Source organism: Anomalospiza imberbis, chromosome 3, assembly GCF_031753505.1.
Source record: "Anomalospiza imberbis isolate Cuckoo-Finch-1a 21T00152 chromosome 3, ASM3175350v1, whole genome shotgun sequence".
Taxonomy (NCBI): domain Eukaryota; kingdom Metazoa; phylum Chordata; class Aves; order Passeriformes; family Viduidae; genus Anomalospiza; species Anomalospiza imberbis.
This window is the reverse complement of record NC_089683.1, coordinates 112,472,811-112,616,989: the sequence shown is the minus strand read 5'-3', so window position 1 is coordinate 112,616,989 and position 144,179 is coordinate 112,472,811. Positions and strand designations below refer to the sequence as shown.

The window sequence follows — 144,179 nt, the reverse complement described above, 5'->3', positions numbered from 1 at the left end:
GGAGAGCTCTACCCTCCCCCAAGCACTGTTCCCCCTGGTCTCACTGCTGTTATAAATAAACTGCATGCTGGCTAGGCTGCCTTCACAAACTGGTGGTCCTCAGGCAGCTCTTCACAGCCTTGGGATGAGCTGCAGAGATTAGCTCCGGGTGTGCAGCCCTCAGGGATGCACCGTTGTCAGCTTTTCTCTCCCTTTTTCTGCAGGGGAGAGGAAATTTGACAAGTCCATCTAGTCCTGATAACAAAGCCATTATGGGAAATCGTGTGAGAGTCCTGCCAGTTGCTGTGTTGTGTCTCCCTCTGCTCCCCCAGTGCTTATGAACCTGTTCAAATTCTTTCTCGTGTCCTCAGACCAAGTGTGGCACACAGCACCCTTGCAAAAGCCTCCTGCTATTCACATGGTGAAACATGGACAGGTCAGTGCAGAATACTGGCTGGGCTAGAGAGCCTGGCTCAGACCGAGGCATCTTGCATGTTTTAGCAAAGCCACCTAGAAAAAGTGTTGGTGTTTTAAGGCAGCAGCGGGACAAACATTCCCCTGGCTCTCTACAGCAAACAAACATTATCTTCAGCAGCACAGATTTGCAGATAATCAGTTCACTGTGAATTCTTAGTACAACACGGTGGCCCTGGACAAATGCAGTCATTAGGTGCATAATTAAAAAGTACTGATAGAAGCAGTGAGCTTAGATTTTCTCTGCATATGAGACTTACCCATCTGTGATGAAGATGCAGCATCTGTCACTCAAAAAAACTCTGAAAAGTCAGAAAATATTCCAAGAAATTTCCTGACAATTATTGGGGGATTTGAAAGTATGCTTACAAAGTATCAACTCCAGGGGCTCCAGCTATTTATCCCATCAGGCCTGAGGGGTTACTTGGATAGGTTCTAAAAATTCCTATCTAGCAGTCAAACACATCAAATACCAAGTGGCTAGAACCGGAGGCTCGAAAAAATGGTGCTAAAAATCCAGTGCAATTTTTAAACAATATTTGTATTTAATCACCAGATCAATCTCCCAAGGGTAAATTTGATGCTCCACCACAGCAAAACGTTGCATTAAAGGGGGACGGGTTGGATTGGAGTCACTTATAATTCAAGTAAGAATTAACTCAGGCCAGTCTTGTGAGCTTGATGGCTGCTTTGGGCTTTCCAGTGTGGAATTTCTGTTCCTGACCTGCAGAAGGGGCAGAGAGCCGTCCTGCCTTCTGCCACAGCAGATCCCTCCATGGGAAACCTCAGCAGGCACAGAAAGAGACCACAGCCACAGCATCCCCTTCTCCTGCCACTGCAGGGAGCCCCTCCATGCAGGAACGAGTCTATTCATGCCCTCACTCCCTTTTATTTCCTTTCCTTCGATACATGGTGCTCTGGCACTTCCAAACTTACACCCCCATGGGGCTCAACTCCTTCTACACCTACCACACACTGGCATCTTTTCCCTTGAAGTGGGTAATACAGATCTTTTGTCACTCTGCATCCCTGCCTACAGCAACAGGCTCGTGCTCACGGCTTCCGTAAGAAAACCAGACACCATAAAAAGGCAAATAGCAAAATTGCCTGTTCATTCCCACATGGCTGTTCCTGGGGTGACAGGTGGCAGGAACACTCAGCTGTCCTCCCTCTCCTGTTTGCCTGGGTAGGGCAGAGCCCCCTCTTCTTTCAAGGTCCTGTTTACACGCACACTCGGGAAGGTCAAAGCAGACCTACTGCAGGCGGGAGACAATGCACACAATTCAAAGCACATTCAGTCTGCAGGAAGGTGCTAAGGCAGCTTCAGGGCTCTAACACATTGGCTCTGCTAAGATTTAGCTGGCATGACAGAGGACACTGCCTTTTCCACCTGCCAGTCCTCTCTGTTTATCCCCAGCACTGAAGCAAAAGTGCAGGTGACGGGGAAGTTCTAATTCCTGGTGCCACAGTTCATTGCCTCGAGAGTTAATCCAAACTGCAATTGATTGTGTAAGCAATTAATAAGACAGAGCGATAACTGCAGCGCTCACTGCAGAGAGGATGAAGGCAGGCCAAGTTATGACCCTGCTGGAAGAATTCTCCAGCCAGAGGAGGGAACAGCCTGAGAATCAGTTAAATCTTCCCCACATTAATCACTGGAGTTTGTGCAGCAGAGTCCTTAATTCACTATAATTTAATTCTCTGAGGCATAAACCACAGAGATCTACAGCCACTTTAAAACTCCTGAGTGAGAGCATCCAGGCATGCTATGAATTTCCCCACGTCTTCACACCTCCAGTTCAATTTCTGCCTCTCACACAGACGTGGACCTAGAGCCACATAACTGCTTTGCAGGCTCAGATTCGTGCAAACTCCCAAGGAGAGGGCTGGCCATGCCATGTCTCATCACTTTGACCAGAAATGGGGTTTTTTAAAACCTGCACATGTGTCTCCTGCCCTGCTAAGCTGATTACATCTCCTACCAGTTCTGCTGTGAGAGGTGCATTTTCCCCTGTTTCTGTGATTAGGTGGGAAGTGCTTACCTTTCTCATTTGGACCTGATATTGTCTTCTGCAGAGATTTTTTTTTTTACTTGATGTAGGTATACAACACAGTTCCATTTGATATAAAATTGTAAATTTTGAACGTATATGTTCTTAAAAATTGAGTATCCTTAAAAAGGTATGGATCATCAGCACTTCTGTATTTCCATATCACTAAAAACTCCCATGAAGACTAAAGCAGTAAGGTTTGGAATTGTATTTTAATCATTATGAGCGTTTTATGTAAGAATTGTTATTTTAGATACATGTTGCTGAATACATACTTAAACCTAGCTGGGTTTTAAGGATAAAATCTTCTGATTTGTCTTTTATTCAAAGACAAATAATATCTATGTTTTATAGAAGGCTAAAGCTAGGCTTTAACATGAATGAATTCTTCCTATTTAAAACTATAACTTGCAAAATCATCCTTGTCACAGAAAGTTTCTTCTTTTAAACTGTAGGGGTTGTGCTTCCCTGTACACTCCTTTATAGGGAGAACACAGAGATGGTGAGGAAATGTTTAACTCCAATAGAATTTCATCAATCTTAGGAAAGTTACTATGCTTTTATGTTTACTTCAGAAATTCGGGTTGGATATTAGGCTGTTTATTTTCAAGAATTTGTTTTCATACATCAGCAGTGTATCACTCTGAGCTTGTAGAAATTATCACAATGCAGAAGTGGCTGATACGTACCAGTCAGGAATTTACAGTCATATATGTAAATCTGCACTAATGCAATGAGTAATTCTGCCTGTTCTTACCTGATCCCTTACAGAAGAGGAAATGTTGAAACTAAACCTGCAATATCACATTAGAAATGTCAGCTGCAATTGAAAGGCAATCAGCAAACCAGGTTAATCAGCTATTTCCAAATCCCCTCAACTGACACCTTTCCTCTGAAAACCCAGTGTTAACCTACAAGAAGAGGAAAAATAAATTGGCCCACAGTTCCCACAGCAGCTGACGAGCCTCAGACACTTGGCAGCAGAGCTCTGCTGGCTCATCAGTCCCACCTCTGCCACAGCAAACTTGCAATGCCCAAGCAGCGCCGGAGAGCAGGTCTGTACCCCTGCAGCACGTCTGCAGCCCTCACCCCTGCTTTTGCCTCTCGTCTCTGCAGAGCTCAGGACCCCCAGGCTGACATTTTCTGTAGGGTGGGAGCAGGGACTGAGGACAAGCTTGGGCAGTGCAGGCTCACCCTTCCTCTCCCTGCAGTTACCTGGTCCTGCTGTTTCAAAGCCTTCGGAGCCCAAGGACCAAACCTCTCTGGAAACAAAGGCTTCGATTTTGTCCCGATTCCACTGCAGCTCCCTGCTGACAGATACTGTGAACAAGCTCTCGCAACTTGTCTCCCTTTTCTGATTAAAAGCATTATCTTTATGTGAGGCTAGTGTTTAAGGCATCAGATTGGAGCCCAGCCACGGCGAAGTGACAGTGCTCGCTAGATAAGTATCCTGAAAGTTCTGCAGAGGGTTTGCTCTTGTGAAACAAACTGGAATGACACCATAAATAAAGAGCACCACACGGGAGGGCACAAATTGGATTTCAGCCTTAGCTGGGTGATAAAAGGATAGCACCTTTTAACTAGGATATGAAAAACCTTTCTGTAAGGGGTCCTCCAGAAATGAAATCCAATAAACACACACAATTAAAAGAGAGAGAGAAAAGCAGAAGGCTGTGTGCAAGGACACACAGTTTTCCTAGGGAGAGATAATAAGAGAATATGTAAAATACCCAGTTATAAGAAAATACACATGAGCACATCAATCACTTTAAACCCTAATCCTCAAGTAAATTCTAGTCTTTTTCTTACTTCTTAAAATAGAAGCAGATCTTTAACCACATCAGAGGAGTAGATAATAACCACCAGGGACTCAGAGAAACTTGACTACCAACAGTAAAATTCTCCTCTCTGTAAGAAACAGCAGAATTTTAGCTTTCCAAATATAAATAGAGAATTGCATAGGGAAAATCATAGTCTGCCTGAGGGGAATATTTTTTCTGGGTGGGTGATAATAGTTTTTTCAGCCAGTATCATTCAATTTGTTGGTTCTCTTCTTTCCTGGAATTCTGTCTCTGACTTTACACTAAACTAGACCTCATGAACAAAGGTGATCTAACAAAAAATAATACACTTTACACTAGTAAAATCAAACAGTTGACATGTTGTGTGGGAAAGGAGAGGCACATCTGTGAAAAAAAGAACTTCTTCCTCATACATCCATATAAATGAATGATTTTACTAATGTAAAGAGAGGTCTACCACTGTTAAGCCTTGTCAATGAGATCAGAGACAGGGCCCTGCTGTCTGCTCCTTAAAGAATATTATTTTTTGTTGGATCACCTTTTCTCATAACATGGCCATTGAGAATTTAATGTTCTTACATATTTCACTGTCAGACTTTATTGCACATTCACGAAGGAAAGTAATTTCATCAAGTGATAGACTATGAACGATACTAAATATAGATTTATTGGAAATTCTGGTGGAAGGTAAGTGAATTCTTTCTGCCAGCTGGAATAGAGAGCTACAGCCAAGATATTTTCTTACCTGTCTATCATTCTCAGGGTAAAGAAAATGATGAGTGCTAGTTCTAAAATCAGATTATCACAGCCATGCCTATAAGCTTATTTTTCAGTACCGTTTTCTGCCTTACTTCTGGAAGAAAATCAGTTTTAGTCTGTAGACTAAATATTTGGTCAGAATTTACTGATTACAGCAACTTGTTGGGGGAAAAGAAAATAATTCCCTTTGCTATGAAGTCCAGTTTCTCCATCTATACAGAACACAGTAATACATTTGTTAAGATAGTAACATAGTGCCATATTAAAAAGCTGGTAACAGGTGAGGATGACCACGGCTCTGAACTATCAGTGTGTGGTTGTTTCTTTTGCACAAAGTTCAGCATTCACTGAAGTTTGCTTTGGGGCAGCATTTAAAGTGAGTACAGGACTGACTTCAGCAGGTTAGAACCTGATAATTTAATGTTTTCCTTCTAATACACCATGGGTTTATTTTAAAACAATCCCCAGAATATTTTATTTCCTAATTTTTCTGCTGCTGCTTTCTTTTTGCATGTCCTGGTCCTCCAGCTGATACCTCACATGTTTGCATTCCTGCCCTGCAGGTTCACTCTCCATGGGCTATTCCTAAAACAAGACACAGTTCCATACACTGCACTGTATCCAGGGGCACATCTCTGATTCCCAGGGCCAGGAGAAGACAACTTGAACAAAGATGCCAAATGTTTCACTCTCCCTGCTCTACCGTTTCTCTGTGGCCAGGCAGAAACATCCCTCTAATCTGAGAAGAGCTGCAAGATTCAGCCACCCACACGAAACTTTGCCTGGATGCGGCTGAAAATGCTCGTGCAAACCCTCAGGAGGTCAGAGCTTGCCTTGAGAGCCCCTTTCTGCCTCTGAGGAAGAAATAGAGGGGTTCACCAAGAGTCCGGGTCCCCTCCAGTGCCTGAGGGATCCGGACCGCGGCGTCTCATTGCTGGCTGCAGGCAGCCTCGGGGCTGGGCCACCCAGGGGACTCTTCAGCTCGTTGCCTCTGACAGTGGCCAAGAGCAAAGGCTTCCAGGAGAGCACAGAAACAGAGAGGAGCAGATAGAACTGCTTCCCAGTCCCCAGGGATGCCTCAAGGAGGGACCTCTGAGCTGCCTCCCTCCTGGTCACTCTGCCTGCCCATCTCCTTCCCACCAGAGTATCTCATGGACTCACCAGCAAGCAAAGGAGGATCCCAGGCTCTTTTGTTTGCCCCTTTTTCTTCTAAGATATTTGCTTGAGACCTTCGTGGGCAGAAAGAGAGGAAGCTGGTTGCTTGTGTCCATTGCTGCTCTGTGGAGGAGAAAGTGGAGAATCACAAGGGAACAGATGTGCAGTGGAAAGGAGTTGATGACCCAGAACTGAAACTACAGGGGACAAAGGCAGTGCCATAGTGTGTGTGATAATCAGAGAAGAACTGTGAAATTAGGAAAAAAAAAAAAAAGTAAAAATCAAAACAAAGTGGGGGAAAAAAAAAGAAAACAGTGAAAGAAAATAGTGAAGAACAAGAATACAAGGTGCCATTGCTTACTCCACAGCCAAATGCTCCAGCCAGCTGTAGAAGGAAGAGCCACCTCACTGGCAGCAATACCACACTCACAGATTTTGATCTGTAAGTTGATCACCCACTATTTATTGGTAATTACTCAGCTCAAGACTACGAAAGTGAAGATATAAACTGATCCATATACATAGGGAATTCATTTTAGAGCATTTTAAGCAGTCAGTATTATTTCAGGAATATGATTCTTTGTCTCCACTATCTTGCAACTCAGTTATGCACAGCTCTTGCACACTAATAGGCTTGAGGAAAAACTTGATGCTTTTGAAATGCAGAGAAGGAGGTTTTGGCCTACTGTTTTGGGTGTTTAGGATGCCACCCCACTCCAGTCCCATCATTCTTATTGTCTACTATCATCTAGTTTGAAAAACCAATAAAATAGGATTTATTTCATTTAACTTCTAAAAGCTAGAATAATTAAGGTATTTTATTCCAATTTCATGAACAGTCAGGAATATACCTGAGTGCATCTACCTCAGATTTTATCACTTGAGTTAATTAGCTTAATTTGAACTAAGTTACCACATCAGTAAAGAGCTGGATGTGGATTCCAAATATCATTTCCAGACCAGTAAAGCTGGTGGTTTATCCTAAGGCTCTGCCTTGGGCCCTAGATGTGCCTACCCAAACATTCCATTTAAAGAAGGAGCTCTATCACCATCACAGAGGGCTCCAGAGACCCTTTGATGGGTGAGTGCCACCTGCTCATTTCCCTCCACCCCACCAATTTTACCTTTATCATCACATACTCTCTTTCCATGGGGGTGGCAAATCTACCCCAAAGTCAGCATCTTTATTTGAGCCACAGCCAGAACTGTGAGAAGATCTCCAGGAGTTCACAATTCCTAACCACAGCTCCCCAGCTAAACCTGACTGGTACCCCTACAGGAAAACACCAGGTATAAGACAGAGGCAAAGATGCACTCACCAGGTTAAGGGGAACAACCTCTTTCTTCTGTTTAAAAGTCAGTCTTCAAAGTACTCAGGTGCTGATTTATTTTACCTGGGGCCTGTACAAAAAAGGGTTTGAGCTCCACCTGGAGACATTAGAGCACAGCTGAAAGGAGTGACAGGTTGGCAGAGCACCCCACTGTCCTTCTCATACCCACCCAAGGATCAGGCAGTCAGATCTCATCCTTTCCATCTGTCACCGTGACAGCCCAGCCATCCTCAGAGGCTTCCTTGAACTCTCACACTTCCCACACAATGGGGTCAAATAACAATTACTTCAGTTAATGGCACCTACAACACACCTGATGACAGCACCATTTCCTGCAGCACCCAGTGAAGAGAAAGTTCTGTGGAGAGATAGAGCCTGGTGCTCATCAACCAAACAAATTGCATAATGTAAGCCAAATAGCTGAAAGGCTGTCTAGCTGCCAGATTTCACATCCACTGGGTAGCCTGGGGGCACATGCAGTAGCCACCAAATCTGACCTACACCCAGTCAGCTCACAGCCTGAGAAAGAAAAATGAATGTTGCAACAGCCTGACTCTGTCCAAAGGGGTTTCATTACAGAATTTGATCTGGGGGAGATGTGATCTGAGCAGAACAGAAGATGCTTAGAAGTAGTTTCAAAGAGAAAGTGACAAATTCTTGCAGGGAAGGATTAGAGAAAAGGAAGCAAATATGGGATGGGCACAAGGAGAAAATGGGATGTGAGACAGGTTGAACAACTCGGAGAACTCACATGAAGAACAGAGGGGAACATGAGGGTAAGAATAGCTTAAAAACAATGTGAGGGTAGGGAGGCAAGCAAGATAGGAAGAATAACAGCATAGCAACTTTTGTGCTCTACTGTCCTCTAACTGACAAACAAAAGGATGGGGCGTTCTTGTAAGATTTTGGACCTAGGTGTCCTTGAATCCCACAGGGCTTCTGTTCCCTTTTGTCAGCTGGACTTGGGAAAGCACATCCATGTGACATTATACTCCTGTCCTGCATGTCCTCTGTGTGCTGTGTCCCTGCCCTTGGAAGGCCCCTGAGCCCCATCCTTGCAGCTCCACAGACTTAGATCTGGGAAATCCTTTCCCATGTGTCCTAGACTGAGTTGCACACTGAAACCATGTTTCTAATTGGAGACTAAATTCCCGAGCATTCACCAGATGTGCTCTGGCACATCTCTGTCAGCAGGGAAAAACGAGAGCTGCTCTCAGAAGCAGCAGAACTCCACCAGCCAGGGGTCAGCTCTTGGGGTCAGGGCAGAAGGGGCTGCAAGAGGCAGGCAGAAAGGCACCTGCATCAAGTACTCAGAGAGTCATCACCACCTCCAGAGAGTAAAACAGGCAGGACTTTTCAAATGGAGAACCTGGTCTGTGGGGGATTTTGGCACATGTTTCACTACCAGGAGAGTATAAACAGAAGAGGGTAGAAAACACTCGAAAATTACATGGACTTTTCACACTGCTGTAGCATGAACTGAAAATATGGATGGTAATTACAGCTCCCTGTATTATCCCAACTCTTACAAATAATGATTTTATTCCCACCGGAGAGAAGGAAGGATTGATTTGCAAAGTGAAGAGCTGAGGTTGGTTGATGGAACTTTTAAATTCAGGAAAAGGCACGTCTTGAAAATCAGAAATTGGTAAATGAATGTAAATCCACATAAGACCTTAATTCCACTCAGTCGGAATGATGCCTCAGGACTCCCTTATCACTTTACCGTGACTCTGCTTTTGAGCTGAACCCATCATGAGCCAACATCCCCAGACCTGCAGGCTGCCACTTTCTGCACAGACAGAGCAGCACAGCTGCTAAATGCAGAGCACTCTGTCCCTCCTGGAGCCCCACAGCCTTTTGCATGCAAGGCCACTGACGCTGCACTTTCCTTGCTCTGATCGCACCAGCGGCCCCTGCTCCCTCCCCACCGAACTGCTGGCACTCCCTTGGCCAAAAAAGTGCTGTGCCTTTCTATTTCCACAGCTGTGGTGAAATTGGAAAAGGCACACTCGTTCTTTCCAGGGACCCACCAACATATTTCCTGGCACAGTGGTCAGGCAGAGGGTTGTGGCTTTCCCAGATCATTTCAAGTGGAGCTGCTCCAAAATGCCTACTCGCTATGCAATGCAACTGCCCGCAAATGCAGCTGGTGTGCCTGCCACTGCCAGGTTCAGGGAGGCCAGCTCACATTTGCATGTCTATGCTTTGCTACTGAGCTTGCAGAAATGTGGTATTTATAGGTACAGACCTTCTGGGAGGACCCAAGCTTGCTGAGATATTGGGCAGAGTCAGCCAAGTTTCTTATTTGATCTAATTTGAAACTTGCTTCTAAAAAGAGTGTAGCAAAAAGTTTTATGACATATTAAGCTGTGTGAGTTTGCAGGCTTTTTAGGACCTAATATATGGGGGGGGGAGGAAGGGGGGATTGAAGAAGCAGAGAAGGGAAGAGCAAGATAAATTATAATGAAGTCTGAAATGCAGTTAGATATTTCATACACAAAGGAGATGGTTGTGCCAAACTACCCTTCTGGGCACGGTCTTTTCCTATTGCAGCACATGCAGTTCTGACCTGGAGAGAAAGCTGAGATTTAAATTATTTCCTAATTAAATTAGGAAGAAGAGTTTAAGTGCATTTTACATTTGTATTGCAGAAGAAGGGGCTGGAGGCATGTTTCAATCTGAGAGCCATATGAGCCCAGGCTGGGAACTGCTGCTCTTGGGGCACGCCTGGCGTGTAATGCCCCAGGCATTGTCACCTGGGCTGAGGGTGTCACTGTGCTGCCACAAGGCAAGCAATTGATTTGGTTGTTGAATATCCCCCTGTCCCAAGCAGCATCCATGGTGCAGGATGGTACTGGTGGTAATTTTTGCATTAGAAGCACATCACCAGTTTCCTGAGGGTATAGAAGGGAATTAAAGCCAAGTGCCTCCATCCTAAGCATTGTGAATAAAGACTCCTCTTTCCCTATAAAGCCTTTAAAAAGCATTTCTACCCCCAGGACTGCCCCCTTCTCTCTTCAGAGGCACTGTGTGATGTTTTGTGTTGTGAAGCACAGCGCTGGGTACTGTCTGTCAGGTCATGTTAAGCTAAAGGAGTGGCCTGCAGCAGAGACTCAGAGCAATTCCCAATAAATTGTCAGCAGCCTGGAAAGCAAGGGTTGCCCATAATTTGAATTTCATGCCAAGTCGTCATGGAAATCTTATGTGACAGTTTGATGTGCCCAAGAGCTTGCTCAAATAGATGCCTGCATCCTCAGAAATTCTGTATTAGCTGCATCTTGTTGCCCACGTGGCTTGCCGGACACTTGCTGCACAGCTTAACATTGCTCTCCCAGCATCATGAATGTTTGAAATGAAAGCTTCATCAGTAGTTTAGAGGGCCCAGCTTCTAATTGTAACAGCTGTGTAGAAGTGCAAAGCTGGAACTGAGCTTTAACTTGGCAACAGGAAAAAACAAATTGAGATGGCTTTGTCCTGGCTCAAACAAGGCGTATGCGTGCCATCCCTCTGGGCTGCCACTCTGACTTAGGCTCTGGTGCTGCCCAGGAGAGCTTCTTCCAGCCTCTCCAGGAGACAAATACTTCTGCAGCATCTGCTCCGAGTGTGCAGGAGCTCTATCCAGCCCGGGTCATAGTGAAATTCCACTATGCACACAGGAGAAGAAATGAAGGTGACAGAACTCTGTCACCTGCTGGGAGAAAGCTCCAAGGTTGTTGCAAGGAGCTGTGGTCTTTACACCCAGGGGTCTGTTATCAGGGAGTTTCTTGTGGGTTGCATGGCCTAGGAGAGCTTTTAAAAGGGATTTAAAGGGAAAGGATGAGGGGGTTTATGAATTTTTACAGGAAGTGTATCCAAGAATGAAAGGCAGCATGGGAGAAGACAGGGAAGCATTTGCAGCGCCAATAAGGCAAAGGTATTGGAGGCTGCTGCCTCGGGCAGGAGAGGCAGGAGTGACATCTTAATGAGAGATAATACTTAAGGGTAAGATCTGTCATTCGCTGGAGTGAGGACACATAACAAGTGTATTTACTGCTTGACAGCAAAGCGAGAGCTGTGGAGAAAGAGAAAATGAAATACATAGCCTAAGGCATTGGTTAAGAAATTCTCTCTGCCGCAGCACCAGGGACTGATACCTGCAAGATGTAAATAACGGGCAGTGCTTTCCCATTTTGCACACCTTACATGGATGGGAATGAAACCGAGGGTCTTTCACTCAGAAAAATCCCTGGTGACTTCTGTCCTTCTCACACCATTTCACAGGACAGCTAGAACACCTCCAGGACACTCTGGTTTGTTCTCCAGACTTTTGGGGTTGTATCTGTTCAAGCTTTTAATTTCAGCATGAGCAAATTCTCCAGGTTTCATTTGCTGCAAAGGAGCTACCAGTGGCCCATTCCAGCCAACATTTGTATTCACTACAACCTGAACTCCTTTTTTGTCCACCAGTTGATCAGCAAATCTCAAATCTTGAGAAAGCAAATCTCAAAACCATCAAGAACCTCTGACCAAAACACTCAGAGTTCATTCAAGCTTTTTACACCACCACCATAAATTAAATTCACAAGCCAAGTTAAATGATGGCTTGACCTCAGCTGGCACTTTTCCTGAACTTTTACTTAAGGAAAAAAATCCAGCAGCCTCATGAACAGGTCTGAAACTGGGCTTCCAGGCCCAAATACAGCACTACTGTCACTGCTGGGATGATTTCTTCTACACCTAATTGTTCTTGAAAAATGAGACATCACGTGCACCTAAAGGTGAGAGTGCATCTGAGATAAATGGCAATCTCTGATCTCTCCTGCTGACACGAGGCAGAAAGAATGTGCCAGCTCTTTGTTCAAGACAATAAGCAGAGGGCAAGTGGCAGCTCCTCATTTTTCCAGGGAATACAGAAGGTGTTTTTGTCTCACATTGCCAATGAACAGGTTGAATCTGTTTATGACGCCTTGTAGAAGGCAGCTGGTATCTGCTCGGGGTGCCAAGGAACAGGTAAGTGGCATCTGCTCATCATGCTACCCAACTGTGAGTCAATTAACATTAGGGTGGATGTTTAAAATGCTTTAAAATGTTGAAATCAGAAGCCAATTATAGATCAAAAAAAAGAAAAAAGAAAAAAAAAAGCGAGATTTTTATCCCTAATTTTTCATCTCTGACAGTTTGGAGACCATCTCACTGACATTCCTCACCTTATTTCAGGTTACTGTCAAAACCAAACTCCTTTAGGGACACCTCCTGCAAAGTTTTGTCACACAGCTGCACTGATGAACCCAAGAAACTGAGCTAAGGGGCAGTGTCTGTGGAGACAAAATACTGCAGGACTTGCAGAGGGTAATGTGGTCTGGTCCCTCTCTGTATCCCTTTTTTTTTCATAGTTTTGACATATGAAAACCCCAAATGCTAAACATATCTCATGTTTTTCCTTCATGGTAGTAAAAGGCAGAAGGCCATAAAGAGGGAACCCACTGCTTTCTTAGTGACATGCACTCTCATTAATGGCCTTCAGACAAACTCATATCCTTGGACAGAACCTAATTTTCCCACAGACCCTTTTTCAAGAGCAGAAACAGTGTGAGAAAACTTCAGGCAAAATTATACTGAGCAACAATTTTCTTTTTTTTTTTTTTTTTTTCAAAAATCAAAATTGACTATTTCCCTTGGTAGCCAAAGCTGCACTTCTAGGTTATTTAATTCTTTTCTAGCACTATCAGTTCCTTTCACCAGCTTCCCAGGCTGTTTCCAAAAGGATGGATACACTTACTCAGCTTGTGTCCTGGAAAATGATAACTGTTTGAGCACGTTGCATTGCCTACCAGGGCTCCCCTCTGTGTGTTTCAGCTCTGGCTGGGGCTCACCCAAACACCTCCCAGGGCTCATTTGGGAAGGGGCAGCTTGTTCCAGCCCCAGTACCAATTGGCTTACACTGGGAGAAGACATTTCAGCAGACATGGTATTTAAATACAGGCCAAAAAGGGGTGGAACAAATGCTACACCAGTGGTTCAGGTAGTCAAACATTGCCTCTTCATGGCCAATATTCCCTTTGGAGGCTGCAGGAGGCTTCAGCCAATGCTAGAGGTTACTGGTGAGGAGCAAAGCTCAAGCCCAGTTATTAATCCAGTTGATCTTATAAGATCACACAATCTCTTTGCCAAGACCCTAGAGAAGCCCACTCAATTTCTGAGCCCCTAGAAGAACCACCCAGGAGAAATATTTATTACAGTGAAAATAAACTCCCATAGACTCTTCCATGTCTACTTCAAAAACACAATTAAAAACTGGAAGCAGCCTCCCGGTTTGGAGGGCTGTATAAACCTTCAACCTTTTAATTAAATGTTTTATATGTTAGCAACACCACAATTCTTTCAGGGGATGGCTAAGGCCCTGACTTGTAATGTTAGCTCAGCTCACCGCCTTTTTCAGGACTCTAAGAATAGACAGAAAGGATAGACTGCTTAATTTTTTGATAAAAGATAAGAAAAAGTGAAATTAGCTTAAGCCTTTAGGTTCTGAGACAGATTCCTTCCTGACCTGTTCTCACACCTCCGCTACAAGGCAATCCAGATCTACATTCAATAAGGAAAAACACTTTAAATTATACAGGTTCAGTCCACTATGAGATAGACAACCAATATAAGGCTAAATAGAGCTGACAAAATCAAGCAGAAGCAGCATTAGCACATCCTTTTCAACAAACATCAGTATGCACCAGCTCTGGTAGTCTGTGATTTACAGTGTAACTGAACATTACCTGTATTTGACAAACACACATTTGAGGCCATCAGCCGAAATGAATTTCAATGCCTTCAGAGGAATAACTCCATTTCTTGTTCTTTTAGTCTTTGAATACACACGTCCTCATCGAGTGAGCTACACCAAGCGTTCTTGAATGTGATGTTTCCTCATGACTGTACAGCAATAATTATTGCTATGGAGTGGAAGCAACTCTGAAAGATGCTTTGCAATTTTATGGTGCCGATTATAATTATGTGTTCCCAGCAGTTTAGGAAGAAAACGGGTCCTTCAGCCTGACATCAGCTCCTTTCACCCCCTGCTCCCAGCCTCGATGCTCTAAACACACACAGACACACTCAAATAAACAGGAAACAAATCTTATTATGCCAGCAGGAGGTCCAGGGGCTCTGATTTTTAGATCTCTGAGATGCTATTTGGGGACTGAAGGGCCGTGTGAAGAGAATAGCAAGTTGGAGTACCAAAGGTATTTGAAATCCCTTGTATGAGCTGATAAGATCTTTGAGGAAGGGCAGCATATTGCTTCCCTTTTTTTTTTTTTTTTTTTGAGGTTTGCCTGTTTGATGCACTGCAAGGTGCGCCACACATTTTGGAGGAAAGGAGGAGTGTAACCTGAGCTCCTGCTGGTCCGAGCCATGGCTGCCTCCCTTCAGCAGGATCACAGGGTACAAAAAAGTCCTTGGCCTCCCTTCCCTGTCCATAAAAATGCTCCTCCTGCTTCCTGCCTTTTTCAGGGCTGAGTGGAGAGAACAGGAGACCAGAAGCTGTCATGGTTCAAGCTCGCTGGAAGAAATCACAGCGTGAGTCAAGCTCTCCCACCACTCCCAGAATTACATCTCTGCTTGCAATGATAGGGCCAATATGATGCTTCCACACCTCCCAAATACCAGAAAAATAAACTTGAGCAGTCCAAAGCTAAATAGAAATAAAATACAGGCTTTGTGCACACAGTGAATTATTTATATATATTAAAAAAATTCATTTTTTGTGGGCTGCTGCTGCATTCAGCTTGGATTTCAGATAACCCAAAAAAAACTTAAGCACCCTCATTTATATTCTTAACAGCTATTCATTGCGGCCATGTTGATTTCCCATGGTGTTTGGTATTGGCTACAACAAAGTTTTGTCTGGACAGATTAGTGCAAAAGGATTGTATTTCATGCAAGCATACATTTATCCCTACAAGAAAAAAAATCAGCCTGCAAACAAGATCATATGTGATTAATTATTTAGCAAATGCTATCTCCCAGTCTTCCCATTTGAGAATTTTAAATTACCCAGCCAGAATCCAGAAACTACTCAGTTTAAGGTAGCTGTTCTGTTACACAAAGGTAACAGGAGACAGTGAGACTTAAGTGTCTGAAATCAACATAAAATCTTTAGACATTTAGCTCAGACTGGGAAAAAAGCATTTAAGAATACATTGACAGAAAAAACCCTCTCATTTCAGCAGTGCCATGGCTGCAAAAATCCAGGAATGCTGATGCCATGTAAGTCATTACTGCAATATGGCACAACACATTGTTCTGCAGTGCTGATGAAAAAACAGGATTGTCACCCACACATTTCTCCACCTCTCATTGCCAAAGGTACCAAGTCCTGTGTTTGCACATGCACATTCCTTGACACTGACTGTGACCTGGAATGTACATGGAGCCACATGCCAAGCCCAGCTGGAGGGAAGCCACCTCTCTACTCACCATACAAATGGGCTGAAACTGCACAAGAACCACCAGATATCTGCTCCCATCTCCATGAGCTGCCAGCTGGGTACATATCCAGCCACTGCCTGCACTCCCCACACTGGGAGTTGGTTTATTTTTTCAGCCTGTACTGCATCTGTACTAACATCTGTTCTGCAGGACGAACCCGTTTACCACGTCCTGCAGAAGTTGGATCTTGCTGCCCCACTGCTGAAACTCAAGGGATTTTTCTTGATGACGACCCTCAAATTCATCCCAGACTGAACCACCTGGCAGAGTTATCTGCATTAGTACTTCTCCACATTCCCTAATCTGATCAATTTTTGTGCTTTGTAACTTACCAAATAAATTATTTCAGATTAAAATCATCCACAGTGAAAACATGCCATTGCTGTGTAACTCTGTGATAGTAACCTTTGTGATAGTAACCACATTTGTGGTAGAAACTACCTCTAACCCTGAAAAATGAAATCAAAGAGATATATGTAGAAGGGTTTTATAGTCAGGAAAAAGGCTGGCAGTCTCAGGATATTAAAATTGAGTTTTGATGGTTTTTATTTCTGTCCTAGCAGTAACTGCCTTTTGTCAGAAATCCTGGTTGATTGTCATCCCAATGTCTATTTCCCCTATCCTTTTAACTTATCAGATAATGATGTGGGTTTTTAAAGCTGTGTGTTTTCCAAGTTTGGTACAAATTCTCATTGATAACTATGAAAATTAAGTGTTCCTTGGGTGACTATTGATGCTTTACAGGGGCTTCTCCAGAAGGTAACCAACCAACCATTTGACTAATTCCTCTGTCACCACTAGGAACAGCTGTTCCTTTTACTGGTTAGGATGAAAGGCTAGCAAAAACCCATTCTTGGGGGGAAAAAAGAGCTTACCTCTTGAATAGATGGTATTGGGGACAGAGGTTTTCATAATATCTTCAGAACCACAAGTCAGCTTCCTAAAGTACCTTAATCCTTCTTCCATCTAAGTTCTTTGGGGGACAGATGGCCACAGAATTTAATGGGTGTTTTTAAACCCTTTAGCAAGTGTTCTTGCTGCCCTGTGCAAATATTGCTACTATTCGGGTAGGTTCACCCCCCATCTAAGCCAAGAAAATGGTTTTCCTCTGTAGGAGCAAGAGGGACAGTTTAGCTGATGTCTTGAGACCCATCAGCCACGATAAAACTGATCCCCTGCTCTGGTTCAATTCAGGACACCAGAGCACTCCTTAGACATTTGAATATTACTTCTGCAGGTCTTAGAATAATTCAGTCTTTTGCCTTTCTTCCCCTAAGGCATATTTAATATATCCTCTGTGTAAGTCGTTCAAAGGCTCCTAGAAATTACTTCAGAGCCTGTGTGAGGCTCACTGGGCTGCAGAAGCTGGCCTGAGGCCATTCCACCTGGTGCTGTGATTCTGCCTGATTTTGCAGTCCAAAATCCACATTGGGTTGGTAACTGCTGGGAATATGTGTCAGTGTGGATGCACAACAGCTGTTGAGGAAACTCCTGTGAGCAGAATGGATCTTATGCATTACAAATTTTATTTGCTAAGTTTTAACCCACAGCTCTGATGGGGAGGTTTCTTCCAGAGAGGTATCAACTCTGAATAGTTCTGTTTCTGGCTTTTCTGCAGCCCACAGACATGTAAAAGCCTCGTCAGCCTGCAGATTTCTTTATGGTTTCAGCAGCATCTCCGGGCTGTTTATTTGGAAAAGGATTTTGCAGTGGTTTTGAGGGAGCCAGCCATCTGGACACCCTCACTGAGCACTGAACACTGTATAACAAGAAGAGACATAGCAAGAGGCATTTCTAAACTTCCAACATGCAACATCACAAGAGCTGATCTATCTGCAAGATGTGCCTATAGGAACTATTTTCACTGTCTCCCAGGTCACACACAGGAACCTTGATCCAGGCCAAATTCAGGTGCTCCATTAGCTTTGTATATTAATTGTAATTCCTCTCAAATATTCCTAGATGATCCCAGTTTTATCTGGAGCTGGGTCACAAAACTGAGATGGAAACTGAGCAGCGACACACTACTGCAGTGTCAAGGAAAAGCAACGAGGGGCCCCACAGATTGTTTACTCCTCGTTCTCCTGCAGAAGGAGCAGGATTCATGAAGTTGTGAGATGATCTCCACCGACGTGATGAGGATCATGGCTGGATGATACCAGCTCGAGGCATCTCAACACCCAATTTTCAGACCCAGAAGAGCCAGAGTCTCCCTGTCCCCTTGAAAAGCTGTACCCCCTCCCCACCTTTGCCAAGCAGATTTCCAGTGGCCCAGGCAGTGAGGGCACCACCAGGTGCCTAGAAAGACACAGGAGCCATGCTGACAGAAGGCTGGAGCTTGTGCAGCTCCAGCTGAGAGCAACAGTCTGGGTGTGCTGGAAACCAAGCTCCCATGCCTCCATCTGGGTGTGCAGATGGAGATATTTCTAACCTCTTTCCCTGAATTGCATTTTATGATCAGTAAAGTGGAGTTATTGCATGTCCAGGTGAATGGCATAAAAATAAGTGCCTTAATATTTGTGAAGCATTTAGGTACAGTAGCAACGAACATTAAAGGAGAGCCCAGGAGGAAAATAACAATTGTTTGCTGAGTAAGGTTTGAGTGGTGTGTGCAGGTAATTCATGGGGCTGCCCAGGGAACAATGAGGAAAAACAGAGCTAGCAAACATCCACTCGTTCTTTGAGCACCCCTCTTCTGTGCACTGAAGATATGGAGAACCTGTGGAAAAATAGTGTGCAGGCATGTACATATTGCACAGAAACTCAATATTTGCATTTGGACAGGCAGTCTAATTCTCTAACTTCTCCTTTTACAGGTAGGGGACTTAAAATAGCAGGGCAAGCAGGTGAAATGAAAGAAATATACCAGACAGATGTCTTCATCACCCCTAAAATTGTTTTTGCTCATCCATCCCACAAATATGGCATTGCAGCACTTCAGTCCTCAACAGTATAGAAATAAGTTTGCTTCAAGTTCAGTTTTCTGGTGCAAATTAATATAATTTAGTCCTCAAGACATCAGAAAAAAGGATGGAAAGAGACTTGATTCTAAAAAGGCTTGTGCTATGTCCTTTGTTGCTGAAGGAGGTTAGCCAGTGTTCAAGGACTTTTGGAAAAGCAATTCTATACAGAGAAGAAATGCTCCAACATACATCAAGATTTTTTTCTTTGCCTTTCTAACTGGGTACAACATGTATTTGTACTAAATATGTTGTGCTTTGAAGTGCCAACTTCTTGTATTTGCTGATGAAATAATATAATTCTGTTGATCTAGGCATCATTAATTTATGCTATTCCATTGAAAAAATGCTGGATTTGCTCAAATATTTTATTATCAAGCATTTAACATATGCTGCAGAAGGAAATCCAAACTAGATATTAGTGCAGGAGACAGACTTTAAAGAGCAGGTGCTCATGTTCTGTTCTGAATCATTAAAATCAGTGGAATTGCTGGGATTTATTTCAACAGGACCAGGCCAGCACATCCACAGAGGAAGGATGGCTTTATGCAAAAGGGACCCATAGGCCCGTTCTCTATTTTTAGTCCTGACACGGAGCCTCATTGCAATCCTGATTTAAGTCACCTAATCTGTGGTGCAGCAATATTAATCTTGTGCTTTATAAGCTCACCTGGCTCCCCCACAAATTACTGTAAGCCCTTTTAGAAGACTTAACACATTTCTGGCTTTCAGTGATCACTCTCAAATCCACAGGCCAGGAACAAAACATCTCACAAAAGCTCAAAATCCAAGGAAATATGGATAGCACAGGAAGAAACACCAACTGCTAATGCCAAGAGGTGCACACAATTTTCCTTCTTTGGGACCTTTCAGCCTCCAAACTTTGTCCCCTTCCCCACAGGACACATCCTTTCCCATGAAATTCCTGTTGGCCCCAGTCAGGCACAGCTCTTACCAAGTCTGATCTCTTCCCCACTGCATCTCTGCAGAGCCAGGCACCAGCACAGCCCCTGAAACATGATTTGAGGAGAAGCACTTTGTGTGCATGAGAGCCTGAAAGGTCCAGCCTTAGACCAGCTTCACCACCTGGAAAGTTAGTACTGATACCAACAGGAGGGACACATAATACTGAAGTTCTCATTCAAAAAGCTTTGCAAAAGTCTTCATTCAAAGCCACAGCACCTACCCATTTTGATTTTGTAATTTTCCTTAATTTTTTTAAGATACCACTCCATTTTATTGCATTTATTCGCTGTCCCTATTGCATACAAGGTCCTGATCACGTAACTCTCTAACTCATACGTGACTCAATCCACCTCAAATCATAGTATTTCCACAAAAGTCAGTCCAGAAAAATTATCTGGCTCTTAGTCCTCCCTGGCATCAGAAACTGTGGAGCTGCACTGGCATGACCCTTGGTCTGTATTTTCTTTATAGACCTAATGTGAAACTGCTCTCTCCAGGACACTCCAGATTCTCCCATATGCCAGTACTCTAACTTCCAGATCTGAATTGCTTCAATACAACTTTATGAGAAATTTAAACCAGTTTACTGGTTGTTATTCATGGCACAGCACACTCTTGGAGTTTACTGGCAAGTTCACAGACATAGGACTCTCCATCCTGCATGCTCTCAGACATATTTCTCTGCTCAATTTGATGAGGCTCATCCAATTTCCTTCTAAAGAGGTGGTTCCTAAGTGGTATTTATTTGTTTTTCTGCTTATGAACAGTTTGAAATTCAAATATTTTCCTAGGGAAACAGTAGATATATACCCTGTTGGGTTTTGTGCAATAAAATTAAAAAGAGCTTATTTTAAACTTATAATGGTGGTGGTTGTGCTAAAGAGAAGTAAATTATTAAATGAAGGTAACCATAAATCTGTCAGAGTAAACTGTAGAAACCATTGCCATAGGGTGGTAAAATGGCTGTGCACTGACTATTGTTTTACTATAACAGCTACCATTAAACTGCAGTTTTATCACCACCATTATTGATTTATTTTCCTGAACTTCCAGAATACAGCCCTGCTAAAATCTTAATTCAGAGTGTATTTCTTCTTTGTTGGCACTGAAAGAAGACTATCAGGACTTTCCCCTTAGGTCAGAGGCAACTGTGTCACTCACACTGGGCTGCAAAGAGCCCAACAAAATAATATCTGAGCTTTCACCTGGAGGTGAAACTCTGGGCAGGAATTACCCCCTCAGTCGACACAGAAAACTAGAGGAATGTGTTGGGTGTTTCTGCCACGAAGCAGGGACTAGGCTGTGACTCCAAAGGAGTCCAGTCACCACTGATCACCAGCTGAATTCAGCCTGGGCACCTGCTGGCCAGGCTGACCAGAAACCTGATAATACCAGCCAAAATTATCCCTATCCGTGACACCTGAACTTGTCCAAAAGGGGCGGTGAAAGTGCCCGGTCACCCTGCCAGCAAAGCCTTGTAACACACTTGGCACCTTGAGGGGCATTCTTGGAGGTTTTCTAGATTCAATTAGCCAGGCTGGAAATGGATGCTGAGTTCCCAAGGTCAGCTCCTGGAGAAACTCAGAGCATCAAGAAAAAGGTTAATTTTGGCCTGTCACACCTAAGCTTTGCAGAGCTGTAGACCAAGCAATTAAATCAATGCAGAAAAACCAGATAATTACCCAACTCTGTCATAAGCCCTTCTTTTCCATAAACACTGATGGGTGTGGGAGGAGTCTTCCTCTATTCATCCATGAGCATATTACAAAAAACTCCCATTTAAACCACCTTAAATTTTCTATTAACAATGGCAAGGCCAGCAGTGTATCTACACAAACAGAAAAACTAATGAGAAAAAACCAAGTGCAGGGTCATCAGATGATAGATCTCTGCTACTGCTGTAAAAGCAAAAAAAGGTAGCTGGCTAGGTAGGAGAGAAAACTGCTTTGCCTTTGCTACTCTTTCTATTGCAGTGCCCTTTATATATGCAGGCTGAGAGGAATGCATCATAAAAGGTGACATTTTATAACAGCAGTTTGTAAATTTTACAGAAGCTTACTGCCTGTAAATCACACAGCTTATACCCTCACTGATTTTATTACTGCAAACCCAACCATGGATAAACTCCATGCCAGTTTACTTTAAATTTATCTTTTTTATTCAGACCTAACTGAGGTCTTTTCATATTCCTTTTCTTCTAATGATAAAGCTATCCTGATAATCTTATTTCCTTGACAGACATTTTGAAGGACTCTATTGTATCTTGAAAAAGCAGTTCCTGGTTTGGGTAGCTCCTATCTTAGCATGTACTTCTGCTGTCAAAAGATGTGCTTTTCTTCTTTATTTCAATTATGTGTATTTATTCATATTCCAGATCCTCTCATCACCCAACCCTTTGACTTGCTTCACAGCCAGACATCACAGAATGTTTTTTACAGGATCTGTGCACAAACCTGTCCTTTATTTGGTAGCATCCATGTTTATTTCATAGCAGAGCTACACAGTTTACCCTCCCATCTGTGCAGTGGATATTTTCATGGGTAATCTTCTCAGGCATTAATGGAAACCAGTGGCACAAATTCCTTGCGCTTCAATGAGAGTTTTGTGAGTTATCTTGTTTTTCCAAAGAGCTTCAAGGAGCAGAGTGTCCCAGCTGATGAGCCTCCCTCTCTTTTCAGCAGTTCTTATTCTCTGCTTATGGTCCTGTTAATACTTCAATTTCAGCCCTAGTAAAAGTCAAGGCTAGATTCTGCTCAAACCTCTGTTTCAGGGGAAGAGGAGACCACACTGTTTGGAAACCAGTGCAGAAAGGTATTTCCTCAGAGTGGTTCACAATGCAGTTACTGAAAACTTGGGACCTATTTTCATTGGCAAGTCGAGCAGGGTTTGTAGTCAGGTTAGGTGCAGTGCTCTCATCTGGAGCTCAGGAAAGTGTTGGCTGTGCCAAGGTGTTGATGGCAGTGGAAATCTGTCAACATGGAGCAGCAAATGACGTGGCCCCTCTTCAGGCTCTGCTGCTGGCTTCGTGCCTACTTGGATTCACTTCCCTTTCTAGCAAGGATGCAGTGAAGTTTCCCTGATATACCCTGGCTTGCACTGAGGGTCTGGCACCAGAAGCTGCCTGGTATCCAAAGTCTCTCAAGACCCTGAACAGAACCTCATGGCCCCTTTTGTGCTCATGAAACCCTTTGCTCCTTTGCTACAGAACCTCTGCAGTTTGGGGAAGATGTTTCATCGCATGGATGAAACCATCTTCCCTTATGCCTGCTCTAGCCAGCAGCATCAGACTTAAAATTCAATTTTATAGTGCCTTGTTGCCTTTTCAATTATATACCATGAATAGGGGGTGACTTGACCAAAATAAACATTAAGTCACACTTTCTCCAAGAGAACAAGCAGCTTCAGCATGTTGAGCTTTGCAGTTTCATGGCCACTGTGCAAACTGTAATAATTTGTTAAAATAATTGAGATTTCTGCTACAGCTTTGGAGTAAAATGGCTTAAAAACACCTTAATGTGAGATTGAGATGTTTTTTAATAGGTTTTTGGTCCTACAGATGGAGGGCAATGCCTGCTGGGATATTGCCAAATCCCAGGAGTTGGATTTTTTGGATGCTGAGGTTGAGACCTGCAGATAGCATGCTAGGTTAGCATGACAGTGACTTTCCTTTCTATCATCACATCCATTGACCCCTAACTTCAGCATCTTGAGAAGATGTGTGTCAAACACAACAGGAATTCCTTTAGTCCTCGTCCACAGGGATGAGCAGTCTCTCTGAACACACCACAGAGGACTATGAAGGTGTTCAGTTAATATTTACTGCCGATGCTGAAATGGAGATTTCATTTCCCAAAAGACATCCTCAAAATATCCACATGCAGAATCCATTTACTTCATCTTTGGTCCTCAGAGATGCATCAACATATAAAGGCATTTAATTGCTGCATTTTAAATGCCCTGCTTGGAGATTAAATATTACATAGAAAAATGGATTCGATAAAACGGAGCACAAATCATTACAATTCCAAAACATAAATCTCTTTGTTACTGCTCTTTTGCTGCTGCTGCAAATTGTTGGCATGTTTTACTGGAGCTCTTTTTTACTGTTTTTCTTTTAAAGCCTGTACATAGAAAAGAGGATGGAAAATGTAGGTGGAGGGTTGAGGGCATTTTTTTCAGCTGGCTACAGTGAGATGAGGAAATTTGTTTGCTTTATAAAATCAGACTTTCGCAGGATCCTGGTTCCATATGGGAAATAGAAGGGGTTGGATAATTTGGAAAGGACTTCCTAAAGATATTCCAAAAGAATGAACTTTTGAGATCATCCATTCCATGTGCCAGGAAATCTTTTTTTTATATGAAATTTAATCAGCATTGTGTAATGACATTACATTTTATATCGCAAATTGCATATTGTAATTACCTAATTACACATTGTAAATATATGATTACATGAATTTGCACCAAAATTCATAATTACACTTAATTACACTAATTGCATCAATCTAAACTAATCAACTACAAAATACAAGGAAAACTCATGCAAACAAAGCTAAAAAAAGGAACATTTTGAGAGTGAGCTCACACTCCCAGAATACCCAGAGACACAACATTGCCTTATATCTGGAAATAAACTCATAAGTAGAGATGTGTGGGAAACAATTTCTCTGACCTAAAGATGTTTTTATGCTCTCAAAGAAATCACTCCTCTTCTGAATTAGGGCAGACACACTTCCAAATCTTACAAAGATTTAGGAAGGTTGGACTATTGGGGGCTTTTTTCCCTTTCTGTATAAAATTACAGGAGATTTCTCATCTGCTCCAGATGGAAGGGATTTGGCTTGAGTGAACTGCCAGTTTCCATCAGAAAAGCAGATACATTTGGATGCCAGCTTCACCAGGAGCAGCAAGTGCTTTGCATCCCTTGAAACCTAGTCCTAAATCTCCCACTACAGCAACAGGGCTGGATTTACCTTTGTTGTGCTGAGGGCAATGGTCAGCAGGGAGGATTTAGCACATCCTGGAGCACATTCTTGCTCATTCGAGGTTCATGTGGCAGCCCAAGTCCAAAAATGTCCTTTCTTACAAAATTAACACTGGCACGTTCCAACTCCATTAGCGTGGATATCGCCCCTCATGATTATAATTTACTTTCTTTGCTAATTAGTGGCCCATTTTTCTGCGGGACGCTTATCGTGACTCCAGGAAAGGTTTTAGTCATGGAAACACACACTGCTTTTGATGCATTTTCAGTAATTAAAACCCATCTTACATATTTTTATACGTTTCATCCCTTTGGGGAACAATTCTGAGGAAACTGATGGAATTCCTGCTGATCGGAGACAAAAACAGGCAATTATGGATCATCCCTTTCTTTCCTTCCCTTTTATCACTTCTGTATTGGTAATTAAAACCGTTGTACTGTAAATATAGCTTTACACATCTCAAATGAAGAAGAGCTGTTGCCAATAAAGCCTACAGTGTGCCCAGGCAGTGTCATGGTGAAGGAAACAGAGAGATGCAGTGCATTTTCCCATGGATGCACTCTGGAAAATCCCATTAATACTCATAATTAGATGATGAGGTGGGTGAGAGGATGCTACTCCAAGGCATTTAGAGGTGACACAACTCAGCTCAGGTGTAGTAGACGTGCTTTAATATGTTGCATCCCTTCTCCAGCACTCTGTTTCCCAGGAAAATTATCTTTCTGGCAGTTTTTATTTGCCTAATAGATTTAAAAACAGAAAGAGCTTTTTCTCTTGCAAGCAGCAAGAGGGGAATATTTACCCTTTGTCTCTTTGAAACGTCCCCTCCTCCAGAAGGAAGACAGCGTTTTGCAGTAGATGTGCTGTGACCCTGGGAGTGTCCCTGCTGGCAAGCAGGGGACTGGGAAGTGTTGGAAAACAGCCTCTCAGTCCAAAGCAAAGAAAACCTCACGTTCCCACAGCCCCTGTGCACTGCTATCTGTAAAGCCTTTTGTAAGACTCTTAACTTGGCGAGTTGTACAGTGCTATCCGTATTCTCACTGATATAATCATGCTCTCACATTTAATGAAAACATGAGGGAACATGATGTTTGCTGTTTAACCAGAAGATCCTATCCTGAAAAGACTTGACTCATAGAAAGCCACTACAATAAATATTGCTTATGTTCAAAACCAGCAACACTTCTTTATCTACTGCCTCTAAGCCAGCATCAATCACACAAAGTATTTTCAATTGAGCTAAAAATTTATGATGTTTCTATTCAAAGATAGGCACGCCTGAATTTAAATTTATACATGTAATCCCAGTCCTTGCTCTGTGCGACATAGTCTTTAAGCACCCAGTTACACATTGTATTTTCTAGTGGATTTAAACTCCTTGGAGGTCTTCTGCAGAGCATCCCTGCTTGCATGTTAGGCCTTGATCTGCAAGGGGACTTAGGCTCACAGAGCATAAAACCAGGATGTCTTCAAAGTCCCCACTCTGGTTCCACCTTGCCTGGGAGATGTCCCAGGTTCCCAGAACTTTATTATTTCACATCTGTCAGTAAATATCCTTAAGGCCTCGAGGCTTCCTCCGAGGGATGTATGTCCTGATAACTTTGAGAATCTCTGCATCTCCATTCCCAAACACCACTGGAATCCCACTGGGATCTGGGAGCAAATTAATCATTCCCCTGCCTGCTTTCCCTGGAGACAGCTAAAGCACATTTATGGGGTCAACCTCCTCACAAAAGAGAAGCAGAAGACAAGAGCATTTCCCCATTTCCACAAGAGCTCAGGACTCAGAGGTCTCACACAAGGTACACAAGATCCACATGCAGCTCTTCTCTCTGCCCAAAAACATTTGACCTTCTCTCTCCCCTCACACCAATGCTCAAAGCAGGTAACAAAGGGAACTTGCCAGTGCTGTGTTTGCCTGGTGAAGCAATTTCACTGTAGTGGAGTCTAATCCAACCCACAACAAGGCAGAAATCAAGCAACACCAAGTTTCAGCCTGTCTTGCTGCGACATCCCCAGCAGGAGTGGCAGTGCCAGGCACTGAAACCTGCAAGCTTTTCCCTGGATCTAGATCTGACACTTCTCTCCAGCTGAATTTCTCACGGATTGAATAGGGTGAAAGAACATTATTTCTCTTGGCAAAGAAGGGCAGAGTGTCAGAGATGAAATTATCCAAAGTCTCAATCAAATTCAGGTACCTGCTTGCTCCTCAAAGTGTTGCCTTGTTAAGTTCAACCTGAGTTCGTTATTTTAGGTTGCTCAAACCAGTCCAAGCTGGAATTACCCACAAGTTACCAGAGGAAAAGAAGGAAACACTTCTAAAGGTGATTTCCCCCACGTACCATGGATGCCCTCTGCCTGTTCCACACACAGCACACCAGAACAGACTTTCAGACATCGCTGGCAGAGGGTTTGCACAGAAGTAAAAACGTGATCTTTGCCTTTCACTCACCTGACACTTTGTACAATGTTGGTTTAAAGGCCTCCTTAGTTCTGCCCCACAGGTCAAGCCACTTAGTGAGGTCAGGAGTGAAGCTGATGACTACAGCACTGGAGAAATGTTGTCTGCAGTATTCTGCTCTTACAGCACCACATTTAAATCTGGGTGAATGCAAACAGATTTTCTTTTTAATTTCTGTTCCTGAAGGAAAAATAGCTATATAATCAGCCAAAGGAAACTTCTCATTATGATTTTAAGCTAGCATATACACTTTAACACAAAATTACAGGATATTTCTCTGAACAGGTAGCTATTTTATGTAGAAAAATGGATACACTTCCACTGTTTAAAAAATTAACAAAAGGTAAGCTTATTTATCAAAAAAATCTTAAAAATTCATATAAGAATACATTGAACTGTGCTGCTAATTGTGGTGAACTTTCAGACAGTGCCTGTCACCCTCAGGTCTGGGAGTGATGGTACCAGATACCTTTGTGTGTTCACTTCCTCCTCTGTCCAGTCTGTGTGCTTTAGACTTCCTGACAAAACCACTGAGAGAAAACTGATCACAAAAACCTCCGCAGCCATTTCTGAGTCCAATGCTGCACCAGGCTGATAATATTGTCATGAGATGTATGAAGCTATGGATATTGAGAAAACACCTCCAGGGATAAATGTAAAACAACAGGATATTGGCTAATTCTATATAAGGCTGTTCTGCATTGTTCTCCAAAAATATCAACTCAGTTACCATCAGGAATCAAAAATCCCAATATCTGGGAGTGAAATGAGAGGAGTAAAATCCCAGCACTTTTCCAAACCATATGCCTTCATCCCAGGTCATATATTGGATATCATGCAGTCCTGCTACCCCTTTTTTCTCCCCAAAAGAGGAAGAATTGGGAACATCAAAGCTCATGGCTGTGCCCAAGCAGGGAATGGTCCCTGCACAGCAGCAAAGTGAAACAGGTCACACTTCTGCCTGGACAAAGGATGGCAGAGAGGGCATGTGTGTCAGGTTATGCTTGGCAATCATGTTCAACCACAGTAAAGCCAATCTGGAAAGATGAACAACTACTGCTCATAACCCAGGAACTAGAGAGCACCTAATACAATTATTAGGCAGAGGGTTTAAAACACAGAGAAGGAAGTATTGTCTTCACATAGTATAGAATTAAAGCATACACCTTGTCACCACAAGATGTTGAAAGAGCTGAAGGTATAAATATCCGTGGTAGAAAGTTTATCTGAGAGTGTTAAACGGGAGGATTGAGAGGCATACACCTGCCTTGCCGATGGCTGAAATTTGGGTAGGTCATTGATTCATATATTTTTCCTCAATATGTTTTCTTAAGTATCTGTTGTAGTCACTGGTAGAGGAAGGGTACTGGAGTGAACTGGTCAGAACATGTCCAAAAAGGGCAGATGTGGCATGAAAGCAGGCACTGGAGACAGGGTGCACCCAGCACAGCAAGGGTCCTGTTAGTGGAGGTGTGTCAGGGTCCGCAAATGCATGCAGGGTCCCTGATAGGTTCTTTTTGGAGATCTCAAAGCACAAAAGACACAGCAGGGGACACACCACTTTGCTTAAACAAAATGCACTTTTATTTAGTGCCAACAACTGCGATAGTGGGAGAGAAATAAAGAGATAGAGTGAAAGATAGAGAAAGAGGGGAAGGGGATTATAGCTACCAGTCTGAAGAGACGAGGCCCTCGGAGCTTGACGAGATGCTCATGGGCTGTCTTCTCCAGGTGGGGTCCGGACAAAGTCCTCAAAACTCTTTGAGTCTTTTATAGGGTTCCTCAAAGCGGGTGGCATCTGGCCAAAGCGGCAGCTCTCCTGGCTACACGGTGGGTGTGGACTCGTTGTTTTGGGAACCAGTCGCAACCGTCGCGTCGGTGCAGGACCAAGGGTACAGGACCTAGGGTACAGGACGAACTGATTAGGGCTCAGTCCACCATGACCAGTCCATTGTTCTCGCACTGAGTTCCCATGGCATTGCATACCAGTCCTTAAGGCTTGGCAGATTTTCCACCTCAGCCAGGCTAGAGCTACTTTCAGGGTCTGGGGTCTCAGTCCTTGGAGACAGTCATGAGGCAAACATGAGGGATTTTCGGACATACCCTGACAAGGTGCTACTTCTCAACTAATGCCAAGAGCATTCCAGAGCAGTGCTGAGCTGTGGCATGGTTAAAGATGGATGGGAGCCCTTCAGTCCGTGAGAAGACAGCCTGCTTTCACACACTCACACACCCAGCACATATATCCAGAGCCAGTCCTGCCAACCTCAGGGAGCTTTTGTTCCTGCAGTGAAGCCCACTCTCATTTCCTTTGTCTCACCAAAGGCAGACGGCTCAATTTGCATCCAGGTGTAATAACCAATCTGCCTTTCGGGAGAGCCAGGAAAGGAAGCACCTTAATTCTTCCCGCTGAGGGCTGCAAACCCTGGCACCAGAGATGAAAGCCACGAGAACCAAAAGGCGCTTTCAGAATTTCATCCAATTAAACAGAGACATCCGTGTGCGTTTCTCTCCATAACAAGCAGCAAAAAAAAATGATTAGCCTGCCAGTTAATGGGAGTGCTCATGGCTCACTCCTCTGGCTCAGCCACAAACGAGGCGACAGCGGCTGCGGCGCATTTTAGTCGTTTTCTTACAATCACAGCTGGGCAATCAGACTCCTGCCTTCCTTTGATAGCTAAACTGGGAAACCGGGGAAGGAGGCAAAAGGATCATTTGGGGGAACGGGATCATTTACTGCAGCGTGTTTGGGTAAAGCCAGTGTTGCTTTATTATTTTTAAATTGCACCATGCAATGTTTCTAAATGAAATGCTGTTTTTCTTACAAATTTTTGTAGATAAATGCCCCCCACACTGCTCCTTTGCCCAGCCCTGTTATCAAATTCACCACATACTCGTATATAGTTCCAGTCACCCTAAAACTGTGGATTTTGATGGGTAAATTATTTTTCCAAATGCCTTTATCTGAATTTCCCCTAAACTTCTCCACTCTCATTATTTCAGCATAGCTGGGTTAGAAATAGCATGTTCATGCTCTCGTTCTTTGGATTTTAAAAAAAAAAAGTATTTTCTTTTTAACCTACTGAAAAATTGTGCCATTGCAGAGTGGCTTTGATCCAAAGCTGTGTGAAATAACAGAATAACAGGAATCTTTCCCTTGATTTCAGTGGTGTGGGGACTTGGCTGTTATGCTTTCACTGAGGAATAAGCAAAAGCTATTACTTTGGCAGTGTGAGATAATTGTTTCTTTCGTCTGTCGTGGTGCCCCAGCACACCGAGCCAACAAAGCCCAGCTCACATCTCAGCACAGCCTGAGATGCATTTCAGAAAGGCCTTTGCCAGAGCTTTCTCCAATCAAAGTGACAAACATGAGACAAATGTCACTGCTATATTCAGCAGCATCAAACTCCGCTTTACTAACACGTATTCGTGGCATGACCAAAAAAAAAAAAATCCATGGGCTTGCAAGTCAGTGCTGGTTTGAATACACAAGGCAGTGCAGAAATCATGGAGCTGCTGTCAGCCGCACAATAGAAGCAGAGGTGGTTTTGGGGGCTGCTGGGAGCGAGCTGTGCAGAGGAGCACTGGAGGTTCATCCCGGACCAGGACAGGGAGGATGATCCCACAGAAGCCAAATGCTTGCAATGTCTGGGAAACACAATAAAAACCTGCACTGGAGCAGACAGCAGGTGCTGATACAGCAACTGGCACTCACCAGCCAGACATGGACTCCATTTTATTACTTCAATTTGTTTTACTTACTCGTGCAGCTCATGGTTTTAAAGAGACTATCTGAGCGAGGCAGGGAGACCGAGGTGCGTATCTGCAGCAAAGCAATCCCATAGCAAGGGTGAGAGAAATAATAACTTGTCAGTGGAAACAGTTGCTTCCCGGGGGAAGAAAAAGAAAACAAAAAAACAGCAGTAATTGAATCCTCATTTTAGAAAGAGTAAAAACCGCAAACAAATGTTTTCTGCAACAAACCCCTCATTACGAATATGGAGGTTTTTGTGCAAGACAGCGTGCTGCTGTGTGATTGCATGTTTCTGCTGCTGGCTGCTCACATTGAGGTCTGGGTCTCAGCTGTCAGAAAATGCTGGCTGCAGGTACCACACAGAAACCAGGGAGTGTAAACCTGGAGTATAATGTCAGTGAGTCATACCCCTCCCTAAATCTCCCCCTCAACTGGGGCATGGTATGAATTGTCAGCAGAAATCTAAATCTCTAATGCTATCTTTAGGGAAATGAATTGAAAGGAAACTTGGAAATATGTTGATAAAGACACGTGTGATCTGGCTCCAGTGATGATTTCACTTCTCCCCAGGAAAATAACTGGAATTTTTACTGCACATCAGGGGAAATGTAGGGAAGCTGGGCATCCAGGATATGGATTTTAATAAAGGAATCAAACAGAAATTAAACTGTGTTTAGGATTTTCAGTTGAGCTTTTTATGAGCTCTTTGACTCAGAAATTCCCCACAGATAGCTTTCTCAGTGTTGTCCACACCACAGCAGGTTAGCTGGGAAACTTAGAACAAAGAAGCTCTCTAAGAAATCAGTGCTTTGGTACATTAGAGGCACTTCCCATAATTTCTTATATGCAAGAATAGATAGAAACCTCATGTATGAGCACAAAAAGTACATATAAGCACATTTTCTTCAATAAAGACATTTCCACGTGCTTGATACAAAAATTCAAATATTCCAATAGTTTCCACCAGACATCATGACCAAGAGGCTTTGTCGAGGTCGCAAGCGCCGCTTTTCCAGATTTCCCTATCTCTTGGGATCAAGACTCAGCAGGGTATTTTTCAGTTTCACAATGTCCTGTCCCCCTTTCTACTTCCTCCTTCAGACTGAGCCTGCCTTGAGGTAAAAATCATTGCAGCATCTTGGGTGTGTGTACCAGGAAGACGTCGTTAGCTTGCAGAATTCATGCACACAGACGGGTTTCGTGCATCACCTTCTGAAACATCAGTGACTGATCAGCATCTGAAACACTATTTTGGAGCACAACCCAGCGATGACCTCGTCATCAAGCTTCATTACTATCAATTCTCAAGCTCCCATTGAAAGTATTTGAAGGGGGGAACAAGCACATGGAGAGGGCTGATGCTGTCTACCTTCCTAATGACTTTTAACAAAGTCCCACTCCACAGGCTTTTTATGGAAAGTAAGTTGTGGTTGCATAAGAACCAATCCCCCTGTTTAAATTATTACTTGATTAAGGGACAGGAAACACAGGTAGCAGTAAAAGGTCAGCTCACACATGGGGGAGAAGTCACCAGGAGAGCTCTCCAGGAAGCTGGGCTGTGCTGGGTCTGTGCTGTCCAACACATTCATAAGTGCTCTGGGAAACGGGTGGAGGAAGAAGAAATGGGGTGGACGTAGAGGGCAAAGGAAGGCAATGGAGTGGCAAAGATTTCTGATGAAACTCAGTGATAAGTTATGAAAGAAAATATTCAGTGTAGTAAGGGTAAATTGTCTATGAAGAGCATCCCCTGAAGACCTTGCCACTACCATGAGAAGGAAAATCTTGGATTCATGGTAGATCACAGAATGGTTTGGGTTGGAAGGGACCTTATAATTCCAAACCCCTGCAATGAACAGAGACATCTTCAACCAGACCAGGTTGCTCAGAGCCAGGTTCACCCCTGACTATTCCCAGGCATGGGGCAACTGCCCCCCCTGGTCCAGTGGATCAGCAACTTCATTACCAAAAGTTTCTTACTTACATCCTGTCTGAATATACTCTCTTTTAGTCTGAAACCCTCTCCTTGTCCTATCACAGCAGGCCCTACTAAGATGTTTGCCCTCATCTTTCTTATAAGTCCCTTTTAAGCACTAACAAACTGCAGTAAGGTCTCCCTGGAGTCTTCTCTCCTCCAGGCTAAACAACCTCAATTGTCTCAGCCATTCCTTACACGATAGGTGCTCCATCCCTCTGATCCTCTTCATGAGGGATTCACCCTGACAGGTCTGTGTCCTGTGTGTGTTGGGGACCCCAGAGGTGGATGCAGCACAGCAGGTGAGGGGCAGAGGGGCCAAATCCCCTCCCTTGCCCTGCTGGCCACACTGCTGTTGATGCAGCATAGGATGCAGAGGTTTTCCTGGGCTGTGAGCAGGGCACTCGTGGCCATCTCATGTCCAGCTTTTCATCCACCAGTACCCCCCAGTCCTTCTTGGCCGGGCTGCTCTCAATGCACCCATCCCCTAGCCTGTGGTGGTAGCAGGGTTTGCCCTGACCTTGCACTTTGCCTCGTTGAACCTCACAAGATTCCCACTGACCCACTTCTTAGACTTGTCCAGGTCCCTCTGGATGGCATCCCATCCTTCACATGTGTCAACCACACCACTCAGCCTGGTGTCATCAGCAAATTCCTGAGGGTGCACTCACAGATGATTGATAAAAATACAGGTCAATGTTCATTAGAAGTCGATAGGTAATTCAGAATATACAAATCATAAGGAAAGAATACCACCAAAACCAGTATTGCCCCGCTATGTCTTGAACACTACAAACATTTCTAGGCCATCTGGTAGGAAAACTCCATAGCCAGAGGGAAGAAGGACAAAAAAAAAGAAAAAAAAGGAAGACTTCTGGTGAGTCTACTGAAAAATGGATATCATGTTAACACCAAGATACATTCCATCCACGTCTAAATCTGCTCAGCCCGAGGTGCCTTTGTGACAGGTTTTGTAGTCACCACTTTACAGAAGGAAAAACCGATACGCAGAGATTTAGTAATTGGCCCAAGGTTACACAGGAAGTCTGAGGCAGAAACAGGTCTGTGCTCAGATCTTCAACTTCTGTCTACAAAACCCAACATCAAGTGTTGAGACAAGGGAAATGTTCCCAGAGCGGTACAAATTAGGGCATGGCACATACAGTGTGCCTCGCTGCAAGCCTGAAAATGAATGTTAAACATGGATTTTGAATGCAATTATTCTGCCCAGAAAAAAGTCACAGAATATATTTTAAAAGGCTAACTGACCCATATCAGCTCTCATCACTGAGAACCTCTGTAACCAGCTCACAAATCCAGGGCTACACTTAGGTGGTTAAAACTCATCAGGAAGAAAAATAGAAAAGAAAGAGAAAGAAAAGGAAGGAAAGAGAGAAAGGAAGGGAAGAAAGGGAAAGAAGGGAAGAGAGGGAGGGAAGAGAAGAGAGGGAGGGAGGAAGGAAGGGAAGAAGAAAGGAGAGAGAAAGAGAGATAGAGAAAGAGAAAGAAAGAGAAAGAGAGAAAGAGAGAAAGAGAGAAAGAGAGAAAGAGAGAGAAGAGAGAAAGAGAGAAAGAGAGAAAGAGAGAAAGAGAGAAAGAGAGAAAGAGAGAGAAAGAGAGAAAGAGAGAAGAAGAGAGAGAGAGAGAAAGAGAGAAAGAGAGAAAGAGAGAAAACTAACTTACAAATTCTAGTCTTGGTCTTTCATAGGGCTGACCTTTCAACAAAGCCCTTTCTCAATTTGAGAAATGTGGGACAGAAAGAATAAGAAAAAAAACATTGCAGGACAAATCCTGCACTGTCACATGCAAGAGGGACTCCATTGAAATTGATGGGACTGTACTGACGGAGTCACAGGGGCAAAAACCAACCTGACATCTGTTAAAAATACTATTTTTGTTGCAAAATATCAAGATATCCATGTAGCTTAGGATGAGGAATAAACAAACAAACAAAATAATACAGTTTTTTTACTTTTAAACCATAAAGATTGTGTATGTCTATCCCTAGTATTCAATGTCTTCTTGTGTAGCAATTTCAAAGTGGGAAGTGGGTACTCAAATCGCAAAAAAAAAGATGCAGTTATCATCACTATTCATTTCAATTAGGCTTAAAGATCAGCTGTAATGTCTGCAAAAAGGCTGCTGTGGAATATCCTGATCCTTACTCCACCCAGCCAATGCCCTGCAGAGATTGCTCTCAAGTGCTTCCCGTGGAGATGGTGAGGTTTTGCAGAGGATAAACACAGTCTGGCAAATAGATCTGAAATGACTGATTTACTCAGATTTCCATGTTTACTGGTTTGCCACTGCTATAATTTGTACTTGTTGTCATATCTCATCTGGCCACATTCTGCACATTTTGTCAGAGTGTGTCTGCGAGGATCCTTCTTTTGTAACTTTAGCACCACCACATGGTTTGCAGTGTTTAAATCTCCTGTTAAGATTTTTTTTTCCTTTCCTACCTTTTTTTTTTGTTTGTTTGTTTTTTGTTTTTTGTTTTTGGTTGGTTGGTTTTTTTTGGTGGGGGGAGGATTGTTCATAGACATGAAATAACTATTTGAAACCACTTCCTTCTTACAAGATGAAGCACCTCACTCCTGAGCAATTAAAATCTGAATTCTTTCTTAGGGTTGTATGATTTCCATTATTTCCTTCAAAGCTCCTCAAACAAATGCCATTCTGTACTTAAATGGCCAAAAACATTTGCAACCCGACACCAAGAACTCAGTTCCCTTCTGCTTTGCATATTTCTCACAGTGCATTTTCCAAAAGGTTGGCTAATACTGCAATAAATAACATGCCTTATCTTACAAAGAAAAGGAGAAAGAAGGTGCCCATGCTGATGGCAGCAGTGGATGCCAAAGGGAAGAGATGCAGAGATGGTGTCTCTAAACAGGCTGAGGAATTACCTTCCCTCCCATCCCCCTTGCCAGGTACGTGTGTGCAGGCTGACACTGTGAGCACCCATTCCTTCCCAACATGAATAAATATGATGGAGCTTTTTCAATGCTCATGTTGAGAGGCTGTTTCACTGCTACATTGTTTTTCTAGATATGTGCCTGTAGCTCTGGAAAGTGTTTATGTTCCTCTCCTTGTTCCCTGCATGAACAGACTTGATCAATCTGCTCTGAGTTAGCTGATAAGAAAGAAATTCAATGTAGCTGAATTCTGTTGCATCTCAAACATCTAACAAAAAAATTCAAAGGAAAGGGAAAAAAAATGAAGTGAAAGTCAGAGAAGCTGTAACAGGGAAATATTGGTATAGTGGTCACAGGAAAATTTACAGAGTGGGTTTGCTTTAGGGGGAGGAACAAAGATAGATGTGACTAACATTCTGCCTCTTTTGAATAATTAAAAGTCATCTCAAGCTGCACAGTAAATGCAAATGGCAAAGTCAATGTACCATTTATCTCCAAAGTTTGCTGCTCACCAGAGTTATCATTCCCAAGGACTTTTTATCAGTCTTAGAAGGCAAAAAGTGTGATTGTGCTACAGAACCAACCCTCCACTGCACGGGGTATTTCCAGGTGCTAAGTGCCATGGGATGCTCTACGCCTGGCCAAGCTGCCATCCTCTATAGACACAAAATGAGATGCCCTCATGGGTCAAGTGGAGCTATACTCTCAAAAGAAGGGGTGCTGACTGGCGTCTCCAGTCTGAAATTACCTGTGAAGTTTAATTTACCACCCTGTTGTATTTATCTCCGTTACATGATCCAAAAATAAAATGTCAGTGCCTGCAATCACCTGAGGAAGACCAGGACTGGGACCAAGGACTACACAAAGGAGTGAACTATAGGAGGAAAAAAAAACAAAATAAAGAACCCATAGCATTTGAGGTTAAGAGTTTCGGGGTTTTTAATCAAAATGTATGAAAAGCTACTATACCATGTGTAGTAGGAATCTAAACCTCTGGCTAGACTGGTGTGTCCAGCACCACAAAGGGCTATTGAAATCAAAGGGGTTCAGGCTGACAGAAGAGATCTGCCCAGAGGGATTCCTTTTAAAGATTAAGACCTTATATTTTAAGCTCACATCTCTCAGGAGAAAACTCCTTTTACTGAGGATGATAATGACTCACAGTCATGTTTAGACCATGTTTTAGCATAGGAGGTCATGTTCACTGTTTCACCTGAACTTCTTTTTCTGGAGCATTTTTCTCTCAGTTCCTGGCAGTGCAGAGATGAGAGGCAACTTACATTTTATTCTACGCTGTAATTTTACAAGACTTAGCAAAATCCTCTTATCTTTACCCTTTCTGCCAGCAGAATTGGGACAACTATGACAGCTTTGACTGACCCCCTACTACACATTCCTTCCCTACACAGCCCCTACACAACATTCCTTCAGGTTTCATGTTCTCTCTTTCTCCTCCACATTTAATTTAGCACAGATTCCTCTGGCTCTGCTGAGGCAGCCAGGGAGAGGCACTGTGGTCCAGCAGATGCAGGACCAGGTCCCAGAAGAAGCTGTGCCCCTGGCTGAGAGAGGGGCCTGGGAAAAAAAAAAAAAAAAAAAAAAAAAAAACAACACCAACAATGCCTCCAAAGACAACAAACTGCTGGCAGCTTGGAGCCCTTTTTTAATTTTTCTGATTTCAGACTCTTTGAAACACTACAGGCCTCCAGCTCTCTTACCTAGAGTAAGCCATTTTCATGTTTCTATATCCAGTTCTCAACAGGGTGTTGCATTGATCTATGAAAAGACAGTAACAAAGACATCATCTCGAGCATTAAGTGTGCTGAAGCATGCAGCATACCCATTATCTGTCCTCCAGCTCACACTGAATCAGTACCATGCTGGAGTAAACATACCTTAACTTCTCATTTTTTACTTAAAAAAAAAATATATATATATATATATTAAATGTGTCATTTTTTTCTGCTAAAAGCAGAAGTTAGAGCATCTGGACAATTACATCTGGTATTTATTCCAAAGATTTCACCAACAGCTATTTAATGAAGAGTGCTGGACCGAGCGGATGTTTCAAAGAGGAAAGTGTTATCCCCAGGATCATGCTTTTGTCTACATATGTAGCACTTTTTTGGCTTAGATATTCAGAAGCAGCTAAAGATCTTTGAGATTTGATTTCTGGAATGCTCAGGTGGAACACAGGTTAAAGGGCTTTGCTCCTTAGAGACTGGGTGATAAAACACATGTGAAAATACAGCTCCTCTACAACTCCTCCTCATCTGCACTGTATACAGCAGGGCAAAAAAGCTTGGCCCTAGTGTCTCATACAACAGCCACAAATTGCCAGCTGCACCCCTGCCTAAAAAGCTATACCATGGGGTTGAGATTTATGCCTGCAGACCAATGCTGGGCACCTTGGTGCTCTGCAGAAGGGAGCCCTGCCCTCCCAGCACACACAGCAGACCTGCGCATCCCAGCTGCATCTGCCTAATTCCTCTGGAGGCCAAACGAGCTGGTTAGAACTTTCCTACAATTTTCCACAAAGCCTCCCAGCAGCTGTAATTCACCCTATAAACCCAGTATAATAGAGGGGATCTCTAGCTGTAGGCAGCAGGTTGAGGCACATAAATCCTGCCCCTGCAACACACACAGTAAATGAATCCATCAGGAAGCAGGCTGCGGAAAGTCAGGGGATATCACCCATAAAAAAATCTGAGACAGCAGCAGAAAACCGATGGACCAATTACAAAAAGTGAAGAAAGAATAACTTCACGGCACTTCAAAGTGTGCTTCAGTTCATTTCAAGGAGAGAAATCTGAAAAAAATACAGAAGGGAAGAAAAAAACACCCCCAAAAAAGCCTAAATGATTCACCCCTCTCCACTATTTACTTTACTATTAAAATAAAGCTCTATAACCCATTACTGAAACTATTATTTCCCTGCAAAGTTGCATCGTGAGACGGGCCTAAAAGCCATCTGCCTGATTTTCCCTTCAGATCATTTATCAAAAGACATTTTTAATGTTTTAGCCTAACTAGTAAAGGCTTTTGAGTTTCAGCCAATCGGCGAACCCAGCTGAGTAATAAGGTGCCAGTGCTGTGCATAATCCTTCCTTGTGCAAGGAAAAAAAAAAAAAAAAAGAAGCTTTTAAAGTTAATAGCAGCTGAAAATAGAGGAAGGAAATGAAAGTTTGGGAATTAAACCCTCGGGGCATCCCTACCTCTCTACCTACAGAGGAGGCATGGGCTGGATAACGATCATCTTATTGCCGTCAGCATATGTACGCTGAGGTCCGTCCCCGACAGGCTGTGCAAACCAGGCAAAACCCATTCCTCCCGCTTAAGACTTCCACAGAAACACACAGGCACACTTTATACGCCTTCTGTTCGAGTCAGAGACGTAATTAAGTTGAAGTAGCACGCAGAATATCTGGTAAATAATTCCTTGCTATCCATTACTCTGGAAAAGCGGATGGAGGGACAGCTTTGGATAACTACAATATTGTATTTTGCAGCCCACAGAGGTCCAGGTTGCTGGACATTACACTTGGGTGCTGTTTAGCCATCTGACAAGCACCAGTATTTTCTCTCAATCCAATGAGCCCCCAGATGATTAAAGTCAGCACGCCAGGGCACGATAATGTGAATCAATGGAAGGATTAACATGTAGCAATTTTTACATTGCTTTCCATAAGAGCCTCTCAAAGCAAATACATAAACGTTTAATTAAGCCTTGCAGTGCCCACACGAAGTAAATAGGTATAATTAAACCAGTGCAAGGCTTCATTACTCAACTCAGATGCAAAGGGCACAGCAAAATGTTTTCTCCCGCAGATTGAACGGGGCACACTGAAGATATTGCCACTCCACTGATGAGCATCCTCCCCCGGCCAAAACATCACGCTGGTGTTGTGAGTATGAGGAGTGAGACCTCTCACCACTCATGCTGTCCAAAGACCATGCCTCTCCACATCCTTGCTCAGCACACAACAGCAACCACATGGTCAGTAGCCAGCAGAAAGAGCGAATCATTTTATATCCGCATCCAAAGTCCCACCAGCTGCTTCCCTAGGATCACAAGTGAAACACCTGTGACCAGCCTCACACTGCACATTCATCAACTAAATTGAAAGAAAGGTGCATCAGCCAGATAAAAAGTCACTTCACTGTAGCTAATCACATTTTACGCTCAGATAGGGCCTTAAATCCCAAGCAGTTCTGAAGAATTCAGCAAAACTCACAAATCACACAGTGAGCCAGTGACAGTGTTTGTAACTTGACCCCAGGAGAGCCAGAACAGTTGGTGCCAAGTTTCTGTACGTTTATATAGGTACAGGCGCATGCACAGATATAGACAGCTGTGGTTTAGCAAGACACTGCAAGATGCAGCCACAATTTAAGGCAGAAAGGGTAGAAAAAACCCACAATTAACTCCATCCCCATCCAGGCATTTAGAGACAGAGTGCAAGAAGGAATCTGGCCACCATGCCTGGCTCTCTGCTGCTCCTCAGAGCAGACACTCACATCTCAGCTTCTTCTGTCACGAATGTCCTTGAAGAACCAGTTCCATGCAACTATTCAGTTCCCACCTTGGAAAAAGCTGAAATATTTTTTTAAATCTACGTTTTCTTCAGTGCCTGGGAAATACTGGCAAAAACTGCCCTGTGATATTCTTTTTTAGCTTGTGATTACTAGACTTCTCACTGGGTAGAGACTAACTAGGGTCTCAAACCTCTGAGACAGTTCAGCCATCCAAGGACTCTGGCACCATGACTCTTTTCATCTGGCTGATTGCCACTTAACATCAGTGCTGGGGACTGTGGGAATCATGGAGGCTGTGTCACGTTTAGTTAAAGAAAAGAGATAAATCGTTCTTTGAAGCTGTAATTTCAGCCTCTAAGGATGCCCTTCAGTATCCTTGCAGCATTGCAGGGATCCTAGTATTCAAGGAAGATATTCCACTCCCTCTGACCTGGCAGTTAATTAATCTTTGAAGAAATCTAACCCCTCTCACACTAAGGAAGAACCAAGAGTTGATGAGGACAAGGCTTTGAAACCAGAGTCCTCCTGCTGGGTGAGGAAATGCAGATTATTCCCAGGTGATGGGTATAGGAATGAGGCACAGGTCTTATATGATGCCTGAGTCAAGGTAATACTTTTTTATTATTGGAAAAAATATCAGCCATTTATTTCATTCATCAGTCACCTTTAGAGAGAGGGATATTTGTGCCTGTTCGATTAAAAAGGAACAAAAGAACACAGTTTGATAAGAGTATGTGCAGCCCCACCACAGCAAGTCTTGCAGTCATTTTTGTACGTTGAATAAAATATCGGCCTTTTATTAAGTCTATTACATTTCTTAATTTGTTTTAGACTGTGTTCACTTCCTCGTTATTGTTTTAAATTCACAAGGGATAATTTTAAACTAATCTTCTCATCTTTTGCGGCAAACCCTCATCAATAAGCACTGAAAGGATGATTAAAATATCACTCCATGTAGAACAAACTAAGTCAAAATTACTGTGGGGAGTAAATTACCCTAACAGAGATGTAATGTCAATGCCTTAATTTTATGAAAGATTTATTATTGGAAAGTAAAAAGAAAATGTATCCTTAGTGCTGTAAGCAGGTCTTTGTCAAAACAGCTTTTTAAAACAGATAAATAGCATGGTTTGCTTTAATACTTCTTCATCCACAGTGGAAGAAAAACACCAATGGAGAAAAATGATAACAGCCTTATCATTATCCCAGGGATGCAATGTCCACAGCACCTGAATTTGTCTCTCCAGGCTGCAGGGATGAGGTTGTACCACCTCACTTCATACTTTTACCTCACATCGAGCTCTTTGCCATCTCTGGAGCTGCCATCTCTACCCAGGTGTGCCCCCATCCCTGCAATCAGCCCAGCTTCTCCCAGGGGCTCAGTCCCACCCTGTCCAGCAGGAGCTGCAGCATCCCAGGCTCATTGCCCACATCCCTGCTCCTTCCCTGGCAGGAGCCAGAATTGCCCCTGTCCAGGGCTGGCTCATACATCAAACTTCTCACATTATTTTAACACTGGTTAAAAAGAGAGGGCAATGTGGTCCCAAAATATCCTGGCAACAAGGCTCCAAGGCTGAACAGTTCCTGGGCTCATCTTCCATTATCATCCTTGCACTCTGGTTTTGCTCCAGCTACAAGCCACAGCCTGTAAAGCTTGAATCTTTTCCTTTTTTGTTTCTTTTTTGTTGTTGTTGTTGCTTTTCTTTTTGTGTATCTTTTCATTCTCTCCCAACAAATGTTCATTTATTCTCTTGAAACCTCTCCAGGGTTGCCTGCCTAGTTATTTACCTTTGATTTATAAGGAATCAGCGATACTCAGCTAGTATGATTGTCAAACTAATTTTTGGAACTTTCTATATTAACCTATAATCCTTAAAGATATTTTTATTTCTTTAATCTAGATAGGAATATTTGAATTCTACAGCTTTTTGTTCTCAGGTCAATTCCTTAAGGATACCTCCTCATGTTTTCACATTTCTTCCTGGTTCTAGCTAGGTGGCAAAAATAATGACCACATTGAGCAGCCCTTTACTGATACAAAATAATAGACCTTTAAGTTTAGGTCTACAGACTCCTCAAGAAAAATTTTATACCCATTCAGATCTGATACATCCTTCTTTATTCTGCTGCTCTTAAAACATATTTACGACAAGAGAAAATCAAATGACCAATATATTTCCAAATCCTGCCAGTCTCTGTATTTGTAAACTGACCAAATGCTAATTTAGCCATCAAAGTAATTTTCAGCAGACTTTTCTTTTGCTGTTATAGAGTCAAACAGATTTCTCTGATGGACAGCTGACAAACATCTAGGGCTGGACTGACTCAAACACTGGCAAATATCTGTCATAGCAAATTATTGTAGAAGATAAAAGCAAAAGGTAGAGCTGCCAAAAATTAATTTTTTTTCTTTTGTCTAAATTTTCACTCAAAACTGAATAAGTTATTCAGTAATTCTAATGCAGTTTCTTGGTGGTCAGCAGTGACTATAGTGCTGCAGAAGCAGACCAGACATTCAGACAGATCCTGCCTCCAACCAAAACACTGGACAAAAAGAGCAGCATCTTGGATGAAGCACAGAGAGATGAGCAGACCAATTCTTCACCGCAGAGGAAATTCCCAGGAGAACCAGTAAGGGAGCCATGGTGGCCAGTGTTTGTCTCAGTGCTGGGCTTACTCCTGCTCTTCACCTCTTGTTCCACATGGATGTCCCTTGCCATGGAACCTTCCTGCTTTTGATACATTGAATTTTCCTATTCTCCTCTGTGAAAAGAGACACACAATTCATTTATTTATTCAACGACGTCTGCTGCTTCTGCTGCAAAATTACCCTTTCCATTTTTGCAGAATCCCTGTTGCCTCGTTCACTTCTTATTCTTTATCCATTTGAAATCCCTCTTATTTATTTTTACTTCTTGTCCAATTTTCATTTTGCCTTCTATCTTTCCTACTGTTAAGACTCCTTTAACACTTCCCAGTTTACCCTGTAATTTTTTCAGATCTCCTCCAAGTTAAATCTCCCCTAATTCATGCGTCCTTTGCCGCCCTCCTTCCCACTTGAAAGTCACAGTTATCTGCATTATTTTACTTTCACAGCTCTCATCGCAGTGCAATGGCAAAACTCCTATTGATTTCAGTGGAAATGGGGCTCTTGGAGTATTTATGGCTTTGCACAACACACATAAGCCCTGGGCAGGGGGAGACAATGTAATTAAGCAATCGGGGATGACAGCCCGCGCTGCACTGCCGATTAATGGCTGTGCAGCGTGTGTAATAAACGTGAGCCTCTGGCACACCTGGGGTGAGCATTAATCAGCCCTGTAGTACAACCTGAGAACTCTGATCATTATGGAATGGGTAGTTAAAACATTAAAATGCCCTTCTTTAAGTGATGGAAATCATTAATCAGAGCAGAGATCTACTCCTGTGTCCATGACTCCATCAGGCTGCGGTGCCTTTCCATCACCGTTCCTCTTTACGATGCAGAAAGAAAGGTGGGGCACAAGAAAAAAGACAAAGTACAAGCTGCTTGCCCAGCTCACCTGAGAAGGGGTCTGTCTGAGCCCACGGAGGGCTCACTTGTCCCATTACCATCCCCCTGAGGCCTACAGCAGCTCCTGCCCTGTACCCCCATGCAAAGAAAACGTGGCCATGTCCCAGCCATGAGGTGCTCTGGTCACACTGGGTCACCCAGAGAGGTGCACCGAGCGTGACCACACTGCAGCTCAGGCACTGCCTGCACTCTTGTTTGCACAGGAGAGAACTGATAGCTACTTTCAGAGGCAATCACCGTGGCTCTTAAATTCATTAAGCTGGGAATCACAACCCTGCTGAAACCGTATTGAGCGTGTTTTGCACTAAGGGTTATGTGAGGCACCTCATGCCTCTTGGAAAGCCCAGCGCTGCATGCCCCTGCTGACATCCCACTCACTCCTCCCCCACATCGCTCGGGGTTCACCTCTAGCCTCCGGTGCTTTTCTGGCCAGACAGCTTCACATTCACAATCTAATATCATTTTCCTGTAGCCTTAGCCTCCCAGATGCCTTTGGATGGGCAGACCTCCTACTGCCTGCACGTTCTGCTGTGGCCATCTGCAGAGGTGGTGAGGAGGAGGGAATCCAATAATGGGTAATGGTGAGCCTGCAGGTGTAGCACCTGCCACAACACCTTCTGCACGCTCTAACGCTTTAGGACAAACCTTCTCCCACCTTCCTTCCGTCTCCTACCAGAAAAGCTGCACTCAGATGGTGAGAGGGGCTGAAACCCACACCCCCACACTGGGGGCTGAGCTGTTCTCACTGGTGTCCCAGATAATTCTGCTTTAAGTTATCAGACCTCCTCCTGTGAATCAGCTTTCGAGTAGCGAACAAGATAAAAAAGAAGCAGGCAAGAACAGTAACATCAGAAACCAGTCGAGAAACAAATCTCATTCAACAAAGACTGAAGTTATCTGTTGTCCGGTGCTTTTCCCCAACACAGAGAGCAATGCTAAAGACCCAGTCCTCCAAATTTCCCAATTCACTAAATAGCTTCTTTCTCTCCATTCGCATGGGGAAGGGTAGCTCGATGCTATGTTTGTTTTCCAATTTAAGGCCCACGCCAACACGTTCCAAAAGTGTTGGCATTTTCATTTTGTTCAGCTTAATGGAGGGTGACTCAAACCTTAAGCTGTTTGATTTTGGAAAGCAAATCAAATATACAGTGCAGCAGAGGGTGAGGAATGCTACAGCCCAGTACCAGATACATATTTAAAAGCAAATGTCTCTGTTTCCCTTCCAGAACAACTGAAATCCCTGTTCGGTTCTGTTGTATCCATTTCCTTTCTGAAGGGACCTACCACAGACATCCAATAACTTCACATGCCTGCCATTCCTTTCTTTCTTTATTTTTTTTTTTTTTTTTACTTCTGTGAATCACTGACACTTCCTTCCAACTCCCTCAAAGCCAAACTGGCACGAGTCTCTCTATCCTTTCTACATGTAAGCACAGCCAGAATGGCCACAGAGCACAGCAAGAGATTTGAGCTCTCACATACGTGGAGGTGTTCCTCCACAGCGCTGCAAAAAGAGCACAAAACCTCACTTGGCCCCTGAGGCTTTCTGCACGTGTAGCAGGTTTCCTACAAGCTGGACACTGATGGATCCCACTCCATCGGTGCCTTTGCTGCCATGTTATATCATGCAGGTGAACAGGTAAGTTGCAGACAGTGATGGTTTTTCTTTTTGGTAACAATTGGCTTTGCAGATCTGCAGCACAAATCACCAGGCTGGATCCCAGCCACAGAGATTTTGAGGTATATCATTTTTCCCCCCCACCTGCAAACTGCAGTGCTCTGGGGAAGCAGGGGAACATCAGAGACAGGCACCAGACATTTTGTAACTAGACCAAAGCTCTCTGCTTTCATCAGGAGGAGAAATATTCTAGAAGAAGAGTATGTGCCACAATTCTTGACTGTGAGGATGGTGAGGCATTGGAACAGGTTGCCCAGAGAAGTTGTGGATGCCCCTGGGGGTATATAAAGCCAGGCTGGATGAGGCTTTGAGCACTAGACCACCTGCTTTAGTGCAAGTTCTCCCTGCCCATGGCAGAGGGGTTGGAACTAGATGATCTTTAAGGTCCCTTCCAACCCAAACCATTCTATGATTCTATGAATCAGAAGCAGGACTCTAAGCATTTGCTTCTCAGACCTGAATTCAGCAGAAGAGAAGAGATAGCGTGTTTCATATGAAATAAAACCAGAAACAGCAGGTTTTGAGGGCCCAGCAGAACTTTTTAATTTCTAAATCACATAACCAGCTGGCAGCTCTGTAGCTGTGCATGAGAGGCAAAACTTCCCACAGTGCTCATGGGCAGTATGATGATGAAACCTTCTCTGGAGACTCTGCTCTGGGCACGAAGGGAGCTGCACAGCCAGGCACAGCCACAGCTGCTGGTGCAAATCAGAGCCAACACTAAGGAAACCACTGCCACAGGATGAATGCAAATCGCCAGAGGCCTGTCATTTAAATGGCAACGTGGGAGCAAACACAGGCTGAGGCAAGTGACTAGCTAGAATTAGGTCTGGGAGGATTAAAGGAGAAGCCCTACTGAAGAAGACAATTTCTGAGTGTCTCTTTGTTCAGCCTTTACCCATCTAATCTGAAATACTCATGCCTGTTTCAAAGCATTCAATTTTGGTTTTATTAAAAAAAAAAAAAAAAACAACATCAATGAATCACTCTTTTGGCTGTGACAGTCAGCTCTCCAGCTAGTAAGAAAATTTCAGAAGTTTTTGTAGTAAATAGCTTCCAGCAGAGAATGATTAACATGAAGATTGATTGTGTGATTTGCCGTGGTATATGGTAAATGTTTTCTGCAACTAAATAAGAAGAGCATGATCCTACTCTGTGGGAGGGCTGGCTTTAACTGCTCAGAACATCCAAGGGAAAAATAGGTGCTCTTAAAAAACTAAAAAAGAAGCACTAAGTAGTGTTTTCTCTTTCCACCGCAGAAGGTCAGGATGACCTAGCGCTGTTGCGGTAACATTTTTAACTTAGAGGATGACAATTACAGGTACATTTCCACCTCCAGTGCTGAGAGAAAATACCACACTTGGTATTAACCACACCCTCAGTACCAAGCAGCTGCGTGTGTGGTCCCCAGTGTCTTTCACTGGGACCTGCAGACCTGTGGCAGTGGTGAGGGCAGCTCTCACCTGAGCTCTCAGCCTCATACAGCTGGGTTGTGCTTCCACGTTCACCGGAGCTACAAGAGGGTCATATCATAGAAAAAAGCAGCTCTCCTCAAATGCACAATGAACTCTTAATGATGCCCCGGATCCTATTCCCTCACCTATTTTCACTAAAATGATAAAAACCTGCCTTCTACCTACCAAAGACACAACTAGACACCCCCATAATGTGTCTGCTCAGCCTGTTTTCTTTAATGAAAATATATTCTAGATAAAAGGCTCCCACACTGTCACTCAGAACAAATATGCAAAATTAATAGCATATTTCAAGATCTTTGCAGGCACAATCCCATTTTCTATGATGGAAAGAGCCTATTTTGGAGAAAAGCAAGCAGTGCACTTGCCTGGGGCCCCAGGAAAATGTGCGAACTCTCCAGAGTATCCTTGAGAGAAGAAAAGGACCCATCTGTCTCAGGTCTCCATTTCTCACAGTGCACAAATAACACTTGCAGAAGCAGCCTTGAATCATCAGAGCTGCTTTACTGCATCACTCACACTGCAGCACTGCTGAGGAGAGAAGTGGGGCAAGGCAGCTCCTCCATAACTGAGCATCCTCTGAGCAGGGAAAAAAGTTTTGACAAAGGAGTCCTTTAATTTTTCCTCCATCTCTCTCACATTCAAAAGAGACGGGAAGTGGGGTGCTCAGACGTGGGAGAGGAGCTGGGATGTGGGCAGATGCTGGAATTTAAGACAGTTGTTTGGCAGCAGGTAGGTTTTTATAAAATGCTCCATGACTCAGTCTCATCTGAGGCTTTGCAAGCAGAGGAGAGACTCAAGAACACCTCAGTCCTTACTTCACTTTCCCAGACTTTCAGAGAGATGCACATGCTCAAAAATCCAACAAAAATATTACAATCGGAGCTGCAGAGACCCCATGGGGGATACTAGGGATGATTTCCCTGTCTGGTTTTTCATTTCTCTTACCCTTCTATAGCAGGTAGTATCTATACACAAACATTATTCTCCTTTCTGCTTTAATTTGGCCTTGGAGCTGCCTTAAACTGATTTTATGCTTACTTAAAAAGCTGTACTACTTCCAGCAAGAGATGGCTTTTACTGAGAGCATTTCCCCCAGTGACTTTTTAATCTTCCTACCCTTGACCTTTCAGTTCAAAATATTAAACAAATCACAAGCTATTACTTGTATTTATTAGGCCATTAAAAGCCAAACCCACCTTTTCCCAAGAGCTATGTAGGAAAAGGGGAGCCCAAAGCAAGAAGGTCTAGATAATTATAGTAGTAAAGACCAAACACATGTGAATTATTCTTGTGACATTTTCCATTCTTGTTGCCATCTTCATAATGAAAATGAGGTGCCAGAAGCTTCATTCCCCATATCCAAACTTTATGTGATTTCAGTTATGTGCTACATTACTTTGAGGTTTTTCAATATTTGGAAGCTGGGCGAGCTAGCCATTCCCCTAAATTTCTGACTGCAGACTTAACAACCCGTGGAGAGGAATACATTTTAAGACTCAAGTTCTCAGCCTACATAAATGCACAGATATGAAAAACCTTATGCCAAAGTTCTTCTGTGCATTGCCCCCACTAAAAGGCAGCACACAGAGAAATGCAACAGGTCAAAGATCCAGAAAAAAGTTTTAGTGAAACAGAAATTTTCAGGGGAAAAAGCAAGCAAGCAAACAAATAAAAGCCACACAATCCCTACAGAAACTTTGAGGAGCAAGAGGTTTAAGAACAGCTGCAAGACTCGGCAGTGCTGATAGTATTTTAGATGAAGTAGCTATTACAGAACAGGACAGTTTACAGCAATAGATATCACAGTGGTTTCCTTCTCTTTTTTCCAGTGACTACATTTCAGACAAGATTCCATTAATTTACTTTGCCATCATTTTTTTTTTTTTAAGTCCAAGTGGAGAATGTGAAAGGGCATCGTATATCAGTGTATAATAACAAATACTTCCATGTCCAACACTGCCAAAGAGCTGCATTTATTCGCCTGCTTCTGCTCAACCCAACTCTTGTATGAGGAGCTGCAGCACATTAACTTGACATGCTGAATTTTGTGCTGCTGTCCAAAAGGGCAAAAAGCTCATATCTGTGAGGAGGTGGGGGATGTTCAGGTGCAAGCCAATATATATTAAAGAGCATGACTTCCAAGGTCAGAATCAAAGAAGGTGGGAATAAAGAGTATATTACAGGGAGGTCTTTGCTAGTATTTTAATTTGCAGTGGAGGAACCATAGACTTTCTCAGAGCTACTGCAACAGCCCAAGGTGACAAAGAGCAGGTGCCTGGGTGTTTCACTCCTCCCTGCCAGAGGAAGGTCAGCTCGTGCCCTGCTAAGGCTTCTGCTACAGCAAGACAGTGGAAGGCATGGTTCTCAGTCCAGAGAAAGGTTTATGAGGTTTGGTGTTATTGTTTGTGTTATTACTGCCTGTGCCTCCACAAAGGCATTAACAGACAAGGAGAGGGCTGGAATGCTCACAGGCAGGGAGCTTCCAAGTGGCACTTTCACCCGATCCTTGAGTGTCTGCAACCTGTTCTTCTCAGCAGACCTATTCACACTTACAGATTACCAAGTTTTACAGCCAGCCCCCCCCCGTAACAAGATGAGGGTGATGACCATTTTGCCTCTAAAACAGCAAACTCGATGTGGTGCTTTCACACCACTCAGCTGAGCACACATTACAGTGCTGTCTTGGTCTCTGCTAACAATCATAAAGAGATATCAGACATTTCCTAAGAATCAGGTTACAAAAATGTAGCTGAGAGACATGCAAGGACATAAAAATTCCAATGAGATAAAAGCATCCCTGTTTACATAGCAATTCTGCTTCATTAGACTCAATGTTGCTTCATTATATTCAATGCCATTTAGTTTTGATGTTCATTTCAAGGCTGCTTGTTTATACTGAGGCAGAGAGGGGGAAACACACTAAAAACCCTGGGCTGAATGCAATGCTGAAATGGATTTTAATATGCAATAAAATGTATCTATCATGTTCTAGTTAAGATAGCATCACTATTTGCTTACATATGTTACTGTACAAACCATAGCCTAAAAATTAAGTTTGCCTTCACTAAATCCCATAAGCAGAGAAACTCTTGATTGAAGCAGCTCAGAAACTATTCAGAACAGAGATATCTTTTTCACCTATTTATGCATACTTTCTGCTAGATGACATCCACTCCTATTCAGGGCTTCAAAGAAATGTTTGGTTTTTTTTTTTTTTCTTCAGGGATGAATTTCACTTATTAGTATTGATGCCTATGTCCATCTGGAGTCTTTTGCCAATGGCAAAAATCCAAGGGACATGGGCTGGTACCTTTGAGGCAGAACAGACTACTTGCCACACTGTAAAATTGCCTACTTTCTTAAAATGCTTTTTATCAAATTTCTTATATGCAGCAGCTCAAAGCCACTAAGGGCTTAATTTTTCATTTTATTGTATGCTATTTTGCACATCTTGCTATAGGGTTTCCCTGAAAGTGCATAAACTCATTTTAATTGTTCCCAGTGCTGACTCCCATTTAATTAAATGGTAGCACTCCTGCAAGATTTATTATACAGAAACCGAGAGTTTTTTAAAGCTGTAACGGAACATATAATGGATGTGTCACATTTTAAAAGCCTAATTAAATCTATTGTTTCTCTCTGTCCTCAGCATGTCTTTCTCAAGTGTAAGATATAATTTTAAATGGCTGAGATGTTTATTTCCATGATCATGAGAGCCAGATCCACATTCTGGGTGGTTGCTTCTGGCAAAGGGAATGGAGCAGACAGCAAGGGTGTGTGTGGGGCACTGAATGTAACTCAGATAAGGGAAAGGAGTGAGAAGCAGAGCACATGCCCTGCCCTTTGTGGGTTTAATCTCATGTCCCTGCATGGGAAAGGCTGCTGAGTCAGGCTTAGGGAAGCAGGTGGAATGCCAGTCCCATTCCTTCCCAATGTACACAGCTTTCTGGCCTTCTAGCCCCCAAACTGAGCCTGAGCCCTGCAGAGATGAGCAGGTGAGAGCTGGACCACCAGAGAGCCTTCCCACCTCACCAAAGAGCCTTTCCAAGCCAAACAAACCCACCACTCATGGGGCACAGGGGCTGGGCTGTACCTGCCTGCAGCAGGGAGCAGAGGCGGCTCTTAAATCAGCAAGGAGAACACAGCAGCCAGTGCCAGCATGGCAGCAGAGCAGGCACAGAATGCTTTCCTTCAGGGATGCCTCCCAGGACAGGCTGTTCTGAACTGCCCCATCCTCAGAGATGTGCCTCATAAATAAAAGTGATTTGTCTGGAGCTGGCTGGGATGGCAGCTTTGCATCAGCTTCCCCCTCCCAACCTGGGGGTTCTGGAATTTGGTTTCTTTAACCACCTCAAGTGCCAGCTCTCAGATGCTAAAAGGAAAAAAATATTACAGTGATTATTAAGACAGAGCCAGGCAGGATTTTTTCCAAAGCTCCCAGCATTAAGGAGACTCTGGTCCCAAAATGGAAGCTCGCAGCACTTGCAGGGGAAATTAGGCTACAGCCTGGCTTTCTAAGAGAAATTCCCCCTTATCTGTAATCTGGGAACAGAGGGATGTGCAGCATTTCAGAGGCAAGCTGAGCTGCAGCCCAGGCAGGATTTGAGGCCAAACTGGGCTGCCCCAGCAGTGTTTGAGCAGCAGAGCAGGAGCCAGGGCTCTCCTCAGAGCTGCTCCTGCCACTGTTGGAACCACTGCACCCCATCCCTTCTGCACAGTTAACACAATCTCAGCTCATTTTACAGGCAATCAAATACAGCCAGTCCCGAAAAGGGAGAATAATAACAGGCACCAAGGGAGGCAAATTCCCTTAGAGATCATTGGAGATTACCTTAAGAGAAGAAAATTTAGTGCAAGCTCGACATAAGATGTAATAATTCCTGAGAAACACCCTTTTTATGGAGAATCAGAAGCACAGTGGTTATTTAGTCTTTGGCATCTATAACCTCTTATAGTGAAGAATACATTGTAATTATTTAGTCTTAAATAAGTAATCACTTTTTTCCTGCTTTAATATTCTGAAAATAATTTTATTACTTGAGGTTCATTAACTGTTTCCAGCAGAATAACCAGCTTTATTTAATTAGCTGGATGAAGCTTTTTAGTTACTTATTTTCTTTCCATCACTGATTAAACATTAGTTTCAGAAGATTAGCAGCCATTTTCTTCCAGTCAGTATGCTCTCTAGTTTATAATCTTTCCATGGGAGGAAAAAAAAATTGCAGTAAATCAAATTGAACTACTGTGCTTACTTAGAAAAGACATCAGTGAGAAATAAGGTTTGCTGAACTCTTTCATCTGCTATCCCATCCTTAGCAGTGGAAATGGTAAAATGTTCAAAAGCAAAATTAATACCACTTGTAAGGGACCAGATTTTCCTGCTACACCTTTATTATTGAGCAAGAGCTGTGCTCTGGTTATCCTCAAAGGGACACTGGCATGACATAAGCATAAACCTGATTTAATACACGAACCATGAATTCCACTCACCTAGATTTGACACCAAAGCACATCCCTTCACAGATTGAAATATGAACTGTTGCTCTCCCAATCCAATTCCAGCACATTATGGGCGTCAAACATTCAGGATTTATTCTTTTCCTTAAATCTGACTTTAGGCAATTCCTACAGCAGTCAGTTCTACGTGTTTTCTGTAGAAATGGTGAGTCAAATATGCCTCTGCATGCTTCAGCTGACCAAAAAGGACAAAATAAGTACGTGTGCACATATGAGACCTTTTTGGCCAAGTAAAACTCCTTGTGTGCTACCCTGGAAGAAAAGGGGCGTGGATGGGAGGGGAATCGTGAAAGGAAGGAAGAAAACGTCTTGGAAACAGACCCTGTCTTTACCAAAAGCACCATCCAGGCAGCAAACAGCCCTGCCATCCTCCAGCCGGCCAAGTGCAGGGAGAGGAGGGCTGCAGGCTGTGGTCCTTGGGCAGGACCCTGGGCCACTGGGAGTCCAGCTGAGGAATATTCTTATCAACAATTTACTTTCCAGTCACTGCAGAAATCATCACCTTCTCTTGCTGAACACCACCTAAACTCCACAGTGACAAAGATCTGGACCACCAAAAACAAATAATCATGGGATGGCAACATCTACTGCATTAAGAGAATCGACAGCTTTATAGAAATAAGATCCAACCACATCAGCTGCCTACTACTGTCTTACTTTTTCAAATTTTAGCAAACAGAACCTCCACAGCTACAAAGCCTACAAATACAAGCATGAAATTTTATGTCCCTCCTTTCAGCAGGGAAAGAAATACAGTCTCAGCTTGCTTAGCCAGTTAATTTTCGTGCCCTGCACAAATTGTGTTAGTCTGCAGCAGCAAAGCCAGAGCTCTCCCACTGTCCCTGCAGCACAGTCCCTTGGAAGCAAGCACAGCCAGGCAAAGGCACGACTGCAGACTTCAGAAAGATGCACTGCTTTGATGTGCCATGGGTTTCAGGTAGTGGGTGTTAGCAGAGGGGTCAGGATTGCTGTATGGATCTTTAGTGAGGGCATAAATCCGTTTCATCATCAACAGATATTTGAAATGAAAATGCAATTTGTTTTAACTGAAAATTACAAAGCTCTATAGATTTTAATATTCAATTATTTGTCACTGTTACCTTTCCTGTGCTCAAGGCCTTTTTTTTGCAATTTTCATACAAACACAGACCTAAACTCTCAGATCTCTTTACAGAGTCAAAGATCTCGCTGCATTTGCCATCCTAAAACAACTTTACTGCAAACTTCGGCTTCAAGAGGAATTCAGTCTAAATATCCCTGCATGGCATGAGCAAAGGATGCCCACGTAAGGACTCCTGCAGCAGAGGCAATGGGGCACTACAAATAACAGACAGGAAGATTTTGGGAAGAGCCTTCTGTTTATTTGCACTGAGTCAACACCCAGCCAGCCAACAGTCAGAATTCAGAAACCATTTAACACCTACTGCCAGCAGAGTTGTTTACTTGATCTTTTTGAGCATTATATCCATTTTTCACAGCGGGTAAAATCTGCCCAGAACTCAACAAAACATGCCCATCTACTGTCTGAGTGTTGCAGAAGAAAGTTGAAAGTTAGATAGAGAAATGGTCTGCTTTCTTTTCAGGCAAGCAATGGGGTCATGAAGCAAAAAAATATTTCAGCCTCTCATTTCTCTAACTTAGGAACTGCTTATGCAGGGAGGAAAGTCTCTTTACAAAAAAAGGACTTGATATCTGCTTGTATAAAGGATCAGGGAAAACATAGTAGGTGGCACTTTGGTTCCCATATTTCCAGATCAAGATCAGTGTTGGAGGATCATAAATTCAGAAAAGTTTCTCCTTTAAACATAGTACAACTTGGCAGGCTATTAAAATTCCCTGCAAGAGCAATGGTATTGGGGTAATTTAATTCTTTATTAGTAAAATTCTTCAGTGCAACATAGTAAAACCAGAAATTCTTCAGGATTAAAGGACAGAAGTATTTTCCTTTTTTTTTTTCCCTCTAAACCTTATTACATTAAGCATGATATTCCATTTCCCTGACCCTCAAAGTCTGGCTTGCAACAAAACTGGAGGATGAAGCCAGGAGCTCTGAATCAGATACAGCACTGATTTCAGACACCAACATCATTGACTCCAGCGAGTCACTCTGGGCCACCACGATAAATCTGCACCAAGAGCAAGTTCACTGCTGTAGTTTAGCTAGTCTGTAAGGACAGCCCCTCATTAAGAAAAAGGACTCCTATTTAAAGAGGACAACTAAGATCTTGATCCAGCATTAACTGGCAAAGCTTTACCAACCGTAGCTCTACAGACTTCCAAAAATTTCAGACTCGTGGCTTTCACAGCCATTTCACAGATGCTCCTTCCCTCCAGCTCTGAGCCTCTCCGCTGGCTCTGTCCTGCTTTTCTATACTTTGTTGGCACTTCACAGCTCTGAAAACGATCACTTGCTCTAAATTTTCTAGTCCATGCTCATAGCCAGCAACTGTGGTTGTTGTTGCTCCTTTTCAATTTAATGTTGTCATCTTGATTGACTAAATGGGAAATCTTCCAATAGCTGATGTATTTTTCACCTCACCGTCTACAAAATAAGCATCTGATGCTCAAGGTCACAGACAGCAGCTGGGAGAGCAATAAAAAAAGCAACCCCTACAAGCCAAACAATAGGAAACAAAATTAAAAATCCTGACATTTACTCTTTTTCACGGTGGACAGGTTTGCATGAAAGCTACATGTGATTTTTAACTGCTTGGGACTATCAGAACAGATACTACTCAGTCTGTGGATGGGTGGCAGGTTTTGGCAGCACAAAAAGTCATTACAATAAGTTCCCCTTCACTGTCCACCCAAACATAACCACCCACTGGGGACAGGTCATCTGGAAATTTATAAAATAGCTCGCCACCAAGACCAGTTTTCATCTTCTATTTTAAATAATCGATAATTTTTTTTTCCAACAATTTGTACCCTGCAAGAGGATTTCATTGCATCTTGATAATTTAGGATTTTCTTTCCCTGCTGTCTGCAGTTAAGGACTTTTTTTTATCTGTTCCATCTGTGAAGTGCAATGAATTTCTGACAGACTTTATAGTGACTGTCTTATAGTTTAAATCTTCCCAGAGAACTTGTTTACCTGTGCTTACTAACCAAGCTGTGGTGTGCTAAATCATTTAAATGGACTTACAATTTGGCTGTAAAACATCAAGGGATGCTGACCAAGAACACCATTACATTATAAGCAGAAAACTGGTGTTATAACCATAGTTCTCATGCATTATCCACAGTGTAAGGTTAAATATTTTATGCAGTAAAGGAGGCAATAGAGGGGTTTTTTTTTTCCTAATAACATTATCAATGTACAGAACTATCCTGAATATGACAACATCTTGATCCTCACAATGGGTCTGATTCTGCCCTGAATTAAGTAGTTTTCACTACAATTCCTTTCAATTTTTGCTGTAACAAGAAAATCTGGGCACCCCTTGTGAGCTACATACATGTGGTCACACATGGGCTATATTGAGGCAGCATTTGGGCAATATTTCAAACCTGATACCTTTTCATGGAACAAGGTTACCACACATGGTACCCCTCCAGGGCTCCCTGGACATAGGGAAGCCGGTGCCCCTTGTGAATGATGTGTGAAAGCCATATTATTTTATTACAGCAGGACCTAGAACATCCAGCCAGAGGCCAGGGTATCGTCGCGGCAGCAACTTTAAAATGACAACATGAAACCCCTGAAGTCGATGGCATGGAGGAAGATGTATTGCCATCATTTGGTGGAGAGAAAGCTGACAGACTCGAAGATGGCCATGCAGAAGCATCTGGCAGAGCCACACAATGTGCCCACACAATCTGGGCCATCTGACTTCACACCAGGACACGTCTCCCTGTCCTTATTCAGCCCTGGGTCACTCTTCACTTACATAAAATTCCACAGGAAACACAAGCATTAGCTCCTGAAACATCCCATGAATGCACTCGCATCAACCAGGAGGACAGAGCTGTCACCTCTGAAAGGTGATTTAGGGAGTGAGAAGAGGATCTGTATGATGTGAATGTAACCAGACCCCTGCTAAGTTACCAAGATGACAGAGCTGCACAACATTGCTGCTCAGCCTAGAAAACTCATGTTTATGCTGGTTAACTACTGGCAGCCCAGGATCCTAGAGAATCCTGTGGAATTAAGGATGATATCCTATTGGGAAGGCCCCCTGAGATAGCAGAATGAGTGACAGCACACTGTGATACTGTGCAGGAAGGGTTCCTCAGCTTAGTTAAATTTAGCTTTTTTTCTTGTGGCTATCACGACTCCACCAGCCATAACAGAGATAGGATTATAAGCCACAGGCATTGCAAAACTTCATCTTAAGGAGTCAAAATGATCTGAACCAAAATCTAGTGGTATGAAGGAAGGAGAGCGAAACAGAAAGGAAAACAAAAAATTCATACCACACACATCTTCAGACTTGGAGAAGGAGAGAGTCACAGAGGGATGAGACCCAGCCACTGAAGCGTAAAGAGACACGATGAGGAGATGCAAGAGGACATGGAACAGGCAGTCTTGCACTTTCCATCTGTTTCCCTGCTGCTGACACCCACCACGCGTGCATCACCATACACTCGTTTTTACCCACGGCACCTTCGGAAACAAAACCAGTCATACAACCATTGGTCTTACTTTGGACACGTAGGTAAAGCTTACTACAGATTTCACAAGGGAGTGGGTGAGGAAAGTTCACATGATCTTTCACACTGACCCCAGCACATTGGCCACACAGCCAGCTGGCCCAAACTGGCATGTTCATCAGACCCAGAGGAGGATATTTGCCATCCCCCAATGTTGTCTTAGTCCTTTATAAGCTCTGTGGACACTCCAGCCTGAGAAAGAATCTGAGAGAACTCAGAATAGCAGCTCCTCTTCTTGATGAGCAAAAGTTGATTTGATTTATACTTCTTTCACCTATTTCATAGACAAAGCATAAGAGTGTGCTAATGTGGGGTCAAAGGATGATTCTCTGGGTCAAATTCTGCTCACAGCTGTATGAAAACAAATTTGTACATCCATTTAATTGGTATTTACATTAGTGTAACCAAGTGAAGAAATTGTCTAGTCAACTCTGATCTCTCACACTAGGAAAACTCAAAGCACAGAAAAAACTCCTATTTAAATAGCCAGTTTTATGCAAAGGGACTGGCAACCTCTGCATCCTTACAAGTCAGCTGTACTGCCTCTTAGCACAGCCACCACTTCATTTTTAAGCATGCACTTCCATGCTTTGTCCAATAGGCACCTTATCTTAAGGGGGATTTTGCAATACACGTCTGAAAGCCTCTAACTTGTTTTCCTTGCAAAACTTTCCTACAAATCTGGCAGAACTAAGGGGAAAAAAAAAAAATCACAGCTGCACTGAAGCTTCTGGCAAACCCAGGTCCCTGCTGTCCATGCACACAAACCATCTCCTCCACCCATTAGCTCCTGCCCACACTTCCCTGTGCTCACCGAGATCTGTTTGTACAGCACTTGGGTACGTCAGGTCCATGGCTCAAACTGAGTGTTCCCGGGCACAAGTGTAACACAGACCACAAAGAAATCATTATCAAATCACAGGGAAGCTAAAAAGAAGCAGCTTTTCACCCACTTCCAGCAGACAAGGGGGAACTCGAGCTTTCTTAACTTCTGCTTGTACAATTAACACTCCTTCATTTCACTTTATCATCATGGGGCATTTTCCTATTTGAAATTGTTTATTAACCTGAACCAATTTTTTTACTATGTATTTACATTTAATCATCTAGCAAGCCTGATTATCTTGAGTACTAATAATAATCAACACATTACTAACATCACTTTAGTTTTAAGCCTTATGACTAAACATTGCAAATTAATTCCAAGTTAATCAGTTTCATTAGCTATGCAAATATGTCTTCGGCTTAAAGCATTAAATCAGATTTAATTTGCTAAGACAATATTCACTGGGAGTTTATGCAATCCATTCTTGCTTTCCATTAATTAAGGCGCATTACACTGTGGGGTCTCTAGGCAAAAAAAATATCTGAAAAGACAAAACTGTAAAACTTGTGCCTTCATTTGCAACTTTTCTACTATGACAAGATCTGAAAACCAACATAAAAAAAAATCAAGGAGACAAAAAAATAAAATCACAACTTCCTTGTAGCAGAAAATAGAATGGATGCATTTAAACTTATATACATCATAAATGTTTTCTCAAGATCACTGTGTTGGGCTTTTCTTACTGCAAGAGTAGTAACACGACATCACAGCATAGAGGGGTGATCTCACTTGTGCTTTAATTCCAAAGTATTTCAGTGGAAGGCACGAAGAAAATTCACAGAGGATGCTGAGGTACAGAATCAGTCCTTAGAGAAAAAGTACAGATGTGCAGACACAGGGGAGCTTGTGAGCAACTAGCACTGCAGACAAACAAACAGAGCTGGTTGATCCTTTAATTTAGTTGGGCAAGTTTCCTTTGCATCAACGGATGTTTCTCCTGTACAGAAACACAAATATCAATGTCTTTGAGTTGGGATTCATGTACCTGACCTACTAGGCAGGAAATTATTAGAGATAGCTTAACATCAGGTTCTTAATACAAAAAACAGCCAGGGAAATTGAGGATGTGAGGGCCAGATGAATCAATGGGCTACTCTGGAGACTTGAAAGGGCTGCAGCAGACCCAGCTGTGGATGTGCTCCTTGTGGCATCACATCTGAGCCTGCAGGAGCAGAGCTGAGCATCCAAAGTACCAGCTCACACAGAAATCACTATTTACCCCTGTAAAATAAAGAAGGGCCAGTGATTAAAATATAATTTGAACTCCCCATGTGCCATTGATGAGAGAGCTGGCTTCCAGATGCCTCAGCTCTTAACTTTCAGTAACACTGGCCTGTGAAGAGGGATGCTTGAAGGACTGGAAAGTGCTAAATATAAAAGCACTGTGTAAAACTTTGCTATTGCTTTCCCATCTATTCAGGTATTGGTGATGTTGGATTTATCCCAACAGCATTGAAAGTCCTGTTTTCAGGTGCACCTGGGTGTTTAAGCTATGGAAATGGAATCCCGACTCAGTCTTGTGAGTGCTGATTTGATTGGCAGCAGGGTGCAAGTTCTTGGTAGTTGTTTGCATTTTACATCACATCTTCATGCTTCTGCCCTGTGCATTTCTCACTCTTCGCAACGTTAAACATATCTAAAGGCTGGCCTCAAGCCACACTGAGTAAGAACATTTGTGTACAGCTTAAGTTTTAATGAGCAAGGGTAATTAAGGATTGAACTCAAGGCTAATTTTCATTTGGATGGACTATAACTGTTATGGGATTTCAAAAGATTTTTCCATTTCAGGTACATCTTGGCCTGATACCAAGTGCTTTTGGTTTCAGTGACGATGAGCTGTGCCTCTCACCACCCGTCACTCAGCCAGACCATGACTGGGTGCACGAGGAGCTCCACACTCCAAATATCCCACAAATCTGGCCATCCTGCCCTCTGCAATGACTTGTCATCCACACTAACAGTGCTCTTCCATGAAAGGGTCCTTAGGGGAAATGGATCAGCTTGGGTCTGCCCAGTCTGAGAGGTGACAGAGGGATCTTCCCTTTGCACTTTTGATATGTGGAAGAAGTGGAATAACTCCACATTTGAACCCCCTGTGCTGAGGTGCAGCTCTCCCATGACATCCCAAGCCAGGGGCAGAGGGGACAGGAGAGCCTCAGACATATCTTTGTTTCCCAAACAGCTTATGCTTTTCTTCTGGAACAAAATTTATGAATCAAGACTGAGCCTTTCCAAACCAGCAAAAACTTCCTGCTGTTCTCTTCCATTCTGCAAGCCATCTGCCTCGACTTTGGCACGAGGACAATCTGGTTAGATCTGGGCTGGCAACAAGCTGGTTCATTAAACCAGTGCTCTCCCAAAAAATCTGCCCAAAAAGGCAGTTTCCTGGACCATCCATAACTCAGGTTTCTTTTGCACACCTAAATTGCATCAGTTACTATACAGAAGTCACATCTAAAGACTGATGTAAGACTACACCCTGGGACAATTTCCAACCTGTCACATCTGCATGAACTTGGAGTAATTGAACTTAGACAAATGGATTGGGTTGTAAAAGTTGGGTTTCACTACTTCATCTGGAGAGATGGAGGATGGGATATACACCTGCCTCCCATGGCAGCTTCAGCAAGTATTTACCTCTTCTGAAGACCTTTTCAGGACAAGAGGATCCATGGGTAGCTGTACCTTCACCGTTCATCCCCCTAAACTCAGAGGGATTAATGCACACAACTAACTTCAGGCCTCTGAATTTGCCCAACTTGCTTTTCATGAGATTGCTCACACCCATGCAATTTCAATAACTGAAAGGCATCCTGACATCAGAGACAAATTTTAAAAAAACAAATAACTTCCTGTTGCTACAAGTACTTCACTCCCCACAGAAGCTCACAAACTTAAAAAGTATAGAATTAAAAATCACTCATCTGCTTTAGTTTTTCTTTATCACAAATTAAAACCTTCGCTTTATTTTCCATTCTGGGCCCTTACTCCCCTTAGCAGAATACAAATCTGTACAAAGGTTTCATGGACACATAAGGAGCATTGACGCTCCCTCCATCTTTTAGGATTTGGTAATCAATTAAATATTTATGTAATAAAGGTCAAGACAACAAAACTTTTTTTTTTTTTTAAGAGAATATTTGCTTATCTTTTTTAAGTTTCTCAGTTGCTCATCCAAACAAGACACACATCAAAAAGTAATGAGGAAAGGTGTGAAAAGGGACTATCTTGACCTCTACATTTTTCACAACCAAGAGATGTGCTGAACAAATTTCATCTGTGGAGCTGCAGCTATTACATATGAACTCCCAAGAAGTGCACCATGTTCCCATTTATTTGACCCCAAAGCAGCTGAAGTGGAGGCTTAAAGCAACTGACATCCCACACTGATACAACTGGCCCCGTTCTCAGCAGCTACACCAAGGAGTGCCCTCATGACAGCAAAGAAAGATCAGGATCCTGTGGCTGGCCTGCCCTTGGGAAAGGCACGTAGCACATTGAGAAAGAGGAGAAAAAAGAAAGTAGGGGCAGATCCATGAAACATCTTTCTGATATTTATACCACCCATATTCTTCTGCTTCATTTCATCTGGAAAACGCTCTCCTCTGGCAGCTGTGCGCACAATCCCACACTTACTCTGAGCCAAAAGGAACGAGGTGGAGACAGGAGAGTTGAGCCAAAGGGTGCTTGCTGTGATCTGGGTAACTGCTGGCTGCCTAAGCCAGAGCCCCTTCCAGGTCCCCTTCACACACAGGCTTCACCTGTGCTCGGGGGAGCCAGCAAGAGGCAGGCAGGGCAGCACCAAACCCACAGCTGGCAACGCCTTTGGCTTCTTGGGCTGGTGTGGGGAGGCAGGAGAGCGTGAGCAGAGCAAACTAGCACGGAAAGGAGTAGGAAAGGATGCTGTGGGGGAGCTGGAAATAGGGAGGGAAAATCCAGTCCCCTACATGTCTCAGGGTAGCAGTGCCTGCTAGCCAGGCAGTGAATATACAGGGAGAGCTCCATGGGCCGCAGGGAGCTGCTCCTCTGGGAACCAGGGCAGGAGCGGTGGGACTGGAGAGAGCTGAAGTGTGCCAGGGCTTGCTGGCCCAAATGCCTGTGGGGGGAGCAGGAAGCTCAGAGGGGGCCAAGGGAGGGGATCTGAAGCACATCAGGGAACGCGCAGCTGAGAGGCTGTACATGGGGGGACACAGCTCAAGAAGGGCAGTGGGACATCCCAAATTAACATAGACAAGTAGATAATTAGTCCAAATCCAAACAAGTAAGTAATCAGAAGCACTGCACTAAGATGCCATCTTCATTGGGCTTTGGTGATGTCAGCCACCATCTGAGGAGTCAACTTTAGCCTCCTTTGGCTGGTATTCCAACAAGACTGGCCCTGGTGAGCCTGACAAAACACTTCCTTTCATCCACAGTAGGCTAAGCTCAGTGGGAGAACAAGAGTGTGTGCTGATGAGAAAAGAAGCAGAGAAGTGTTCCAGAGACAGCTGGACGAGCACACATCTCAGAAGGACATTAGCAATAACAGTGCACAACAGAGAAACACAATAAAGCCACAGCAGCAAAGATCTCTCAGCTAATCCGAGTCAGAAATTGTAGAGAAAAAAAAGAGAAGAGCGAGCAAAAGTTATAGCAAATTATAAAAAATAAGAAAAACCACCTCCTACCTTCCTTTAGTCCAGGCAGCAGCTTGCAGGTGCTCAAGCCCCAGCCAAGAGCTGCACCACTCATCTGGAAGGTGGGAGGCACAAATCCAAGCTGCCTTTGAGCAGGAAAGGCACCAAACCCAGGCTCCCTTCCCCTTACAGGCAGCAGCATTTCTTCCCTTTGTGGAAGCTCTTTAAAAGCCAGGGATGAGTTTGCAAGGATTTCCTCCTCCCAAATGATAGGTGAGGTGCTTTGCAGCTGTGCATCCTGAATGGATGCAGCTGCTTGCCTCCAGGAACCCAGCTCCAGGGTGAGCTGGGCTCCACGTTCATGCCTCTGCCCAGAGCTCCCTGGCTTGCCCTGGATGGCTCTTTATGCAGTTTGCATGACTTGGGATCACGTTTTTGGAGGGGTCTCACTCCTTCCACGAGCTTTACAAGAAGCATACAGACCACACCTTGGAGATGGGTGCTGCTCCTGCAGTGGTTGAGTAGGCAATAGGTAGGCAGGGAATTCTGGTATCAGCCCCAGCTCTTCAACCTCAGGTGATACTATTGACCTCTGCAAAAACACAACACAGCTAAGCCCAGGTAGAAAGTGAAAGAATTGGGGTCAGTCATCTCCTGGGGCTGTTCCCAAGCATTGCACTGACTCCTTATTCACACCAGTGAAAGATAACTGAAGAGAAAAAAAGAAATAAATGAACAGGAAAAAAGAGGCATATGAGGCTAATCACAAGTAAACCAAAAGTGCCTATCATTTAGATCTCGATTCCAGTTTCACTTCATATTGGTGTAAATCCAAATGTCTTTTTCTTGAATTTATGCCAGTAATCATTAAAAGGTTTTACAAAATAGTCTTTCTTTAGGGCTACTGGGCACTGTATATTCAGGGAGACAATCTGATTGTCAAGATGGTTGAAAGCATTAATCTTCCTGGATTCTGGCCTGACAATGCAACATACACACATCTCCTCCAAAAACATAATATCTGCTCTAGCTCATTACCTAAACAGCTGACAGACTCCATTAATTTGACATTGAGTTGGGGGAAAAACATTGAGCTGTATGCTTTGTAAGTTATATAAGGGCAAGCAGAAATCATTCCATGTTTTATCATTATTAATGCATTTTCTGACTGATGGCCAATTACACAAGGTCCTGCTCCCTTGGAGAGGATCACCCTTGGAAATATTGACCTTGAAATAATGTAACCCTCTTGGATGTCAGTGGAAGAGGTGAGAAAGTGAACAAGCTGAAGATGGATAACACAGCTACTTTTTGAAATTAACTCCAAGACTCAGAATTATTCTCCCTTCCAAGTTCACATATCTTTGTCTAATTTGAGAACTTCTACTTTAATGAACTCCCAGGAAAAACAGGAATATTAACTGCTTTCCAAACCATTTTATAGTATGACCCAAAAAAATTTTTTTAAATCAATATAGTACAGACATTTCTGATTTTTTATCAAAAATTTTTGAGCTATTATTTTTATCTAATGAACTTGTATTGACTGTTAAACCAATATTTAATTATTGAAATCACTGCAGTCTTTTTAGACTGTCCCCCATCCATCTCTGCACTGTCAGAATCTCACATGCTGTCCTGCTTTATGTAGCAATTGAAACTCGGTGTAACTGCAGCCCTTTTGAACCTGAAAGTCCATGAAATACTTGAACCAAAATCTCAGGATCTAGGCAGCATGCCATTATTTTTTTCACTCAGTACACCAATAGCATGGGAATGGTAAAGTGTAACCTAGTGGAATTTTACCAACCTGGCCACATCTGCTGATAGAACAAAAATACCCATTCTGACTGGGGCCATTTGAAAGAGATCAAATGTGCCACGGGTATTTTTATCCAAGGTGTCATCCCACAGCACAGGGCTTCCATATGTAAGATTAACAAGGTTGGGTGCAAAACTCCTTCTTACCTTATGAACTTTGGAACTCACATTTTGGTCTCATTTGCAGCAATGTTAATCCAGAGTTCAATCAAATTCAAATTTATGCTGTTACAAACATGAGCAGAATTTGGCTTTTAAATTACAACAGCTAAGCACAACAGATTTTGTCTCTCTTGGAGTGTTTTTAAGCTCCTGATACAGAGACAGCTTTTATGTCTTTAATAATGCCTTCTTCCTGAATTCAACAAGGTAAGCATCAAACACAACCCAGAAGAGCAGGGCTCCCTTCATTTCTCACAATGGCTTTAATTCATTTTAAAACAGTCTTTAAATCAGTGCATAATATGTGCTAAAAGTGACAGAGGAACCAGGCTCAGACCTCATTGTGTATGGCCCGGACCTCTTTGCAAAAGGCTGTACCACCCTCTTTTGTCATTTTGAGATAACAGACAAAAAATAAATAAAAAGGTGAAAGAAAGTCTTAGGAAGAGGGACTGTAAGACTATGCTGTTCTTAATTATTGGATTAATCATCCAACTGGCACACGGATTACTGGATCAAAGACCAGGGGGTTTGCCATCTAGTGAACAAAGCTTACAACTCATCCTACTTCAAAGCTTAGCCAGCCTTCAGGCTTTGCTGTGTAACTACCTGTATGAATTCACAGCCTGCCTTTTTTGTTCAGTGCCCCTTTCAGGCACCCAGATGTTGCTGCAGACCAGGAGCCCCACTGCCTCACGTAACACCTGTCAGTGTAGCTCACACACAGTTACTGATAAGCCAGGCTTAACTGATGGGTCGGTCAGAGAACTAATACTGGGCCCAAGTGGGAAAAATCCCACTCCCCTCTAATTTATCTGCTAATTTATCCTCTCCTGCAGAGCTGTTCCCACTGCTGAGAGCCCAGGGTTAACTCCCCAGTGCACTCACAGCCTCCACATCAGGATGCAGAACAGCCACAAAATGGTCACTGTCCCCTAATTCACAACGACACGAGCACTAATCCTGTCATCATATTCATGAAGAACTGACAGCTCTGGCATTACACTGAAAGCACACACAGTGAAGTCCTGAGGCACAGTGACAATTGTAGAGAGACCTGACCAGATTCAGATTATTTTCCAACTGCTTACAGACGAGCCACTGGCTTCTTTCTCTCTCAGCATCCTTCCTCCAGCCTTTACTGAAGGTAAATCACTGATTTATATACCCTGGCCAAAGCCCTTCCCAAAAATTTAATACTTTTTTTTGGTCAGGAATTGCCACAAATCATAGCTCAATGCTGCCAGACAAACTGGGAAGAAAGAGTCTATCGTTAAATAATTGGCTAAATAAGAGAGACCCACTTTCTGTAAACAAACTCTCCTATTAATCAGTACTCAGGAGGATGGATGTGGTCCCAAGTTACCTACTACTTGCTGCTTTGTGACTGTAGTGACATATTTTTAACAGCATCTCCACAAACGCATTTCTTTTTGTAGTTCTGGGCCTGCTTAAAGCAAAAGACAGCAAAATGCTAAAAATGTGATAAAAAATTCAAGTAATGGAAAGGAGCTGAAGGTTTGTGTTAAACGGGAAGCAGTACTTGACTAAGCTGGCTCAGTCATTGTCAGCTCTAATTCAACAGTAATTAACACAGCTCAGCACATTGAGCGGTATATTAGCAGGGCTATATCAACTATTCTGGCCAAGTTAATCTATAGGATAGAAAATAATGAGCCTCTTTAGGTCTAGTTCACTAAACAGTACACAGAAAAGCACTTCATCTTTCCAGCAGCACCGTGAAAGAAAAAAGCCTCACACAGAAAGCAGCAAGCACAAGCTCCCGCGATGTGCCGTGCTGCCTGTCACCTCTGTGCTGCTCTTGGTGTGACATCTGACCTATGGATGAAGTGTGCACTCAGGAACGATGGGATCTGAATCACCATTGCATCTTTATAAGTCTGTGTGCATGCAGGAGACTAAAGCCAAAAAAAAAAACCATAATTCCTCCTGACAGATGTACGCAGCATCAGACATCTCTAACAGAGTCCATGTAGAGAAAATACTGGAGCATCTGCAGGCTGCTCTGCTTTTCAGGCAGAAAGCACAGTCCATGGCAGCCTACATGCTCACTGTTATCTTCTGGAAACTAGAAAAGCATATGTTACAGCAGATGCTGCACTATGATTTCCCCCCTTGGACGCTGTTAAGGGCATTCAGCTAATCGTAGCACTGTAATTAGCTGTGTTCTGTACCTCAGAAGCAATTTTTTCTACACAGGAACATTCCACTGGCACCACTTCTCTGAGGAGCTGTAAAAAGGCATGTTAAGGTTAATAAATGGGGAAAGAGAAGGAAAGATAGTAAATTAGAATAACTGGCCTAAAGTGGGTCTACAATGATTGTAAGCCCTGGGTTGCTCTTGGACAAAGTGGGCTGACACGTAGCAGCCCTGAGTGAGAAACCTTGCAGCAGCTCCTCCAAGCCAGATCTGCCAGTCCTTACTCCATCAACCCCACATTTCAGGTCAGTGGCAGATCCAAAGGAGTAAGGACTGGGGGTTTTTCCTTGTTTGCATTTTTTGCCTGTGCAGAGCAAACCTACAACCTACAGCTGCAGCTCTGGCAGCTGTTATCAATCCTGCAATTCCTCTGTGCAGAAGGGCTCACGTACACTTCTGCACAGCGGCCTTGAGGCAAGGATTCAGGAGAGCACTCCAACATGTGTAAAGCAATCCCTGCCTCCTTCAGCACTTGAGCGGAAGAATAACATCAGGCATATATTTAATTCCCTGTAACTTCAGCGAATCTTCAACCCATCGAACTCAAGCTCCCACTTAAGTACTGCCAGAACAAAGATGGTTCCTTGAACTGTAAAATACATACACTGCCATTCGTTATGATTACATAGCCATGTAAGAATGTAGGTGTGAAGCTCTTGGTAGTAGTTTTGTAGTAGTTACAGAGCTGTAGAAGGCTCCTTCATGTATAAACTGCTGTTACTCCCGAATCTGTCAGCTTAGGTTAAACACCTAAACACCTCTACATGAATATATGCCTATTCTACAGATAATTACTGCTTCGTCTTGAATAGATATTAATTCAGGGACAGATGTGCACACAGCATGATTAATGATCGTGCCTTTTCATCAGAAATTAAGTTTTTTGCTTACAATCCTAATTTAGGTATGTGGGGGAAAATTGGCATCAAAACATTTTGGTATACATGGGTAACATTTCTCAGTTTCAGGGGGCATTTTCAGGGGGGTAAAAGTGGTCTGAATGCAATTAAGTATGTTTGTTACTGATTATTTAATGGCTTTTGCATTTGATCACAAGATATATACTCTTACACACATGAGCATAACGACACATATACTATAAATACAAGATTTATAATTATGCAGCTCATTGTGATGCTCTGCCAAACTTGCTGAAGGGGCAGGAGGAGGCTCAGAGATCTGATATGTCTTGATATCAGCACAAACCGAGCCCTCAGTGAGCCTTAAGTTACAAAACACCTCACAGACACTGGTACTTTACTTGGAGGTCAAAATGCTGAAGGCAAAAGAGAAGAAGGTAAGGACAGAGAAATAAATTCCCCTGAAGCCTGTGCTATGTTGGCATTGCTGCCATAAACCAGAGTGCAGCTCATACCCAAACCAGCTTGAGCTGACCAGCTCTCATACAGCTGCAGCTCACAAAACCACCTTTGCCCAAAATGGTTTCATCTCAGCGAGGCCAGTCTGTCCCTACAATTCACCATCAAAACCCAACAGCAAGCCCTGAAGGTCACGGAGGCCACTCACAGTGCCATGTCTCCCAGGCAGAGCAGTGCCACCTCTCCTGGCAGGGACTCTGCTGACAAAAGTAGCCACATCCTCAAACACCACACACCGTTCTAACGCCCTCGTTAAAAATATCCTCAAAGGCATCTGAGAATCAGGGAAGTCCTGCAAACCATCAATGTTGCGGATAATGGGGGCAATGAATGACACCTGCCAGGCAAAGAGTCACAGCAGGTGTTACTTAGCCATGCTGCTGCCTCGTGCTTCTCCAGGATGGCTTTTCAAACAAATTTCCTTCTTCATTTTGTTGGGTTTCAGTATTTTTTATGATGATGCACTACTTTGCCTGACTTTGGGAGTATAGGGAGTTGACTTTGGGAGTATAGGGAGTTCTGTGGACAGGCAAACTGTCCAGCAGAAGGGAGTTTGCTTCTTCACATGAGGTGCAGGTGCAGTCAACCAAGCTCCTCCTCGGGACCCAGTGACTTGGCAGAAGAAGTCTGGAGATGGGACTTTCTTGCTTGCCATCTGACTGTCTCCTCCCCAAATCAATGTATGTGGGCACATGTAAATCATGCAAGAGCATAACCAGATTTTTTCTGACTGATTGTTCCTCCCGTAGGAAACCAAGCTGCAGGAAACCAGAAACCTGTTCAGCACTGGCAGCTGAGCGTCAGGAAAGGGTCAGCAGTGCCACACAGACAGATCTCAAGGAAATTGCAGGTCCTCACAAGGGCACAACGTTATCCTTCGCTTGCCAGCTGGCACAGTTCTGTTGATCCCTTGATTTCACAGCCCCATCACTTTCTTTGATTTCAAAGATGATGGGGAGGTGGGGGGAGGAGGAGGAGAGATCAATGCAAAGGCACATGCTAGCTGGAATTAGGTAGACCATCCATCAGAATAACCCTGCTGTAGTGTTGGATAAAAGGGTGTGCCATGCACAGCGGAATAAAGTGACGGAGCCACCTCATAACCATTGCAAGGTCAGGTTAAAAGCTAACGTCACTATCAGCTCAAGTGGAGCAGATGACACTGGAGGAAGAAGGTTGGGTGGAAGGCAGGGCACCGGGAAGGGACAGCAAAGCAGGGCTACCCTCCTGTGCAAGATTTGGTTCCAGTTCCTGGTCCAGATGGACACAGGTCATGCTGTTGAGGCCAGTCTAGGGGAGTCCTTACCAGTTGCTAACTATTCCCCACGACTCGGTCCCTGCTGAGAGCACAGGGATGCCCCAAAACACACACGTCTCATGCCTCCTTCCTGTCTTACATTTTATTCCTGAAATGTATAAGGCCTTATTATTTGATTCCATTATTTTAAAGTTGGAAGAATTGTTGTCAGGCAAATCCGATGCACTGCTGGGTCATTCCCTCCTTGGCTCTGACTTTTCCTGGATACACTCAAAAACAGAGATAGGATGGTGTACTCATACCCTTATACTTATTTTACAAAGCCTGCTCTGGGGAACAATTATCTTTTTCGTGGCTTGCTCCATCACTCGCCATAAATAAGGTCCTGACTTCTAACTAGCTTCTAACTAGATTCTTTCTAGATTCTCGAAGCTTCAGTTGTAGCAATAAACAATAATAACAACAGCAATAATGATAGTTACGTGGAAAACAGTACTTTACAAAATGGACAGGCCTTTGTGAAGAGAAGCAGTGCTGAGAACATGATTGCTGCTTCCACACAAAGGGCATAATTGATCATAAAGTAACGAGTCACGCACTCAGAGATGCCTCTCCGATCACCCAGCAGGCAAATTACAATCCTTCACGAGCGATACAGCGACTGTGCATAGAGCTGTAAAGAGGATTTGACATGGACATTTGTATCCCAACCCCTTCCATCCTCCAACAGGGCTGCTGTATCCGCACTAAAAGCATTTACCCCGTTAAAAGGGAAATGCGGCATATTTTCCCCCAGGCACGAACTCTCAAAGAGGTTCACAGCCGGATAAATGGGCGCTTGCAGGGCCCACACCTCCTCAAAGCTTTCCCACTGGGAAGAGGGGCCACTGGGGAGCTTTCCCCCAGGAACGCACAGCATCGCTTGTGGTCCCTCCTGGGCAGGACCGCGGGGACCAGAACTTCCGAAAACGCATTCAAACGCTCTGCCAGCCACCTGCAGGCTTTGCGGCCAACTTTCCCGGTTAGAGCAGCCGAGGCAGGGCGCTCCGCGGGAAGCCCCGGCGGCCGGAGCGCGGCATCCCCGCGGCGGCGGGCGGCGATCCCGCCCCGGGGCGGGGGCAGGCGGGCGGAGGAGGCGGGGGCGCGGGGCCGCGTCCCGCGGGCTGCGGGCGAGCAGAGGCGAGCGACAGGCGGCGGGAGGCGAGCGGGGCCGGCCATGGTGCCCTCGCTGCTGCTGCTGCCGCTGCTGCCGCTGCTGCCGCTGCTGCCGCTGCCGCTGCCCGGGTCCGCGGGCGGGCGCTGCCCGCTGCGCTGCGCCTGCACGCACGGAGCGCTGCGCTGCCCGCCGCCAGCGCACGGCGCGCTGCCCGCGCCCGCCCGCGCGTAAGTACCGCGGGCTGCTCGGACAGGGACCGGGACCGGGACCGGGACCGGGACCGGGACGGGCTTGGGGAGGCCAGGACGAGGGGGACTGCGGTGCCTTTCCACCCGCCGTGCGGGCTTGGAGCATCCCTGGCCGCGGGACGTGAGGCTGAAGTTTTCAAACTTCTAAAGTTCAAACAAACCTGGACGCAGAGTTTCCTCCTTGGGAAGGAGACGAACATCCTTTCGTGACTTTTTCTCAAGGGGCAAAGTGTCTCACTCTCCAGTAGCCTCAGTGACAGAGGAATGGGTGCAGGTGTCAGGGCTTTCTGTGCTCTCTCGCTGTGGCAGGAGGCATAAACTGCCTTTCCATGGTTAGATTTAAAGAAACCTGATTTAAGTCTTGAAAAGTCACCTTAAGCGTTCTGTCAGTTCTAGGGTTTGTTTGTTTCTTTCACAACTCTGTTGGACTTCTTTAACCTCTGCTCCCAAAGTTTGTGCGATTAATTTTCCCTCTATCCTGAAGCATCAAAATCCTCTTCACTGTGCTCATTGCATCTTCTTGAGGTTCAGCTCGTTGACAAGTTATTGACTGTTTTCTTTACCCCCTCTCTTAGTAAAAAAGCTGCTGTGAGTTTTGACAGCTGTTTAGATCTCTGCAGGGAGGTCCATCCTAACTTTCTGCTTAATGCTTTGCTGGAAATTAAGATTAAATTAAAATAACATGGGCATTCCCTTTCCCCACTCACACACCATAGTCCAAGCTCATGGTCTAGGAGACCAGAACAAATAATGGATATACGTAGTTATTTAAGTGTTGTGTTGTTTATGGGCTCAGTTACAGCCCTGATCTAAACAGCCATGGCGTCAAAATATGGGATTAGAGGAGCAGCCAATGGGATGGTTGCCATTTCCAGGATCCCTTGGTTATCTCTGCATGAATTGAGCTGGGGTTTTCATATTATGACCCTTTTGGTAACAAAGCCTGTGTTTTCCATTTTCATCTGACTTGTTTGTAAATTTAACTCGCTCTTGAGATTCCCTAGGGATGATACTAACCCTGATCTCCTCTTCCCTTTCTCCCTAGCTCAAGAATGGATAAGAGCAAGAAAAACTAATTTGTATTAATCTAGAGCCATGTGAACCATTGCTCAGAGAGTCTAGAAAAATCTGTGCCCTGGATTTGTTCCCTCCCTCTTTCCCTGTGTTACCTTAGTGTCAAAGAAAGCAGAGCCCATGGGAGCAGGAGACTCTCCCGTCACATTTCTTCCCCAGTATTCCCAGCACATGCAGAGCAGGCAGTGGATTAAGCATGTCTATTAGGATGATGCACATCACAGCCCAGAGAGGTTATCAAGAGCCCTAAATGTACATGATTTTTATTCTTTCTCTGTTTTGGTTTCATTTTTATTTCTCCTTTTTCCATCTGTCCCCTCAAGAAGAAACCACATCTCAACCTCAGTGATCCCGTTAGGACAGATAATGGGTTTATGGCTGCTGCCAGCTCTGCTTCACTGAGAGCAACAGGGCTAGGTAATGGACAAAAAGAAGAAAAAAAAAAATCCTTTCTACCTTCAACATAAGATTTAATCCTGATGATTGTACACAAAGTCCTGCTATTAGGCTGGCTGTAGAAACCAACTTTACAGTCAGAAAAAGTCCCACCAAGATTTAGCTCGATACTCCTACAGAGAAAACACACTTAGAGGTAAAAAAAAAAAAAAAAAAAAAAAAAATCCCTGTCTTTCACAGACACATGCAGCTCCTTCTGCTTCCAGTCTGGTTTATACTGAACCTGAACCTATACTATTAAAATTTCCACTTATTTGTATTTTTTAATAGAAAGCTTGCATTCATCATACAATTACAAAGCTGTACATATGAATGTAGTCGCTAACCCCACAGGTGTCCATGTATTCTCACTCTTTTGTTTAGTTGTTATTCAACCTCTTTTACTTTTCTTTCATCTCTTCCTTTGGTTTTCATACCAATTTCTTCTTATCCATTTAGCTGTTGTCTTCCCCTCTCTCTCTTACTTTTCCCCCTCTCTCTTATTCATACAGTTCTTGGAGCTTTGTTAGTGCTGACTGCCTTTCTTTCCATACTCTCCCTGTCCCCCTATCTCTCTTCTTCCCCTGCACAGCTCTGTGCATGAGAGAGAAAGGAAGAGAATGTTAATTTTGTCCCCTCATAGTACCCACATGCACCAGGGGAATCGCAGCGTGGTGCTTGCAAGTGCATGAATAATTTGGGGGCAAAATGCTGCTTTAGGTTGTTCCAGCACAGTTCCTGGGGTGCCCACGTTCTTCCAGCAGTGCCACTGTAACACAGAAACCAGACCTCAGAGAAGTCCTTCTTAATTGTATGGTCAGTCAAGAAAATAAGCTCCAATATGTAACTCCAGCTAGATCTGAGTAAAATCTGATGCTGTAATGATCTGTGCTTCCAAATGTATTTTTGACACTTTGCTATATCCGTAGTATATATCCCACAGGGAAATCTCAGCCATTTTTCTTTACCCGACTTATCCTTGCCATGTGACATTATTGCTAAAAAACTTTTTCAAAATTATTGGGCTTCTGACAAGTTGCAGAATTATGGGGTTTATACAGTCCTGAATTGACCATATTTTTTCCTCAAATCTCTGGTTTTAGTTTGGACATTACACAAACACTATAGAACCTCCATTATTCAGACACCTGTGAATGCCCTTTGGCTACAGCAGCTACATGCTCTCTTAGTCTCAGAGGAAAATAATCTTTAATACACTGTTATATTTTGAAACGAAACATTATTTTTCTTCTTTTGAAATCCCATGTGTACTTTTGGGGTTTTAAGCAAAGTCTAGTTGCATAGGCACCCAACTCCAACTGTGCAGCAGTGGGCACTGGATAATTTATGACCTTTTAGCCCCTTCAAAAACTTCATTTCATGGTGAAGTGAAATGAAATTTCACTTTGCTGTATCTGAATGTGTGCCCCTGCATGCAGAGCTTCTGCAGTTGGGTGAGTGACAGGTGATTAGGAACCAAATTACAAAATATCAAATACAAAATTTGTGGCAAAAGCCTGAAGAAGTGGACAGTTCTATCATGTCTTTATTGGGGGCATATTTGGCTCTTGGGGATTGTCAAAAGAATTCAGTTTCAGGAACAAAGTGTCTTCCATAGGAGATTGTATGACCCATCACCACCTAGTGAAAAATGCTGTTTGGGTGCTTGTGTGATATCACAGTTCACATTTTAGGTAGGTAATGCCCAATATGCAGGGCTTTAAAAATCAATGCCAACCTTTTACACTGGTCCCCAGAAGCTGATAAAAATCCTAGGAAAATAGTGCTTTTTCAGCCATAGTTTCAATCAATATTCCCAATCCTCCCAAGCTTAAGGATGCTACAGATTAAAATGCTTGCCAACAGGAGTCTACTTTATGTGTTCACCTTCTGGGCATTAAAAATACAAGAAATCCTATAAAATAGACATATTAAAATAAAACAATCCAGCTACAATAACTCATTCATACCTATTGCTATTGGGCCTGTGATTTTTATGTTATTATTAATCAGTTCAACGAAACACTTTTTGCAAAAGGTCGCTTTTGTAATAAAGTGATTTCCTCCAGTGGTGTTAGTGGGCTTGGGCTTTGACCCCTCCTCAGCAGGACTGCAAGTGGTCCTGAGCTCTTGGGGCATCCAGAGCTCTCAAAAGCTTTTCTTGGAGCTTGAGTCTATGTGGTGGCAGTTCCCAGCTTTCCCAATGCTCCTGGAAAGCCTTACATACATTTAACTTGGCCATTTCAAGCCTTACTGCCTAGAATTACGTACCTTGAAAACCAGTCTTGGTAACATAGAAATGCCAAGGGCTGCTGAATGCCAGGAAGTCTGGCTGGGTCTCCACTTCTTTCTGTCTTTTTCCAAGGATGAGAAGTCCTGCAATTCTGTGGAGCCACAGCATCGTCAGCACTGAAAGACAGCAATGAGTACAAGCATTCAGGTTATGATGCATTAGATGGGAAAGAAACTTTACAGGTTTTCTTAAAAGTGCAAATATTTATCCTTTCATAAAGCTCTTCAAAACAGTGCAAGCTGCTTGCATTAAAGATGGGTGCATCCCTCCTTTCATGAGCTACAGAAGTCAGGCCAGCAGTGTCGGCAAGTTAGATTTATAGAAGCTTTGTAGCTTTGTAAAACCATTTTTTGTCAAAAGCTTCCTCAGCTGAATGGCCGTATCTGAGTTTCACAATCTGAGTGCTGTCAGAAAGAAATCTGAACAGGCCACCCCACCAGGAAGACTGAGCAGATGAGACATCTGCAGACAGAGAGCAACAGCCTCACATTCACAACTCCTGGTCCTCAGGGGGGGATTTCAACCACAGCAGCACATAAGGAATCCAAGAGGTTCCTGGAATCCTTTGATGATAACATCTGTCTCCAAGTGACAGAGGAGCCAAGGAGGAGAGGTGCAGCGTGAGCCTTGTTCTCACCAACAAGGAGGGGCTGGTGGGGAATGTGAAGCCCAAGGGCAGCCTTGGCTGCCAGGACCATAAATGAGTTTGAGAACCTCAGGACAGCGAGGAGGGTGCACAGCAAGCTCATTACCCCTGACTTCAGCAGCCTTTGGTCTTTTCAGGCACCTGCTTGGCAGAGCCCCAGGGGATAAAGCCCTGGAGGGAAAAGGGGCCCAAGAAAGCTCCAGATCAGCTCCAAGCTCAGGAGTGATACATCCCAAGAAAGAGGAGGTCAGGCAAATCACCAGGAGGTCTGAATGGATGAACAAGGAACTCTTGGACAAGCTCAAACACAAAAAGAAGGGAAGAAGGTGGAAGCAGGTACAGGTAGCCTGGGAGGAACACAGAAAAATTAAGCAGATGGGATCAGGTTAGGAAAGCTGACACCCTGATGGAATTAAGAAAAGGGGAAACATAACCCCCATTTTTACAGAGGGAAATAAGGAATACCCAAAGAAATACGTGCCACTCAGTCTCACCTTCATGCCTGGCAAGATCCTGGAGCAGATCCTCCTAGAAGCCATGCAAAGGCACATGGAAGCTAAGGAGGTGATTGGTGACAGCTGATGTGGCTTCATTAAGGGCATGACAAATTGGGTGGCCTTTTAGGATGGGGTTACAGCAGTTGTGGATGATAAAAAGCCGCTGACATCATCTACCTGGACTTGTGCAAAGCATTTGACGCTGGCCTGCATGACATCCTTGTGTTAAAATTGGAGAGAGATGGGTTTGATGGGTGGGCCACTTGGTGGATAAGGAGCTGGCTGGGTGGTTGCACTCAGAGCTAGCCAGTGGCTCCATGTCTGAGTGGAGAGCAGGACAAGTGACATTCCTCCGGGGTCGTACTGGGACCAGCTGTGACTGACATCTTTGTCGGCAGCGCGGTCGGTGGGACGGAGCTCATTCTCAGCAGGTTTGGGGACGGCCCCGAGCTGTGTGGTGGGATCGGCATGCTGGAGGGGAGGGACCTTGAGAGGTGGGAGAGGCTGGAGGCCTTGGGACTGTGCAAACCTCGTGGAGTTCAGCAAGGCCAAGTGCAAGGTCCTGCATGTGGGCCAGGGCAACCCCAAGCACGCACACAGGCTGGGCAGAGAATGGATTGAGAGCAGCCCTGGGAGGGACTTGGGCGTGCTGTGGAGGAGAGGTTGGACATGAGCCATCAGTGTGTGCTGGCAGCCCAGAAAGCCAGTGGCATTCTGGCAAGGTCAGCAGGACAAGGGAGGGGATTCTCCCTTTCACTCCGCTCTTGTGAGAACCCACCTGGAGAGCTGCACCCAGCTCGAGGGCTTCCTGCACAGGAAGGATGTGGACCAGCTGGAGCGAGTCCAGAGGAGGCCACAAAAATGCTCAGTGGGCTGGAGCACCTCTCCTAAAGAGACAGGCTGAGAGAGCTGGGGTTGTTCAGTAAATATTCATAGAATCATAGAATGGTTTGGGTTGGAAAGGACCTTGAAGATCATCACCTGTCACTCCAAGCCATCACCATTACAACCAGCACGCTGCTCACCCAGCAGCATGTCACAGGGAGGCAGTAGGCTCATGGCCTGATGTAACTGACAGCCAAGATTTGGTTTTATTTTTTGCACCTTCAGTCACATTTCCATTTCCTTTGTTCCTGAGCTGATGGTGCTGTTATATGGTTATAGAGCAGGAATTACTCAGCTTCTACTTTCTGCTTCTTCCTGAAGTTATTTTCCTTTTGGCTGAGACTGTTCAGACCTGCAGCAGATTACTTCTACCTGGCTCTAACCTTCAAGGAAAAAAATACATTCTTCAAGCTTCATGACTTAGTTTTACTCCTGATTTAACCAAACCTCACACACAGCAAAACATGCCAGCACCAATCTGGAGACAGGTATGACCCAATCACAATGAAATGACAAGTATATATATATATATATATATATATATATATATATATATATATATCCTTCTTAGGTAGGGAAACATTGTTATTCCCAGTTTACTGACAGGGAGACAAGGTCCAAGGGAACTAAATTATTTGCCCCAAATCATACAGACATTTTGGAAGTGACTTCCAGGCTCCTTGCCACATCCAGATTTGTAACCCCTAATCACAGTATGTAAGATAGCCTGCCTTTCTAATGTGTCAGTATGAGGTATTTTTAAATATATTAAATATATATATATATATATAAACTTGATGAACATTTAACATAAATATTTACAATAATGAACATATTTCTTCATATAAAGGAATATGATAACAAAGAAAAAAAAAAAGCATGTGAATAGCACAAAAACATTTCAGTCAAAAAGCCTTGAAGGGGTGAGTTTAAGGATGGGAAACAAATGTCTCTGACTAGATATTTGTTATTCTAAAGCAAAATGGAGCAATTATATGTTTTCACAGAGATAACATTTTGAAATATGTTAAATATTTTCCTATGGCCGTTATCAGGGAGAATGTGGTCATGGATAGATAAACTGGCTGGTAAAAGTACTGTGGTTCAGATGCGGAGAATGGGAAAATGTGGCTCTGTCTCCCACATCATTGTTAATTTCTCAATCAGAGAAACTAAAAAATTAAAATCCACACTTGCTTTGAATCAACTAACCACACTGATGCAATTCATTAAAAAAAATCCATTATACCAGCCTGATTTGAAGTTTTTCTACACTTTGTGCACAGCCACATTCATGATGCCACACCGCAACATTACAGGGATATTGCTGGGAGAAGAACATGGTGCAGCAAACACAAAGATACTGTTTTAATAGAGAAAGCTTTACATGAAAGCCACTTCTTCTGAGGATCTAACTTTAAATAGCCTGTAGCTTCCTTTAACTGTGAATCTAGCAGCTTACTTTCATCAGCCTGTAAATTTACTTAAATAGGTTATGATTATTATTGATTTGATGGTGATTACTCTCAAATTTATGCTGTTGAGGAACTGACCCAGTATCTTTCGAATTCCATTTAACTGAGATCAATGCCAAATTGATCAGGCCCCAGAGGCACAGAGAACTGTGGGAAAAATAAGGTGGCATTATGTTTTATTGGTTTTCTCCCTACCATAATAGTACAGTTATAAACAAGGAAACCCCATGCCTTACAACCCTTTCCTCCCTCTCTTCTTTTTCAGATCATTTACTCATCTCCCTGTAAAAGTAATCCCATCACATGCATTTGAAGGACTTCAAGATGCCTTCATCATGTAAGTTGTCAATATTTTCCATAGGCTTTTCCTTAATTTTTTACAAAAGTCATCCTTTTATAATAATGTAAAAATGCTAATACACTCTATTGATGAAATGAAACCACAGGGGAAGGATAAACAGAGCATTCATTTTCATGTAAATAGTATACAAAAGATCCTTTGAAAATGTGTGATTTTTAACAGCTGTTTAGAGATCAAATAATGAAATATAAATCATGTCAGAGAGACCTGCATACAGCTCAGTAACTGATGAGAGGAGCGTTTGATTAGCAGAGGAGATAGATTTCTATCATCAAACATTACCTCTGCATTGACAGCCGTGGCACATTATGCATTTATAGAAGACCCAAATAAGACATTTCTCCAGCATTTTGCAGTGAGAGATAAGCTTGGCAGGGGATCAGTAGGATTGAGTCCTTTCTTTGATCTTTCAGTTTGCAAGTGATGTAGTTTTGCACACTGGGTCTGCGCTGCTTCCTGACCCCTCAGCATTGTACCTATTTTCCACCAAGGATTCAGACCATAAGGCTCTTCTCACCCCTCTTGCCCTCATTTCTGCTGTTATTCCAGCTGAAATGGCATGCTTGAGTCTCCATTATTTTTTATTTTTTATTTTGTCTGCATTGAGTGGCCTCTAAAGGACAAAGTTGATGACACAGCAGTGCAGTGAAGAGCAGGGGAATGACCTCCACCAGAACTTAAGCAGCAGCACAGAAGATGCTGCTTTTTCAAGGTGCACTTTTTATACTGCTCTGCTGCACATATCCAACAGCAATACAGTATTAAAGAAGAATCCAGTGGTGCTGTATTCTTGCATCCACTTGCATCTGAATCTTTAATGAGAACTTTCTCATTTTCTCACTGGAGACCAACTTAAATCAACAAAATTTCTCCTACCTGTATGACTTGAGGCTACACTTTTTCAAACTGTACACATGTCATATTCTCCATAAAGAATGCTTTGTTCTTCGACATCATCCCTTCCATAACAGGAATTTAATTGATCCTTTTGTGTGCTTTTAATGAATCTCTCCAAGTTTACTGTGTGGGAATCAATGTATTTTTCTGAAGTTAGTTTGTAGAACACTTTATCATTTTATTGAGATTTAATGCTGCTTTGAAAAATGTATATTTTATAATTATAAAACTCTGACTAAGCTATTTGGCAACACATCACTCTCTAAAAATGATAAATCATTCTCATGTCGTAAGTCATTGCAACATATGTAAAAGGAAAAACTGTGGCTCACAGCGAGGATCCCATGGAAGAATTACGTTCCAGACCCCAAAAAAGTTCTGTGAGCAGGCACTGATCCCTCCCAGCCTGTGAATCTCTGAGGATTAGCAGGCCACTCATTCTACACCCATCTTTCATTTATAAGTAACCAATGCAATACCAAAAATAACATTCTCACTGAATTATGATGATGAAAAAAACCTTTGCTAATTCTTTAAGACATACATACACAATATCTGTGTGATTTCTAGTGTGCAACCGCCTTTACCACTACAAATGAAATACAGAATTTATTCTGGTCTAAGGGATTCTGTATCACCAATAGAGTTGTCTTCTCATAATTGCAATTGAATTAAGCTAACACTCAGGACTGTGACAATACCGACTCTGATGGTGTAAACACATTCCAGTTGTTTGTAAAATATTTTTTCTTGAGAGTGTATAATCTTAGGTTTGCTTTGTGTGCCCTTCTAGTCAATTCTGTTGAGAAATTTTGAAGATCTTCCCCTTATACATGCATCAATGTATACTATTTACTTTCAGGACTCAGTTTTGCATAGCCTCTTAGATCTTAACCTAACAACCATCGAATAAGCTGGTTTTGTTTTTCTGTGTCAGTATTGATTAATCTTGAGTACACACGTGGAACAGGAGCATCTGTACATCACAATCCGAGAGTGCCACCAAATACAGTCATGTTTGGCTGTGTCAGGATGAAAAGAGACACTTCCTTTCAGTTTGCATACGAGTAATGAAAATGGCATTTAAATCCAAACATTGTTCACGAAGTGTGCTGAATCCATATCTATTTCTACATCTGTGGATGCAATGACCATAGTTCTGACTTGACAATAACATATGAAGCACCGTGAACATTGTCCATGCCCTCACCCTGCAAAAAAATTTACTAAGCAGAACCAACGATGGGAGGGAGGAAAAGGCTCACGAGGCTTGGGCTCACCCTGCTCACATTAGTTCTGGCCCTCAGTCTCTAGCTTACCTGCAATTTGCTGAGGAAATGGAGATTGGCTGTTACAGTGGCACTTATTCCTAAGCAGAAAAAGGCTGGTCCTCTCTCAAACCCCACTGGCACGGCCTGCCAGGATGTCTGAGGTGAGGCACGGACAAGACTGATAGGAGGCGTTGAACAAGTGTGCATAAAAGAAGGAAATACAAAGTGGAAAGCCAGTTTCTGGGGTCTTTTCTGGTAATGTGCTGCTTTGTGTCTGCTGTTTTCATTGTAGTGAAATCTCCCAGAGCGACTCCCTGGAGAGAATAGAAGCGAGTGCCTTTGACAGCCTTCCCTCCTTGTCTGAAATGTGAGCACCAGTTAAAAAAAGGCATCCATGTTGTGGTTTTGGATCAACAAGGAGTAAACAGGCTGCAGAGAAGTATTCCTGGACCAAATCTGTCTCTGTTACTTTGATTGAGACCTGTGATGAGAAACATTTGTCTCCAAAGTACTGTATAAAACAGTGAGCACTCTATGATGCCTGGCCTTGGAGATGTGGCTCATGGCTCATTCCTGCACAGAGTCCCACTGCTTCCAGTGAGCTCAGTGGCAGGAGTGGAGCTCTGCCACTGTCAGGTTTTCTAAGTGGGGAAATAATTTGAGATGACAACAGATGAGAAAAGTCTTTCTTTTTGAAGATGCCGTTTTCAAAGCCCTACGTTATTTAAATACAGCTGCTTAGTATGCATAGCTCTTCTGTGGAGCACTAAAATATTACTCAAACATGCACTGATTTCAAACTTGACCTCCATAGCACAGGCATCTGAGAGAGAGAGTTAAAAGCAACAACTAGGAGAGTGCTCTGAAATATTTAGTGAAATTGGAAACTCTAAATCTGATCCAATATCTCATTACTGCCTTTTTCGCACAGCATGACCAGTGAGTGGCTGAAAATTGTGCAACTGAGGACAAATTCATCTCTTTTTTCTTTTATACGTGAACATCACTGAAGCCAGTTCCTCACATAAGCAAGGGATACAGATCAGCCAACCTCTGAGTCCAACTTCCACTGGAATCAGTGGTGTGTTTAAGGAAGGAATGAAAGATTTGACCCCATGCATTCACCCACAGTTTATGGATAGCTTGTCTTTGTTCCAAAACCCAAAAGCTAAGCAAGGCCATTAAAGAGCTATAGGAAGCTGGCAAGAAAACGCCCTTGAACCCTGAGAGCTGTGCAGGAAGGACCCACATTGCAAGGGCTTGATGTCCCAAGCTGCACTCAAGTCCACATTCAAGGGATGATCGGGGTACTGAGTTCAATGGCATCCTTGAATTTCAACTTTTCTTACCATATCTCATGCTAAAACCTTTGCATTTTGTAAGTCATGCACGGGGAGGGAGCCTGGCTACAGTTATTGGCCTTTAGGGCAAACAGAGCTTTTACAGACAGTTCAGCTGCAGGAAGTGCTCCTTGATTAAGAGAGCTGCCCATTTTTTGAGTGACCACTAGCAAACAGGACTTCTCACACATTTCTCTCCCAGTTTCTGCTGATCCACTTCTACCAACCACTGCTCTAAGGAAGGCCATGGGGCTCCTAAGAGGTTAAACTACCTGAGGAACTGCCTTTCCTGGCTTGGAAGAGCATCAGTAATGTAATGGAAACGAGGGATGATTTGAGGGGATATGATTGTAGAGCAAGGACCAGGCACACAAACAGCCTCAGGTCCAGGCTTGGCCCCACATCCAAGCCCAAAATGCTAAGTGACCAGGATATCCAAGCCAGACCAGCTCAGAGAACCATGAGAATTCAGGCACTGTTATCTTTTGTTGGCTGCCTAAAAATTTCAGGCCATTTTTATTACCAGCAGCACCTCAAAATGCACCCAGCAGCACATTTGCAGGCTGTTTTCTGAGAAAGTAAATTGCAAGCAAAACTTGGGGCCCTCCTAAATCTATATTGATTATAATACTGAAATATTTTTCCCTCACTGCAGATTAATCCTGAACACGAAAAATCTGTTGCACATTGAGGACGGAGCGTTCAGAAATCTTCCAAGGCTAAAATACTTGTAAGAAAGAGTTCTATTCCTTTTCTCTTTGCTGTATTTATTCTTTTCTCCAAAGGAGTGGACAAATCAAATTAAGGAGTGTAAGGAAAAAGGTTTTTCATGCATTACAGTGTCCTAGAGGTAGGTACATTGTTTACAACAGCTTTAACCTGGAGTTAGCCAATAGTGAGGTCTTTCAGTGTACAAGGGCAGGGCAGTGATGCACAAAACAGAAGTCTGCAAAGTAGTTCTGATAAGTGCTTATTTTTAGAATAAAGCTTTCAGACTAACACAGTACTAAACAAAAGATGTAACTAAAATCTCTCCCTCATGCTTAATGCAGTGAGAACATATGCTGCTCCTCTAGGACACTGCTTGAGAATTCTAAAAACTTGATTTTTACAGGCCTTACAAATACCTTTGGAGCCTACTTAAAAAATTAGATTTGTCAGTCACTTTTCAAAGCACTGTTAAACTTAGACCTACCAAGTCAGCTTCTCGTTGCATCCACTCTGGTAATATTTTCATCCATAAATAGGAATTATGCTTTTCTCTAGGAGCATTTGTAACACTGGAATAAGACAATTTCCAGACCTGACACAGATCTTCTCAATGGAAGCTCATTTTATTTTGTAAGTAGAGACCCAGGCTAACCCAGCTGTGTTTTCCATCTTGTTCCTGAGACACTGACAAAAACACCTTTTTTCTTTCCTTCCAAAGGGAGCTCTGTGATAACTTGCGTATGACAATTATACCACAAAATGCTTTCCAAGGGATGAACAATGAATCACTGACACTGTGAGTAAAATAATCCTAGCTCCAGTTCCTTCTGTGAGGATAACACTTCTGCTTGAGGAAAGTGGGTTGACTTCATGAAAATCTTGACATTAAGCCCCATAAAAAATAAATATGTATTGTGTGTTGAATTTTAAATGCCTAAGAAACATAGGGATGTTCTTCAAGATGAAGAGCAGAGTTTTATCCAAAAGATAACTTCATTTAGGAAAGAAAATAGGACCAGGGATCTAAATCTTCATCTTCCATGCAATGTTTTTGAAAATACCATCAGCAGGATATAAACTACAAAAACTGCACTGGAGGCCAAAGTCTCTGTTCTTATCTCAGGGATGTGGCTTCTTGAAACAGTACTTTCAGGGACCAAGCAGCCTGAGAGAGCTGAGCTTCAGCTGCACAGGGTCCCTCTGAAGAGGAGGGATGGAGACACAGAATAAATTGGTACAAACTACGGATGCTGCTTCTTACCCTGATTTCTTTTGCCTCAGCTTACTTTCCTACAAGATCCCCGTAAGCCTCCACACCCAAGACTTTCCTTTTAGCCAACAGTGGGTTCATTGCTTCAGCCCCCTGTGAGATGGGTGGGTTTGATGCTATGAGATGCCCCACCTGAGGAACACAGAAAGCAGCAGAAAGCCAAGGTGTAATGTCCTCTGCCAGCACAGCAAGAACTCTGTACGAATTTCACAACTCACTTGGCTTCAGGAAAACTTCCACAAAGTAGCGCTGGAAGAGGAGAAATCACAAGCTGAGCCTCTTGGCAGGATGTGGCCAAAAATTTGGGTTTCCGTAGGAGGAAGGACCCTCTGAGCCACAGAGAGCAGCAGCAGGCACCCACTTGGTGCGGTAGCCACAAGCCCAGCCCCTGGGGCCAGCCTCCTGTTCACATCCAGTGGGAGCCCTGCCCAAAACGCCGTGGGTATCTGCACCTGCAAAGGAGCTGTGCACATGAGCAAGAGCTGCAGCTGGTGGGCTCCTCATCAGGCTGATGTGCCAGCATGACAGTAATTTTAACCCAGATTTTATGTATTGACCAATGCCTTCTGGAAAGGAGAGAGGAACTGGGCATAAATGTGACTGAATGCTACTCCTACACAATGCTAAAGAGGAGCAATTGCTTGGATTAGTGCATCATTTCATCTTATGAGTCTCTTTCCTCCCAACAAGTTCTCAAAATAACTTCAGAAAAAATATTATTCTGCTAATGGTGCAAGAAAATGAACATAAAAGAGATGGAGAAAGGTGCTTAAAGTCTTTATTGTAACCCTAAAGTGTATTAAATGGGAGGGAGTCAAAGTCAGGAAACAGCCAACAGTCATTTTTCTCCCATCCTTTTGTGATTGGGAGCTCACCACGAGAAGAAAAGAATTATCAGCAGCTTCCTAATTGTAGAGCTACGTGTTAACTCCACCCCATGTTGTTAGCTGTAATTAGGTGGAGTAATTCCTCCTGCTACAACATGGTCTGGTGAAACACAAGTAATCTAAGGAGGTGTAGAGGCACCCTGCAGTCATACTTTGCACTGCAAATAGCTAATTTAGCCTTTCCAGCAGCTAATGTTTCTTGTGGACTGGGAAATTGATCCTACATATGGTCGTGGTCTTTAAGGCTATCACTAATTTCAGCGTTGTGCTGAGGTAGGTACCATCTATCAAGTGGGAGTCAGGTGCTCCCCACACTTGAGCACTTGGGAGCAGGTTTCATAGGGCCAGTTTGTGCTATCCCAAAAGCAAGTGAAAAAGCAAGAAAAAAAGTCGTTTAATCCATAAACAGTTCCAAGTTTTCTAATAATAAAGTAAATTATAAATATTTAATATTAATATTAAAGAAAAAATAATAAATACAAGTGACTGTATTGAATTTCCGTTGGATACATGAATTTGATATCATAAATGGATATTAATAGACCCATAGATTACATCTCCTAGTGAAGGAAAAGAGCTGGACCTGAGGTGTAGCAGAGCCTAGGCTTTAGGTGTCTGGCCCCAGGGTGGGGAATCAGGAAGGAGGGTGGCATCCAGTGTCCCTGTGCAGTGCAGGGGACAGCAAGGCTTCCACAGCCCAGATCAGCAGCACTTTGGAGAAGCTGATAACTCACTGCCTGCTGGATGATGCACAACTCACCCCTGCCTCTCTGCAAAGCTTTCCCTTGGAACATTTGTCCATCCACAGAGGATCTGCAATCCAGCAGCTCCCTCCAGGCTTTACAGCTGCTTTCCACCTGACACCTCTCTAGGCTTTGCAGTCTTCCATCTGCACCCACAGATGGACCACAAAATCCAGGTCTCCTGCCTCCAGATTGTTGTCAGTGTGCCAGGAGCTTACCTGGACTAACGTCTTGTTTCTGGATCTCAGCCCCAGGTAGGCACAGGCGAGCCCCTCAGCAGGGAGAGGATCTGTACCTCAGCAGAAGTTCTCTTCAGCAGCTAAACAGGAAGGAGCTTAGAGAATTTAAACTGCACCTTTGTTAAAGAGCTGTAGTTACCTTCATTCTTTATAAGCAGAGCCTCTGGTTATTAAAATGAACGCAGCACCAAGGTTTGAAACTTGTGGTACAAAATGTAACCTCACCTCTTCCAAATCTTTTTCCCTTATGTTTATTTAATCTCCAGCAAGTTGTATAAAAATGGATTTGAAGATATCCACAGCCATGCCTTCAACGGGACAAAGCTGAATCAGTTGTGAGTATGCTATCCCTCCTCAGTAATTTACACAGTAAATAAGAATTTAAATAGTCAGAGGCTCTTCCTTCAGTTTAACTGGCTGTGTCTTCTGATTCCCAATACCTACGGGAAAACTGCATCTTTCAGTGTCATTGTGACTCAGTCATTAATCCTCCAGCTCTCACTGCTTTTCCTGGATCAACATCCCTTAAAATAGTACAGCTTTTGTGAGAAAAGCTCATAATTCTTAAAAAAAAAAAATCATAAATTAGTATAGAACTTGAAACAGCAGCCCAGACTAAGGAATCTACAGTTTATGTCTGGTAACATCAATAGTTTTTAATCCCTCTCACACGCTAGGGGACTAGTGTGTTGGTTTTGGCAAAATGTATATTTGCTACTGTAGTGAAAGAACCAGCCTGGTCGTTCCTGGTTTAGGTCAGAAGAATTTGGAATTTATCACCTTGAAGTGCAGGTGATAATGATCTGGTGCCATCAGAGGATGTAAAGGTCACATGGGAAATACAAGCACTCCCCAGCCAGGCAGTGCAAAAACCACTGCTGTGGTGGGAGAATTGAAACAGGTGTGAAGAAGAAAACAAAAAAGTGATTTTTAAAACACAGACGTAAAGAGAGTTCATTTTCGGTCCCACAGAATCCTGAAGGACAACAAGAACCTCAGGCGGATGCACAACGATGCCCTGAGAGGGGCCACAGGGCCAGATGTCCTGTAAGTATCCACAGCTCCACGACCTGAGTGTCCTGGGGGAACTGCACGGTGCCACCAGAGCTGTGTCACCAGGGCAAACACAGCCTTCGAGTCTGGAAGGAGATTTGATCTCTTACCCTCTGTGTACAGAGCGGAAACATGTCAAGGAGATGCCATGAAATTAGAGAGGGAAAGGAGTTTGCACCCTGGCAAACACATATCAGTTCTAGTGGATCTAGCAGATCCATTGATCTGCACCTCTTAGACATTTTGGGTTTTGCTTTCTTTGTGTCAGATCCTCCCGATCCTCTTCCTGTATCTTATATTCTGACATTGTAAACTAACTTGTCCTTTGGTGTAGGATGCATATGTTTGGCAATATATATAGGTTTAGAATTTGTTTATTAAAGTGAACCAGTTGATTGCACATTGTAAACTCATGCTGAATAAAACTCGTTATTATCATCCTCATGATTTATTAATCAAGGACTTACTGGAGGGCTGTCCTGGCTCTGACTCCATGCAATAAAACACAGTGTGCTTCTGTAAATAGCACTTTGTGCTGCACATGCCTTTTTTGTGCCTTTTATTGGTGCTTTATGGAACATGGTATTACTGATATCACTTTCAGAACTGTGGGCTTTTTTTCCCTTTGTTTAATGTCCTGACTCTGAAAATCCCTAGTCACTGATGGACTTTCTTCACACAAACAGCCCCTCTGAAGTTACTGTAAGCCAAACTGCTTGCATTTGTGTTGAAAAGAATGACAGATTCTTTTGGGGTTTCAATTAATAGCCATTTATTTAAAGCATCTACAACAGCCTTCAGAGCCAAGCAGGGAGCGAGGAGGGTGTCCTACCTGTTAGCTGGCTGGAGAGTCACTATTGCCCACCTTCTTCTCTCCCTGTCTCTGGCTTAAAGAGGCATCCCTCACTCCATGCATGAATTTCAAATGGAAAGGTCAGGACGCAGCCCCTGGAGTGGTGGGTTTCAGTTTCCCCAGGACCAGGGGAGCTCCTTGCCTGGCTGGCACTGCTGAGCCACAGGGATGCTCTTACCCTGCTGCTCTCCAGTTTCACAGACCATGTCTCTGAGCTGGGCATCAGACGCTGAAGCAGCTTTGTAGATCTGAACTTTTATGAAAAAAACCAGTTGCTGTTACCTACCGTCATGCTTTGGTGGTATTTTTATAGGGATGAAAAGAAAAGTGAATGCTCTCTTTGTTTCGCAGGGATATTTCTTCAACAGCGCTGGAGTCCCTGCCTAGTTACGGGCTTGAGGCCATTCAGGTCTTAAATGCAACCTCATCTTACTCGTTAAAGAGGCTGCCACCACTGGATAAATTCAGCAGTCTTCTGGAAGCTGTCCTAACATATCCCAGCCACTGCTGTGCTTTTCGAAATCTCAGGACAGAAAGGTAAGTCTAAATAGCACATTATGGTACTGCCGTGCTTCAGAAGCCACAAAATGGCAATTCTGCTTTATTCAGCTCACGTGGTTTGATTATCTTTATTCCAGTTACAGGGAAGCTGTAGTGTATTGCAAGGCCTTGCAGGAAACAGCAAATCTCTGCTAAGACCAGAAAAATTATGTCCATTTATTTTAGAGCAGAAATGGATCCCATCCTGTGCCCTGGATCTGCCAGCAGAAACATTATTCTAAGTTTGTTTAAAGCTTACATTTTTCTTGGTGTCCCAATCAAAAGCCTACTGGCATACAGAAAACAAACCTTTATCAATAGCACATTGCCCTGATTAAAAAAAAAAAAAATTAAACCCCTGTAGCCTTTAGCTTAATTAATACAGGTGATATGATGACATAGAAGAAAGGGGCAAGCTTTTAATTACCCACCAAAATGTAGGGCCTGCCACAAGCCTACAGAGAGAGGTTACACAGTTTAGTTCCAACCATTTCAAGTAATAGACAGTATTGTTCTCCCCACAACTGGAAACAGGGAGAGCTTTGCATCCACAAGCTTGGGGCAGTTAACCCAACACAACTGGAGCTCATTTTTCAGCATTTATGTTTCAAAGAAACCAACCCCCAGTTGGCTTCAGGCAGCCAAAGCAACCCCAAATGGGTTTAGTCTGAGCCATGAAGGGGCCTCGTTTCTCGTCCGTCTCGAATGAAGGCCACAGAAATGACGTACTGAGCAGGCAGCTGTGGGAGGCCTGATCGGTGCCACTCCCATGCCTTCACTTCAGGGATGTCCTGGAAAGGCAAGAGTACATTCCTGTTCTTTAGGGTAAAATTAGGGGTTAATCTATGCTTTCTCTGCCTACCTCATTTTACTAAGGAGTTCTTGATTCTGCAAGAACAGAACAAAGATTCTACTGTTAAGCATTTCCATTGCTAATGAACCGATTCTGTCACAGATCACATCTCTGAGTGTGTTAAATGCAGGAGCAACTGTGGCAGAGAAGAAAAGATGTTTATTCTGATAAAGATAACTCCATTTCTGATGCTCTATTATTTTTGGGGTGCTTGACTTTGAAGCACGAGCATGGTCTATAAAAAGAGGCACGCCTTAGTAAGTCACTTTCTTATAAATAAGTGACTGTTTTCTTAGTAAATTGCTGGGGAGGAAATCCCATGCAAATCAGGAAATGACTGCTCCCCTACCAGGGGCATCAGCAATGTGGTGAGACAAAGCCATTTCCATTCATACTGGTAGAGTACCTGGCTGCTACTTTCAAAGCCTCGAAACCAGAGATTTTGCCAAATGTATCATCTTTCAACTTGTACCATTCAAAGTGCTTTACTTCAAGCATGCAAAGTCTACCTCCAGATCCCAGACAGCTTTTAAAATAGGGTCACCTGGGGAGGATTCACCCCATGCACCAGTATGGCTTTGGGGCTGAGCTGCTGGGAAACAGCTCTGCAGAGGACCTGGGGACCTGTCCCTGAGCCAGCAGTGTGTCCTTGTGGCCAAGAAGGCCGATGGTGTCCAGGGCTGCATTAGGACTGCACTGCCAGCAGGTTGAAGGAGGTGATCCTGGCCCTGCTGAGGCCAGTCTGGAGTGCTGTGTCCGGTTCTGGGCTCCTCAGGACGAGAGAGATGTGGAGCTCCTGGAGCAGGTCCAGTGGAGGGCTACAAAGATGATCGAGGGTCTGGAGATCCTCTCTTATGAGGAAAGGCTGAGGGAGCTGGGGCTGTTCAGCCCTGAGGAGAGAGGACTGAGAGGGAACCTCATCGATGTCTGTCAGTATCTGCAGTCAAGGGGATGGACCAGGCTCTGCTTGGTGCTGGGCAATAGGACAAGAGGCAACAGGCAGGAACTGATGCACAGGAGGTTCCATCTGAATATTAGGAAGAACTTCCTTCTGTGCAGGTAACCAAGCACTGGAACAGGTTGTGTGGAGTCTCCCTCACCGAGGATATACCAGAACTGTCTGGAATGTGCTCTAGGATGACACAGGGAGGTTGGACCAGATGCCCCACCGTGGTCCCTTCCAACCTGACCCATTCTGGGGTTCTGTATCAGGCCAGTTTCCCAGCAGCTGTCAACAGGCACTTCTCCAAAAGCCAGCCTAACTGCTTCCATTCATCCTGGTGGAGAATCTGGCCTACTTCAATACAGGATTTCAAAACACACAATTGAATTCAAGTTATTTCACTAAAAAAAAAAAAAAAATACATCTTACACAATGACCAAGCTGAAAGACCATGCATACACACCTTACACATCCTGACACTGCCTATTTTCACAACATTTGAAGTCTTCTCCTTCCCACTTCCAGATGTCTGCAGGAACATTTGTGCTGCGTTGAGGCCAGCACTGGCTTACCTTACATGTCTGTGAAGATCACTTGCAGAGAAGACAAGGCTTTGGCCAAAATCCAGCCTGAAACTTAACTTTCTTCTCATCCTTCTTGCAGACACAATTTGTTGTTTTCCATTTTTGACAACTTCTCCAAGGAGTGTGAAAGCACCATGAGGAAACCGAATAACGAAATGCTGTAAGTACCTCTCTGCATAGAGATGATGGAAGTAGCAAATACAGACCTCCTCCCCTTTCTGCTGTTCACATGTTTTTTCACTAAGCAGGCCTTTGCCTGCCAATTCAGTCACCCCTACACGTTACACAGTGGTAACTTTACTATCATTAAACCAAGATTTGGATTTTCAAAAGGAAAGGGGAATAAAAAACCCTCATGATTTCACAAGCTTTCTCATTCCGGTTTGTCTTCTGAATTCTGAAAGGATTTCAAAATAATGATTAAATATTTACAGAAGTTAGTGGCCTACATGGAGACTTTCCATTCCCTGAAATAAATGCTGTTGTTGGTGTGATTCAAAGAGCTTCTAATGTTAACTTTTTTTTTGCCTATAGAAAGGATAATCCAAACTCTGCATACCAGTAATTTTCCATGGTAGAATGGAGTCCCTGAGCTAGAAGTGTGATGACCCCGTGCCAATGGTTTACTCCGTCTAAACAATTCTTTTCATATCATCACAGTTTTGCTTGGCAGTGTTCAGTGTGACAGTGAGAAAGGCTAATATCAAAACTGTTTTGTTGGCTGTGCTGGATGGCAGAGGCTCTAACCCAGCTTCTAAGGGAGAAGTTTAAAGATTTGCTATTCTTCATCCCTCGGAGCTAAATGGGAGGCCTTGGGACTTCTTAGCAGCCCTGATGTGGCGTCAAAGCATTCTAAAGTCTAGAAGAAACAAGCTTATGGTCACAAAATTCCAATGGGTAAATACAGCTGAAATGTGATTGATTCATTGGGATAATTACTTCCTTGGACATTGTCTTGTTTGCTGGTTGGTGAGGCCTCCTACACTTGCCATTTGGTTTTATCTGTCTGCTTTTTTTGGATAAGCGTCTGTTGCACTCCTGCTGTGAATTAAATAGTCTGCCCAGCCTGTTGGCTCCTGAAGCTTTTTGCTTTGGCAAATCCCAATCCCAGCAATTCTCTGAGCAGGCATTATAATAAGCAAGTGAAAGTAAGGTTATGGTTCATGGGCTTAATGGCTGCAGAACCACAGCAGAAATCATCTGAAAGTCCCGAGTTCAAAAACACCACAAAAATCCAGCTTGCTCGTAGCAGCACATTCACAGAGCCTCTCAGAAAATCACAATCATTTTTATAAGTAAATAGAGTCAAATGTATTCCCTGCTCTTCCAGTTTGAACCAGGCAAGTAAATGCAAGACATTGGGCAGTTTTCCATATACAGAGAGAAGTTAGGATAACAAATTTGGGACGTTATTTGCCCCACAGGAATAGCTGAAAAGCAGCTCAGTTTCATTTGCCAGTTAAGACCCTGCTCCAGAAATATCATTTAATGGACATGCTTCAGTAGGTGTGGAAGCTTAAGCATGTATTTAAATTACCCTAAAGCTACCAGTTTTCTCAAAAATTGTCCTCAATAGAGATATTTTCTAGGTCTCACACTGCAGACTGAGTGTTTGCCCACCAAACACTCACAGTCAGGATGATTTGGAAGTTGGGAAATGGGCACCTGTTATGGCAAGAAAGTGCCAGAAAAGATAGTGTTTGCTTTTAACACATTTCTCCTTTGGCAGGCTTGTCACCATACTCTTGATGACCTAGAGATTTTAGAAGTCTGTCTTAAAAAAAACCTACATTTTTTATTAGGCAGTAGGTGCAGCCTAAATTTAATAAATTCCCAGCTATCAGTGTGATTTAGTTGACCATGCACTTCTACTCCTTGCCCTATAATACTGCGAACAGCAAATTCCTCAGCACCTCCCAAGCCATACGTAGTCTCAGGAATTCGTTTGCTAAGTGCGTTTCCTGAGGGGAGCAAAGGTGCACAGTTAAAATCCATAGGTTATTTTAGTATGGCTTCTACTACTGCCTGCAAAACCTCTGTGCATCGAACCTGTAATCCATCAGCCCAAGTGTTACTGTGGCTTGGACTGCAGCCAACCAGCAGCATGAGAACCATGGCTCCTTCACAAAGCCGTAAAAGTGAAGTACTTACAAATAAGCAAGTTGTGTAAGAGAGCATTTCTGTGGATGGGACTGTGGCCCCTGCTGCTCTCCAAGGCTGCTTCCCAAACACAAAGCATCCTTACAAGGCTTTGTTATTTGTAAACACCCTGTAGAAACACATGGAGGAAGTCACTGTTTTAGAACAACTGTTATCTGTTGTCTTTTGAAAAAGAATGCGAGTGGCATGCAACAAATAATTCACTTCTGTTTGGGGGGGTGGTTTTGTCACGGTTACAGCGATGACTCCAACAACACATTGCTGTGGTCGGCGGAGAGGAAGACACACCCCTTTGCAACAGATTATGAAAGTTCTCCCTACAGCTACTCAACCATTTTCGATGACAGTGAAATGGCCGGCTTTGACTTTGAGTATGACTTTTGTCAGCCTAAAGTCCTCACGTGCACTCCGGAACCAGATGCCTTTAATCCCTGCGAAGACATCCTGGGATACAGCTTCCTCAGAGTGCTGATCTGGTTTATAAACATCCTCGCCATCGCCGGCAATTTCACCGTGCTCCTCGTCCTGCTGACCAGCCACTACAAGCTCACCGTCCCTCGCTTCCTCATGTGCAACCTCTCCTTCGCCGACTTCTGCATGGGGCTGTACCTGCTGCTCATCGCCTCCGTGGACGCGCAGACCAGCGGTCAGTACTACAACCACGCCATCGACTGGCAGACGGGCAGCGGCTGCAGCACGGCCGGCTTCTTCACGGTGTTCGCCAGCGAGCTGTCGGTGTACACGCTGACGGTGATCACCGTGGAGCGCTGGCACACCATCACCTACGCCATGCAGCTGGACCGCAAGCTGCGGCTGCGGCACGCCGTGCCCATCATGCTCGGGGGCTGGCTCTTCTCCATCGGGATAGCCGTGCTGCCTCTCTTCGGGGTCAGCAGCTACATGAAGGTCAGCATCTGTTTGCCCATGGACATCGAAACGGGCCTGTCCCAAGCCTACATCTTGCTGATCTTGGTGCTGAATGTTGTCGCCTTCGTTGTCATTTGTGCTTGCTACATCAAGATTTACATCGCTGTGCAGAACCCGGAGCTGGTAGCTGCCAACAAAGACACCAAGGTCGCCAAAAGAATGGCAATACTGATCTTCACGGATTTCACCTGCATGGCCCCCATCTCCTTTTTTGCCATATCCGCTGCCTTCAAAGTTCCTCTCATCACAGTGACCAACTCCAAGATCCTGCTGGTTTTATTTTACCCCGTCAACTCCTGCGCAAACCCCTTTCTCTACGCAATTTTCACCAAAGCATTTCGGAGGGATTTCTTTCTGCTGATGAGCAAGCTTGGCTGCTGCAAGAGCCGAGCAGAGCTCTACAGGATGAACTATTTCTCTGCTTATAACTCCAACTGCAAGAATGGCGGTGCAGCCACAGCCCCCACCAAAGCCTCCCAAGCATTCCTGCTCTTGTCAGCCTTAGAGAAGCCCCATCCTGCACCACGGGACAAGAAATCTCACAAGGAAAATCTACCCAGAGTGCCAAGTTACCCTTTGCAAGGCCAGTTGTGATTATCTTAGTGACTAGGGATTGTTTTACAGTACCTTGAACATTTCATAATAAATAAAAATGCCAGTCAGTAATTCTTATGCAACATAACTGTTCTGACATTCAAAGTGGTGTTTTTCCTTCTCTTCCTTTGTGATGATAGGTGTGGAAGGTGGCTATTAGGCAAAACTTTTCTCCATGGGGAACCAGAAGAGTCCAGGAGTAGTCAAGTTGCTCTTGAAGCTAACAGTTACTGCAGTGATTGCAGCCTGGCTTCTTTTTTTCCAAATCTGCTTCCCTGGAGTATTTAAAGCCTGTTTGCTACCCTTCATGGCTTCTTTTTTCATTCCTATCAGCTGTGCTGGCATTGTTGGTTTAAAGAAAGAGGCACTAAACTAGATGCCTCCATTTCATGAACAGAAACTTCCAATTACACAGGCATCTACACACAGTTAAAGAAGAGTGTTGAAGCGATAGGCTGTAAAGATGTCACCAAGGAGGGAAGTTTATCTACTGAACCTTTGTCACTGGCAATTTTGCAGTTTACATTAGATCTCAGTCTGAGCTGGTGGATAGTTTACCTAAATTATTAACCCATACGCAGCCATGTGTGATCTGGAAATCACAAGAGATGCAAAACCCCCTCTGCTGCACACAGGACACAATTTAGGGTATCACATGTGCACACACACAAATCAGGTAAACTGTAAAGGCTCCCTCCTGGCAGCAGGAGAGCTGCTTCCTGCACAGGCAAGAAGTGCTGCCTTTATTTCTCTCCTGGGACAGTCTCAGGAATGATTTCCACCTGTCCACTCTCTGACACTGCCAGTGGCATTCAGGAATGCACCAGGGCCTCTTCAGCACACACAATCCAACTCTATTCCCAGGTGATGAAGCAGAGTAATTACCTTTTTGTGACAATGTTTTCCCATTAAAATCTCTCTTTTCTTTCACTATGCACTGCCTGATGCTAAGTGATCATGCTAAATGCCTGGTCCAGATTTGTGACTGCACTGCTAATTTAAGTAAGTGCAGAGTCTGATACATAAGAGAACAGTACTATTGCAATCACTTTAAACCTTTCACATTCTCCTTTTCAGCTGAGTCCTTTGCTTTCAAGTCTGTGACAGCAACTGAGTTCCAAAGCACTCGTCTTGTTGCCAAAACACTGCACCACAAGCTAAATTTGCTTCACATTAATGAAAGCAATTATTTGTACTAGTGACTGGTCTATCATTAGTTCGTAATTGTGATAATTAGAAATAACATCTCTGACCCACTCTTACCTTCAGCATAATGCCATGATTTCAATCAGTGCAAAAGCTCTTGATGTAAGCACAGCTGTGCTCACGAGCAGTTCCACAGGTGGGCAGTGAAGCAGGATGGAGAACAGAGGAGACTCTTAAAACTCTGTGGTTTAGCAATCAACAAATTCCACTTGATGCACCTCTTTACACACACCAGCCCCTGAGCTTAGCCAAGGATCAAATGGGACTGTGATAGGATACCTAACTATGATACAGCCAAAGCTACTGGTGTAAAAAAATAGCTACTGGGCATAAAACTTCTCTGTCACCTATCTCAAAACTGATTTTTGAGACTCATTTCTTCTGTCATCCCAGGGAAAATTCCTGCACACAATTTAGGACATGACAGCACAGTATCTTAACTGGGCAATAACTGATTTACTTGCATTATGTTTCAACAGGACGAGAGCTTGCCAGAACACCCTCCCCACCAATATAACATGGTCAGGAAACTACAGGCAAGGGAGATGAGTTAGAATTAACAACAACTGATGGCACGTGCTCTACAGAGCTGCAGAGGTTAACAGCCAAGCAGCAAAAGAGTCTCTGTGGGCAATTTTTCTTTTTGTACCTGCTGCAAATGCAGTGAAATCCACCATTTACAAAAATGCTGTTCTAAAAAAAAAAATCCACTGACAAAACATCAAATGTAATTTATATACTTAAAATTTGTCTATGCACAAAAGTAAGCAAATAAGTAAAACTTGAATAGGAGATTTAGATATAACAGAGCTTCTCATACAAGTTAAACTTGTTATTCTATCTCATTATTTTTACTTACCTTCTTTCTGGTGTAAAGTTTTAGACAGCCATTTACTGAAGTATCTTTGAAGGCCATAACTGATATTACACACCTCATCCTGTCACATCTGCAGCAATATGTTTGCTAAACTGTAAGTAGGAGCAATCAAAAAACATTAATTCAAAAACTATTTAGATCAAAAACACTGATTACTGTTCAAGTCACAGGCTAGAGCTTACATGTTAATAAGAAACTTTTTGTTTTTTCAGTATAAAAATTCCTGACTTCAGGTGTATTTAGTTGTAAATGTCTTGTTCAAATCTGTAATTCTTTACTAATGTTATCTTTAAAACTAGCTAAAAACTAAGTGCTCTTTAGGAACTTTATTTTATAGTGACCAGGAAAAACAGTCAAATTCAGAAGCACCATTCAGAGCCTTTGTGGTGCTAAGTATCCAAGTCCTGTCCCATGGATTCCTGTGCCACACCACCTCTGCTCCCAGGCTTTTCTGACATTGGAAATGGTCCCACAGTTCATAATGTGCACATTTACAGAGCATGAGCACCTCGGAGCCTGTGAGAGAATGCTGAAACCTAAAAGCATCTATCATGTGGTAAGAGCTGCATTTTTTGTGCATTTATGGGTCTGAAGCGTAGTATCAGTGCAGCTACAAGTCATCTGAATGGGGGGAAAAGAAATCATACACTGGAATATTTTAACTGCCTCTGAACACACAATTCTTCACATTCCTGCAGCAGCATCTATAGAAGACAAAAGGAACGTCACCCTTGGTTCAAGCGCTCTAGTTCAGTGTCCTGTCTTTGATACTGGACAGTAGCAGATGCATCAAAATAAGCATGCAATAGACTCAATTTTTAAAAGAACTACTTCCTGCCTTATGGCATTAGCACAATGTTTTGCACCATTATGAACAAGGGCTGGGGTTTTTCCCTTCATTTCTTCCATACATTCATTCTCTCCCACTCTCAGATTTTTCTTTCCTTTCTCCCAGCCTCTGCACCCTCTCAGGGATTAGAGATAAGCAAAATGCCTCACAAGGTCTCATTCCAGCAGGATGATCCTGTTCTGAGGCAGCCTGGCTACAGCTTTACCAAGGAATTGCCCATCTTGCCCCTACAAGGAAAAGGAGCCAGCCAGGGAAAAGCTGCAGCTCTGAAAGACAAGGGCCCAAAGCTTCTTTTGGACCTTTATTTCTAGAAAAACTAACAAAAAGTTGAAGCTGGGAGGAATGCAGTTCTCATGGTAGGGTGAGCTACTGCCACGTGCATGGCTTTGTACCCATTTCTCTAAGCAGTTTATATTGAGGGAGCACAAAAACAACTCTGTGCTAGAAATGTGTATGTGATGACACTTTTATTATTATGCACAATTTGTATAATTCACAGGTTACTGGTCTGTAGTCCTAGAACAAAGTGGAAATGTACAGTAGCAAACTTAAATGACTTTGCATTGACAGTGAAAATAAATCACATTTTCATGTTACATCACACTACTCATTGCATCTCAGTAGACACAGCTAGTATAGAATAAACAATAATAATTCTCATATATTGAGAGCTCCAGGATTTCCCAGAAATTTCCCTTATTGCATCTATAGTGCATGTCTTTAAAATGAAGTCCAAAAAACACAAAGCAACTAAAAAAAAATCAAGAGAAGTGTGCAGCTAAAACAGCTGCAGGTTTCAGACTTGCAAAGATATTGCTTTTTTTTCCAAGTGTCTTTGAAAAGAATAACACAATGTGTAATTTTATATTTCAAATCATACCTCAGCTTTTAAGAGCTGGAGAAAAAATAACAACTAAAACTTATTTGATTATAATCAATAAGTTTTTCTGTACTAATTACTAAATATTTCTTTACGTTCTTGAATTACGAACAGATATAGCATTTCAAACTTTAAAGCTATTCATTCCAATGATGCTTCTTCATTGGAAAAAAATAAAAAATCAGAAAAGAACAGTAAAGACAGCTGAGTAGCTAACAGTACAGTGGTTTAGTCTGCAAACTAAACAGATGAACACCACAAATTAACAACACAGATTTTGCATATTTTTTCATCACAGCTTTGTTGTTTTGGGGTTTGGTTCTTTTTGGGTTTTTTTTTGTTGTGGGTTTTTTTTTTTTTTTATGGCACAAAAATTGAAAGTCCAACTGTTTCACAGAAGGCTTATAAGAAAATAATGCCACAGCCTTCAAGGACATACTGGAGTGAAGTTTCACCACTCTGCATCTCCAGTGGCTTTTGCAAAAACATGGTCTTTACCCTCAATGGACATCACTCCATCTTTTAAGTAGAACTTCCATTTGTTCTTAGTTCGATGTATCTAATGAAAAATAATAATCAAAATTAATGAAACCACAAATATAAATTAGACCAGTGATTAAAAAACCCAATAGGATTTAAGCACAACCTGTTTTACACACCTGGTTTTTATTTTAAAATCCTTATAGTCCAAAATATTCAGTGGAATATTCAAAGGAAGCATTATACTTCAGTTGTTTATAAGGAACTCCCTGCCCCCTCCAAGAGACAAACCTCCTGAATCTTATCCCATCCTGTCCCACAACTTCCCCCTAAAAACTGTTACCTATGACAGCTCAACACCAGCAGGACAAGAGAACAGTAACTGGGCAATCCCAAAACACAGCCCACCTTGCAAACCAGCGTACCTTAACTAAAATGCAATGTTCTCCTTTTCACATGGCAAAGCAATGTTGCATGCACAGAGGTCTTAGGAACAGGCTAAAAGCATCAAAACTTGGCTTAAAAGCAAATATTGCTATTAAAAAAAGAGAAAATATGCATATTCTGTTTCTTTTTAAATGCCTGCAAAGAGATCCATACTCCAGAAAGTTTTGTTTAATACTAAAAGAAGGAATTTTAAATATCCCTAGAAAACTCCTCAAATTGACAGCATCAGTTTTCAATTCCAGAAAGAAAATAAACAGGACAGCAATTTTACCAACAACATTTTCTTAAAGGTAACAAAGAAATTTAAGACATAAATGGTTTAATCTACCTTCTACTGGGCCTACATGTTTTATTAAATTTGTATTGCAAAGGGGAAAGTTACCAACATCTTTCCCCATCTTCTGTAACTCTCAATTTCTAAAAACATCTGATATTAAATTTCCTATAAGGCATGCCTAGTGCTGACCTTCCTAGTAGTTTCTTTTAGATTTTCAGGCGATTTTTCAGCTTATATCAGACAAAACTTGCTCTAGATAACAGTATGCACTACCTATAGCAACTGTAATGTCTTGAGTTCTGAAGCTGCAGAACTTGGTGTACCTTTCAATACAATACAGACACCAATGGCTTCATTTCAGAGGCATTCTCTACACATATCCCTGTAACTTTCCAAAATAACTGGTCTCAGGAACAGTCAATCTGTCCCAATTTATAAAGACAATTTTCTTAGCACATCTCTGTTTCCTAAACCACAGACAGCCACACAAAAAGTTACAGGCCTAGTTAGACACACAAAAAGTTCTCTAGTCACTTTTGAAAGAATATTAAAAAAAAAAGTCAAGGCACACTCTTGAACAAACTACAGACACATTTTTCCATATTTGCTTTAAAATATGCCCTTTTTTTTCTCTTTCAAATTACTGATATGTAAGCATCCAAAACCATACAATAGCTAAAAGGACTTAATTTGATCTTCAGGAGTTCAAAGTGAGGTTGAACTTTAAGCATTAAAATGAAGGTGGACAATAAGGCTCTTAATGACTACTTTGTTTCTCAGACATAACAAAATTCTGGTAGGAAAATCTCTCAGTGAGCACTACAAAGACAAATAAAAAACCAGTAAAAGGAAGTACATACACCTCTCTCTGTTATCCTTTTTAAAAGCCTTAATTCACAGCTGAATATGCCTACATACATCCATGGAGATGTTGATCTTACTTAAAAGTTAAGGAAATAAACAAGCTTTTGCACCTCTACAAATCATAATTTTGCCAGACTTGTTGTTCCCTTTTCCTTTAATAGGCCATTATGATTATCCTCTTTTCAGAAAACAGTAGGAAAGCCTTCAGACTACTGTCAGCTAAACACATCATTTAAACACTCCATTACAGCATTAGAGTTTCTTCAAAAGGCACTGACAGGAGAGCAGAGATGGATTTGCTGCAGACATTATTCAGGATGATTAAAAAACAAAGATAAAAGTGTAATACTGTACCTTTTCATACTGACAAACTATCACATTGTCAGTGTCAAACAAGTCTGCAACGTCCTGCTCACTGACATCATCACCAGAGTTTAAGGGGTCCTAGAGATTAAAATTCTGATTTATAACCTCTTTCAGAATAGCAATGAATATACTTGGAATCAAACATACCCAGAACAATAAAGTTACCATTGCAAAAATCAAGACCTGGAGGCGGTGAAGACCACATTGCACCAACCTCATTTACAAGTACCTTTTACATGTTTGCATTCTCAAAAACCAAAACACCCTAAACAAAAACACAGGTCAAAAAAGTAAAACTGATACAGCAGACCCCAGTAACTAAAATACTGGTCAAGTTGTATTTATATGAAGTCCAAATGCTACAAGTTGATCCTCCTGTGAACAAACCCACAGGATAAAAAATTGGATATCTTTAAGCAAAAAGGAAAACCTAGGAAATACAGGGCATTAAAGGGAGGACAAAGTTCTTGTATCACATTGTTTTCTGTCTAATCCCCTGTGGTCCTTCAGAAGGAAAGGAAACCTAGATTTGTATCCTGATCTTATTTAAGTAAATCTTATTTAAATCTAATTCTTTAAATAATATCTTAAGTTAAAAGCAGAACTCCATTCCACTGAGGCCAGGGTTTTACAATAAAACTTTAATTCTGATAGCTAAGTATTTTAATTCATCCAATAAACAAATTACTTTCCAACAGTTCTTTCCATACTCCTCATAGTGTGCTTTCAAGTAATTTCTCTGCAGTACCTCCTGTCTCCAGAGGTTTGTAACTTCACTGTGCATGCCCTGCATCAAACTAACCAGGAACTGTTCTAGGTCCAACAATTCAACAGTCAGGAGAGAACTAATATTGTTATGTGCTTCCAAAGGCTTAAAAGTAAATTACCTCCTCAACTATGTCTATCTGGAGGTCTTCATTGCCCCCATCACTGCAGCTGGACTCTATGTTTGAAGAACTGTCACATTCTTCATCATAGTCTTCCTCATTGTCCAGAACTCTTAGATCCTCTGAATCAACAAAGCCAATGAATTCATTCTCTTCTTTCTCTTTTGTTTGTGGTATTTGCTCCTTGGAAGAAACATCCCCAGTGCCATCAAGCTGACTTATGCCTTCAATGTCACTGCAGAGATCTTTCTTCAGCGGTGAATCCGATTCCGTCTGCTCCGCGGGTTCCATGGGACAGGAATGAAAGAGACCAGGGACAGCTTGTGAATCAACACCACCCATGCTCAGCACAAAGCCTGAGATTTTTGTTTAATACATCAACAAACCTGGGGCACTAATATGAGAGTTTCAGGTCCTACTGCTTGTAAAACCTGAGTACATTTGTAAACATTGTGTTACGTGTAACTTAAATGGAACCCAGGTCAAATATTCCTCAGTAATACAGAAAAAAAATTTTCTTACCCTTTTCTCTGAACACCCTTGTACTCAAACAACTCTAAAACAAAGGCAGTCAAGTGGACACTTAGAATTTCTATTGCAAAAAATAAACCTCCCATAAAAAAAAAAAAAGGAAGCTACTCCTCCGCCCCTAAAAATAACATTTTTCATTTTTGAAATAAAAGTCAAGATGAACTGATCCCTCTCCCTCAACTCATTCAAAATGCTTTGTTTAAATAAGATATAAAAAGCTGGGAGAGACAGTAAATATTTCAGTACTTCAAGTTACTGTTCATAAAAGTGATAGAATTCCTAAACAGAGCATTCACAGGAGCATAAAAGGGCTTTAAGGTTTCAGCTATCTTCAGTTTCTCATTAAATCTTTATTGTAGCACTTAATTCCCATCCACATACACGCTGTAGTTCAAGAAAGGAACACTTGGTTTTGACCTCCCATTCTCACTACAAACAGTCTCCATCATACTGCCATCAGAGTTCAGATGAGCAACATTACACTTTCTATTTACAGACATTGGGCATTACTGGCATTAAATTTGCATTTAATAAACTTGTCTCAATCACATATGAACACTACAACTCAAAGTCACCAAGCCAGGCTGAACTTCAAACATCTGCAAGTAATTTCTGGCACTAAAATTACATGAGGTCAGGAAAGCAGCTTGTTAATTAAAATCACTCAAGTTTCGCACACAGCTCTAGCTGAGTTCTAGTTTACCCAGGACTTTTCCCCCAAGGAAATATATTTTCTTCAAGGAGATTTTCACTTATCAAATTTGACTTTTCATCCTGAATGCATTCTCAATACATCTTTAATGCTCTTCACACATTACAAGTTAAAATTAATCCCAGCTGATCCTGTAAAAGCACTTTGCCCACAATTGACCAGCATCCATTGATCAGCTGACCAATTGATCAGTGCCAGAATATGGAAGTTCTCAGAGTCTTTCATTTCTGCTTAGTCACAAAAAAACTACCATGAATCTCAAAACTAATCAATAAGTCTAATACAGTCTATCTATCCATTACATTTTTCAGTATTTTTAAATTAATATTCTCATCACAGTATTTTAGCAGTAGTTTTGACAAATTCTTAATGTAAAAACAAGTAGTCAGCTACTGCTATTCTAAACAAGCTTAAGACTGAACCATAAAATCAAAATAACTTTTGTGCTTCTCACTTAGAGGTGCTAGCTGTCACTTAGAAATGTGTTCAAACAACCATCTCTAACAGATGTACTTTCATTAGCTGAGAAACAAAAGGCCTTACCTTGTCAGAGGAAGCCATGCTGTCCTGATCCTTTAGAAATGCATTTTCATCCAAACCTTCCCCTGCAATAATCAGGTCAATGATATCATCAGACACCTGCTGCTGCAGCAGCTCGGGATGCTCCATGTCCAGCTGCCCCTCCACATCCAGCAGGACACTGCTTGAGTTGCTTGCCAAGGATTCATCAATAAAAAGTCCTTCAGAGCATTCTGGAGTAAACACAGCTGTGTGAAGGTTGTCATGCTGGAATTTTTCTGTGGATTCACTGCACTGATTCAACACTGCATTAATTTCAAATTCCTGCAGACTCGCAGAAGGCTGCTGGACCAAGGTAGCAGAGGTCTCCAGGTGCTGTTTCTCCACTAAGCTTGGTTTAAACAGCTCAGCCTGTTGGGCAGCAGTCTCCTGGGGCTGCAGTGCTTCACCAGCTGCATGGGCAGCAGATGCATTCAGCTGTGTGACACTGGCAAGGCTGGCCTGCAGAACTGAAGCTTGCCCAAGGGGATGAAACATCTGCTGCACAGGGTAGTGCAGAATGCTTCCATCTCCCGAGGCCTGTGTGACCACAACAGGCACATTCACCTTGTAAAGTTGTCCTGCAGAGGAGAAGAGTTTAAAACTGCTTCAGCAGTGAAACTACAGGCTCATCCAGGCCACTGACCTGTCACCACTAAAAACAAGAGCAAACACTGGGGCAAACTATGAGGAAAAGGACATTTGCAAAGCAAAACTTTCCTCAAGCACAATTCCAGCCCTTGAAAAATCAGGCATTCAGAAGCTTTCTGAATCATGGCTTCCAGCCAGTCCATCATGTTTAATACCTCTTTTTGGGTTTGGCCTACACAGTACCCTGAGACAGTAAGTTCAACAATTTAACTACATGCTGGATTAAAAATAAAGAAAGAAATACCCTGGTTTTGAATTTTTCCATGTCATTTCAGAAACTAAGAAATACAAGATGAAACATTAAACTAGCTACATAGCTACATTAAAAACATTAATTATGTACTAGCTACATAGAAACATTAAACTAGCTACTGTAGCTATGGACAGTAGATGTAGCTACTGTCCATAGCTACAGGTAGAGTTCATCCCTTTAAGGACATTTAGTTATTCTCTCCAAAAAAACTGTCTGTTTTAGTTTAAAATAAACCAAACAACCCCTAATTTATATATCTTTTCTTAAGAAAACCACTCCAAATACTGAATGCTTAAAGTTATTACTATCAGTGTTAGAATTGACATGCCAGAACCCAGTTCCAAATTTAATTTGATTTTTCTTCTCCCCACACACATGCTCACACAGTCACTGGTACCAGTCCATAGGTCTCATGAAATCAGGAATTATACCTGAAACAGATAACTAGAGACATCAGTTTTGATCAAAGAACAGCTGTTTGAGAGAAGAGTCAATGACTGAACTAAGCTTCCCAATGATCACACCTAAACAGTACAAGCAGTTTTATCACCAAAAGAATGGGATCAAAAAGGTTAATGGATAGTTGGATTTTATTTGAATAAGAAATCAATTTTGTGTCTGAAGAACCACAGTGCCTTTAGCTTTTTGAAAGCATAGAAGACTGTCCCAGAGAGACAAGGAGAAGGAGATACCTGTGTCTGGGCTGACAAAGGAAAACACTTGTTACGAGTTATAAAACTGACACACGAACTAATCAATGCAGTTACCTCCCCCACGCAGCCACTACAAAAACAAAGTACAGAGAGAATAACTGGCTCTACCCTACACTTCAACCTCTCATCTGTTTCACCTACTGTCCCTGGGACTCTCTCAACATCCCCAGGGCACTGCAAGGTTTGACATCTCCTCGTTACCCATACCTGGTGCTGCCTGCAGCATCACTCCAGCTGGCATCTGTAAAGGATAAGCTACACACGAAGGGACAGCAAGAGTCACACCCACTCGTGGGGGCCCCTGCAACACAAGAGCTGGGTTTAGGCAGGAAAAGACACTGAGTGCCACACCTGGATTATCCAAGGGAAACACCAGTGAGGGGCTCTCTGTGGTCATCTTCACTGGAAAGCTGCATCATGCTTTTGAGATTTAGACAGGTGAAGAGTATTCTGCACGGACAGAGTAATGGCTTGCCCCAAGTGTTTCCTGCTTTCCAGCTATCACATTCCCTTTTTGTTAAGGCCGCTTTTTCCATAATCCCCCAATGTACCCAGCATCCACAGAGGTGTTTTTCTACTCAAAGTCACTTTTACCTAAGTTTATGCATTACTCCACACAGCACAGGTTTCTTGCTAGGCCTATGAAGTCACTTGATAGTCTCTATTCCTCCTGGGAAGCAAAGAGTTGGATATACACCTCCCTTTCAATCTAGCAGTTCTGAGGAAATCCAACTTTTAAATCAGGAAACACACATATTGCACAAACACCTCCCCAATATTATATTTCAACTTGACAAGCTACTTAGCTTGAGGCTCAGGAGGCACTCAGTAAGTTCATCAAGCTCCGGCAATCAGTGGCTGCTCCCCAAAGAAATTTTTCTATGCCCAGAATTCTGATCTTGTCAACTATAAAAACACTCATTTTCCTTCTGGATGATTTCTACACCTCACAGATAATGCTGCTCCCAGCTTCACCAGTGGTAGTATTTCCCAGCCATGCACTATTTTAACAACCGGTAATAATTTTTTTCTTTAAAAAGTGTATGTAGCTGTGCATTTCCACTACACTTTCATCCTATGGGCTAAATACATGCAGCTGTGTCTTTTCCAACATTTCTGCTTCACTTCTTGCAGAACCAGCTGGTACATCCCATCCTTTTTCACTGCTCCAATAGAAGCGGCAGTGTTACAACTCTCCCTACTTAAGGCTAATAACTGGCAAACAACTTGAAAAATTTGAGTCCAACATTATCAAAATTGAAGTAAAACAATTACTACAGCTACATACCAGTTTTGCTGCTGTGAAATGCTGAAAACCTCTGCCAGCTTGGATGACATAAGGAGCTGTAAAAAAAAAAGCCACTTTACAAAAAACATTAATTTCTTGGATACAGTTATCATTCAATAATTTACAGCAAACATGGGTGAAACTAAAACAATCTAACTCCAGTTCATCCTCATTAGTGAGCACAAGTATTGCCTTGTCAACTTGAGGAAAACATGGAAGTATTTTTTTCACAGCAGAGCAAATCCAATGATGCAAAAAGTAGGAACAGTAGGGTAAGATTTTCAACAGCACCCAATACTGAATTCCACGGGAGAAAAAAGGGCAAAGGGAAAACTTTCCTGGGCTTTTAGAAGCAAGCAATTTAGGTAGCCCTAACTACTTTGAAAATCTCTAGCCATGGGGCAATTCAAATCCCCCTTTTGGAAACAAACAGATTTACTCAGACTGCTTGGCCTTAGTACTGCCCTTTAAAAACTTAAGAGTAAGAAGGTAAGGCTCAATAAATATAAAACCTGCAATAGCCTGCAAACACAAAAGTATATTCCTTTTAGTCACGTGGAACTAATAAAACACCTGCCTCCAGAAACAGTTCATTCAACTAGGAAGACTGTAAAAAAAACCAAACACAAAAAAGGAAGAAAAAAAAAAAAGAAAATAAGTAAAGAACCCCACTGATAAAGAATGCCTGCCCAAGCTTGAAATACACTGCAACACGGATTTTCATTAAATCACCTCATACGGGGCTTGTCCTTCATGAGCAAATGTCCTAACAGCCTCTCACTTTGGGATAAGTCTCAGCTGAGTACTACAGTCTACCACAACAATACCACAGTGGTCAGCTGGACTTTATTAAGAGGAATAGGTCCTGATGTCAGAGACTGTGTAAAAGTCAAGTACTCCTCTGCAACAGGAATTCTGCTTTTAGAAAAACTAACTGAAAGATAAACTAAAAAGCTTCCTCTCTTCTGTTTGAGCAAGGGATTATATTTTAACAAATTGAGAACAAGATTAAGCCCCAACCTGAGAGCAGAACTGCACGGCACAAATGAGCCATAAAACCTCTACACACAGGACACACATCAAAAGGGGAAGCAGAAGCTTAACCCTGCAGGTAGATTTGCAACTGAAGGGCTACACTATTGGACTGCAGACAAGGAGGCTAAAACTCTGTGCATGTTTTGCCACTGGAAATGAGCAGCTGATCAAAAGCATGTAGACAGAATTCTATTTGTTTATTGAAGTTTAATTCATCATTTACTGGTCAAATTCTGCTTCCAAACAATTACTGTTCCACATCAAGCTAGATATATGCATAAGATATATACACAAACCAAGACTATTCCAAGTCTTCCAAAAACATCCCTGAATCACCGAGATATTCTTAAATTGCATGCACTGTGTCCAACAACATCTGACCTGCTGAGGTCTGCAAACTGCTGTGAGAACAGTGTGGCAGCTGCAGACTGAACCGTGGAGAACAGTGGCTGCGTTTGAAGAAGCCTTCTGTTGCTTTAGACTGTGTCACCTTCGTTTCCCAAAGCTGCAGGAAGATTATTAAGGTCAACAAACATCAGCTTTAAAAACAAACTGCATCAAAAAAATATAATCAGGTATTCCCAGCTTTTCCAAGAGTAAACTGACTGATTCTATCCAACAAACAGGGTAGCAAAAACAAATCAATTTCAACTCCCAGCACCCCCCACATCATTTGCAGGATTTGCAACTCCTAAATTAGGGCAAAAGTTTGCATGTTTTGGAGGGCAAAGAAATGGACAGGTCCATCATCTCAAAAGAAAAGCACAAGCACAACTGCTGTTAATGCAAGGGAACCCAACAAACCTGCTTCAAGTCTTTCAGAACCTGCTCCTCTACACCCTCCTCTGCAAAGAGGTCCCGCACTCCTTCAACCACATCTTCGATAATGGACTTGTATAGTTCAGGCTACATTAGAAAAAAAAAAGAAATATTTTCAAGTTCAGATGAGCATTAAGTCATTTGAAAAGACAGCACAAAGTCTGATCTCACTTCATAAACTGCTGTTACAAACTGAACAGCATGAAGAGATCAGTTTAATCAACTGAATGACAAATGCAAAGGTCCGCAAGTCCACTCATTCTTTCAAATCTAACACCCTAAAAAAGTACTGGATTTGAGCTTCAAATTATTGTTTAGGCTACCAATAATTTGGTAGATGCTTAAGAAAATCCTAGAAACATTCAAAAACCATTACTGTGCTGTATTTTCAAACAAGCTTGTCTAACCCCATTGCATCATACTAGAATCACTGCTCCTAATCTAAGGTCCGACCAATAATACAAGTTTTTAAAAATGAACCCTGCCAGTTCCATCAGAAGCAGAATGTAAGGAACCCACAAAAAGTAATGGAGATTTTTTTTTTCTTTGTGGAAAAGTCTGATGCTGCATAGTAACCTAACTGGAAATTTGAACACTACTTTTATCAATACAGATCATTCATCTTACATTACAATAGGGCTCCAACAGAACATTTTATTCTTCCTTCTGCCCATGTCAGTGATTAAATCCTAATCCTCTGTTCAGACCTGGACAGCAGATACACATGAGCTTCAAGATTCCTACACTCCAATGCAAATGTAAGATAATGAGCCTTTAGCAATTTAAAGCTTATTCATCTTGACTCTCATTACCATCAGAATAGCCTACACAAGGTGAAAAATGAAGCTGAGATATTTCAGGAAACCTTACAAGATTCTGGATTAATAATATTTTTTTTTTTAATATCAAATTAATATTTTACTTATCCAAAGTTGTTCTAAAGTTCAGATGACAAACAATTTCTTTTCAAAGAAAAGGAGGCATTAAGAAGCACCATGCTACACTTTCTGGAAAAAGCAACCAACACAACAACTTCAAAACAACCATACTCATGTGTAATTTCTTATCAGGGGTTATCAACCTCCAGAGTCTCCCAGCACTTTTTCAGGATACTAAAAAGATGAAGATGGAAAAAAAAAAATTTGCTGTTGTACCTCTACACTAAAATCTGCTGATCAGCCCATATGTCAAATGCTCTGCCTTCCCTGCTAATCCACAAGAGAATCTAAATGTTAATCTTTCAACGGGCCTATTCCTCTCCCCAGGATTGCCAAGCTACAGCGAGTACAAATATTTATTGTGCTCTATAAAAACTGCACACAGCAACTGTAAAATTCAAACACCGCATGCTGGCGAATTCGAGGAAGATGGTTACAGCACAGGCGCTGCTGTACTCCAGCTCAATCCCTTCGCACGCAGGCACTCCTTGGCACAACCAGGCCCTCCAGAGCGGGAACTGCCCAGCTCCCGCTGTACCCGTGTGCAGCGGGGTGGCAGGAGGGGCTCATCCCCATCCCATTCCGGCCAAGCCTCCAAGGCCGCCCTTGGAGGGCGATTCTCGCGCTGGGAGGGAGCCCCAGGAAGGGCGAGGCAGCCGCGGCCAAACCACCCCGCCACGGCACGAAGGCAGCCGCGGCCAAACCACCCCGCCACGGCACGAAGGCAGCCGCGGCCAAACCACCCCGCCACGGCACGAAGGCAGCCGCGGCCAAACCACCCCGCTACGGCGCGAAGGCAGCCGCGGCCAAACCACCCCGCCACGGCACGAAGGCAGCCGCGGCCAAACCACCCCGGCCACGGCACGAAGGCCGCCGCGGCCAAACCACCCCGGCACGGCACGAAGGCCGCCGCGGCCAAACCACCCCGCCACGGCACGAAGGCCGCCGCCTCCCTCCCTGGCACCGCCGAGCGGCCGCAGCGTCCCTCGCACCTAACCTACCCAGCGCCAACCCCTCTTGCCCACAAACAGAAATTTGCAACAGATTTTTTTCTTTTTAATTAAAAAAAAAAAAAGGCTTTCGATGTCGTCCTTGGGATTCCCGCGCCAGCGAACAGGTGGAGGCTCCTGGCCAGGGCGGGAGGCGACTTCATCCTCATCCTCATCCCTGTCCCCAGTGTCCCGCAAGCAGGAGCGGCCGGGCCCCGCTAGCCCAGCCCAGCCGAGCGGAGCCGAGCCAGCCCAGCCTAGCCCAGCGGAGCCGAGCCACTCACCACGGGGCTGCCGTGAGCCATGGCAGCGGCCGCGCCGCCTCAGCCCCCGCCCGCCCTTAAGGCGCCGTCGCCGGGCGGACGCGGCCGGCCCCGCCCGGGCCCGGCCCTCAGGGCTCCTGTGCCCCGCACGCCCCAAAACCCTGCCGGCTGTGGGGCGCATCGTGCTAAAGCCAGTACTTTAAAACCCCTAAAAGTCCTAAAAGTCAAGGGTGAGCCGCCACTGTCCGGTCTGGGCACCGAGCTGCAGCCTGAAGCATCACCCTGTGAGCACGGGATTTACCGACCTGGAGAGCCGCAGGTGTTCCCGGGGCTGGGAATGCACCTAGGAAAGCTGGCCGCAAACGCGTGTCATTTTTGCTCTAATAAAGCCTGAAGTCGTGATTACCTCCTAAACGGGGATAGCTGAAGCTAAGTGTTGCAGTTAAGCAGCAGCAATCTGGTACAACTACTCAATTATTGCTTACATTTGCAGCAATCTGCTCGTATGTTACTGCAGAGATCTACTAATTTAGCAGTTACTAATCTGGAAAAATGTTCATTAATCTCATATGTGTGGGAGAATTTATACTTAGGTCTTTATGCACCTTCGGTCGGTGTTGCCCTGAGGCTTCTGAGAACATAGAAACAGATTCTCTTTTTCCTTTCATTTTCCTTTGTTTTTCATTTTTTTAGGTAGCTATGTCGTTACAGTGCTGTTTGGCTTGTGAAAAGGATTCTCACCCATTAGGCTTTAATTTTTAAGGCTTACACATCCTGAAAAATGAAAATATTTTAATGAAAATACTGTCAGACCCTTAATTAAATAGCCAGACTAACACCTACAAAATAGAAGAAGCAACACCCTTAATAAGCTGTGTTTTCACAAGTGAGACAAATGCAATTTGCTATTTAAGTAATTTTTCTCTGCAAGAAAATATGTTTAATGACACTGCTTAAGTCTTGAATTAAACAGCAGTTGCATATTCAGCTGTTCTGTATGCCCTCCATCATTGTGAGGAAAAGGCAAGCCATGTTGCTTTGCTTACAGAATAATTTAAATAATAAACCATATTTTTTCTTAAAGCACAGTGCTCATTTGAAACTGCCTGGGCCAGTGCATGCCAAAAGTGTCCTTATTCTTCTCCTGACTTTTTTTTTCCTGTTGTGTTAGCAGAGATAGCAGGAAGGAGCTGCAGCCTTGAGGCTCTTGCTGGGCCCTGAAGGTCGCAGATGGGGATCCTGCAGCTGGCTGCCACCTCCTCATCAGACCTGACCCAGAGCCGTCGCCCTGCCAGCACGCTGTACAGGGCCTCTAGAAAGGTGCAAGTGCAGGGGGAAGACTGATAAATGAGCTCCCTGCTTTCTACCTCCCTCTGTTTATCTCAGGGTTACAAAGTGCCTTAGAACCAGAGCAGCTTCTACGCCTACCTTCAAAGAGGAGGCGAGCTGGGGAGTTTGGTACTAAAGGACTGCTCAGCTGTCTCAGGTGCTGGACAGGTGACTTTGCCTTTGTCCACGGGAAAATTTGCAGACCAAAGCAAATTATCCTTACCTGCACTTGAGGTGGACAGCATGTGTCTGTATTTGCATTTCCACAAGGCACTGTGGGCATCCCCCATCTGTTCTAAATGATACCCTCTGTATTGTGAGTAACAAAGGGCCTGTCAGCAGGTCATGCCAGCTCCCTTCATGCTGGGACAGCAGACAAACCTACTTAGAGTACCTACAGATATCACCGGGGATAAAGTAGGAAAGGGAATACAACTTTCCAAGCTGCACAGGGAAGTTGCAGAGGGCACTTCCTGCTAACCAGGACACTTCTATTTTCATCTGTGGCCTAGGAACACACCTTCTATAATTCCTTTTACAAATTCCTAGGGAAGGTGTCTTTTCATCCAAGCACTCTCGGCCGAACAGCAAGAAAAAGCCTGGTATGCACAGAAAAAATTCAGTCATTTCTGAAAAAGGGGAAAAATATAAAAATATCAGTGACTAGCATTACTCATACTGACTGGCTAGCTTTGATGGGGTGAGCTTAACCTACTGTCTGCGCCCTGCCAACACTGCTGTCATTTTCATGCTTTTGGAAGTGTTTAACATTTAATCTCACTTTTAAGCAAAGAAACTGAGGCTCAGACCCACCAGATATCCTGCCCAAGCTCACCATGGCAGCCAGGAACAGCATTGGGGTTTCATCAGTCTTGGTTCAGCTTCCAGTCCAGCTCTCCCCTTTGTAGTCTCTTTAGGAGCTCACCAGAGTTTTAGAGAAGGAAAGACTAGCATGCTGTTGAAACCCTCCTGATTTTTCAGGGGTTTTGTCTGCCTTTGGAATAGTGCTGCTTAAGGGCACCTCAAACATTCGTTTACTAGACAGGTTTTAATTTGTAATTATTTATACTCCTTTTGGTACATGATGTCTAGAGAAGATTTATTTTTGGATGATAAGCTTTTATTAATCATTAAAAAAAAAAAAAAGTTGCCGTTTTCAAATGTCTTCCCTCTAAGAAATGGAGAACCCTCAGCACACTCAGATGCTTGGTCATGAATGCCCTCTCCTGTCTAAATCCAGCATTGCTGCTGGAGAGGAACACGGCCACACAGCTGCAGGGCTGCAAAATTCTTTCTCAAGGCATATTATGCAAACACCTTCTTGCCTTTTCTTTCCAAGTAAAGGCAATCATTCTTAGGAGGAACTGGTTGCAGAATCCAGGCAGTCCTCATGGAGATAACATGACATGAGCAGAGGTGTAATTTCATTTTAAAGATATCCTCTAATGTGTTCCCTTTGTTTTCAGCTGTTGTCTCATAGATATATGGCACTCCAGTCTCATAATCAATTTTATTAACAGCGTGATTTTGTTACAAGCTCCATCATTTCCCTCGGAGTTCTGAGACAGATAATACTGGGACCTGTGATTTGTTCCTTTTTCATTTATCATGTGTGACTCCTGTTTCTTCAAGAGCCTCTCTTTTTTTTTTACCTGATTTAAGCCACTTTATCAGAACTGTAGAAAGAGCTCTGCCCTAATTCAATGTAATGACAAATTTTCAGGACATTGGGTGTTTTATGAAGGGCTCTGACCTGTACAAACTGCTATATAAAAATGGCAGTCTGATGGATTGAATATACTGAATAGTTCTGTATATCTCAGCTCCTCAATAAGCCCAAAGACTTGTGTAGTATCAGTAAGCCTAATTAATGAACAAGCCTTACCTGTCCTAAATACTCACCCTGATACAGATGCCTTATGTGTCCAGAAAGCCTCAAAGGGAAACAACAGCCACCTGGGGTGGGGAGGGGCCATTTCACTCTGTGCTTATTCTTGTGCCTTTCCGTCACACTCCTGCTGGTGTCAGGCTCAGTGCTCAGCCCCTGTTCCCTCACCTCCTTTGCTATCTGCTTTCTTGCCCTGGGTATGATGTATGGGTGTGTATACCACCCTTTTTTTCCCCAGAGAGACCCCAACCTCCTGAACTGAGTCCTAAGAAAAGCCACAGTCCAGCTCCCTCCTCTTTTGTCCATTGTCTTTGCCTTTGTGGCTCTTTAAGTCCTTTCCCTGCCATCTGGTTTTACCCTTCTTCATCAGTGGATGAAATCTCACCCCTTCCTCACCTGTCTGTAATTGCCACTCATCTGCTCCTGGCTCCCTGGCTCCAGTGGGGAGGGATTAGCTACCAGGGGGTGCAGTGGGAGAATAAATGCCAGAAACATCATTCCTCCTTATTTGAATTAGCTGCTGGAAATTCGCTGGTGAGCAGACAATTGGAGAAGTCCAGCAGTTTTAGTGTGAAGTTAAATAAGAGCAGAGCAGCATGTTTTGGTCAAGGCCAGTTTGCTCTGCCTATCTTTGCATTTGGTAATTTCAAGAGGAATAAAGCTGAGTGGCTGTGTCAGGCCTTTGCAGCAGCAGTGGAATTTGCAGCACCAAGCAACCACTAAAATCACCCAGCAAGTGACTTTGAGAGACAGGCTGAAGCACAGCTAAGCAGTCAGGCTGTCCTTCTTACTGCCTCATTAATACCAATTTAACTCTGCTAAGGAATAACTCAGATGTATGGAGAGTAACCTTCATTGTCATACTGGCTGTGGGAAGCATTTATATGAGGACCCCAGTATTTGCTAAAGGTCATATTCCTGAGCTTCCTTTTCTGAGAAAACATGGAGGGGCTCCTGTTGTCCTAATGCACAACTGTACACACCTTTCCATTTTTCTTTTGTTTTTTTTTTCTTTTCTTTTTACCCCCAGCTCCACTTTTGTGTAGACCGAACCTGAGCAGATTTTCTGCACTCTCATTTTGACATTATAATAATATAATTAACAATAAAGATACTCAGTCATGGATTCACATGGAGGGGGCTAAAACAGCCTTTTCCTGTTTCTGTTCGGGCAGCAGTTGGCTCCCTCCGCTTCGGATGAAGTCTCATCTAAATCCCGGTGTCATCACTTCCATTTAGACAGCGACATCTGCTCCATGCTGCAGATGACACACGAAGGTCCCTTCCTAAATGGCAGTCCAAGAAGGTTACAGTGGTAGCTCACTTCTGGATATCACCAGGCTAATGCCTAAATTCTTGCTTTAAATACTCCCTTCTTCACTGCTGGGTTTTGTTTGATATTTTCATTGCATTCCTTACAGCACTGACCTTGTCATTTCCATGGACTGAGCAAGATTGTCCTGAGGACCGGTCACCACTGCTGGGAGCGGTGCAGGTGTGAAACAGGAATGCTGCAGGCCCAGCAAGCTCTGCTTGATGCACAATGGCAGGATGAAAGCAGGGCCCCCTGCCTGGCCTGGCATGCCCTGCTCGGGTGGGGAACCTTCACAGTGCCCCTCATCGGTCTCACAGCCGCCTGCAGTGGCTCTGCCCATGCTGCCCTGCTCCTTTGCCAGCTGCTTCATCTCCTCCTCCCCACCCCAGGAGATCATTCACAGCCATTCCTAACTTTGTTCTCAATACCTTCCCTTGAAGGCGCTTCTCTGCATGGGTTCCCCTGCACTTTTCTGTTTCAGTCCCTTTCCTCGGTAAACTTTTCAACTTGGGAGAGGCATCAGTTCTCCTTAGAGACAACTCCGTGCAAACACGTTCTGCTTGCTGCCCTCTCCTGCCAGCTCCCGGCTCACTTCCCCGCTTCCTCTCTCTTACCCCCACCGCTGGTCACTCCTCACACATCTCTTCTATTCCCAGCACATCCCTACGTCCAACCTTTTCCCCTTGGACTTTTATTGCTGGGAATGGAAATGAAAGGTATTCTCAATTAAACCAAAAAGGCCATCACAGTGCAAAGTAATACTAGATTGTACCCACTCACAACCAGAAATACCTAATCACTCTGGGATTTGGGATGGCAAAGCAGAATGTTGAGCCAATGCTTTTCTTTTCTTTTTATTGGTGAGGCTTCAGCAGGGAGCATGAGCACCGCTTACAACATGTTATGCTTGTTATAATAAAAAATTACTGGTTGTTTTTGCTAAGGAAAGAACAGTGCTATAAAATAGCACATACAAGGCATTGCAAATACTAGGAAGCTGTCCCAAAATAAATGTTTTCATGTTTTTACTTATATTCTAGCAATCTGCCATCTCATTTTTTCATGTCCCTGAATCATGTTGTTCACTGATTCTTTTAAACATTGCACACAGTTTAAGCTCTTTAAGTGAACCATACTTTTGCTAGATACCTGCTTTCCATTTGCAGGTGCTCACTGAAGGATAGCACACCACTGAAGTGAAAATGGGTGTTAACTCTATTTCCTGGTGGTTCCCAGAATAGCTGATTGCTTTGCTACAGACACTGCAGCACAGGACATGTGGCACAGTTATTTTATTCTTTAAACCCATTCTTTGAATGCTGCCTCATAAACCTCTTGCCTCATTCCCATATTTCCCCACAGAGGTCTGTTTCCCTAGTAACAGAACAGACTTTGAAATTTGTGAAAGTCTTAAACAGTTGTCACTACGTTATATTCAAATACCCCAGAGAGACCAGAGGGAGCACTCAACAGGAAAAACCACGGCATTCTTTGGGTTAGTACTGCTAGGAAATAAGGCAGAAAAGGGTCTGCCATAAATCGTTATGAGAGCCCCCCAGAGTGCTGCATCCAGCTCTGGGACCCCCAACACAAGACAGACACGGACCTGCTGGAGAGAGTTCAGAGTGTGGCCACGGAGATGCCCAGAGGGCTGGAGCAGCTCTCCTGTGAACACAGGCTGAGAGAGCTGGGGCTGTTCTGCCTGGAGAAGAGAAAGGTTCCAGGGAGACCTTACAGCACCTTCCAGCACCTAAAGGGGGCTACAAAAAGCTGTGACAAGAGCAATTAGTGCTAGGACAAGGAAGAATGGTTTTAAATTGAAAGAGGGCAGGTTTGGATTAGATGCAAGGAAGAAATTCTTCACTTTGAGGTTGGTGAGGCACTGGCACAGGTTGCCCAGAGAAGCTGTGGATGCCCCACCCCTGGAAGTGTTCATGGTTGGCTGGGACTTTGCACAACCTGGTCTAGGGAAAATTGTCCCTATGCATGGCAGGGGGATTGGAGCTGGATGATCTTCAAGGTCCCTTCCGCCCCAAACCGTTCCATGATAAATGTAATATAGTACATCGCTGAGCTTTCTGCTACCAGCTTTATCTGAGTGATATTCCCCACTCACAGACTAGAACTGTTCTTTCTTATGAGCTGCAATACCTGATGATCAAGATCAACCAGTTAATTATAGTAAATTCAAAATTAGCTTGATACATTTCTAGTGAGGGGACAAGAAACTGCTAGTTTGAAATACAACTTTATTTTTTTAATCAATATGCAATCTACAAAATGTTATTACAAGATTATCAGCATGATCTCTTTGCACTTATACTGACAAAAGACCCAAATAAAATTATAGTTTCCATTAGGAGTAACAGCACTGCTTCAGAGTTATCAAAATTATTGCTAAGAACTAGTAACTGCAGCAGTTAGTTACTGCGTTAAGTCATAAAAAGACAAATAAATGCAAAACAGAAGTATGGACACCAATACCGCAGCAAAGTCTGCCAGGTAAAATAAACACAACCAAAAGTAACATGCGAAAATGTGTTCCGATGTAAAATACTTTTGGACAATTAATTCAGAATCTGGAGGAAAACAAAGCAAGGAGCATAAGGATGACAGTGGCTTGGTATCAAGCTCAGTGGAGTACATCATCATCCTCATTTCTTGAGAGTTTCTTCTTAGGGGCAACAGAACCATTGTTCCCAATCTCTGCAAAGCTTCAGCTGTGGCATCCAGTAACACCTCTTTTCTTACCCTTTGGGCTCTCTTCTGCTTGGAATAAGCAGGCATTGCAAGTTTCTTACCAACATAAAAAATCATCTACAGACCATTACCACTATTCCTTTCTTCTTCTTTTTTTGCCTCTCTTTTATTCTTAAGAGACTTTGATGCAGATCCCATTTTGTCAGTTAAAAGACTTGCACTGACTTCAATGGGTGTTTGAATCCAAAATTACATCAAGTACCATTTACCTGGAGTAATACAATTAGCACGAGAAAGATGAATGCAAAGATAAAGTCTGTCGGTTTCAGCAGATACGATACTTTGTAAGTAAGGCAAACACACTATAAAAATAGTTGTCCTCATTGATTCATCTTTTAAATATAAAATCTCCCAAACGCTGCTGGTCCTTTATGAAGGAAACACAGATAACATCTAAACACTGCCCTGAAGTAAATGTTAGTGAAATGTCAGCATCTTAACTGACCCAGGTAGTTGGAAGCATTTCAGTGAATGCAGGCGCTCGCTGCGGGAAGCAGAGATCAGACACGTGTGAAACCTGGTTCCTCACATGATGCCAATACCTCATGGGTTATTTAAAGCTCCAGTCCTTCTGCTAGCTGGACACTGCTTATGCATCACAACAGCTTATAGCAACTGTTCCTCATCTCCATTCCCCTTCCCAAAATTACAATTAGACTACTTGTAGCCGAGATTTCTGAAGAATTCTGAGCCCGTGTGTTTACTCAGTGTCAGCTGCTGTAATATTAATGGAAAATGTTAGCAATGAGTCTTAAAGTTAAGAATATTTGGTCAGTAAGTTATGCTCAAGACAACACAGAAGAAAGGAGAAGCCTGGTTATTTCTGGTTCAGAAGAAAGGAGAAGCCTGGTTATTTCTGGTTTGGCATGTTGCAACATAATAGGAAATTAGAATTTGATGGCAGGGAAAAGAGTCAGACAACCCAAATTTTCTTTCATTAAACTGCAGCCTATTTTTAAATATTCTGACATCAAGGCATATGAACATCAGTGTGAGACTGAGCAGGGCAATTATTCAATCTTAGGCTGCACTAATTGTCAAGTTTAAACTGAAAGCCATGTATTAAACAGAGTAACTTTCTTTCAATGTAGCAGTATTTCTGTGGAGCTAATTCCCTGTTATCCTGATCCAATTCAGTTTAAAGTTAATCATGAGTCTTGCAACCCTCAAATGAAAATCCAGGGGTTTGCAACACAGATAAAGCTGTAGCTTGACCTTTTTATGTTACTGAGTTCAGTAAGTCTGAATGATCGTTTGCACCATAACACCTTAATACAAGTGTCTAGCAAGAATGGTGTCTTGTAAGGTGGTCATTCATTATTTAAGCCACTCACTGCAAACAGTAGCTTGTATCTTGAAGGGTCAACACTACACAGGCTCCTTAAACACATCCTGAGACACAGCAGACACCTGAGAGCACAGCAGCAGCCACAGCTCCTGCAGGACCTGTAATACCACCAGGTACCCAATGCCCAGGAGGCGAGTGCTGTGAATGGAGATCCTAAGATGAAAGAGAGATGGAATGGAGATATTCAGGTTCCTTGTTCTTAAAAACTGAAAAACAGGGGCCAGCTGGGTGAGATGGAGAGCACCCACTGTTAACAGGCTTACTGAATTAGCTGTTTAATGCCAATCAAAACAAGTCAGCCTCAGACAAAGGTAACGACAGGTAATTGCAATGCATATTTTGCTTCCACTACCTCACTGAGCAAAGAGGTTAATAAATATTGTGGCTGTAGTACAACCATGGACTTCAGCAAACTGCAGAGCTTGCCATGTTGCCAAGTATAAACACTTTGCCCTGGTGGCAACGCTGTGCCCCTTAGTTCAGCTGAGCAGAATATAAAACAAAATTAAATATTAATGAAACACACCAAACATGACTTGAAGGTGCTAATGGCTTCTCAAGTCAAAACACAGACAGAGGAGGCAACAGCTGAGACATATTTGGATCACTACTATAGTCCAACGCTTGCTTAGATTTATAACAATATAATCTGCTAATAAAAAGGGATATATAGAGATGCCCAAATACCATAATAGTCTATTTGGGGATTTGGCAATGCAATACCCATAAAAAACCTGCCCTCAGGACTTACTACAGAATCTATTACCCATTTCATTCTCAGCTTCTGGATGGGGGGAAAAGTTTATTGTGATGAACTAGGTTCATATTATGGTCTTCTGTTTCCTCAGACTGGTAATTTTCTCTTTCTATATCCCACATATTTCTACTTTTGGGGAATACCATTTATCTGTATTTTTACACAGTGTTCATATAAACAGTTACAAGCTGTACAAAATATAAAGTGAGGCAGTGCTTTACTATATTTTTGTTCTCTACTAATTTTAGTTTGAAGTAGGGCTAATTTTAAGAAAACTGCAGCCAAAAAAAAAAAAAAAAAAAAAAAAGGGTATCACGAGCATTTTTTAAATTCATTGTATTGTTATAGACCTGGAATTACAGCCTGCAGAAAATGGCAAAGGAGATGATGGTTGAAGGGAAGTATTAGAACCTTTCCCTAAAGGCCAATTGTTTGTTGAAAACACAATTAACACATTGACATTAGTGATTAGTAGCTCAGGCTGCCTGATGAAGCATCACAGCTTCACGTCTCTTGTGACAGTCTATTCCTGCATTATTTCCCCATGGAAAATGCCTTTAGAGCCAGGAGCATGAAAACATCTCCCTTTCCATGCATGTCTTAAAAGTTAACTCAAAGCCACAGCTCCTGCAGTTTCCATACCAACATCTGGAACTTGCATCCTAAAGGAGACACAGAGCAAACAGCAGCAACCAGTCTTTTCTCCAGCTTGTGGGGGGAAACCTCCTCTGGTGTAAATTCTCCAAGCCTCAGCAGATGAAATGGGCCTGGACTGATTTAAACTCACTGAAAATCCGCCCCTCATCTCACTTGCTGCAGTAGTGAAAAGGAGCTGTCTAATGCTGGCACAGAAACTTCAATCACATCTGCCATATGTTTTTTTTTGCCCAAGAGATTTCTTTGAGTGAACCTAAAAAGTGCTGAGGAGGGAACAGTTGCAGCCACAGAAGAATAAAGAGTATTATTGCAGAGGACCCTTTTTCCCAATGAAATCACCCAATTTCCAACTCATTAATTAAGGCTCTTGTTGAGAATATTATTTGGACTTGTTCTACTCACATACATCAAGGGATGCCAAAACAGGAGGGACTTTAGTTTTCAAACAGCACTAAAAAATGTAATTGGTCCTTCTGGACCTTACACAGGTGCTGGTAGATCAATAAGCACTCTGGAAGTTTTCATTACCAAATATTATATGTCCAAGTGACAAGAACCCTTTGAGTAGTGCCATTAGGTTTCAATAGGGAGTATGAGATCATTCCCCAGTCACAACAGGAAAATAATTCCCCAGATACACAACAGGAAAATAATACATTAGAATCAGTGAGTGAAGTGCTCACATCCTGCTGCTCTGACAAGGAGACCTTACTCATACCAGGACTCCCATGACAGGAAGTTTACTGGAATGCAGGCCAGTCGAATGAGTACTGATTTGCAGACTCAAACCCATAAGCACTAAAAAAAGATTCAATGACCGTGTTTACCCTAAACTAGGTCACTGCGCTTCTAACAGTAGAATTTCCTATGTAAATTGATTCCAACTAATATCCTATGACAATGCATCCTGTCCTCTTTCATTGCATTAGGCAGTTGCCAGCCTTAGATGGGTCTTCTCCATCAAGCCTAATCCACTTCTTTTCAATTTCAACCTGGAGGTAGAAAACAAAAAACAGCAGGTAGAATTAGCAAATAATTGGACATGGAAAATGTGAACTGCAGCAACAGCATGGAAAAAAACTTTGACACAAAATCAAAATATTTCCAGACCAAACAGATTTCAAAACCACTACTCCCAAAAATAGCTCAAATGAGGAAAAAAAAAAAGCTGCATTCACTTTTCTATTTTTCAGTCTCATCTTTGATCAGACAAGGAATTATTACTTAATGATTCTTTTGCTCAAAGTCATTATAAAAAGTACATGCATGTTTCGAATACAAAGCATATTTGCTTTTCAAATACTGTTTGGGGGAGCAGGGAGGGACAAGAGGAGGAAAAACATGGAAAGCATAGCCCTGAGAATACCTGGCAATTGAAGAAAGCTTTCTGAACCACGTGTTTCTGGGGCTGCAGATCGCTCTCTATGCCCAGGGACTTCACCTCTGTTCCCGAGGCACAGGTGTCATGGACAACAAACTGGACAGTAGCAAATGGGTACCAGTCAGATGGTATCTCCTGGTCTGATCCCAGTTCCAGTTTGTAAGAGAGGCTGTGTGGATGATCCAAACCTTGGGAAAGAAAAAGAAAACCACCACACCATTAGCAATTTTTTTTTTCTTTGTTTAGGTTCATCTCCTAGCAAGAGAGCACAGATTTATCTTTTGTAAACACAGAGCTGTTGTTTGATACAAGGTTATTCTATCTATAATCTTTTGCTATTTGGGCATAAGGTGGCCCCTTGTTCATTTTCTGTCTGCTTCAGCACACTTGTCACAGTCATTGCAATTTTACAAATTAATTTACACAAGATTTACCAGATCCTTTCAGCTTCTCATTGAGAAAACATTACAAATGTAGGGCTTTGTTGCTAAATCCAAATTATTTGATGGAATCTCAGTATTCCCTTAAAAATGCATTTCTTAGTCTGACAGAAAAATAAAAACTGGAAGGTCCCAATGTAGCCAAGGCAGAGATGCTGCCCTGTGTCCAATAACCCCCTTTCCAGAGCTCTGTGCCATAGAAATTTTACTGCAGTGCTTATTTCAAGTACTACAGCTCTCTAGTGTACCATCATTTATTACACTATGTCCACAGCAGGAAGATAAAGGTGCGGCTCAGAGTGCTGCTCAAACAGGATACATCCCACCTGCCAGAATAAAGGCTACCTGGAGTCCCTGTCTAGTTTGGAAAAGAACATACCCCATTTCTTAAAAAAAAAAAAAAAAAAAAAAAAGTACTGCTAAAATAACTGTGGTGTTATAAAGCAGAGTCATTAAGGATTTGTGCAGCATATTCTGAATTACTTTAATCATCCTAGGGATGATCCTAAGGATCACTTGCTTCAGCATTTCTTACATGTGGCAGTGATAAGGGCAAGCACTTCTCCTGGCACACAGGAGCACAAGGTGAAAGCCTGCTTCCCAAAGCAACTGGAGTCAGCAGACTGACTGTGTGTGTGAAAGCAGGATAATACAATTTAATATAATGAAAAGAATCCTCTCCAAATTCTTCAGGGCAAAACGTAGCAATTTTGCATTTCTCCTTCTCTCCAGGATTTTAATCATCAGCATAGACAACTAACTATGCTTTGGCTGCAGGCAAGGAAAAAAATTAAAGAAAGAAGAAGAGAAAGGATTGACTGTATTTTGTCAAAGGCAAGCCTGGCAGTGTATATGTGGTTTTCATCCATTACACTGAATGGAATCTTGAAGTTCAGGAAAAAATGTCCCATTCTTTATGCACTGACTTCCTTCAGTGACAGGAATCAATTCCATATCAGAATGAAGGAAACACTGAAGATGGAGTTAACATTAACTGAGCTTTATCCATCCCATGGGAAAAATCATGCTAATATTCCGCATCCACAGGCCCACAGGCATTTTGTAAAGCAGAAATAAATAAAAAATCTGCACCTCCTTTGCTCTTAGGAGCCTTGGGCTGGGTGCCTGTCTGTGCTGCAGGTTTTCCCTGTAACATTACACAGACCTCTGGGCACACCTCAGGAGAGGGTCCTGCAAGGCACTGGAGCACAAAGATCCCCGGTTCGCAAGGAGTGCCATGCCAGGGGCATGCAGCATGTGGCTGAAGTCTCAGAACAATAACACAAAACACAGAGACAAGTAAAACTGTAACATCGGGGACTTTATTATGGAAATAGAGGAGGGAATAAAGTCAGAAATAAGGATTACAGCCACCTGCCAATGTCTTGAGAATGAAACTGGAGCACAGAACAAGCGTGAGGAGGAGATGGTGTTTCATCACTCATGTACCCAGGGACAGGCAGATCTCTGTACCTCCATGATGTGAGCCTTGTCCATGATCTGCTGCTGGTCACCTCTTGCTGTGCCCAAGGCCATTTCTGCTGCACTAACACTCTCTTGGTCCACAGTCCCTCTTCCAGACTGCCTGGACGTGGTGGAATGAGCCTCTGTTGATGTGGGCCTCTCCATCCTTGACTCCTCTATCATCCCAGCAACAGGACACCATGAGGAACATCCTGTTCCAGAGCCACACTGCAAGATAGCATGCCATCTGAACTGTGCTCCTTTTGGCTCCCAGGACCTGCTCCCCTTTCCAGTGGTGGTGCCAGGATGCAGCTTGGCAGCACACTTACTTGACCTGCTCTTCGTGCTGTTTGCTGGGTGGGCCTCAGACTGCACAGTGCCAGCCACAAGAGAAGCATCCTGGGCAGGACAGCGGGAATTGCAGCACCAGAATGGCATGGCATGTCTTGGCCAGGGAAAAGGCCAAGCCCTCTGGGGCTGTGGTTAATCAAGGATCTGAGAAAAAAGGGTTTGTTGCTTGTAACTGATTTGTGGTAGAAGGCAACCAGCGTACATCTAAGGGCTTTTGGAGATCAAATTCAGAATCTTCTTGAGGTTTTTTTGGGGGAAAGGCCTATGAAGAAACAAATAGCAATGGGAATTGTCTAGCAAATTATTCTGTCTTCTGAGAAATGGAATCCAGAAATAATCACTGCTTGGAATTTTCCTGGGCACATATCAGATGGTAAATGTTGGATAACAGATATCCACTTGAGTCCAGGCATACATGAGCCATACCTCTTGGGCTGTTGCAGAAGGTTTCCCTGCTGGACATGGCATAGTTGTGAGTCAGGACAATCCAAAGAAACCTCTGGGTTTATATTCCAGCTGACCTACAGCCATGAGGTGGTCTTGGTGCTGGGATGCAATGAATTCTGGGGTGCTTCCTTTTCCTTAGGTGGTAACCTGCAAAGGCAGAGACAACAGGTTTGGGATTTGGATAAGGATAATGCCTTGGGTCCTCTGGAGCAGCTTCCATTGGACCTTTTTGCCTATTCCTAAAACACAGGGTTCCCCCAGCCCATCTGTCATAGTACCACCACCAATGTCAGAGGGAAGTACTCACCCCTTCACTTGTGGAGAAGTTCTTCTGCCACTGCTGGGCTGTGCTAGGAGCGTAGAGCAACTTCTTCCCATCAGCTGTCAGACAACAAAAGGACTGACCAGCGTTTTGGAAAACTCTGAACATCCCCCTAGTTTTCACCTAAAACTGAGAAGTTCTTTTCATCTCCGCTCCATTAAACCACAAGGCTTCCCAGGCCTTGTGTTACATTGGAGTTAGAAGAAGAGAGGCTGTGTGTAGAAGATCCTTTTGCAAAATAAACTGCAATGCTGAAAAAGCCAGGTGTTGGCCAGAAGGAGAGAAAAGGTGGTGCTGTGGACAGACAGGTGGGATGGAGCAGGCACAGTGTGCTAAGGTGACATATTCGGACGTGTTCAAGATGACATATTCAAGCCCAGCTGTCCAAAATGTGTCCCATCAGGCCCTGTTGACACATGACCGCCTGGACTGATGAAATCAAACCACTCCTGAGAGGCAACCAGAAAAATCTGGGGAGATTACTGAGCTTTTACTATCTAATTTATGAGACAGAAACCCTGCAGTTTAGGTGTCCATGCAACTTGTTAAGACTTCTGTGAATTGAGAGATTTTAGTCTGCCCTAATCTGACAATCTGGCTCTAGTTTCCTAGAAGTATTCCAAACTCTTGCTCTCTGTCTACAAAGAATACCAATAAAATAAGCCAAAACAGACAAACAAAAGATCAGTAAAACTATGAAACTAGATTCCAAATATCATTTAGAATTCATATAGTATTTCAAAAGCAATCAATAATCCAACTTTGCACTTATTAGCACAATTTCACCCTTTTTCACCTTTATAAGTAGCATTCAAGCAACCTTGATCTGAGAAAGGCTCATGAAGCAAAGCAATTTAAGCCTAAATAATTTACTGGTTATCTTATTTATGTAATAAGTCTATTTTTGCCAAAATAGGTCCAGTTCTAAAACTCTTACTTTGAACATGAAAACATAAACAATTACTAAGGACAGATTCACATACATTAGGGTTGTTAGAAGTTAATGACTCCTGCAGCTATGTCTAAATGGGTGCATTTATCCAGCCTGCTGGGAGAAGTGCACAGGGAATAGAGGAGTGGGACAGTACCACCACCAAGCACCAGCTCATTGTGGTGCCAGTGGAGGTGGCTGGGCAGGGATGGAGCCCACCTGACAAAGCCATGGCTTTGAGTTTCCACCGGGGCAGTTTAGAAAATAAGAAAAGCAGCAGCACCTGGTGGTTCCTGGGAACCACATCACCTCCCACAACAGAGTCCATGCACAGATGCAGCAACAAGGCTGCCAGCAGCCGCAACCTCCTCAAGCTCCAATTTGCTGTCTTGTTTAATCCCTGCTTCCTCAGTGGCTCCATGATGCAGAATGAAGTAAGAAATAATCAGCTGAATTACTGTTGCTTTACACAATGGCTCAAGGATGGAGGTGTCCTAGCAGGAAAAATCACAGGGCTCAAATTTACACAGAAAGTGATTAAAGCACAGTGCTTTGCAGTTTAATCTCTCCCTTGCACCCTGGGAACTCCCTGGGAAGCAGCTGACACAGCTTCTCCACTGCAAAGTCTGGCCCCAGTACTGTGCTAAAATCATAACATGTTCTGCATTTCCTTACACAATTTCACAAACATAAGACTCAGTTTGCAGAAATTTCACTGGATCAGCCCTTCAAAGCTTTTTTCCTTTCTTTTCTCTTTTTAAAAATAATGCTAAAATTCTGACTCCAAATGCAATATCTATATATCTGAATAGGCACAGGCAGCTTTTAAAAATCTGGTGTTTCTTGCAGCTGCTACTGACTTCACTTGGCCAGCACTTTTCCAAGAAAACACTTCAGTAGAATCCAGTGGATATTAACATATTTCAATGTCTATAAATGGAGCCACAATATAACTGTAAGCAACCTTTCCTTCTCCCTTCCTTTTTTTTTTTTTTTTTTTAATTTTAAGAAGCCTTGGACAAAGGGTTTTTAAAAGCAAAATCCTCAGCTGATTTTTCCGCCTGCGGTAAACACATTATGAAAGTTTACATATTTCTATTAGTTTGACTGTCTCCAGACTTTTGGCACGCCTTGGGACAACTCTATTTTTAAACTCTTAAGTGTGTACAGAGCACTTGATATAGAGGTTTAAAATTTGACTGGGCAGTATTACTAGCAAAATGTTTTTTCAAATGCACGAACATTTCACAGAGACAAATGATTCTGCAGATCTCAGCTAGAGGAATTATTCAAATGTCAGAAGTTTAAGCTACTGCAAGAAACTAATGTAAAGCTGTGGAATGCCTCAAAAAAAAAAAAAAAAAAAAAAACAGTTCTTCCTTTCAAATAACTTAAATCTGAAGTTAATTATGCACATCAAATCTTCAGGTGAAAGGACTGCAGGAAATTTGGAAGACTTACAATCTTCTTGTAAATTGCCTACCTTGCTGACTTGATTTTACAGAAGCAAACCTACATTAAATAGCAAAGAATACTAAAAGCTACCCAAACAGTCCTTGGGAAAACACATGGGTCATAGCAACACGGCACAAATCTCTGAAACCTGGAGCACAGGAGCGGGATTTTGAAGACCTGAAGAATCTTCTTCTGCCTCCTCATTCTCCTACATCTCTCCACTGCTCCTCTGCCCTCCCTGTCCATTTCCAGCCTCCCCAGCCCATGTCCTTCTCTTCCTTCCCTCTGTCATTGCTCTTCCCCCACCATTAGTCCTGGCTTAGTAGTAGAATGCCTGAAACTGGGACTTAAGAGGGTAAAATCTTTTCTGGACATTTTAAAGAGGCAGTTAGCCCAGATAGGATAATACAAGACTAGTACAATCCATATGTTAGTAACATACAGTTACCCCTTTTTCAAAAGTACAGATTTTACAGATATTTTACATTAAATGCTTTAACAGGTGCCCTTGTCTTACACAGATCCCCAAAGTCTCAGGTACACATAATGCAAAGGATCAAATGTCTTCACTCTACAGAACATGAAGCGGGATATTTATTCCTCAAGAATTTTTATGCCTTTAGAAAAGTACTATGTCTTTAGAAATGTACCGGTAATATGACTAAAAATTGGAATTTTAAACCCAAGTATTTCTATTTTTCTTCTTCAAAAAGAAGAAAATTCCTATTTTTCTTCTTCTATTTTTCTTCTTCTTCAAGTATTTTCTCCTTTAAATTAAAGTAAATTAACTACTTTCATGTGTGCAATTAAAAACGTAGCTGTTTGTACTGCTACCAGTTTTCAGTGAGAAACCACCAGAAAAAATGGGAATAAAGTGGGAGGCTTTTCTTGTCAGAGCAGTTATCGCCATGAATGTACAATCTCAGTGCACAAACCCATGAAAGAGGTAATAGAAACCAGCCTTTGCAAGAGCACAGCACTTCCTACGGCAAATTTAACCACAGCACCTTCTAGTTCTGTGTCATACCTACCATTTCTTCAGTGATGCTAGAAAGCCAAGACCCAGCAGTGACAATACCACCTTTTCTATTAGCTGTGTGGTGCTGGGTGAACAAATCATTTTACCAGCTTCTTCTTCCCATCCCACCCATTTCCCAGCTGGTACAAGGGAAGCATAAACCCTTCCCTCAGCCTTACTACTACAGACTTGAGGTTTACTCAGAATGCTCAGCTCTGCTTCCATGATACCACACACCTGAAATGACTGACAGTACACTTGCCTCCACCAAATAAATTACAAAATCCTGGTTTAAAGAAATTGGTAAGTCTGTATTCTCTTTTTCCTAAAAGATTATTCTGGCTTCTACCAACAGCATCCCACAGATAAAAACCCAAGCCGCAGCAGCTGATGGAGGTACACAAGCATGAAGCCAGTGAAGACACACACCCAAGCCCCTAGCACAAATTATTTACTTGAATTTTTATCTGGAAGCCTGTCAATCTTCCACACCACGGCCCTGTAGGCGCTCTCGTATTTTGCTGTTCCGACCGAGACTTGGATTACGGGATCAGATTCAACCTCATGCAAAGCCCCAAGGCATGCTCTCCTATTCATTTTTGCTTTTAGGGACTTCTGCCTTTGGAGGTTCATAGTCCAAAGTGCTTTGATCCACTGTGTGGGAACAGGAAAGCGTATCATAACATTTTCACAGTATTTCACAGAGGGTAAACGTGTCGGGATCTGAGCAGTTGAGGACATGTTTATGAAAGCCTGAAGTTCAATGTATGCCCCCTGAACCACCACTGCAGCCTTCACAGAAAAGGGAAGGTCTTGCCCATTGTAGCGCGTCCTGAAACGCATCAGTTCCAGCCTGCAGGCGTCCGGGGGTGTAAACTTAATAATCCGTGACTGCTCAAATTCCTGTGCTTTGACACAGTTATGGAAATGGCAGTCGAGAATATCGATCCACTTCTTCTCCTGCTCCTTCTCAAAGTAACGCTCGTCCCTCTTCTGGAGCTCCAGGTCGTTCAGGGTTAGAAAACACTCGGCACCGCCATTCACGAAACACAGGCAGTAAACGTGTGTGATGACCGCACTTTCTACAAGTTTTCCTTCTGCCTTAGTGACTTTCCCCCAGAAGTTATCCACTATTTCCAGAGTCATTTCTTGCTCTTCATAATTCCTCTTTTGTCTGGAAACAGTAGGAAGTTTCATGAGCTCCTCCTCGACCGTCACGAGGAAATCGGTGAAGTCGTTATAATCGGTGGTGCCCAGCTTCAACATCTGCTCCACCTCTGGCTCATGGATCACCTCTACTTTGGGGTGGTACCTCCTCTTCTCTGTGTAAGACACGCACTCGATCTTCACAGTGTGGATTTTTCCTGAGACATTGTAGCTCTCCAGTTTGGGTTCAGACAGCTTGCACTGCGGCTGCAGCTGGAATTCCTTGAAAGGTTTCTCCAGGCCCTTTTCGTAATACATCTGCAGCACCCCTCCAGCCAGGACGCTCAGGTAAATGGGGCCCCACTGCCGGGATGACATCATGTTCTTCTTCTCAGGAATCCTCAGCATGAACGGCCACCCATCTGATTTCTGGCTCCTGAAAAGGCTGCGTGGGATGGTGGGGGACAGCCTGTGCCATGCGTGGGTGCTGGAGGTGGGTGGGTTTTCCACGGCCTCACAGCTGTCAGCTTGCAGGTGTTCAAGCCTCTGACAGATGTAACTGAAGGAGCCCTGGTTAAGGCTTTTCTGATCATGACATGTTTCTTTGTCTCTAGGATGACACCCACTCCTGTCAAGCACTTTGTCCTTCCTGTGCATGCTAACATTAGCTGGCGACATGCTGAGGGAGCACCCTTCCTTCCAAAAAGGACTGGAAAAAGCACAGTCACTGTGGAAGTACGGGAAGTGTCCTGGAGCCAGCTCCTCGCAGCTTCCTGGTGGGTTAGGGCTTCCTTCATCTGCTGATTTGGAGACCAAAGTCTTACCTGGATGGTCATTAGGGGAGGGGCTCAAAGGAAGGCTGCTCGGTTTCTGCAAGGCTAGGGATGAGCAAATCCCGGGGGATGGAGAAGGGTTAACATTTGATGGCCATTCAGGGATGGGGTAAAGCATGTGAATCCCAGACTTTGGAATGCAGGGGTTTCCTGGGTAGTCTCTGGTAGGTGTAGTAAGTGGAGAGTTGCTGGGGGGTCCAGGACTTAGGTAGAAATCAACTACAGGAGATGAGAGCGGAGTGCTGCCTGTAGAGGATGACCTACTTGGAGACTCATGAACACTGGACAGGTTGAGCTTAAGGCCATTTGGTTTGCAGCTGCTCTGATTGTCAGGTTTCTGAGGTGACTGGAAGAGAGGCTCGTCATCAAAGGTGACCCAGTTTGCTGGATTTGGGGAACACATCTTGTAGGAGAAACTTGAGGCACTTGCACAACACATCACCCGCAAGCCATCTGTGAAGAAACAACAAACATGAATCGAATCAAACTCAAATCACACAAATCCAATGTATTTTGTTTTACATGTATAATCTGAGATAGCAGTGTGGAAACTGATACACTGCCCATGAATCCCCACTGCTCTCCCAGGCTGGGGATTGAAGGGAGCTCTAAGCTCTCTGAGCTGTTCAGAGCATCTGATGTAGAGAGCCTCTCAGTCAGAGAGAGCAGAGTGCCCCACAGCAGTACAGGACTGCTTGAATAATACTTTCAATTTCATTATATACAACATAATTCTATACAGCTTATGCATCACTTTGAATATGGACAGAGATTTTTCCATACTGGGCATCTGCTCCGGGTGAGGTTTCCCCTCCCTCCTCCATCAAAAAAACCAAGCATTTTACTAAGAACGGTGTAGCTGTTTCCAAAAATAGAATCAGAAGGGAGAGAAGGGATTATTTTTTTGATGAAAAGCTGTAGCAACTCAGTGCTGATGGCAAAGGTATACATCCTGCTGTCATCAGGGCCAAAGCCTGGATGCCTGCCAGGCCCGGGCAGGAATCACTTTACATCAGTTCCTTCAACCCAGGCTTACGCTCTTGGAGACTGGACATGTTACATGGAAGCATTGGAAAGGCATTAAACTTTTAAACAAGAAATTAGCCCTAAGGATGAGCAGTACATTCCTGCTGAGGAGTAGACTGCAAGCCTCCGCCGCAGACAAAACGCTGATGAAACACAAGTCAAGGCCAAGTAACAACACTCGCATCTGCCAAGCACTGAATTGGCTGGTGGCCTGGAAAAAGGACAGGTCTTCAAACCAATTAATAAACTACACTTCATCAAACAAAGTGTCTTTGGTAAAGGGCTCAGCTGGATGTCCTCTGAGCAGGACTGCAACCAGTAAATCATTAATCTTGCCTTCGTGGTTCTAAATTGTGCGCTGAAATTTAAATGCTCGTTGCATCCTTATGCAGGGCATGTTGTCCCCAAAGGTTTTCCTCCCCACTGCTCCTGCCTGATGAGGGAGCAAGCAAAAAAATGCCAATGCCTGAGGAGGAATGGAGTACAATGAAACACCAGGGGGGCACATATAAACATCACTCATTTGATAGCAAGTTACTCTTGTTCTGTCAGAACACATCCACATTTGCCTGAAAGCACAAGGAAGGCGGAGTTCACATAGACAAAAACCACCTGCATGTACATTACTCCGTTAATTAATGTCAGCTAATGATGACTTAGAGCTATTGCCCTTCACGCACAGACAGCCACAGTCAGGCTGTTTAATTGCACAGCACTACAGAATCACATAACCATAAAAGCCATTCTTTATCTGTAACAAGTAGAGAACAGTTCACTTCTAGACATGCTGCAGTTCAGCCAAGTGAAACTTGTGCTACAAGTCTTTATTTTTATCATTACTCCATTATTTCTGGGGCAGTTTGTAGCCAGTAAGAAAGTGCCATAAGCTGCGGCACAGTCTGCTTACTCTGAGGCTGAGCAACAGAGAGCTCTCAACAGAGAGGGACTCCGGTCCTTCATTAGTTTGTGAACTCTCGACCTTTTTGTTCAGAAAAAGTATTTGCACTATGCTAGTTATTTTATAAGCACTCTAATCACCACTTACAGAAAGAGAGAGAGAAAAAAGGAGCAAACAAGTACAAATTACCATCATAGCTCAGACGCACACAACTACCAGTGTATCCTTCACCCACACAATCACTTCATCATAAAGAGCAGCAATGGGAAGAAAAATCACAGCTATTTGGTCTCTGACTTGGTCATCATTTTTTCCTCCCATATCACACCCTTCTCCTCCTCTCCCTTTGGTTGCCACCATGGCTCTTTCAGCATTAATTATTCCTAGAGCTGAAGTTTCAAAGTTTTCAGCCCTTTTTTCAAAGCCTCATTTGTTAAGAGCAGCTAATGTGATGCTGCTCGGGGTGTGGCTCTTTCCTGGAACAGCTGGGACACTGGGGCAGCCTGGTGGACAAGAGAACATAAGGAAACAGCCTCAAAGGCTGCCATTAAAAACTCCTCTGGCATTTACAAGAGATAAGGGATGGCCAGAGAGAGAAAAAAAACCACGCTGTGGATGGGAGAAAAGCCTTTCACTGCAGAGGGGCTCTGGGGATGCTGCCACAACCCTCCAGTGTGACCGCAGCCATGCCCAAGGGGCAGATCACACAACACTGAGATGCACCAATGGAAAAGAAATCATAAAATTTGGTGTTTACAATAAAGAACACATTTGCAGACTGTTTCCCTTTCTTGTTAGAAATGGAATTTTTCAGTGTCCTTTATTATTCCCAGATGTTTGGGGGGTTTTTTTGTTTTTTTTTTTTTCCCAAGGTCTGTTACTATTCCCTTTTTAAAATGTGATGTTGCAGATTATTTGGCAGGGTTCTTTTTTTTTTCCCATTACAAAACAAAAAGATGTTTGAACTCCACCTGCCGAACATTTAACTTCAGTCAGTAAGTGTCAGTGAAGAAAACCACTTTCCCAGGTGGAAAAATGTGGAAAAAACCACTTTCCTCTGCAGTCACAATACCCTGGGTGTACCTGTCAGAGGCTGCAGCTTTCAGCTCTCGTTGCTGTTGCAGCTACATGGGAATTTTTTAAAAGAAAAAAAGATGCTGATGATAATAAAAACACACATGCAAGAAGTGTTGGAATAGATAGTGGTTCCCCTACTGTTGCTCTCTGATCTCCAAAAATGACTACTAGGAATGGAGGACAAAAGCCCAAATGGAGTTTTACAAGTTGATTGGATAATGTCATGCTAATAAAAGGAAATGCAACCTCTTGTGTGTTAAGGACAGCATCACTCATCTAGCATTTAAAAAAAAAAATCAGTCTTAGGCTGCTTTACTCACGTGTTCTCTGATTCTTTTACATCTGCACAATGCAATAAAGTAATGCTTTCAATTTCTATTTTGTCCTAAACCGTGATCCAAATTCCTTCCTATGAACTGGGACGTTTTTCCTTGGAATCAAAATAAAATTCAGGCTTCAGGATGGATGTGTTTTGCCTCCAAAAAGCAAAAGTCTCCCATGGGACCCACATAAATGTAACCCAAATGCTTTGAGTAAAAGGAAAATGATACAAGACACCACTGATCACACACGTTACGTGGCCTGTGAAATTTAAATTACAAGCACGTGTGGTACCTTGTTCAGATATGGGGCAGGAAATACCATTTTTAGGGTATTGAAACTTCCAGTAAAAAAAGCTGGCTGAAATAACAGTTTCAGGGGCATTAATTCCAGTGAACCCAAAAGTTGCAATTCATTTCAATTCATCCTCTTCTGCCTGAAAACAATCTTCCCATTTATCAGATTAACACACTCCCTCCGCATTTAATGAGCAGCCCTTGCAGCTTAATTTCTTCATTTTAATACCTTGAGGATGGAAAGAAGAGAAATCCTATCCTATTATTGACAGATTTCATAGGCTGCAGCTATCACTGGGTCCTTTGTTGCTTCAGAAATCCCAGATCAAATCTGCAGCAAAAACACAACTCAACTTTCATGCCTTGCTGGGGGATATTGTTACCTCTTCCTACACTGAGCACTAATAATAACTCCCTACTCACTCCAAGGTGCAACTCAAGGTATTGGCTTTGGCACTTTTAATCCAGACGCACCTGGGTCCTCGGAGAGCTGAGGCTGCCGACGTGCCACCAGCAATGTCCCCAGCACGCTGCGACGGCGCGGCCGTCTGTCGCCTCCTTCACAGCAGCAGCAGCAGCGCTGAACCAGCCGAGTGCACGACTGGAACCCCTGCACAGCTCGCTCTCAGGGGCCTTCCCTAAAATTTGGCACCAATTAAAACCCTTATGTCCAAACATAAAGGTCCTCTTTTAAAATAGTGGAGGAGCATGGGGTCAGCTGAAGAGGGGCGTCAGGGAAACGCCTCCCTTCTGCAAAGCATAAAGCAAGTAAATGCAGTGTTTAGTAGACAGCACTCACACTCCCAACACACAGAAAAGCATAATTTTATAAATACATTCCTTATTGCCTCTCTAGCTCCAGAGGCCATTGCAGCTCCAGAACTGTTAAGCTACACATCCTCTAGACAAATTCCCTTTCTAACACCCAAGCACGTACCTTATGTGTGCCACTTGTTCAGTGGGGTTTTACTGGGTAAACACCAGCCTCAATACTTGCTCCAAGCTCAAAAAAAAAAAAAAAAAACAAACCACCCCAGATTTATCTACATACAGTGTGATAAAAGAGTTAATTAGTCCCTTCCAAATAAGCAGAGGTCTTCACATGAGCTGCTCTGCTTGTGGACAGTGCCTAGTCATTTTTATTTCCACCCTTCCAGAAAAACTATGGTCCCCATACACTACTACAAGTCAGTTTTATTTCCAGGAGCAAGGTTGTCTGTTGCATACAGGCCATACAGAAATGTAATGCAAAGCTCTGCATCCTGTGCATGCTGTGGTGAAGCTGTCCCATAACCACGGCACGAGTTGTTGCTGTTCCTTGAACAAACACCCAGACAATTCTTCAAGCATTTTGCCACAGAGTGCAATAGTCTAGCAGGGAAGTACAAATTCTCTGCAGGTTAAGCAATAAAGCACATATGGTATATAAAATACCCTAAATGTTTCTAAGCCCTTGTTTTATCCAAGTAAAACATGGCAGATTTATCTCTGTGTTTTACAGCCATATTCTTTGTGTCACTGTTTTGGTTATTACTTAACTCTGAAAAAAAACAAAAAAAAAAAAACTTGAAGCACAACTTCTGCATAAAATACTGCTTGATTTATGATGATTTGCCTCAGATTTTACTTTGATACTACATGTGGCTGCACTTCTATTTAAATCTGCTTTTTCCATCCTAGATACACACAAAAAAAACTCTCCAGTCTATATGTCTGAAATAAACATAAGCAAAAGCCACAACTGATGGAAAATAGGAAATTCTTGGCATTTTCTTGTATTTGGGATATGGATTAAGCCTCCCACTGCATTACTCATTTTAGAAAATAAGGAACTGGTGTAATAGTCAAAAATACACCGACTTCAAAGTGCAATGTGACCTTTTATTTACATTGCTCACTCTCTGGGGCATAGGCACAGCTGGGAGAAGTTCAGAGCTTACAGCTAATCTGTTTAATTTGGAATTCCTTACTCTTGGCCCCGAGAGCTGGAGGAATTAAAGCTTTCAGCTTTTGACAGTGTGCACGTCCCCAGAGCAAAGGCAGGCCCAGCTCTTGCAAACATCTCTCGCTGCTGCTTCTTCCTGCCTCGGTCACAGGGGGGTCACAAATCAGGTGTTTGGTATTTGAAGGCACAAGCCTGAAAAAATGGATATTTTAAAGGGTATCAACACAACCCATCACAATTCCCAAGCAGAGACAACACTCACTTTCCTTGACAGGGGAAAGGGCTGGGCAGAGGCTGAAACACTCTCCAGTGAGGATGATGTCCCAGGGTCAGGGATGATGGTGACAGCACTGCTGGTCCCTGCAGGCTGGGAGAGCATCTGGGATCCAGCCAGGGGGGGATCCTCCAGGCACTGCACGATGGAGGCCTGAGGAAATTCCAACTGCTCTGCCTCTTCATGCTTTATAAGGCTGTGAGCTGATATGAGATTCTCAGCAGAGGGAAAACCTATGGGATGCTCCCAAATGGAGAATGAAAGAGAAGCAGCCAGAGTCACATCTCTGGTAGCTGCTCAAGCCTGCTCAGCTGTGCCTGAAGTGGATCCTCCCCAAAGAAGTAGCTCTTCTTGCTGACAAGAGGAGGAGGTTGGAGGGTGAGGATCTTCCACTGGATGTGAAAATTTAGCACAGCTACTCAAAACAATTCCCATCTTTGCCACGGATAATCACTCAAACCTCAGCTGTTAGGCACTGTAAAAAAACTCCTTTTCATGTGCAGATCCATTCTGGGAGTCCTTCCCTAACACTCAGACGTGAAGTCATTCCAAAGCTGCCTCGAAAAGACAACAAAACATCATGCATGACTGGTCTTGTGTGTAACACCATCAGCTTCAACCACTCCTGCCACACACATGAGCCGCGGTTCCCACACCCTCCCTCACCCCGCTCCGCCAGGCACACCAGCTTTGTCCCTCACGGTTTGCTTAGTGGGGAACAGGAATCAAGGCAGAAAAGCCTAGAGACATTTTACTGGAAGCGTCTGTATGATTTTATGGAGACAAACCAAAGGTATTTCCTAAAGAGATGGAGAGATTTTTGCAAACCACGGCCGCACAGCCACCTGGGATCTGCACCCTCATTCCTCTCAAGGATTTTTTTGCAAAGCTTGTTATCAGGGACATAGCTTTCAAAATGAGATAACATAAACTAAATAGAATAAACTAAAAATAATATTTTTTTTAAATATATTTAAAGGAAAAAAAAAAAACTAAAATAGAGATCCAGTGTAAGTGCCTTTTGGAAAGACGCTGGAATGCAGAGCTGAAGCTGCAAAAAGCAGCAGAGTCCTCTTACCCCACAGGCCACCTCTCTCACCTGAGGGGAGCTGTAAGGTTTCTTTCAGCAGGTCCTGCACTACCTGCTGTGACTCAGCCCGTATCCAGGCACCTCACAGAACACATCAACCAGTGAATATGACAGCGCGGAGAAAGAAGTCAGGCAAAAATCAGCCTCCAGCTACGAAACATCCAAGGCTCACAGGCTTGCAACAAGCACTTTCTAACATAAAAAACAGTTTTCCCAAGCCACAGCTACGTGTAACTACTTTGTTTCGGGGAGATGAAATAACAGCTTAAATCACACCATAAACCGCATAATTCTGGTACACAAAGAAGAGCCACAGGTACACTTAGAACTGGTTTGTTTTTCCTTCTAACGTAACCAAAGCAATAAAAAACACATTTATCTCTGGCATAGCTGTAAGAATAGCAACAGCAGTACTCAACACGAGTCTGAGCACCTTTCTTGAGTACATCAGTTCTAACTTCGCAGTCAGCTCCTGCAGATGACACCCAGCAGAGCTCCACCCCAGCATGCTCCTGTTTTCTGGGCAGATTCCCTGTCTCAGGAGGGGACAGACTGTCCCAGGTGTCACTAGCACAGGTCTAGTGGCCCGTGGTTCTGTGCATCTTTGGGCTCCAGGCTGGGAACAGAGAAGGCAGGACAGGGGGCCCCTGCTCATGCCCCGTTTGCTGGCAAATGGGATGGCCAGGAAAACCCTCAGGAAGACACAGTCTGCTATCAAAGGCAGGAGGAACAGTTTTACTAGCTCAAATTAGAACTGGATTAAATCCTGAGAACCACAAAATGGTTCTCTATGTTTTAGTGAACATCTTTAACAGAAAAAGCTCATTTTTCCTAGAAGAAATAACAAAAAGGCTGATGAAATCAACATTAACTACTTCTGGATATCACAGTGCCTTCTAGGACACATCACTTGTGTGCAAGAGGTGACTGCAAGGTGTGATGCAAGACATGATTGCATCTTCTCAAAGCAAAACAGTTACACATAGCAGTGTATTGTGAAACTTCTCTGGTTTTTTTAATGTTAGGAAGTGCTCACTGCAAACCTGTGACCCTTCAAAAGTGTTTTAGCTGGAGGCTGTGCCGTTGCACTTAATTCCTTCCCATTCTCTGCATAGACAAACTAGGCAAATCGTATTTAATTGACTCCACTGCGTTCCTGTCACGTGTAAAACACACTTCCCACAGGGCCCACTCACATTTAGCTCCCTGGGCTAGTCCTGCTTCATCCTCTGAATCACACTCCTCTCCAGCATCACCACAGTGGTGGCAGAGCTCACACTCCATAGGCACATTTTGGAGAGCCAAGGGACAGTAGGGGTTCATGTAAACTGTTTATTGACACCAGCTGTCCTTTTACTGTACAGAAGGTTTGTCGGGTTCTTTTAATAATAATAATAAAAAAAAATGCTCTGCCCTAGAAGAGACAGGAAAATAAATCTATTTTTATTTGCAGTATTTCTGCAGGTCACTAAGTTAATGGAATATTACTGCATCTACTGAAGCATTTTTTTTAACTGTGTTTAGGAAACATGCCATCATTAGGAAGGCACGCACATCCCACAGATGTGCTCTGGTCACTGCAGCTCTGCACAGGACTCTGGCAAGTACATTAACATCCCAAACCTCTCCCTCTCTTCTCCCCCTGGGCAGAGACAGAGATTTATAATGGACTAAGAAGCAGCAGAAATGCAGCTATGAGTGGCTGTCCCACTTCTGTAAGAGCAACAACTTTTTTTTTTTTTTTTATTTGATGAAGCAGCTCTCTGGATTAAAAAAAAAAAAAAAAAGCCTGAGTACTTTGGCACACGGATCACGTATCAAAATATTAAGCTGGCTGTGGACAGAAAGAAGTTTAAGCCTGGTCCTCTGCTAGTGTTTGCAGTGTCCAAGGGAAGGGAGGGATGAAATGCCACAAAGAATACACAGCACAGAAGAGCACTTTAAAACTCTTGCCTCTAATCTCAGAGTAAGAAATAAAAGATAGGGAAGCTGACAGAAATACAGTATTTAGGAAAATCACTGAGCAGCATAATAGCCTTTTTTTTTTTTTTACTTTAGTTTTAGTTCTGAGTCAGTTTTTATATCTGCCCTTAAAAGTGCCTCATGCTTTAGTGCCCAACAAACACATGGCAATACCTCCTGGAGTGTAACCCATGACAGAAGATTTGTAGAGGTCTTCTAAACGTGAAAAGTACTGTCTGGCAGCTGTCAGGAACATTTTCTGAGAGAACAGCTCTCACCTGATCTGTGGGACACTCCCCTTCTCCCTGCTTTAAGGCTTACAGGAATACTAGCACGAAGGAGAAGATGTGCTGATTGAATCCTTGTTCATTTGGGTACAAGTACTGTTAATAGCAACTGCTGACAGTCATGTCAGAAAGTGTAACTCATAACACAGACACCAAAAAAAGCCTCTTTTGGGTTCCTCTCCAAAAGCCTTTTAAGACAGACACGTGGGCAGCCTGCTTTTCTGAAGCAGAAAACGTCAGCTTATATTTATACCAGTCAAAAACAGAAGAAAAGGAGTGGAGGACTAGAGGGATATTGTTTACCCAAACACTGCCCAGGACTGTGCATCTCTGTTTTCATGTTGGAGTTAATGTCCACTCACCAATTCACTTACAAACCTACACTAACTTGCTATTCAGAGATCATCAGCAGGCTGGGCCACTAAGTTTACAAACCCCAAAACCTTTTGAAGTGATAGAAAATAACACTTACTACATATTCATGAGGGAGAAGGAAAACAATCAAAGCCGAGCATGAAGCAAGGACCTCATACCTGCCTTGGGGCAGGTTTTCCCAGGGGTACAATCTACAACTCCAACACCAGGTAAATGCAATCTGTGGCCACACTCCCTGTTGTACAAATTACTCCTAAGCTCAGCCACAGCTGGTTACAGAGTGCAGAGCTGAGCTCTCCTCCACTCACACACAGAGGCAAGGAGGCAGCTAATCTTTCCTCACAGCGTTTTCTCCCATTGCACAAATCAGACAACATACACTTTTCTCTTCGGCTACTGCTTTTTCTTCTTTCACAGCTACAGAAGAGTCTCAGTCCCCAGACAGGGCAAAGTGAGTTAACACCAAAATGTACAGCTCGTGTTTAAAAGCCCCAGGCTCCAAAACTTCTGTTCCCTCCTCCCCAGTCAGTCATTACCACTCTCCCCAAAAAAAGCTAAGTCCTGTTTACAGAGAAATCAGTCAGGGTTTCTCCACCTAACAGAAAAAACACTGGGGAAGCATAGAATTGTGTAACTTTCCCTTGGGTCCGTAGAACAGCTTAGTCAGCAGTTTTCTCAGCACAGTTTTTTTCCCACAAATATCAGAACAGCTACACCTTAAAAAAAAAATACTTACTGCAAAGCCCCCCTTCGGTGAGCACTTACCTAAAGCCAGGAAGGGGATTTTTTCTACAATTTTTTTCTCATTTACACTGTCCTTTAAACTCCATCCCCAGGGTCTGCACTAGGGGGACGTGTGGTCAGTGCAGCTTGAACATCCCAGCCCTGTGCAGCACATCCTCTGCATCCCGTGTGTTTTCCCAAAGCCCTGCGCCCCGGCTGCATTTATGGGAGAGATCTCTGCAGCCACGCTTTCAAACGCCGCGACCCTACGTGCATACTTTAACATCATCAGCCGAACCACTAAGAAAACATGAGAAAAGCTCCAGGAATTCAATTCGCTTCGAGTATTAAAGAAAAACACTCCTCGCTTGGCCCAGTCTCCTCCCTAACAAGGCAAAAGTCATGGGAATGCGATCCCTTGGGATGCCGGGCACCCAAACCCTCCCGATTTCCACCGTGATTCACAGCCCCGGGTGCCCCTGGGCAAAAGCACCCCCTTCTCCCCAGTGCTACGTGAAAAGGAGAGGAGAGGAAGAGGAGGAAAGAGGGGAAAGGAGAGGAGAGGAGAGGAGAGGAGAGGAGAGGAGAGGAGAGGAGAGGAGAGGAGAGGAGAGGAGAGGAGAGGAGAGGAGAGGAGAGGAAAGGTAGAAAGAAATAGAAAAAGAAAAAGGAGCCAAATATTTTGGTTAAATGTATCATGTTCTTACACCGAAACAAAAGAGCCCCATCCGCCGGCCCGTTTCGAGGCAGAACTTGGTGGCTGCGCCTTCAACTACCGGGAAAATTCCGCTTCGGGCGGAGTCCCCCCCGTGCCCCGCTCCTCTGGCCCGGCTGCCCCGGGGCAGAGCCGCTCCTTACCCGCTCCTTACCCGCTCGGGTCCCGCTCCGGTCCCGCCAGGGCCCGCCCGCCGCCGGCAGCGCAGCAGCGGCCGCGGCCGGGCCGGGGGCGGCGGCCAGGACAGGCCCCGCCCGGCGCATCCCGCGGGAGCATCCCCCGGGAAAGGCTCGGCATCGGCATCCCCGGGAAAGGCACGGCATCGGCATCCCCGGGGATAGGCACGGCATCCCCCGGGAAAGGCTCGGCATCGGCATCCCCGGGAAAGGCACGGCATCGGCATCGGCATCCCCGGGAAAGGCACGGCATCGGCATCGGCATCCCCCGGGAAAGGCACGGCATCCCCCGGGAAAGGCTCAGCATCGGCATCGGCATCCCCCGGGAAAGGCACGGCATCGGCATCCCCCGGGGCAGCCAGCGCGGACGAAGCTCCTCCGGGGACAGGAGATCCTCCGAGGCTTGGGAAGTGTCCGAGTAACTGTGGCAAGCACAGGGTTGCCCTCTCTCTCTCAGGGTTTTTCATAGAGGAGCACAGAGAGAAAGAAAGAAAACAATTTCTGTTTCTGCTCCTTGTTTTTCCCATGTGGAATGTGTTTGGAGAATTTTTTCTCCAAACAGTTTACCTGGGGTGGTTGCTTGGTTGGATTCTGGTGAGGATTGTTTGAGCTGATGGCCAATCCAACCCACCTGTGGCTGGACTCTCCAGAACAGGGTCATGAGTTGTGAGTTAGTTAGATATGGTAGTGAGAAAAGCAGGTTTGTAGTTTTAGTATCTTCCTTTACATAGCATATTAATGTATTATAAATTAGTTATAATAAAGAAATCATTCAGCCTGCTGAACTGGAGTCACACATCATCATTTCTTCCCACCGGGTTCACCTGCATTTTACCAACAGGATTGTACAGTTGTGTTACAATAATTGTACAGTTGTGTACAATAAATGACCAACAGGATTGTACAATTGTGTTACCTTAAAAGTCCTTCTTATCCATGCCCCTCGGCGTGCACCCAGCAGAGGTGCAGAAAGGCTGCTCCCGAAGGAACACACGGGTTGAATGTGGAGGATGAAGAGGGGGAAACCACCTATAAAACCCTCCAGAGCGTTCCCAGGGACACGGAGCAGAGCTGCCAGGGACTGCAGACACCCCAACTGCCCGTCTGAAAGGCTTCCAAGTAGCAGGGACAGCTCACTTAGAGCAGCGAGCTCCAGTTTCTTGTGTAATCCATCCTGAAATCTTTGTGAAGCATTATACATCCATTTCAGCTCCACTGCTTTCCAGTGGTTAAAATTTTAATATTAAAATTGTATTTTAATAAGGAAGGACCTCCTTCTGCAAACTGGGGGGTGGGTTTTGTCCCATTATCTCCTCTGTAAAGTTTTCTTATGTTTTCTGTGAAAATGAAGCAATCCTACCTCTTTGTTTTATGCATGGGGAGTACTATTTAGGCTCTGTCTGCATTTGCAACAGAAGTGTTCAGTACAGTTTTCCCTACAAATAAATTCTTTTATAAGCTTAACACTATTACACAAATTGCACTAGGATGAACACTGGCCATTTGTGGTTTAAAAAGTTCTGTGCATCTTTTCTTCATTTTTAAAAAAATCCAGTGCCAAACTTAGCAGGGAATTTTTTCACCATAATTTAACCAGTAACTTGCAAGCCAGTGAATTGTCACATTCTTCTCTCCTTGAAGGCCTTTTCTGAGCCCTGCCAGACTGAAGTCTCCAGGCTGAGAGAACAGGCTTAGGCAGCTCCACCTGCCTCCCTCCTCCCAGCAGGGCAACCCTGGAAGTGCCAGAACCTTATCCCAACCTCTTCCCTCAGGAATTCCATCCCTCTGAGTCTCCTTGAAATCCAGGCCTGGTGTCAAAATTGTATTTCCATAAAAGCTGCATCTTCCATAAACAATTCAATCTTCTGCCTTCTCCCAGGCCACACTCGACCTCTTAGCCGAGGGAGCCAGTGGATCAATACCTCCTGTTCTGCCAAAATGCCAAAAGGAGTCCTTCAAATTCTCATGCACTCCTGCACAACATTCAATGAAACCTTTTTTTCTAGCTCTTCCTAATGGTTTTCAGGTGGGAAGGGTATAAATTTCTCTTACCTCCTTATCAAGGCATGCGTATCTAAAAGTAGATCAGATTTTCCTTTGCTGAGACAAGTGTATACATTTTCAAGACAAGACTATTCTTCTCCAGTAAATTCTGCTATCATTTTCTCTTCCAAAATAATTCAGTGCAATATAAACTCAAGCATCAGGGGGAAAAAAAATAACCCTGAAAGTGAGATTTAAAATTCCTTAAAATAATTTGACTTTGATGAATAGTAGATGCAGAACAAATTACAACTATTAAAAGTTATTTCTACTGTAAATACAATTTGAAGAGCATTTCACATAAAGATACAGTATTATATGTTGCTGGAGACAGTTATAAAACTCATTCAACATTTTACAACACTAACAAATTCAGTTTACATTGCTGACTGTATTTATATTGATCTTAACACGATTTGCAATGTTTGCCTGTTTATGAAATGTTTACTGTCTATGACTATTTCCTCAAAAGTGAAACCTGTCAGTTCATATCTGGCTAGAACCAGATATTTGTAAATAAAG

The 144,179-nt window shown here is 43.2% G+C and overlaps 3 protein-coding genes and 1 long non-coding RNA gene across 15 annotated transcripts; 1 reads left to right on the top strand and 3 right to left on the bottom strand.

The window, feature by feature from the left end:
• Positions 1–48,933: 48,933 nt before the first annotated feature.
• LOC137471903 (uncharacterized) lies at positions 48,934–63,450 on the bottom strand. Its single transcript, XR_010997918.1, has 3 exons — positions 62,999–63,450; positions 51,107–51,647; positions 48,934–51,018 (listed from the first exon to the last, which is right to left on the bottom strand). It is a non-coding gene; the product is annotated as an uncharacterized lncRNA (long non-coding RNA).
• Positions 63,451–71,004: 7,554 nt separating this feature from the next.
• LHCGR (luteinizing hormone/choriogonadotropin receptor) lies at positions 71,005–94,795 on the top strand. 6 transcript variants are annotated; one of them, XM_068186543.1, is made up of 11 exons: positions 71,005–71,171; positions 78,763–78,834; positions 81,319–81,393; positions 83,022–83,096; positions 83,633–83,707; positions 83,796–83,873; positions 86,483–86,551; positions 87,189–87,263; positions 88,474–88,659; positions 91,122–91,202; positions 93,442–94,795. In XM_068186543.1, exons 1-11 carry the CDS (start codon positions 71,005–71,007, stop codon positions 94,721–94,723), a joined length of 2,235 nt encoding a protein of 744 aa, XP_068042644.1. In that variant the 3' UTR covers positions 94,724–94,795. The 6 variants fall into 6 exon arrangements, with proteins under 6 accessions (XP_068042644.1, XP_068042648.1, XP_068042646.1 ...); XM_068186547.1 differs by lacking the exons at positions 71,005–71,171; positions 83,022–83,096 and adding an exon at positions 74,752–75,976; XM_068186545.1 differs by lacking the exons at positions 71,005–71,171; positions 83,022–83,096 and adding an exon at positions 76,002–76,539.
• Positions 94,796–98,108: 3,313 nt separating this feature from the next.
• On the bottom strand, positions 98,109–111,290 carry GTF2A1L (general transcription factor IIA subunit 1 like). 4 transcript variants are annotated; one of them, XM_068186549.1, is made up of 9 exons: positions 111,213–111,290; positions 108,403–108,504; positions 107,980–108,103; positions 106,564–106,619; positions 105,483–105,576; positions 103,644–104,239; positions 101,858–102,130; positions 100,959–101,048; positions 98,109–99,095 (listed from the first exon to the last, which is right to left on the bottom strand). In XM_068186549.1, the coding sequence occupies exons 1-9, from the start codon at positions 111,273–111,275 to the stop codon at positions 98,988–98,990; spliced, it is 1,506 nt and encodes a 501-aa protein (XP_068042650.1). In that variant the 5' UTR covers positions 111,276–111,290; the 3' UTR covers positions 98,109–98,987. The 4 variants fall into 4 exon arrangements, with proteins under 4 accessions (XP_068042650.1, XP_068042652.1, XP_068042651.1 ...); XM_068186551.1 differs by having other exon boundaries at positions 105,483–105,516; XM_068186550.1 differs by lacking the exon at positions 111,213–111,290 and adding an exon at positions 110,629–110,674.
• Positions 111,291–118,014: 6,724 nt separating this feature from the next.
• STON1 (stonin 1) lies at positions 118,015–141,621 on the bottom strand. 4 transcript variants are annotated; one of them, XM_068186542.1, is made up of 5 exons: positions 141,582–141,621; positions 128,926–130,902; positions 122,028–122,230; positions 118,746–121,653; positions 118,015–118,712 (listed from the first exon to the last, which is right to left on the bottom strand). In XM_068186542.1, exons 2-4 carry the CDS (start codon positions 130,886–130,888, stop codon positions 121,579–121,581), a joined length of 2,241 nt encoding a protein of 746 aa, XP_068042643.1. In that variant the 5' UTR covers positions 130,889–130,902; positions 141,582–141,621; the 3' UTR covers positions 118,015–118,712; positions 118,746–121,578. The 4 variants fall into 4 exon arrangements, with proteins under 4 accessions (XP_068042643.1, XP_068042642.1, XP_068042641.1 ...); XM_068186541.1 differs by having other exon boundaries at positions 141,593–141,619; XM_068186540.1 differs by lacking the exon at positions 141,582–141,621 and adding an exon at positions 141,431–141,548.
• Positions 141,622–144,179: the final 2,558 nt, after the last annotated feature.

Excerpts from the sequence above, each read along its gene's own strand:
- LHCGR (XM_068186543.1), top strand. The coding sequence starts at position 71,005 with ATGGTGCCCTCGCTGCTGCTGCTGCCGCTGCTGCCGCTGCTGCCGCTG. Across the intron at positions 78,835-81,318 it reads CTTCAAGATGCCTTCATCAT|TGAAATCTCCCAGAGCGACT; the intron begins GTAAGTTGTCAA and ends TTTTCATTGTAG. Across the intron at positions 88,660-91,121 it reads CGAAATCTCAGGACAGAAAG|ACACAATTTGTTGTTTTCCA; the intron begins GTAAGTCTAAAT and ends TCCTTCTTGCAG.
- GTF2A1L (XM_068186549.1), bottom strand. The coding sequence starts at position 111,275 with ATGAAAGGAAAAAGAGAATCTGTTTCTATGTTCTCAGAAGCCTCAGGG. Across the intron at positions 108,505-111,212 it reads CAGGGCAACACCGACCGAAG|CCTGAACTATACAAGTCCAT; the intron begins GTGCATAAAGAC and ends TTTCTAATGTAG. Across the intron at positions 104,240-105,482 it reads GATGCTGCAGGCAGCACCAG|GACAACTTTACAAGGTGAAT; the intron begins GTATGGGTAACG and ends TCTCCTCTGCAG.
- STON1 (XM_068186542.1), bottom strand. The coding sequence starts at position 130,888 with ATGTGTTGTGCAAGTGCCTCAAGTTTCTCCTACAAGATGTGTTCCCCA. Across the intron at positions 122,231-128,925 it reads GCTTCCAGATAAAAATTCAA|GTTTGGATCATCCACACAGC; the intron begins GTAAATAATTTG and ends TTCTTTCCCAAG. Across the intron at positions 121,654-122,027 it reads AAGCTTTCTTCAATTGCCAG|GTTGAAATTGAAAAGAAGTG; the intron begins GTATTCTCAGGG and ends TTCTACCTCCAG.